At 40.4% G+C, this 104702-nt stretch overlaps 2 protein-coding genes across 2 annotated transcripts; one reads left to right on the top strand and one right to left on the bottom strand.

Moving 5' to 3' along the window:
• Positions 1–9508: 9508 nt before the first annotated feature.
• Positions 9509–20801, top strand: EBAG9 (estrogen receptor binding site associated antigen 9; the record flags this gene model as incomplete). Its single annotated transcript, XM_079534046.1, has 6 exons — positions 9509–9591; positions 13722–13800; positions 13935–14093; positions 15595–15702; positions 16630–16721; positions 20681–20801. 6 exons carry the CDS (start codon positions 9509–9511, stop codon positions 20799–20801), a joined length of 642 nt encoding a protein of 213 aa, XP_079390172.1.
• Positions 20802–23992: 3191 nt separating this feature from the next.
• Positions 23993–66031, bottom strand: SYBU (syntabulin; the record flags this gene model as incomplete). Its single annotated transcript, XM_079533105.1, has 7 exons — positions 23993–25082; positions 26188–26337; positions 27343–27546; positions 29935–30037; positions 53288–53482; positions 65287–65488; positions 66005–66031. 7 exons carry the CDS (start codon positions 66029–66031, stop codon positions 23993–23995), a joined length of 1971 nt encoding a protein of 656 aa, XP_079389231.1.
• Between the last annotated feature and the right edge of the window lie 38671 nt (positions 66032–104702).

Below are 104702 nucleotides of genomic sequence, written 5' to 3'. Positions count from 1 at the left end.
TCAGCACTGATTTTGTATGCTGAACCATCATCAGTAAAGGAAGGAAGGAAGGAAGGAAGGAAGGAAGGAAGGAAGGAAGGAAGGAAGGAAGGAAGGAAGGAAGGAAGGAAGGAAGGAAGGAAGGAAGGAAGGAAGGAAGGAAGGAAGGAAGGAAGGAAGGAAGGAAGGAAGGAAGGAAGGAAGGAAGGAAGGAAGGAAGGAAGGAAGGAAGGAAGGAAGGAAGGAAGGAAGGAAGGAAGAGAGGGAGGGAGGGAGGGAGGGAGGGAGGGAGGGAGGGAGGGAGGGAGGAAGGGGAGGAAAATTTTTAAGCATCAGGATAAAGGTGCACATTCTTTATTCTTTGCATTCTTTACAGTGCTGAATAAATCAACCAACCTTTTTCAGCCTGAGGAACATATTCCTTAGAGACTGGGTTTCTGCCTGCAGAAAGGTCCTGTTGGCTGGCCAGGCTCCAGTTTGAAGATTGGTGCCTAGAAGAGAGATACCAAAAGGAATCAAAACCTGAGATCATTCTCAGGGGAGCAACTAAAAGTGTCCAGTTCAGCAGAAAACCAAACTTCTGCCTGCTCTGAGCACTCTGAGCTCAGGAAGATTTGGGCAGCCATTGCAACTCCTTGTCCTCTCTTGGACACTGTTTCCAAACAAAATTTTGCCTTTTCATAGTTTCGACTATGATTTTATATATAACACATGCTTGTTAAAAGTTTGTTGAATTTTCCCAACACAGACTCTTGCCAAAATAGTAATTCCTTCTATCCAGCATTAATAGACATGAGGGAAAGAATTTAAGGTATGCTGGCACAAGCAGTGAAGAGCACGGCCTGAAAGACCTCTGAAAGAAAAGAGGCTTTCAATTACTTGCCTATGTACTTTGGAAAAGGGACACATTTTTATACACACTAGAATACACGTTTGCACTAACCTAGGCAAACTCTTTGAACTCCATAGATTTATGAAAAATATGTGCTCAAGAATAGCACAAAAGAGTGGAAAATATATGTAATGATGGAACTGCCTCCTGTCATTTAGAGTTTCAAGACAGTTAATGAATTTTCAAAGAGTAACATGAGAATTTATAACAGCAATATAGAAATTTGTTCCCAAATTTGGTAGTAAAAAATCTTCAATTTTCTGTTTGAAATTGTAAAAACTGTACTTCACTAGAATCAAGACTTGTTGAGGGTAAAATCTCTTCCAAGAGTGTAAAACTTGAGCTACTGCACAATTCAGCAGGTGTGTAACTGAGGAAAGGTACACACAGATAAAAAAACTAGTGATTCATTACTTTAATAAATGAAAGAAGAGTGAGAGAGGGCACACAAGTAAATTAAGCATATATATCATATGAAAGAGAATTAATATTGAAAAAGAAACTATCCCTTTTATAGACAGAATGAAACTACAAAATGTAAATACGTATGTGAGTGTCAGGAAGGCTTATCTCTAATATCTATAAAATTAAAGAAAAACATTAATTTCAATAAATTTATTTTCAAACTTTATGTTTACTGCAGAAGTACTACATTTGCTGTGGCAATGAAATACATGACAGTCAAGATCTCTTTGGGAAAACTAAAGGAACCAAAGGAATTCTCTTAGTTAAAAACGTAGAGCTAAGGTTAATGACATCTTTAAAAGAGAAGTATTAATTTCTGAAAATATTTATTCTAGAAATGAAGTTATGTTTATATTTTTCTTGAATTTGAAGTTGCATAATTATATTTTTACAAAGACAATTATTCTTCATTAATGGACCAGTCAACAAAAATTAATGGCAATTTATGGAATTTTTCCCATTAGAGCAATGGGTTCGTTGTGCATTCAGGAAGATTGTGTGGGTGAGACATTCTGGCAGTCTGATATTAAGTGTGGGTGTTAATCTGCATATTTTAAAATGCTTCATTCTCAAGTGTAGCTTATTCCCTACTGAGTATGTAGACTGTAATGCTCAAAAACTGAATATGTTCTCTAAACAAAGGCTGGCTGTCCTCCTAATCTGACCTCTCACAGCATGCCATGCTTGTGATTTTGCTTTTATGTGTAAATGCAAGTCATGATTGCTTTCCAATTTCTACTTCTTCATACTGAAAGCTATTCTGAAAGATGCAAGTCTTTGCTGAATAGATTGTTTTGAAAAAGTGCTTAGTATAAAGACAGTATTGCATGTATTGAGTATCTTTTACTGAATGCAGGTACTGCAGGCATAAGGGTGACAGGCCCTGGAGGGCACTAATGGGCCTGCCCATCCTCACTAGGGCCTCCCCCAGCTTCCTACCTATTGTCAAGTTCTTCTTTTGGAGCTGTTCCTCGCTGAGTATGAAAACTTAACATTTATTGGTGAAGGATGTGTTTGAAAATAACTTCATCATTTTACTGAGTGGTTTAAAATAGATTGCAGCACGCACCTTCCCAGTCCCCTGTGATATTTCTTCTTTGGCCTAGTCTTGATTTACTCCATGCAAAGTAAAACCTGCAGAGGAGTCTGAACAAAGCTGGTGAAGGGTCTGGAGTACAAGTCTTAAGAGTGTCTGAAGGAACTGGGATTGTTTGCTTTGGAGAAGAGGAGGCTCAGGGAAGACCTTATCAATCTCTCTAATGACCAGAATGGAGACTGCAGTGAGGTGGAGGTCAGCTTCTCTTCCCGGGTAACAGCGATAGGATGAGAGGGAATGGCCTTAAATTGTACCAGGGGAGGTTCAGATTGAGTGTTTGGAAACATTTTGTCTCAGAAAAAGTGGTGAGGAGCAGGCTGCCCGGGGAGGTGGTGGAGACACTGTCTCTGGGGATGTTTAAGAAACAAGGAGACACTGAGGGACATGGGTTAGTGGGCATGGTAGTGATGGGTTGACGCTTAGACAAGATGACCTTAGAGGTCTTTTTCAACTTTAATGATTCTATGATTCTGTTTTGAAACCTTACAGGTATTAGCAAGCAGGAAAGTAGGAAAGACACTCAACAGAATGAGGAACTGAGATTTTTAACAAATGACCTGAAGACTGGAAGAGGTGCTTCATCTAACAAGCGTGCTTTGCTTCATCGTTTCCTGGTAGATCCCCTTGCTCTGCTGGCTTTTAAAGATGCTGTTATTTATTATCTGAGTTTTCACTAGAGTGGTACAGTAGCTGTGATCCGATTAGATGGCAACTAAATATCACCACATTCGACATCAAAGCCCCTATTTTTTTCTTTTTGATTGAATGGTGTTTCTGCGCTGCCATGCAAACCTTGCCTCAGTGATTCATAACATTACTTCTTAACTTTGAATCTCTCCCATCCCAAAGAACGCTTTTGCAGTTCGCCGAATTAAAAAATCGCAAGAATGGAGGGGGGACAGTTTTGATGTGTTCTCCTCTCATTCCACCTCTAAATGAACTAAATAAAGGAAACGCCGCATTTATTTATCGCAGTTCCCCGAAGCGATAAAAGCTCAAACTCCCCAGGGGTAGCGCAGCCGCCGCGGCACTAGGATCAAGGCAGACGGGCCGCCGGCGAGACTGCGGCACGGGGCAGCTCAACACTTTTCCCCCCGGGCCGCCGCCGAGCGGCCACGTCAACCCGGCCCCCCTTAGCAGAGCGAGCCCGACGGCGCTGGTTGGCGGGGCGAGGGGAAGCGGCGCGGCCGGAAGGGGCGGCCTCGTCGCCCGGGTGACAGGAGGCCGACATGGCGGCGCGGGAGGCGGCGGCGCAGCGCAGCGTGCCGAGCTTTGAATGAAGGGCGGCCGGAGGCTGCGGGAGCGGCCGCCTCGGCCCCTGGCGCTCCGCGCCACCCGGAGAGCCCTCCCCGCCGGGGCAGGTGAGCGGGGAGCTTCCTTCACCGCCGGGTGCCCGCTTCCGCCTCGGTGCCGGAGGGCCCGGCCTGGGGGCCTTCCCGCCGCGGGGCCGGCCCTCTCGGTCCTTCCTAAATAACGCCTTTCAGCGCCCCGACGTCCTGGCTCCGGGCCTTATCCGGCGACGGTCTGTCCGGCTGGGCCTGGGGAACGCGGGCCCCGCGGCCGCCCGTGCGCCTTCCTGCTGGAGCCGGGACGGCGCTGCGCGGGGTGTGCCGCGGGCTGGGAGCGACGTGAGGGCTGTGGGAATTGGCAGACGTTGGCAGGAAGGGAAGGTCCTGGCACATCTGTGCGGTTCACATCTTTTTTCATTGCAACTCCAGTGCGTGGAGATGCCTAGGCTGGTTTTCTTTTATTTCTGCTGGCTGATAACTCATGTAAAAATGAATGTGAAAGTTGTACTGTAGTATGGCTTCAAAGGGCAGCACATCTTTGAAAGACACACAGAAGTTAATTGCTCCCATCTGGTTTCTGTGCTGGGAAAAGCTCGGCCCTGGTTTGATCTGTGGGATAGGTGGTCACTTCTGGACGTGAGTTTGTGATGCCTCAGTTGGGTTCTGATGAGAAACAACATGGCTGGTGCTTTATACTTGTGGATATGCTGGAAATAGCAGTGAGCTGTGTGAAGGTTTCTTCAAGCCTGATCTTGTCCTGTAGTGTATCTTGATTGTAAATATTTGGTGCTTGCTGAGGCAACAGGTGTTACAAGATGGCATTGTGGCACTAACAAGAAGAGTGTGTTAATTAATGATTTTTGGCGTTCAGTGTAGATGTGGGTAACTGACGTCCAGGGTGACCGATGAAAACTGGAGTAGAACTGGGGTCTCTTGAACTGTGGTCTGAGAACTGTAGTGCTGTGAAGGGGTTTACGTGAAGTAGTGCATTGTGTCTAAGACTTCAAGTCTGAGCAATTATGGTGTAGTATCATGGGATTGTACAGCTTCCATCTTTGTGTTCTGTGTGCTGTTTTTTCAGAGGACAGTAGCATATACAGATAATGAATTTGACTGACTAGTCAGCAGATGCATATTTCTAGTTTAGTTAATCTTGCCTTAAAAACGAGCTGAAATCTTCAGGAGTAGATATTAACATGATAGAAACTATACTCGGTTTCTTGGAGAGGAAGGGTTGAAATGAGGTGGTATTACTATAGAAGCTTTATTGCTCTAGGAGTTGTAGGTCTAAAAAGAGAAAAGTATAAGCTCTGCTCTTTTAACATTGTCTAGGAATAGTTTAGGAATGGCTAACACATTCTGGTTTTCTGTCTTAAATTAGAGAAATAAAATTTAGCTTTAGTATCCTCTGCAGCTCCTGGTAGTCTTGAAATATCTTCTTGGGCTTGAATACCTTGGATGATTGTCTCACTTCTATTAATCATAGGCATATTAATCTCTCCTAGCTTCCCTGTAATTTCATGTTTGGTGTGCTTGCACTGGAAGATAGAATATCAGTGTTAAAACAGCAGTTTCTTAGGGACAGCCCTCTAACTGTATGTAAGCAGATAGAGGAGATACTTCCTGTTTGTTTTTTTCCTTTGGTTTCTGCTTCTCTCTCTATTTCCATAGTAGCATGGCTATAAGATTGAGTCATGTTGCCATATAATCAATCAATTTATCTGAAAAGGTAAAGTCATTGTTTTCCCTTCTGCGTTGGTGTTCCTAATATTATGTTTCTGTATAAAGCAATTAAAAAAAAAAAATTGGCCTGGAAGAGAGGAGTGGAACCTCTTCAATAGGTTACAGGGTCATGGTTACGCTCTGAAATGCAGATCCTGGTAGTGACTTTCAGTACCTGACTGAATGCCTTTTTTTTAAAAATACACTGTGCATCTCGTACTTTTCACAGTTTGGAAGAGGCCTTTGTGATTGAAAATAAACTTTGTTTTTTTAAGCTCTGTCTACAAATCTTGAGATTCCTTCTCCCTGTAAACCTACTTGGTCATCTTTGGACTGGTGTGGTGATACTGTTTAAGATTTTATACAACATGGGCTTTGAGAGGTACTATCCTTGCCACTGAAGCTGCACAAATCATGTGGTGCTTATTTGATTTTTACTGGTTGGTTGTTATAGTGAAAGCATTCTGGTTCTGTGATGCCCTTGTTTTGGTACTGACACCTGTGAGCACTCAAGGGCATGTTAGTCTTTTGTATGAGGAAATGGTCGTGTTTTGCTTAAGGAGGGTGAAGCTTTTTTTGTGGTTATTCATGAGGTTATGCAGTTGGTGGAGGAAACGTTCGGTTTCAGTGAAGTTATTTTTAATTTAGTTTAGACTCTTTCCCTTGGCTAATTATCTGTATTTAGTGCAAGTAAATGCTGCTGTTTCCAAGCTGTCTTCATTCCAGAGTCACAGATGAGCTGATATGAAAGAAAGTGCAGTCTACTCACAAAGCAATGGTAACTCCCATTCTGGCCATCTTGAAACCTGTTCTCAAAAACAGAAGGCACAGCTGCATGTTTTTTGCTGTTCACTGTACTGTACTTAGCCAGTGTGTCAAAAGCCATAAATTTATTTGCCATCACTTGAGTTAGTGCTGTGCCCTGTGTCCCAGTTCCAGCCCAGGTGTGTTCCTGGCTCACCAGTGTTCCATTGGTGCTGAGGGCCTGGCTCTGGTGGGAAGAGCTGCCGCCATGACAATGTGAGCAGGGGGCTGCTGCAGTGTGAGTGGTGCTGGGCTGCAGGCAGCCCACAGCTTGGATGTGCCTGGTTTAAGTAGTATTTGTGTGTGTAAGTAGGTATAAAAGAGGAAATGCTACTGCAAGCAACAAGGTGCTTGTTTTATAGTGATGGCCAATGAGAAACTTGTTTATTGTGCTTTGGTTGCCTAATGGCTGGGCTGTGTGTGCCATGCTGCAGGCAGCCTCCTGGCTGCTGTCAGTGAGGGCTGGGTTGCAGCCCTCTAGTGCTGCCTGTGCTGAAAGCAGTAAGTGATGTAGAAATGTTTCAGTTGAGTAAATTTCCAGGCTTTCTCTCCCTTCACTGTATTAGTTTTATGGATCCATAAACTGTTTTCAGGGATTAGTTGCCCTGTGCTTCTGACTTGCCTCTAATGTGTTTAACATCTTGCTACCATGGTTAAATCTTTTCAGCGCACGCCTTCCATGTGAACAGTTGCTGTAACTTTTTACCAGTAGGAGGCAGCATGAGCTGTATGAGTCAAACTCCTGCTAAATTGGGGAACTTCACAAAACTGTTGCACTGACTGCTAATATTAATTACGATTCATGGTTTAATTAATATCTTTTTTTATTGGAGCTCAGAAGTTCAGTTACCAGTAAGCCTTCTAAATGTTATACATCAGAAGCAATCTTGATAATGGGAGGAGGAAAGCTCTATCCCATTTTACCAATGGGAAGCTGAGGCGTGAGGTGTGAAATGCACGAAGCTGTGTCAGGCTGACAACTCAACCAGATTTTCTGAATTTTACTTCAGTGTTTTACCTCTGCCTCCATCTATTAAGTAATGTTCCAGGATTCTTGCTGGAGTGCTGCCAGTCTCTGTTCTTTCTTTGTGCTGTACATGGCTTTCTATCTTTCCAGTACTGGAATAAGACTGACAACAGAAAGAATGAACACTTTTGTTTTACTTAACGAGTCTAATGTAATGTATCAGATGTATTCATTTTGCATCAAGCTCAGATAATACAAAGATTCTTTGTACCTTTGTGTTTGTTCGGTTGTGTCTGAATATGAAATGATTGCTCTTTTAATTTTAGGCAGTGCTTAGAACAATAATGCAGATGCCTTAAGTGCTGTTTTAGATGCCTGGGTGTAATGCTCTACTTGTCCTAATCTGTAACCAAGTGGTTGGTTTAAGATTCATTTTACATAGCTTTTAACATATAGCTGTAATTAATTCATATATACCACTTCATATCTTAATTAGCCATATAAAGTCTACACACATTGATAAAGTACTTTTTAAAGTTGAATGAAATCACTGTGTCTAGTTATTCCTTCTTGTTGCCAAAACTGGGAGTCTGACAACTTCCAGTGTTGCAGGATTTAACTGGGACAGCTACAATTAAAGTTTAGAGAAGAGGAAGGCAAATGATACTTTCTGTCTTGAACGGCTCGGTGCTGCCATAGTTGAAGTGAAATGCAGCTCAGACATGAAGGCAGCACATGGTTGTGTCTCCCTCCTGCTCATTCAGCACAGCTGATGATCGCTGTGGTATCCTGCTGAACAGACATGTGGGAGATATTGGAAACCTGTTCATTCATTAGTAGAAATGCTCTGGGAAAAATACATTGATTTATGATGACTAATTCTTGTCAGCAGACAACTTTTTTTCTGAGCTACAGCTTGGTAGTATGGCCTGTAATTTAGTGGTTACTCAGATGCTTCAGCCTTCTGTTCTACAGTAAAAGGGCCCATTTATTTGGTAGCAACCCTGTATAATTTTTCAGGAGCAATAATTCCTTCTCTGTGCTGTATGTACCATATTACTACAGTGTTTAGTTCTAGTTAAGACACCTAGAAAATGAGCACCAATAAAGTAAATCTAAGCTCTGTGTAGCTCACAAAACCATTATGTACTTTTTAATAAAATCCTTAGGGCAATATTGGAGCAGCCTACCTAATGATCCACCTTCCTGACTCTTCCTAACATAAAGCCTGGAATAATAAAAGTGATTTAAATGCCATAGCATATTTGAAATCAAGCTGTTCTTCCATGGAATACTCATGGCCTGAGGAAAATGTCACAGGCTGCCTTCTCTACTCACCAGGAGGTATGTTAAATTTGCAAGAGAAAATGTTGTTACAACTGTAGCTGTATATAATTAAAAACTATTTGTGAAGCCTAATCTCTTCTTTCTTACTCTGAAATGTTCACTTTTAAAAGAGAGAAAGAGAATCCTTGAATATTATTTAAGGGATCCTTGCATATTATTCTAACTTGTTTGCATTGTGCTTGTGCTTGAGGGGATCTGTTGAAATAAATGCAGTATGATGAGTTTAAATTATCTAGATTGTCAATTTGACACTTAAAAATAGCAGCCAGAATAAGTGGTTCCAGCCAAAGGTCAGTTTTTGCTTGTCTGAGTTTCCTAGCATGATCTGGTTCGGCATAGGGTCACTGATGTATCTGGGAGATTAACTTGTGCTGTAGTGCACGTGGGATGAACAGAATCTGTCACTTCTGATGAGTTTTTCAATGACACTGGTAGCTAAAATAGAGTGTTTGGTCTCGTCACACATCTCCAATTAAAATAACTGTAAAATTTAAGCCATCAGCTCTGGGTTCTCACTCAATGTTGATTTCCTATTCATCTTTTATTTATGTAGGCGAGACTTGGTCAAGGAAGTGTGAGCTTTTTACTGGTCGTAATTCTTTTCTCCGTGCACTGTTAGTGTAAAGTGTATCAGCTGTACAATCACTGCCATCAACAGCAAGTGCTTCTCCTTCAAAAATATCTTTGTATCTTTACCTATAATTGCCTGCAATTTGTTTAAAGACTGTGTTCATTATGTGCTTGTGTTATCTATATAATTGACATGTCCAGATAGGAGACAGAATCTGTTCCAGAAACCTTTTCCCTTATTTGGCAGTAATGTAACTTCACAGAATGCTCCCTGTTTATGAGCAACTAAGGAAATGGCTTTAAGGACTGTGTAAGGGTGTATGATGTGCTACATCTAACTTTTTTTTTTTTTTCTTTTGCAGGAAGGGTTTCTCACCATGGCCGTAACACAGTTTCGGCTCTTTAAAATCTGTACTTGCCTGGCAGCTCTGCTTTCTTTTATTAAAAAGTTAATATGCAGGTAAACGTGGCTTAATTTAGTTACCTTTTCTGTTTTAATTACAGATTCTTTCTCTTCTTTCCTTCTCCCCAGAGCACACACACCTCTTTTCCTAATTCTGATTTTGCTACTAATTCAGACATAGAAAATAAGTCAAATTCATTCTTTAATCTGCATATTCCTTTGGAACTCAAGAGTCTGTGTAGTGCAGTTATGAGTCAGTGTGTTTTGTGTTATGTTAGCTCTAATGATTAACGTTTTCTGAATAGGTGTGACAGGGTTTAAAAATTGCCTATTAATGCTGTCCTGTGTCAAATGAATGAAAATTGTCATCCAACTTTTAAAAAGTATTCAGTGAGTGGTATTTTGTTTTATAATAGTTCAGTTAATGGCAGCATCCACCTGGTCATCAGTCAGTGGGCTTTCATTATAATGAAATGTAGCTGATTCTTTTCTTGCTTTGACAAGAAACAGTTTATTGAGATTTCTGGGTTCTTCTGCCTGTTAAAGATTCATTCAGATGTTCAGAGGGCAGTGTTTAAAGTTCAAAAGAATTTTTTTATTCCCTCCGTTTTCTTTGTGAAAATGCTTTATGCCTTACAACAGTAAGCAAAACCACGTAGTGTTCTTCTGAGTTGTAAACTCATGAATGCAGAAGTGTAGTGTCTAGAAGCATTAAAAAAATAATCAAGATTTATAGTTATAAAGGGTTCAATAGGAAGCTTTCATTCTTTCCAACCCTGTTGAAGTTTTAGGAAGATAGATTTTAATGCTGCTTATGACTTCAGAGAAGTTAGCTTTAGCTTTGTAATTTGAACTCTAAAGTGGATCAAGAACACTGGCCCTTCAAGTTTTCAAACACTTAAAAATAGCAACCAACTGAGCTGCTACAGTATATGGACCTTTACTGAACGCAGTAGCAGCAAATAATTGTTTAGCAGATGTAATGACAGTACTTTTTTCTTTTCCAACTTCTGGATGATTGTAATAATTGAAATGAGCAGGTGAGGAAGTGATTGGGAATGAAAAACAGCAGAACTCTTCGTAACAATTAGTTGAAAGAATGAAAAATTAGAAATGTTCACATATGCATGTAAGTGGATCAAGTTGTTTCAGTCCATTAACCACAGATAATTTTCCATTTTAATGTCAGCTCTGGAGCATAGTTTGATAAATCCTGTTTTCTTATAATGCATCCCTGTTTATGGGTATACCTGATAACCAGTAAATGTGATTGAATGAAATGTGCATTTTAATTAGATGGATATGAGCTTGTACCTATTTGGATTGCATAGTTTTAAATTAGTTCTTAATTTTAGCTTTCAGAGATTCTTCATCTTTCTAGTCATCAAACCTACGCATTGTGCTTGGCAACTTTTTAGATTTTTCTTTTTAATGAAATGCTTTAAACCTTCGTTCCTAGCAAATAATAGGTATAAATAAAATCAATAGGTATAAATAAAATCAAAATAAAATATAAGATGAAATTTTATTCTGTTTAAGATCTCAAGTTATTTCATGCTGTGGACAAACATCGATGCTGCTGGGTAGTAAGGGTAAACAAAACCAAGAAATGTTGAGACATTTGACCTTCAGAGCACTAATCAGTATCTGTCTAATGTTGCTTGGGAGGCAATGACAGTTACTTTTTTCTTTTCCAACTTCTGAATGATTGTAATAATTGAAACGAGCAGGTGAGGAAGTGATTGGGAATGAAAAATTATGTTCCTATAAGCATGGTGTGCCCTTCCGAGAAGGACTGGGGATATGTAGCCTCCTTTGGTGCTGCTGTGTGTAGCATACTGTTTCCTATGTTGTACAACAGAAGTTGCTTCTTCCCTCTTCATCTTTGTCAGCGTTATAACTTTTGCTAGATTGGTGTTACGAACCACTAGTTGGAGTCATTAGCTTGACTTCTGGATCATTTCAGTAAGGAGTTGCATCAGCTGAAGTGCTGGCTTAGAAGACTATTAAAGAAAAGCATGTTGTACAAGTTTAAAGGAGGACGTTTCCAGACTTGTGTTTCCTATAGACACAACAGAATCAACTCAGCCTAAGAATCAGATGTTCCTGGTGTGTTTGAGGGGGTTTTGTTTTTCCTTTGGTCATGTATCTATTGGAGAAGATTAAAACAGATCTTATGTATTTGCATATATAAAGGCAAATAGGCCAAAGGAAAAATTAAACAGAAAAATGCATTGCTGTTTACACTGCAGTAGTATATTACCATTTGTATGAAGACATCATTTTTTCCAAGGGCGTCATCTGGAAATGATGTGTTGAAATTTAGTTGCCAAAGTAATATTTTTGTTAGGAACCTGCTCAGGGATTGAATCTGTGTGCAAACTACATAGCACAAATTTAGATTGTACTCTGTCTTGGTTGTTGTACAGTTGGTCACTGCTTTTCTGTTCTGTATTTGTTTTGATTTCTTAACATAGGGGAGACTTTAAGTCTGCTAGATGTCTGTAAGCTTCCGTCTCAAAGACTGAAGACTTAAAGTGGTTATGGGGGCTGCTCTGAAAGTAATGCCTCTTACTTTATTATCTTGACCCACGATGTGGGGTCAGGGGTGGGTGTTGGTAGTACAGCAGTAGAGTCTGAACCTTCCCACCAATATGCCACTACATGTTGTTGCTCTGTGACAGGTGGCAGCAGAGGGGCACTGACAAAGTGGTGTCTGACGTGGAAGTGCATTTAGAGCAAAGGTGTGACATTGAATTCTCCCAAGCATAAAAGTGGCACGCATTGACATTCTTTAGCACATCCTGAACGCTTACGGGGACCAAAGAGAGGCTGTGAGCACAGTGAGGTGGTGGATGATGCATTTCAGCAGTGAGAGTGGGTCACCTCCACTGGTACAGGTTTTTATAAGTGTGGCATGCAGGGTGTTCATTGTTGATGAAAAAGCACAGCTAATGATGGTGACTGTGCTGAAAATTAGTATTTTGTAGCTGAGAACTTGCTCTATTGGATACTGTTATTGTGCTCTTTGTTTCTGTTGTATTACTGTAAAGATTTTCAGGAACTTTGGTAGATGAAATTATGCTGGTTTCCTCTTGAGGAAACCTTTATGTTTCAGCCTGTCTTTACTCCTAACCTATGTCAGCTTAAAATAACAGTTTCTAAATGGGCTAGAGTTAATTATATCAAGTGAAGATTTGATAATAGCATCTGATCTTTCCCATGGAAGATTCCGTTGGGCCCAAAGTAGGAAAAATGATAATCTTATAACTCACCGGTATACAGTAGAGCAATTACATGCAATTCAGCTCTTCTGACATGATGGTGGAATGTTCTATAATAGTAAAAACTGTGGTTTTGATCTCCAAATGTTAGCTTTGCTGCAATAGTAGCAGTAATCACATCTTCACTCTTCCATGACCATCTTGTTATAGGAGTTTGCACTTTCAGGGTCTGAATTTCATTCTCTTGTGTTATAATGTTTTAAAATGTAGCAAATGTCAGCTAAGAATATTTCAGGTGTTACTGTGATCTTTGAGTGTTGCCATTAAGTAAATACCTACATTTATTAGCAACGCGTTAGTGTTAATTTTCAATTAAAATTACCTAATACAATTGCTAAAAAACTATTGCTGAAAGAACGTTCTTGAAATAAATGTATTGAACAGAAGCTGTTGACTTGTATAATATTTTGCTATCTCTATTTGGATTCTGAAGGAAAAAGTGCTTGAGAGGGGCTTTAAATAAAGCAACTCGGCAAGCAGTTTGCTAAACACAGATCAGTAGAAATATTTCTCAGCTTCCAGTGGAAATGGCAATCTGGAGCTGTAGTATTTGCTTCTTAAGCACTGACAATCTAAAAATTATAACCAACTATATGCAAATAACTGATTAAATTTGTCTCTTTTCAAACAGTCATGGAAACAAAGGAGAAGCAATTCTTAAAGAAATATGAACAGTATATTGCACTTTGATGTTCGTGTGAACACAACTTTAGGAATGAAATTCCTTTGTTTAGCAGTCTCTGACTAGCAGTTAATACTAGGATAGTTTAAGCACTTAATGTTTTAGCCATGACTGCAGTAGTACTGTTCTCAGACTCCCTTTTTTTTTTTTTTTTTTTTTTTTTTTTTAAACTTAGTGCTCATGTTTTCAGAGCTTGGAGGAATCCTACATTTTTCTTTCAGGTCTGGAAGAGGGCGAAAGTTAAGTGGAGACCAAATAACTTTGCCAACAACGGTGGATTATTCATCTGTTCCCAAACAGGTAATTGCTTCAGTGGTAGGTGACTTATCACTTTAAGTGATTGTCTGTTATGCCAGTTCTACTGTCTTAGCAAGATACAACAAGACAAGTTTTTACTTGCAAATAACATTAACTTTTACTGTTCACTTCTCCAGCCGGAAGTAGAAGACTGGTCTTCATGGGATGAAGATGCACCTACCAGTGTGAAGATTGAAGGTGGCAATGGTAACGTGGCAGCTCAGCAAAATGCTGTGGAACAAATGGAACCTGATTATTTTAAAGATATGACACCAACTATAAGAAAAACTCAAAAAGTAGGTATAGAGCTTTCAACTGTACTTACTGAGGGCTTTAAGATAGGCTATCAGTAAATTGGCAGCCTACATACAGTGCTTCAGGCAAAATTGTGTTGCCTTGTTGAAATGAGGATAGTAATCTAACCCATCCACTTAAAATGCTGATTCTGACTCAGATGAGATTCTAGTTTGTGTTTACATCTTCTGTTATAATGTTCTTGGAAATTTATTATGAACTTCATAGTGTGAGTGTTACAGGAAGTATAAAGGTGAAAGCCCTCAAATCACTTCTAGTTCTGAAGCCAGAACCGCTGCACTAAGCTACCTTCCATACCTTTCAGTTATTTCAAAAGAGACATTCTGTGTCCTGCTCTTACTGATGTTTGGCATGGTAACTGCTGTTTCAGAAACCAGTGGTTGTTTTGTCAGTTATTGAAGCAAATGTTATTAGGGAGCTGATATTTCAAAATAGTTTGCTCTTCAAAGATCAGATTTTGTTAGGGAAGCAAGACTGAAGAGTGTCTCCACAATAGCATCCACACTATGAACTTTTCTGTTTTGTTTCTGTATTGAAATCTAGTTAGGTACATACAGGTCTTTGAGTTGACTGAAAAACTTTTGCACCAGAACAAGCTGCCCAGAGAGGATGTACAGCCTCTTTCTGTGGAGGTTTTCATAACTCAACTGCATAAACCAGAGCTAATGACGCTTTGAGCATGATATTGGACTAGAGACCTCCTAGGTCCCTTCTGACTTTGATTCTCCTGAGCTTCTATGAACTGGAGATGACACTTACCCACTTGTTTCATTTGGCCTACTTTACCTCTCCACTGCTTCCAGAAGACATAGATCTCAATTTCTTTTACTGTGCATACACTCATACCTGTGGGAAAGTGCATGTCTTGAGGTCAAAACAGATAAGGGAAATGTGAACTTAGCAGCCATGTTAAACTTGTTAGCATACCTTTCAAGAGGAGCATTAGTGCTCATTTTTCTGCCAAATTAGTACAGAGCTTTACCAGTTGATAGGATAGCAAGTTGCATTTTGACTGTTGAAGCTTAGGTTGTCTGCACAGCAGTGCTGTTGATGAACCTGAGTTAGCTTGTGTTCTAAAACAGTTTAGTTGTTCAGTGCTACCCCCAAGTGTACTATCTTACTTTGACCAATCATGAAAATGGGATTTTTCCAAGGAGTGTCTAATGTAATTACTAGCTCATGAATACTGATGAGATGTGCTAATTGGATCTTGTTTTGTGCCCCCTCTGTGTTTTAATACAATCTGTTTTCATGTGACTTAAGTAACAGCTAGTGGGGTGGAGGAGGGAATTCTTGTGTCTTGTGCATTTTGCTTCTCCTGCTTGCAAGTTGATTCAGCTGTACAGCTTCCAGAACCTGAGCAGATTTGAGGCAGTGCAGTGTTGTATGGCACTGCCTTCGTAGGCACAGACCTGTATGGTCTCCAGGGAATCTTTGACCTATCTCTTTTTTTTCTTTTCTTTTTTTTTTGTTGTTCTCCAGATAGTTATTAAAAAACGAGAGCCTTTAACTTTTGGAGTTCCAGAAGGAAACGCAGGATTCTCTAGCAGATTAGCAGCTACACAAGATATTCCTTTTATTCACCAGTCTGTAAGTGCACTCAAAATATTTATCTGTTATTTGACAGGTAAATGACTGTCTAAGAATATTCTGCGTTGTGGGGAGCAAAAGGAATAGTTGTGGAATAAAATAAATGCTTTTTACATTGAGTATTTGGTTCAAACTAATGAAGTGGTTGATCTAATTTTAACTAACTTTCTCTATTGTGAAGCTTAACAGACCAATGGTTAAAAAGTAGGAAGTTTTAAAGTGCCTGTTTACTAGCAAATCCTCTAAACCAATGGACTATGCATTTTATGGACTTCACACAGTAAGTTCCTAGTGAAAGAGTAGGAGTTTTTTTTTCTAGAAAGCCTCTGGGTTATCTTAGCTTTATAATCTTGTACCCATTTTTAACCTTCTCCTTCTCCTTCTGTAGAGTTTGTCTTTGGAAAGTCTTCTAATTTTACTCCTTAACAAACAACATCTAGAGGGAAATGCTTGCTTTCTTCTGCCTTCTTTAACAGTGTTTTGTTTAACACACTGGATGAAAGATCCAGGCAGAAAGCAGTACAGAATGGTCATACTGCTTTCTTGGATTGTCATAATGAAAATAATTCAGGACAGGACTTTATTGAAGAAAAACATCATTCCGAGGATAACGGACAAATGTGGATATACGTGTTGGTTTGTCTATGCAACTCCCAGAAGTCCTTAATGCCATCTGCTTAACTTGTCTTCTCCTTCCTAAAAATGCACTGTAGTGCTTCCTTCTTTCCTTTGTTCACCAGCAATAGAATCTAAAGATTTATGCTAACAATATAAAGGCAAAAAAATCAGTTTTAGAACAGGGAATAACAAATTGGTGATAACTGATGGTATCTCATATTTCTGGAAGTCTGAAGCATCAAGGTTAAAAATAGGTGCTTTTTCTACCTTTTTGTCCATGTTGTTAGAGCTTTTCTTGTTTTGTTTCAGCCTGAATTGGGAGACTTGGATACTTGGCAAGAAAATACTAATGCCTGGGAAGAAGAGGAAGATGCTGCCTGGCAGGCAGAAGAAGTTCTTAGGTAACTGAAAATAGTGTAGCACCACATAAACTTTTTTAATGTTGAAGAATGAAGTGCAGGTTTGTTTGTGATAGTACTTTTCTAGTTCTCTGTGTCTCACAAAACTAGTGTGAATTCCTTATCTGTTTTCTTCTGTTTGCTTTTCCCTTTTAAGAAGTTGAAAGAGTACGAATGGTAACAAGATACAGATTGAATTTAAGCTAATTGCACGCAGTGATTTGAATTGGCAGTGACTTCTGTTACTTTGTTTTATTTCAAGCTTTAATATATAGTGATGTAATAGTGAAAGTTATGTGATGATGGATTTTGTTGGGTTGTTTGTCTTCCAAGGACTGCCTTTCTTGTCAGGAAAAGCGGCAGGCTCAGTAAGATCTTCAATATCAAAAGTGCAGTCCACTGAGGCTGTGGTGCACCAGACATAGTCAATGAAAGGCAGTGGGACTGGGAAATGAAATAACTTCTGCTGTCTGCAGAGGCTGCATTGTATTTTAGTGAAATCTTGCTGCGTTCCATTAAGATCTGTTTTTAAGACTATTAAAAACAAGTGATTAAGCTTTCCCAGGCACAGTCTTGTCTTAGAGAATTTACCTGCTGCTAATAATCTAGTATGTGCATGTGTCTGTATTTCTGGAGTGATAATGGTCTGCGTAGTCGATTTTCATGGAACGGCCAAAGGCGTATTGTTTGCTAGTGGTCATGTTCATGCTCTAGAATACAGAGTGAGAGGGACTACTTATGTGGGAATAGCAGTGGCATTTTCCCCCGACTCTGTTTTTCAAATTTCTCATCTTACTTGATAGAAACTGTTGTAAAGATTTGAGCCTGACATATTTTTACAACTGAAAGGCTTCGGCTCAAGTAGTGAACTTTCAGACTTCCTACTCTGCCCCACTGAACAGTATTGAGCTTTACTTGCTTTAGCAGGGAAGTATAGCTGTCAAATATTTCAGGTAAATAGAGTATGCTTAGAACTGTGTGTTTTGCATATCTCTTGGCCTGCGATGAATGGCTGCCTCAATACAGCTGATGACTGTGTGAGTTCATCCCAGCTGTGTGAAGAACACCGTTGTTCTATTCACAACACACTGAGTTAGTGTTTTTCTTTAATTGAGGAAAATGCTGGCTGATTTTTAGCAAGATTGGTAGGAAATACCTTCTGGATTTACAGTCTGTCTTGCAGTAGACATCTGTGGTGTAATTAACATCCAGAGTTTAACACACAACTTTAGAACATGACAGCCCTGGCTCTGTTTTTCAACAGACCGCAGTAAAGAAGCGATCTGGAGTCTATTCTTAATGCTAAGAGACTGAGTTTTGATCTACAAAATGATCTGAAGATTTCAGATCATTTTGCTGGTTGGTGAACGGTGTTCCTGATCCACCACAGTGGTAATGCTGACTCCAGCAGTGCTTCCTGAGAATGGAACGAGTGTGGGTCTGTGTGTGTGGAGGGAGGACATGAGGGTGGCCATTAGCTGGCTCTGTCTGGGTACCTGTTGGTGCTCAGGGTGCAGAAGTATCTTAGAGTGGAATCATTTTTGTGTAGCAGTGGAGTGCTGCACAACCATGCAAAAATGAGCTGTGGTGTGTTAAATGTGTTAATAGCAGGGAAGACTGTTCCTCTGTCATCTGCTGTGGTGATTTTAATACACACGTGTAAGGGTTGGAGCAAGTATATGCAGTAAGCCACGTGCTTCCAGAAATCAGCGTGCTGAGGAGTAAGCCATGTAACCTGAGAAGCTCCTGTTGTTTGTTCCCCACTGCCCAGCAGGTTTTGGGCTGTTGCACCAAAACTTTCCAGTCAGTGGTTAGTCAGCATGGTGAATGCAAAGCTGAATTTTCACTTTTATTTACAATTTATTGAAGTTAGTTAGAACTTGGTAACTTCTGCAAATTGTAGATACCCATACGTACCTTTAGAATTTATAGTACCATATTTTCTTTTTTCCAGTGGCAACAGTTAACCTCCTTTGGATCCAAGTGACTCAGTTATGGCTGTAGTTTGTCATAGGCTTTCTATTGAGATGATCCTGAGAGGTGGTAACTTCATGTTGAAAACAAGTAGGAAGTTTGGAATAAAGTTCAGAGAATAATGGCCAAGTGGCAGAGCAGTGGAAAGGTGATCACTGTGTGGTATGCACATACATAAATACATATATAAATACACTGCGTGTATTTATTCTTGGTGACTTTGTATCACCTCCAGCAGAAGGTCTCTACTCATCTGGACTTCAATAAAGTCTAGTAAAATTACTCAGCCAGTAGAGGGCATGGAAACCTCATACAGGAATCTGTGTAGTGTTCTGCCTTGTGCAGTTCATGGTGGTGGGGAAAAAGACACGGCCTGCTTGACTCTCTTTACTTTGCAACAGCAGTTGCATAGAAGAATTGCTTAGCATTTCATGTGGCTCTATGGAACTTCACTATGTGACTCTTCCCTTCTGACTGGGAGGTGTAGATCTTGCTGTAAATTACAAGCTTCTTCCATGGCAGTAGAGCAGTTTATTAGAGAATAGCAGAACTTCTGGCAGTTAATTTAATAGCAGTCCCTCTCCTTCTACCACTGTCAAACACAAAACTAATATGTAGTCTTTGTTTGAAGTTGTGTGCTCAGTTTGTCTGTAATTGAAAATCTACTGAAGCAGGTTGTCTCAGTGCAGCCAGCTTTAACTTTTCTGTTTTTACACGGTTGAATGCATGTGTGCAGCTAGCAGATTTGAAAGTAAACTCCTTGCTGCTGTATCTAAGGAACTGGGGCTGTTCAGTCTGGGGAAGAGGGGGCTGAAGGGAAACCTTATTGCTTTCTTCCAATACCTGAAAGGTGCTTACTGTGATACGGGGTTGGTCTCTTCTCACTGGTGACAGGTGACAGGATAAGGGGAAATGGCCTCAAGTTGCACCAGGGTAAGTTTAGGTTGGATATCAGGAAAAACTTCTTTACTGAAAGGTTGGAATAGGTGGTTCAGTCACCATCCCTGAATGTGTTTAAAGACTGCTTGGATGTGGTGCTCAGGGACATGATTTAGCAGAGGTTGTTAGAATTAGGGTAGTATGGTTGGACTCAATGATCTTTAAGGTGTTTTCCAACCTGAGCAATTCTATTGTATGATTCTATTAGATTTCTTCATTCTCTTTTAATGAATTGTTCTTTATTCTTATCAAATCTTTATGAAGTTTACCCTTTCCCAATGAATGATGCTTTCATTCTTCATTGTTTTTTTTAATTGTAAAGTCACTCCACAAGCAGCTTGGCTATTTTTTCTTCTCTAATAAGGAGAATGTTGACTCCATGCCACTCAGTAATGTGTTCTCTCTTGAAAGGGAAGTAGAAACTGGAAACTTGTTTCTTTAGATTCTCTGATCTGGCAGCTAGTAACATTTGCTGTTTAGCATTATTTCTTATCACTGCTTGAAAAAGACACACAACTGAAGACTTTCTTATTATTTTCTACTTCCTTAAAGGCTGTATTTGTATTGAACAATAGAGCACAACACAAATCCTGAGCATGTGAAAGGGAATATTAAGTAACCTCATCTGATCACAAGGAAGACGTCTATAGCAGTTGTGTATAAAAAGGATGGCTGCAGGTGCTTCTGCTGGTGAAAAGGCGGGGCACAAACTTCATGTACTGAGTTGAATCATGTTGATCTGAATTTGAAAAAAATGGGTAATTTCATTATTAGACAGATCTTCCTAATTAGTTCTAGTCTGATACTTGCACTAATTTGCTTAATCTTTGAGAATTTAGTTGCTTTTAGATTGTAAAATATTTTGAAGAAATATTACTGTCTAAGAGTAGATTATCCTGAGAAAAGGACTTCAGTGTGATGAAATACTAACTCTTCTGAGACTAACTACAGTTGACTAAGGCTCTGTTCTTTATTAGTTATAATAATGTATTTGTTAACTATGCTGAAAGTAGGACTCCTTCAGCAGTTCATTTTTTCTCTAATTACAGACAACAGAAGTTAGCAGAAAGGGAAAAAAGAGCAGCAGAACAACAACGAAAGAAAATGGAGAAAGAGGCCCAGAGGTTAATGAAAAAGGAACAGAACAAAATTGGTGTAAAACTCTCCTAACAGTAACCAGGCATCGGTGGAAGGATTCACTTCTACAACATGCATACTGGTATTAATTTAAGTATTTCCAGGACTTCAACTCGCTGCTTCGTTTCAGTGCATTCTTCAAGTCATCTTGGAAGCCAGAATTCTCCCCAAATATCTTGAACTACTAATAGGTAGTTCTTCAAGGGAAAAAAAAACAAACCCAAAACCATACAAAATCATGCCTTGATGGAATGAAATTTCCTACAATAATTCTATTCCAGTACCCTTCTTTGCAGCAAACATGATTGAGCAAAAGTGATTGAGAGACACTCTTAATGAACAGCTCCAGCCGAGGGAAAAGAATGTAAATATTCTGTGGTGGGGAATCTACTGTATTGTCTGTGCTTACCTGAAACATGTAATTAAACAGTTTTAAAGAATCTTTTGCTTCCTACCTGATATGAGTGTCTGCTTTTTCTTTTTTTTTTTTTTTTTTTTTTTTTTTTTTTAATAAAAGTATTTATACATTTAGAATTATCCATTAGAGATCATACTGACCTGGACAGATGAGAAGACCTTGTTGTGGATGACCTTAAGTGTACTCCTAGCAGTATGTGCTTTGGTGGAGGGTTATAGATGAGCACTTAATTGGATTTCCCATCTTTTTGTCTCTTGCAGCTTCCTGTGCTGCCATGCTTACTGACAACACTGCAGTGGCTGCAGGCAGTGGCATTGCTGTATGACAGTGGTGCATTCTGTTCATCTGTTACAAAGGCTGATGTGAGCATAGGGGAGTAATTCATTTCATTTGTGTTGGTAATTTTGCATTTCTAGCACACTGCTTTACTTCCTACAGCTAGTAAAGATATAGACTTCATACTCATGGCATAGGTAGTGTAATTGGGGAAAAAAGTCTTCATATTAATAAAGCTAGTGTGGAAGTTAGTAGTTCTGTTAACAGTGTTTCTCAGATTCCTTCTGCCATGGCAGAGAACTGAATGTTGGGTAAAGATCAGAGCAGGGTTTTTACCTGTTGTGTGTTGGGAGCTGTGCAGCCTCTCCCTGAATACAACTGAATGCTTTCTCAGAACTGCACAAGGTGTTTTTAAAAGCTGGAAGCAACTGTGATGTTATTATAGTGTTAGCTCTGTTTTTTAAACAGCACATTTAAAAAACACTGCTGCTAAATGGAGCCTGCCATAGTGTGGTTTAAAATCAGTTCAAGCTGTTGGGATATTAAACATCAGAGAGGTTTGTGCTGCTCTGTTACCTTCTTGCTACAAAAGGAACCTGGGCAGTCACAGTGAATGTTTCTCCTGCACTTGAAGATCACTTTCTCTAATATATGATGCTCCATTTCCTCACATTTTGAAATAGGACCAAAGCATTTTCCATATTGCTTTTTTTCAGTCACAACAGGAGACATTTAGGAATAATGGAAAGCCGTGTTTGTATGAAATTCATGGAAAAAGGAAGCCTATTAATATTAATTTTGGCCCTTTTGTCATACCTAATTAAAGAAAAAAGCGATCGTTGCCATTGAGTACTTGCTATGTGCTGCCCCATCGTTCTTTCTCTTTGTGGCTTACTGGTAACAGCCTGCCTCTCAAAAGCTGCAAAGCAATGCACAGTACCATCAGGCCTCATGAGACCTCTTCTGGTCCAGACTGCAGAGGAAACTTGCTTGGCTGTAGGTGAGAACGAGGGGGCAGCGAGGTTTCGGTGGCTAGAGATATTGCTGGAAGTTTGCATGGAGCCAATTCCACCGTGTCCACCTGATGTCGCCTCTTCTCAGGAACAGATCTCAAGTTTTGGGCACAGAGAGTTTATGGCTTGAGGGCCACAGTGCATCTCAGTGTGTACTTGGGACTTTGCAGCTCTGCACAAAGCCTTCTAGATTTCTGTGAAATGCCAGGAAGCCTGATACACTTCTTGAAGCGCTGAGATGAGAAGTTACAAGTTGGGATTGCACTGAGTTAATAATTAGGTCCCTTGCTTCTGTCAGTGTGGTGTGGGTGCGGCTGAGGGGGCAGCAGCTGCATTGCTGACCTAGCACAGCCCTCTGTGCAGTGCTTCCTCTTGGAGCTGGAAGCAGGTTTTTTTCAATCAAGCTCTTTTCAGGATTCTTTTCAGGATGCTACGGCTTCCTTACGCCCTGATGCAGTGCCTCTCCTGCTCTGAATGTGCGATGTCTCAGCTGAAATGGAGTATTTTTTAGCAGCTTCGCTACAATAAAGCACTCATAGATTCTTAACATTTCTAACATGCTTTACTGAATTTGTGATTATAAAGGTAATTTACAATAAAGCAATTAAATAAACAATAAGTTAAAACACAATACATTTATAGATGGTATTTCACAGGGTTCAAATGACTATCAGGTTCCAATACATTAAGACTCTAAAACGACATTAAAATTCAAAGTGTATCCACGCCTATATTTATCGTCCTAACAGTTTCAAGACTCCCAACAACTGAACATTGTGGTTACAGTCCTTATACGCACGAGACTGGTGGAATGCTCAAGCAATTGCAGGATTTAGAAGAGCACTACACAAGACAGGCATGAAGGATGTGCTGGAAGCTGTCGGGAAATACAGTTTTTTTCTTTAAATTGGATTGATGCTTCAGACAACAAATGGCAAGCGCTAGCATGCTTTTTAGAGTACATGTGTGATACACTTAGTGGAAACGAGTCTCCATGTTACTTAACACTGTAGTTTCACAAATGTTTTGTTACTGTTGCCTACAGAAGTATCCCGCCTTTCCCTGGCCTTTTGTTCCCATATGCACCTCGTGCTGCCTATGAGGCAGAACACAGAGTTTATGCATTTGCTCAGTGAACTGGACAGGGAAAGGGAGATGAAGGCTAACTCAGCAAACAGCCACAAAGCTGTGCTAGCTCTCTGCTGTCCCCGATCCTCGTTACTGTGTGGATGTGCTGGTCTGAGAAAAGCACCAGCAGAGGGAGGGACCTGGTGACTGGGAGCAGGAGGACTACTATAGGCAGCAGTACTGGGCTGTGTCAGTTAAAAACATTCTGTGGAACTACAGGGTTCAATTTTCTTCATTTGGAAACAAGAACATGTTTTTGAACCAATTTATAGTGCAAATCAAGTATTCAAGAGCAAAACAATGGACTCTGCCAGAATATACAATATCTTTTTGTATCTCTCATCCCCCACTCTCTACCTCAGCCCATTGCTGCCCAGTGACAGCGGAATTTAGGTTCTAATATTGAAGGGTGTACGACGCAATGAGTGCAGGGCCACCAGGCAGCACCCACGGAGCAACGCTCCAATATTGTAAATGGGATCTACTCCTCCTCTCTGAGTACTAAATACCCACATGACAGTGGGTACAATGGGGGCTGCTACAGCCAGGAGATCTACAAGGAGACTGCCACTCCAGTGCCTCTGCATTATTCCTCTCTCAGAGGAAGTATTTACATACCCGAACACTTCATCACGCATTTCTGTAAAATCAAGTTCTTTCATGCCATGATTTTCATCAACTCCATAATCCACCTTTCTGCATGGAGACTCCATAGGAGACAAAAGGATAGCAGAGTTTGGATCACTTGGAGTTAAGTCCACTACTATAGCAGAATCACTAAAGCTTCCAGAAGAAAAATCACCCAATTCCTTCAGTGAGGAAGGCGGGCTCAGAGGAGAGACGTCTTGAGATCCGAAGATGTTCTGAATGAGCCGCTCCACATTTAGGCTGTATGGCACCACGTCGGTCTGGACGGACTGTTCCACCATCACGATGTTGCTCCTCTCCTTCCTAGAAGACCTCAGTTCTTCATCAGGAACACTTTCTAGCATCTCTTGATCCACAGCAGAGATGAAGAAAGCTGGATCAGCCAACTCAGCACCTGCAGTGGTGAAAGTCTCTTGAAACAAATCGTTCCCATTAGCTACGTCCTCATTTAGAAGCACCCCACTATCAACCTCCAAAGCTTGCTCCTCCGCAATGAGGGTGTCTGGCAGTTTGGCATACAGTGCCAGTGGCTTCCCTGGTGCGTCAGACACATCCTCATCCCGCAGAGAGCCGTTCTGAGCCATCTCCATGCTGTGCAGCAGAGATTCCAGTTTCTTGTTTTGAATGTTTATGTCTATGAAATATTTCTGAATGCCTTTGTCTTTCTCCGCCAAGTTGTTTTTCATGGTTTCAATAACCTGCTTGAGTTGTTTAATTTCCTTTTTCGCTTCCTTGAGGGCCAGCTGTGCCTCCACACGATGACACTCTTCTTCAATCCAGTCTTCCCTCATGCGTCCTAGCTGAGTTTTGAGCTCTTCTATTTCAGTCTCCCTGGAGAAAGAGAAAAATGTAACACTTCTCTGACTGGTCAGTTAGTGCCAGCTAGTGGAGAGGCTTCACAGCACTGGGATGGCTGCAGAGATGCTCTAAGGAGGAGGCACATTCCTCCAGACACCACCTGCTGCCACTCCCTAGAGCTGTAGGTGGCCTGCCAAGACTCACTGGTTGCTGACTGAGGACACTGACCTCCGCACACAGTCAGCAGACCTGTGGCACGCTTGGGGGTCGTGCTACAACCCCTGACATCTTGAGGCGCAAGCGATGGTCTGTAGGTTAGATTCCATCAGCACAGAACCTGCACCTCTCCTACTGCCTTGCCCCACAGGAACTGAGAAATGGTCTCCTGGGAAGCACGTGCCATGCAGTGCCTGCGCCTGCGAGCAGCTGTGTGTACAGCCAGAGCTGACGCTGATGTGACGCTGCAGGAAAGCTGCACTCCTCAAAGATGCAGAGGCTGGGCTGTACCCCTCAGGACTGTGGGTTCCACAGGACTCAGCCTGCGAGGCCATTCAAATGCCCCTTTGTGCCCGCTTGGGTTGCGTGTGCTGGATATCTAGCTCCCAAAGCCCAGCTTTAATCAAATGCCATCTGTTACTGTATAATGCATTGTCACTTCTCAGCATCAATACAAAGAGCTCTTCAGAAAAATTCAATATAAGCAAGAAAAACACAAGTGGGCACCCTGGTTTGTACAAGAACTTTTCTTTCATTACAGAAGAAGGAGGACATTTTGAAGTCGTACTTCACTGACAGAGGTAGTATAGAAGACTAAAGTAATATGAATTTGCAGGGACAAAACTTTTATATATAAAAGGTCTTGATTCTAAATCAGGCTGATAAAAAAATCCCTTGAAAACATTTCATTAGGCAATTTCAAAGAAGGGAGAAGAGCCATGTTTATATATACGCTGCATGGTGCATGTTTACTGAGCAAACTACAAAACATGAAATACCTTAAAACAACCAAACTGATCACATTCTAAATTTATTAGTTGAAACTTTACAAGGTCAAGAAATCAGTAAACCATTCAGGATTCCCATCCCCAAATGCTCCTGAATAAATGTTTGTAACTCCTCTTTCTGAAATGAAATGTACCTTTCCTTGAGCTTGCTCTGAGATTCCTTCAGCTTTGTTTTCAAATGCCGTACTGTGACTTCCTTCTGCTGCAGAGGAGTCAAATACTGCTCTGGATTTTGTGACTTAACACTGTGGTGATCAACACAAGTCAAATATCTCCCCGATCGCCTGGAAAGAAAAAAAGAAAAGCCATCACATAACATCACCCCTATGGTTCTTCACTCTTACCAAAAAAAAAAAACCCACAACACTGACCGACACAAAGCTGAGTTTACACTTGATTCATCTGGGGCTTCTCAGTGTCAGCACAAGTGACTCATTCTGCCAAGTCAAGTACTTGAAGAAACTGCTGATATGTGGGTATCACAAAGCATTTACTATGTATTGTGACTGGTTGCAGCGCAGTGATATCGAGAGTTATTTAACTTTGAAATGTCCAGGCATCACCTCATCTAAAATGGGTGTAGCATTGAAGAGCAGACAGCCACACCACTGGCAATGGCACTCAGCTAAGTAATAGCCAAGTAAGCTAGTGGAAAAACTGAGTTTAGATCCAAATGTGAGCTACAAAATTGAACAAACTGAAACCTCGATTCACTGTATCTAGGTTTAAGTGTGTATTTACTGTGCCAGAACTGTTCAGTAGTCTGACAGAGAAAGGGAGAGCAGTAGAATGGCAGCAATTCAGTCTCTGCACTACTGCTGCATCTTCTGGCAGGTATCTGTTTTCTTTCCTGCTCAGGAAACTGCACTCCTTGGGCAGGTGCCTAAAGTTAAACAGGATGAATTTCTGCCTGAGTGTATAACATTTTCTATTCTACCACACCCAACTCTCACCAAATTAAAAGGACCCTTCAGTGAAAGAACCAGTAAATCCATGTTAGAACTGGTGGCATGAAACCACATTAAAGAGATTGTCTTGGAGTGAAAACCAACCACAAGAGGCCTCTGACTGAGAGTAACCTCTAGTTCCACTGTGCTGAAATAATAAAGCTTTTACAGTGGTAGGAGAATACAGGCTGGAGCATCCTGCTGACTGTCAAACCACCCAGATGAAGAGTCACACCTACACTGAGAAGCAAGATGACTTGCTCAGCAATCTGGACAGCGTGTTCCAGTGCAGAGAAGGTAAGTCAGAGCACTGAATGCTGGGGCGATTAGATAAACACTTGCCTCATTATTGGGCTGGTGTCACTTCCTTTGTATGAGCCTGAGTTACTGCTACTGGGAGAAGAAACCCCATAATTCTGATGGATGTTACCAGGATTCTGCTGACTTCTGCAGAGTGCTGACAAATGGTCCTTTTCACGGGAAGCAGGTGGGCTGGCTCCAGACTTGTAGGATGAGGATCCACTATTCCGACCATAAGGGCCGCGACTGGAAAGGAACCAAAATGGTTACATCATATTGGATTGTCCTTGTCACACAACGCATTGCGTGTCTTACTTTACAAAGCTGTCTATGAAATACCACTAAAACATACAAATGACTATAAGTGGCTCGGAAAAAAGGAAGAGTTCATCTCATCAGCCACTGCAGGTTCTTTGGATGACTGTGAGAATCTTGCTTGAACTATGTGATGTAGGGAAATCTCTGGCATTTTCACATTTCTCAGTTTGCAGCAGTTTCCAGTGACTCCATCACATCAGCGTTCCCTGAACCTTTGACTCCATTAAGTAATTAGACATCAAACTCGACTAGTTCAAAAAGGACCACTTTTCAGCTTTCCTCTACCAGGCCTGAGGAGATGCCCGGTCTTGGAGGCTGGTGGAGAGTTGTAAGACTTCTCTCATGATTCTCAGCAAGCAGCCTAAGGGATCACAGTGTGAAGGCAGATTTTTTTTGAGCCACTGTTCTTCTGTGCCTTTGGCAAACTGGATGTTTCAGCTGCCACTATCAGCTATTCATTTGCTTAGATATAGTTTGGACCCTACTGAGAGCAGGCTGAAATAGTATTAAAACTAGACAAAGAAAGCACAGTTTCTTCTTTCTTTCAGTTTCTGTCATACGTATTTACCTTTCTTTTCCCCATCTTTACTAAAAAAACTGCTACTCATGTGTGCTTTAATAAAATTTATATCTGCACTTTCCGGTAACTGCCAAAGAACTGAGGCACTGGAGCCAGCTTTTAGAGGTGCATTTCTTATTTGTTCAGTTGATTTAGTTTCCTACACTGCTACCTTCACCTTCACCCTCTACTGGAAGTTGTTCTTCTAAACTGCAGTGAAAGGCAGGTTTCAAAAATATGGAAAAAGGCAAACCAAGCCAGCAAAAAAGAAAGTTTGAACATAAAAATTAAAATACCACAGAATTATGAAGCAAAATCTCTTAAAATTATCTGAATTGGTTTCCTCCTTTCTCTGAAAATGGAACAGTTTATAAGGAACAGATGGCTGACTGGCTGTGCTGCAGGCCTTCATCACAGTGCTGTGGTTTGGGTGAATTTATAATTATTTTACAATAACGTGAAGGACTGAGGTTTGTGACAACACTGAAATGTTTCACAGTGAGTTTATTCAAACAGTTAAAAAAGAACATGTTAGAGAGCAAACATCTCTTTCCACTTTGTACAGCACAGCCATCAACTTCTGTGTAATAACACAGCAGTGCATTTGAAGGAGCACTATTACAGAGGACTTCTATCTGTTTAAATATGCCAGTATGGTCTAATTTAAAGTTATATTTAAATACACAATGATACATGAAATTCTGCATGTTCTTACTGAAACTAAGGTCACTTCAGAGCTTCGTATTACACTCAGCAGGGTTCTTTTCCTCAGCCAGTAACTTGTAGACTTAACCTACGGAGAACTTAACTACTGTTTCTTTTTCTAACCACCTCATGGTACAGACATGAAACTATTCTTTAAGCATCACTCTGTTGATCCCTGTATGCTGGGGCACACTGCAACCTCAGAGAAGTCCGCATGACTTCAGCATATGGGTATCCTGCTGCTGGCCCCGGCCTGCCTGCCAGCTCCACTCCTGCGACTCCACAAAGGGCAGGAAACAAGTCCTGTCAATTTGAACTCTTTCCACCTACTCAAAAAAGTGCAGCAGCAGGGACGGCGTGGGCAGAGCACAATGCGCACTGACTGCTCCATCCAGCACCCCAGTACTCACAAGCTGTCTCATCTGCCGTTCACAGAGGATACAGAGAAAACTTACAGCAATCTTTCAACAAAAGGTTCATTTAGATGGATGACTACATATATTTTTTCAATTTGCATATTGCTTTGTTTTCATAAAGGCTGGATGAGAGTGCTTTGGAAAAGAGCATTAAAGACAATATTGTTGATTTCTTCCTCCAAAACGAGGTCAAGACCTAGAAAGTTACACGCTGAGATGACAATTTATAGCAAACCATAGCAAAAAACCAAAGAGCTTGACCAGAAAGGTTGAGGTTAAGAGCTAAAAATACTACGGTTAACTGATGTGCACCCAGTTACTTCTTCTTCTACTCCAGCCACTGTTTCTTCTGACTTTCCTACATGTATCTCCAGTGCTTGTTACGGATAAAAATTAGTATCAGTCGGCTGATCTGACATTTTGACAATTTTTGTTCTAACCAATACAATAATTTGTCTTTCTTCTATCTGAACTTTCTTCAGCTCTTATCAGTGTTAGTGCTGCCCAAGAGCACAGTACTACCCAGACTGTTTTAAAACTCACAGTAGCGATACTGGATGCATGAACTGTGAGACCCTACATAGTAGTCCATCTCTGTACTAGCTACATTTGAAACATACAGGAAAATTTGCTTACTTGCGAGAAAAAGAAGATCTTTTACTTCCAGCAGCAGACATATGGACTTCAGGAGCTGAAATACTGCCTGTGCTGCTTGAAGAGCTAAAATCAGCTTCACTCCCTGGAAAGGAAAAGGGAAGAGTACAGACACGGTGGAAATTGTAACTCAAAGACTGTTTTCAACTAACAATGAATCACAAGCATCCTTCCTTTGTCTATTTGTGTGAATTTTAGAAGTTGCATAAATTTTCAAATATCCCCAAGGACAAGCACTGGATACGCTCCAGGCTTTCAGTATTTCTTCAGAACTGGCACGTCAACAAAAAACTTTGGACACTGCTTCACTCTACAGAAGCCACTGTAGAATTAGGCTGTTATGGCAACTTGTTTCCTCACAGCTATCAGGATATGATGAGGCTGCCTACATGGCTTCTTCAAGAACACAGTGATTAAAAGCATACAACTGTAACCGGATTTCTATTACTTTAAACCATATGAAAATACCATTTGCTGTGAGGAAAGCAGCTTCTATTTTGGATTCTGAGCTGACTGATATACATGTATATGTATATAGGTATGAATATGCCTTACAGAGTATGTATGTATGTATATGTATAAACATATGCAGGTTTTCATGTGGTACAGAAGCACAGTAGGGCAGTTCTAATGGCTTTAAAATAATCCAATAATATTGCATGGCTCTCAGCTGCTTCTTGGGTGTTAATCTATCTGATTACTGACTTTCTATGGATTACAGCTTGTATTTCCCAAGCCCTTTTATATACCAGAAAAGTGCCCTCATTTTTCTAAGGTCAGCAGTACTTAAAAGTATCAACAAAGTATTCTTATCGGGAAGAAAGCCCTAAAGTTAGGATTTATTTCAGTTTGTTACTCAGATGGCCATTGAAGTATGTTTCCACGAGGGGGAGATGCAGCTACAGTTGCTACAATCCCCATGTTGGTAAATAAAGTCCTCAGATCCTTAACAAAGCTGATAGGCACACCTTATGCTCCTGAGTACACTTAGAAGGGCACTGGCAGAGCATCTTCTCACAGAAACAGGATGAAACATTCTACAACCATTCCTAATGGCCTTAGGACCCCGTTTTCAATTTAATTTAAATTGATTTCCCAGTTACACAGTCTGACTGGCAGGATTCACATGACTTGTGGCTCCAACCCGCACACCCAATCTCAAACATCAGCTGGCCAGCTAGGAAAGCGCTGCCCTTCCTGTGACGTCTCTCTGCCACACACTTGGATGCAGCAGGATTGAGCTGGTTTTATTGTTCTTCATCCAAGCTATAGATTGAGTTTATGTACCCAGTACCCACACAGAAGCAAAGGAGTGCCAGAAACTTGGGTACAACCCTCTGTCCAGTCTTCAGTATTTACTGGGGACTCATGTGAGGACCCTGAGTGCTGTGTTCAGTTTTAGGCCCTTTGCTACAAGAAAGACACTGGGGCTCTGGAGCGTGTGCTGAGAAGGGCAGTGAAGCTGTGAGGGGTCTGGAACACAAGTCTTACGGGGAGAGGAGGAAACGAGGATTGTTCAGCTGGGAGAAGAGGACATCAGGAAGGACCTCACTGCTCTCTACAACTGCCTGAAAGGAGGTTGTGGTGAGGTAGGACTCGGCCTTTTCTCCAATGGGATGAGAGGTAATGGCCTTAAGTTGTACCAGGGAGGTTCAGGTTGGATACGTGGAATAATTTCTCTGAAAGAATATTGGCACAGGTGGTGGAGTCACCATCCCTGGAGACGTTCAAGAAATGTGTAGATGTGGTATGCAGGGATGTGCTTTTGTGGGCATGGTGTGACGGGCTGATGACTGGACTTGTTCATCTTAGAGGTCTTTTTCAATCGTGATGATTCTGTGATTCCATGACAGGGCAGAAAACCGCTTCAGAGCAATCACCAGAGGGACAAACATTTCAGTGTCCTGGCTGCTTTCATATGGAAGACCTCTAATTACAGAGGTATTCAAGGCACATGTACTGGTTTTGCTGTTTAATGCTCTGCAGCATCACACCATAAAGGTGACGTGCAGGGACAGCACTCAGCAGAGAGCAGCCTGCACTGTGGCCCAGCAAGCACCATGCCTGGGAGCAGGCAGGCTGGAAGCAGCAGGCAGGGAGGCTCAGGGGGCCTGGACAGAGGAGGTGACTGTCCCTCTGTACTCCTAAAACTGGTGGACCTGTAAATCTTACAGATGGCTGCAAACTTCCCTTTGTTTCTCTGTGCTGCTTGATCAGCCCAGCCCATTCCAGAGAAACTTCAAAGCACAGAAAAGCACAGCCCAGAATGCCATCACAGGGACCCAGCTTTATAGCCTCTAACAAACCCATGCCCAGCTCAGCATCCCTGATAAGCAGACCTGGGCTGCCCCAAGTTGCTATGGCCAGGAGCAAATTGAAACCACATGCAAAGACAGGGAAGGGCGGGGAGGCAGAGCACAACCCTGCTTTGTTCCACAGAGTATTTATATCGTGTCTACAAACACAGGTGGCAGTAACCCTCTCCTTAGGGATGTAAAATGAGTACTGGACATAATGGCCAAAGCTGCAGCAGCTTTCCTGATAGACAAAGCACTCCCATCTAAGAGATTACAGCACATACAGCACTGTCTTGCTACCACACAAATCTGCTTTTGCCAACCAGACCCAAACAGGTAAACCCCTTGCATGGATTCCATACCTCTGCTGTCTGGCCTCCCAGACATTGGTGCCCCCGCCGATTCCAGCAGCTCCCAAAGCCCAGCACAGACAGTGTGAGCCCTGCAGGGCTCATCTATGATTAAGCAACGTGCACCATAATCAGATCTTGCTATTGAAAGCATCTCAAGGAAGCAAGGTTTAATAATAGCCTCTCCCTGACCCGCTTGGCTGGCAGCGCAGTGCTGGGGAGAGCTGCCAAGCCAGGTACTGCAGATAGGATTTAGCAGAGCCTGGAAATGCAGCCGCTGAGGTTTCTGAAAGATTGAAATGAATTTGAAACCAGGAACTGTTCTGCAAAGCAAGAATTAACCTCTGTGGCCCTGGTTCTGATAACAGCTCTTAGGGCTGAGACTAATTATGCTCAAAATTGGGCATATGTATATTCATGAGATTTTCCAGAACGTTTTTATAAACTAAAGTGGTCACTGTCAGTAATGCTTCCAAGTGTGTTAGTTATGTTCAAGCCAGCTTTGCATGTAACAGAGATTGACAGCAATGTTACTAGGAGACCTAAAAATATTTTCTTCTACGTGGTAGACACCGCTATGTAAAATAACAAGCATTTGCCCATAAATTGCAATATATTATTCTGGGTTAAGTAAAGTATTACTTCCATTTTACAAATGTTCATAACAAAGAGAAGCTCCCCCTCTACCAGCAACGCGGGCAGGGCCAGAGCACAGCCTTTCGTTCCTCCTACAGCCATCTACCATCTACCACAGCAACAGGACCTCGGGAAGCCTGCTGGCTGCTCTGTGACTGTGACGATGTCACTGCAAAAGCTCACAAATGTAAGCAGAGAACAACCAACTCCCAGAAACAGCATTAACCATGAAAGCAGCTGACATTTCTCAAAACCAGTCTTTTGTCCTAACTGGCTACCTAGGATAGGTATGCGAGGAGCAGGAATGAAATGGTGCAGCACCCAGCACAGCACCGCTCCACGGGCAGTGGCTCTGACCCAACTGTGTGCTGCCTCCAGTTTTTCCTATATGTGCACTGCAGCCATCACATCTACATTTTGGCATGTAGAAATTCACACCATTAACCCTGCTCTATTTACTGCCTCAGCCAGGACAACCATACAGCAAAGTGATCATTCAGAGTACTTACAGGCTCTGATTATATATATTATATGTATATAATGGATTATATATTATACTGTACAGATACATTATATTGGGCAGGTTATATTGTATATAGGCTCCAGCAGGACAGTATGCTGTACTGAAATATCACATCATGCATGTGTACGTGTATATCATAGAACCACAGAATCATAGAACCACAGAATCATAGAATGGCCTGGGTCAAAAAGGACCACAGTGATCATCGAGTTTCAACCTCCTTCCATGTGCAGGGCCACCAACCACCAGACCAGGCTGCCCACAGCCACATCCAGCCTGGCCTTGAATGCCTCCAGGGATGGGGCATCCACAACCTCCTTGGGCAACCTGTTCCAGTGCGTCACCACCCTCTGTGTACAAAATTTCCTCCTAATATCTAACTGAAATCTCCCCTGTTTCGGTTTAAAATCATTCCCCCTTGTCCTGTCACTATCAAGATTGAGAGGTACCACTTTCTTTCATTACCAGAGGATCTGAATTTTGACAAAGAAACATGGACATGTTGAGCTGGACTGTCTGGCTGTGATAAGAAAACCCAAATTGAAATGCAAAAGTTGAATATTAAAGGAATCATTGGATAGGCAATTCCACTTAAATACAAGCATGTGCATGTTCAGTTCATCAGGTTCACCATGTACATTTCTTACACAGAAGCACAGCAGGCCCACATGCATGCCTGGATTATGGCATTCTAGCCTGCTACTTCACATCACTGCAGATGGCCAAAGACCTTGCTGTACAGTCCTCTGGCCTCTGTATTAACATTTTACTTGTGCTTTAGGATTAATCTTTATCTTCCCTTAGAAGTACAGCTGAAACTTTACTGTGTGCTGTATTTTAAAGTTCAGCGAGATTAAAAAGCAGAAGAAAGGAAAACGCTGAAATAATATTTGTGACAGGAACATTGATAGCTGATGAGTAGAAATAGCTTCTCAAAACTCAGGATAATTATGTTTTTTGTGTGTGTGTCTTTGATTTAGAAATTCACTATTGTTTCACATTCAATATACAGAAAACACAGAATTTATCTATTTGTGACTCCATTAACATGGTCTCTTAATATGGACCAGTCCCTGTGCTTGCACATCGTCACACAGTGAAGTGGAACTGTAAACAGTCCTGAAAGACAGTGTGTCCCCAAACATAAAGAACTTAAATTTGCTGAGCCTCCTTGTCCTTAAGAATATCCTGTTAAATGGCAATAGGACCAAAATATGTGTACAAATTCACCAGCAGCAAATAAAGAAATAGATGGAATGCTGTCTCTGCAAACAACTTGGTTTGCAGACTCCAGAGGAGAGATAGAGCCTGAGTGCAAGAACTCCTGCAGAGCCATTGGTAGCAGCTGGAAAAGCAGATGGCCTTCTGTCATAATGCTTCTTTTAAAAGTTCTAGGACATTTGGTTTCCTTTATCTTGAAACCTTTAGCAAAGCTACATCTCTATTTCTAACCTCTAACTACATAAACAGTATCTCCCCAGGAAATGGTGATGCTGTGTCCTTTCTGTTTAACATGGGGGAGTTCCTGTAAGGCTGTCCTCACACACCACAGGTAATCTGGGGAAGAACTGTCCAGTATTCACTGAGAAGAGGAAGCAAAAAAAGCTTGAAAGAAGTTATGAAGTCTCACTTTAGTGTTTCAGGCTTTTCTTCACTAGCACCCTTAAACAAGACTTGTCTCAGGGACAATGCAGTGGGCATCAGGCTTGATATGCAGCATTAGGCCAATAACTGACTGTGGGTTTTGTTTCCAGTCCCTGATCTTTGTCTCACTACCTATCTGACATTTACTTCAGAAGAGACTTTTATCTCAGGCATACGATTCTATTTTACACCACAGTGTGATGAGGTAAGAGCAGATATAATGCTGTGAGCTAGGAACAGACAAGGGACTCCGTCCATGCTGACTGCTTCTGGGCAGACACAAGCTGTCCAGCTTCCTCTCCTTCTGCCCATGTCTTATACCCTTCCCTAGCACTTAGGCTGAAGTAAATGAAGACTGCCAGAAGTCTGCAGTGTCAGAATCTCTGAGGAGAAGTGAGACTCTGAACTCCTTTAACCTATGGAAGGCGCTGTATTCCAACCTTTCCCTTGAGCTCCAGCTGCTCAAGGAAAATGCTTTTGGGTAACTTCTGAATTATGGCACGAAATATGGCTGTAACACCAGGGCTGGTCATGTTTTAAAGGAATGAAATGTCTGAACAGATATGAGGTAGTCCAGCAAGCAGCACATGAGTGAAATCAGGACCAGAGGGCTCTATACGGAGGACAGGCCCTCCTCTGGCATTTCCTATGGCCTGCAGGAGATGTTCCTTGCCTGCTCACTGCTGTGAGCCCTGGATTTTAGTGCCTCACTAACCCCTCTGTGTGCACTCCAGTCATCAAGCTCAGAGCTGTGAGCTGCATGCTCAGAACCAGACGGGCAGAGCAATGCGTGGCATCATCAATCCTAAGGAAAAAGCAGGTCTCCTCTCCCCTGTCCTCCTGCAGCCTGAAGAGATGTGCAGCAGAATGCTCACTGTGAGCCGTAAATCATTCAGATCTCCTGGGTGAGGAGATTCCAGCTCAGCTCCAGCTAGAAGACTTCAGGGAAAATCTGCAACACAGATCCTGCTTCCCTCTGTTTGGATCTAAACTTGATTTTATAAATGACCCCTTCCACTCAGACTGCTGCTTGCGTGATCTGAACTAATTATTCATCTTGATTTTTGCTCATCCTGCTGGCTTAATCTTTTGACTTCAGAGGAAGATTTGTTATCAAATAATATAATCAAAATTTATCTCATTATGTAGTTTTCTGATCTCATCTAAATACAGTAGTTTTGATAATAATCTGAACTACATTAATGCAAATTATAAGCACTGCAGATCTCAAAATGAATACAGAATGTGACTTGCAGATGCTGTGAAACCATAATCAGTCAAGCTCTTCTCCAAGAACACAGTCACTACAAACTAATTACTGATACTGGCAGAGAGCCATCATGTGTATTTTGTGTATCACTGCAATCAAAGCTTGTGTATTCCTTAATGGTTGGTTTTAACTCACAGATTTGTAGAGCAGCTACAAAAGAATGCTGGAACTGATAAAAAGCACTTCAAGCAGTTTTTTTTCTGCTTTACATAACTTAAGCAGATCTTCTGTACAGAAATCTGCCTGACCTAATTACTTTCTGTGCTGCTATATGCACTTTGAGCTGTTCTGACAGTACCTTAAAAATGGCTCCCATACATTTTTTCTCAGCCTGAAATGTCCCCTGTCAGGGGAACATGTTCACGGAGCAGAAGGGAATGGTTTGTGGAGCCTACCTTCCTCTCACACAAACAGGCCCTTGAGATCAGAGCCTCAGGGATGCCACTTTGCTACACTGCTTTCACTAGCTACACTGAGACTGGGTGTTTGAAAAAATATACTGATAGCAATGTAATGTGGTACTCAGCTTGCATTTGACAGTTTTATAGATGTGTGTGTGAAGGCACCTATATACAAGTATCTTTTACAAGCCTGTACTGTCATCTCAGGAAATCTTTTGTTTTATACCTGGCAGTGCTATTTGCTCTGTTTCAAAGGAAGTAGACAGACCGGTCAGATGTATTTTTAGGAGCTGGAAAATGTCATCTTTGGCAGCGATGACTTAGCAGTACACAGAAAGGGAGTGAACTCCATCACAGACTGGGAAAACATCCCAGCCCTCCTGTCACGCTGTGGCAGTATAACAAAGGGTTTTCAGAGGGCCTTTCCACACATCTTCTAAATCTGGTTCCAACAGGCAAGGAAGAGAGAAGCTGCTGGGTCTACAGCAATTAACTGTACAGGCACGTGTCCACAGGAAACATGCAAATACATGGGCTCATGTGCTACACCCAATTCAGCTGAAAGCTTTTGCACAGTCACCCTCAGTGTCAGGCATATGGTTTTCATTCTAATGTAAACAAAACATTTTAAACCAGTTTGACATGTTTTCAGCAGGGAAGAGACAAACGCTGGAATGAGAAACATATCTTGGGAGGTAACAAACCTAAACAACTCTGCAGTCCCAAAGATACAAAGCAAAATTCATCAAACAATAATCAAATGTTTACCAAAACATGCACATTGAAATGATTGCAAAAATAAATTGAGTTCAAATGTCATTCACTGCAAGGAGCAGTAAAACCCTACCCCATGTATTGATTGGTTGCCTAAACAATCATTTTTATACTAATAAAGCTGAGTTAGTTCTGCAGGCAATACATCTCCAATCATGACTGCTGTTGTGGCGTTTTTTTCCCCAGCAGCACTCACCACTGAGAAGTACTAATTACAGACATGAAGCAGGTGCTTTTGAGCTTATTAATTCTTCAGTGTTTGTGGCCACACTGTACTCTTCTAGTTCCACCAAAGAGTTACAGCCTGATGAGTTCCCAGATTCAGAAAGCTAACAGCTTAGAATTACTTGAAGAATATCAGAAGTGAGAACAGGAAACTTAAAATGAAATGCTTCGATGTGTAAGAAAGATAAGGTTCATAAAAGTAAAAAAAAAAAAAAAAAAAAAAAAGCAGCAATATCTGCAAGAATTTTCACTTCCATTAAATACTTGTTACACAATGGAACCATAAAGTAAGTTTGTTTTTTTTTTAGGTTCCATTAAGGTTGACACATTTCAAAGTCCTCGGGAAAGCAATCTTGCAGCAAGTGGAGACCAGACTGATGAAAGGGCACCAGATTCCCAGCTCCAGCAGGGGATTTTTCAGAACGGCCTTGTTTCTATCTGCCACCTACCCTGGAAATATCTCCTGCCAGTGAATCTGTTCCAGCCATCAAAGCCTCTTAGATCTGCTTTCCAGGTATGCCTAGAAGTGGGTCAGCTGCAAAAGCACTCAACAGCTCAATACCTGGCTCAGGAATACCATGGTTCCCTGTGTCTGGGTTGAGTGTTTCACAGTACACCAAACACACCAGGGTCCCTGTGAAAGTGATCCTAGGAAAGCTCACTTCTGCTGTTCACTTCAGTGGGCAAAGGACTCAACTGGGATCTGTAGGGCCACACTCAGCTTTGAACTTGGTTGTACCTTTCCCCACTCCATCACTAGATGCACACACAGCATCCAGCAGACCTAGATGGAGATGTAATGTCCAGCCCTATTTATGACACCTGTCTTCAATACCCCTTGCTACATCAGCAAATTCAAATGGGTCTTCACCTCCCTGGTTCAATCTCCAGAAGGAGAACCAACTCAATTCATGCATGAATGTGCACCATTTCCATCAAAGCCTTCCGCATGATATCACAGATATGTTACACACCTGGAACAGATGTGAGAAAATTTAATTCTACAACCTAAAGTTTTGGGGAAGGATGGGTAGCCTCTATTCACTCTCCCAGCTATGTTAGTTTTTATTTTTCTTTTAGTTCTGGTAAATTCTTTTTGAATAGGGACCGGATACACATTTCTTCTTTCTCCTAGGCTCTTCTTCAGCTCAGTATAATAACTTGAACGAGAACAAAAACACAATGAAGATATCTGAAACACGACTTCACCAGGATTTGCTTAAACAGGCCAAGTTTAAGCAAACACCACTGCTATCTGCAAAGACTTGTTTACCTGCTTCTGGATGAGTTTCCACCTCTGAGCCCTGTAACCACCAGCTAATCTGATGTCTTTATACCAAAGTGAAACCATGCAAGTGAGATTTGCAGGACTAAAATAAAGACGTTCCCTTAACCCTCCATGCCTACATATAAATACAGATATACAAACATAAGGAATATATAGACATGTTCACTCAACACCACTCAGAAAGTATTAAAAGCAGTCACCAGGATGCAAACAGAAATGTTTAAGGGAGTAATGCAATTACCAAAACACAAAGTTCAGAGAACACTGAAACTACTTACAATTTGATTTCAAACATGGCCAAATGAGGCAAATCAGAATTTCCCATTTTTTGTTTGAAATGATGCTTTAATTTTGAAAATGGTCACATTTCTTTCTTCTTTTAAAGCAAGTTAAAATCATTAAAATATTTCCCAAACATTCTAGACATTTGGATTGAATATCATCTTTGTTCACTCAGAAGCAAAAGTTTTGTTTAATGTTCTGACAGGGCAGCAAACCCCAGAAAGAAACCTCAGAGTTGGAAGGGATTCTTAAAGATCACCTAGTTGAACTCCCTGCAATGAACATTCGGAGAGAAGGACATTATGAGGTATAATGTCAAAACCCTTACTGAAGTCAGGACAGATTACATCAGCGGCTCATCCCTTGTCCACTGATACAGCTACATTATCATAAAAAGCAACAAGGTTGGTCAGGCAGTGTCCTTGCTGAAACCATGCTGATTATCCCATACAGCATCCCTCTCTTCCACAGATCTTAGCACAGTTTCCATGATGATCTGCTCCATGATCTCCCTGGCACAGAGGTGAGGCAGACAGGTCAGTAGTTCCTTCCTTTCTACCCTTCTTAAAAATTGGAGCTATATTGCCTTTTTCCAGTAATTAGGAACTTCACCTGACTGCCATGACTTTTCAAATATCAAGAGTGGCTTGGCAACTACGTCAGCCAATTCCCTCAGGTCTCTGGGATGCATCTCTTTGGGATCCATAGTCTTATGTTCAGGTTCCTCAGGTGGTTGTAAACCTGATCTTCGCTTACAGTAGGAGGAGCATCACTCCTTCCATTCCCACCTTCTGAACCGTCCGCTTGAGGGCTGTGTGTAGAGCAGTTGCTAGTGAAGATTGAGGCAAAAAAGTTACTGAGTACCTTAGCCTTGTCCTTGTTACTAGCCTACAGGGGTACACCCTCCTGGACTTTGCACTTCTGACTTATGTACCTGTAGAAGCCCTTCTTATCCTCCTATGCACCTCTTGTCAAGTCCAGTTCTGACTGGGCCTTGGCCTTACCGACCCCATCCCTCCACAACTGCGCAGCGTCTCAGCACTCCTCCCAGGCTACCCGTCCCTGCTTCTACTGCCTGTGCATTTTCTTCTTGTTCTTTGGTTTGACCAGCAGGTCCTGGTTCAGCCGTGCCAATCTCTTGCTTTCATTTCCTGACTTCCTACACGTGCGGATGGAGAGCTCTTGTGCCCTAAGGAAAGCTTCCTTAATTACTGGCCATCTCTGCTCAGCTCCCTTGTCCTCGGAGACAGATTCCCAAGGAATTTCGTTGATTAACTCCCTGAAGAGTTAGAAGTTCTCTTTCCTAAAATTAAGCTTACTGATTTTACTCTCTGCCTGTCTGATACTCCTCAAGAGCATGAACTCCACTGCCACTACAGCCCAGGCAGCCTCTAGTCCTGATGTCACCAACCAATTTCCTCTGAATTGTGAGCAATAGGTCCAGCACTGCATCTCTCCTGGTGGGACTGTCTATTACATGGCTCTGGAATTTATTTATTTATTTATCTATACATTCCAGGACTCTCCTGGATTGCCTACAGCTTGCCATGGTACTTCTCCAGCAGATGTCAAGGTGGTGGAAGTTCCCCAAAAGGATAAGAGCCAGCAGACATGACATTTCCTATAGTTGAAGGAAGAAAGCTTTATCCACAGGCTCTGCTTGATCAAATGGCCTGTAGTAGAGACAAATCACAAGGCTCCCTTTGTTGCCTCAGTCTCTAACTCTCACCCATAGGCTTTTGATCTGCTCATGGCCATTCTTCAGGGACAGCTCTTCACAATCCATTCCTCCCTTGATGTAAAGGGCAATGCCTCCTCCCTTTCCCCCTCGCCTGTCCCCTCTGAACAGCTTGCAGCCATCAATAGCCACATTCTGGTTGTGGGAATCATCCCACAAGGTTTCAATGATGAAAGTTATTTGCATAGCTCCACTTTGAACATAATAAGATGTCAGACTGAAAAGAAATAGTGGAGGTACAGGAAAATAAAAAGGGAAATAATCCATCAATTTTTGAATAAACATTGCTCAGAAAACAGTTTAAATCCCAGGATTCTCATTATAAAGGCATTAATAACCTGGAGGAATTCCAAAGAAGGTCAACAATAGTGATAATAGGATTATAGGGCACTGTTTATGAAGGCAGATTAAGGAAATGCAATTTGTATATTCAAAGATAAAATGAAATACTGGCAACAGTGTTTATAAAGGGAGGACAAATACAGCTGGAAAACTGTAAAGAAAACAAGGTAGCAGCAACATAGGATTCAGTCTGCGATGTATGTTACTTCACAAATAGTGACTTCAAATAAATATTGTGGGAGCTGTGCGTATCAAAGTTTAGCTGGAATATAGTCAGAATACTTATATTCTAGAATACTTAGAATACCTAACAGGGGAACTAGAAAGCTATTCTAAACATTGACATCAATACTATTGATTGAAATTTAAAAGCAGAGCATGAAAAAAAAAAATCTCCTAAGGGAAGAATTTATAATCACTTCTTTCTTATGCATGGTATTACATTCTGTGGAGGTGAAGCAGGCTGAAAGCCACAATAAACAGCCAGAAGGAGTAGAAAATTTGCTGCAGTAAATATGCTAATTGCAAATTGTGTTCAAGCTTGACCTCAAATATATTTTAAAAGAAATACTTTAGAGTGTGTAGTGTATGTAGCATCAGTATATCTTTTTTTCAGTTCTGGATTAGCAAAAGAGTGAAAAAACCTGCCTGATTAAAGGCTATAGCCATCTTCCACGAATTTCTTATTCTAAGAACTGTTTCCAGTCACAGAAGCATGTCCCAAGACCTGTAACTCTATCAAAAGGCATCTGGAGCTAAAAGATGGATTGGCTGGCACAGGTCTTCATATATCCAGCAGCTCAGACCTTCCACAGACAGACAGAAAATTCAAGAGCCAGCTGTAGGGTACGCTATAGTGAGAATCTCCCTTTGAAGGAGGATGCCCCACTTTACCTAAATCTAGAGTGATACTGGGATAATTAATGGGCCAGAGAAAGAGAAAGGAGTTACGGCTTGCCTGCTGGGAACTCAGCTTCAAATTCCCAATAAAATAGTTACTAAATTATCCAAAGTAGAACAGCTTTCCTGGGAAAAGCCTGTACATCTCTTCACCTTTCCTTGCAGTCTGGTGTTACAGCCCTCTTCTTTTATGTACTCAAGTCCATTCTTCCAAAGACACACAAACAGATCTGAAGTTTCTTCTCCCTTCACTCAACCAAGTAAAGGGTTCTCCAGTCTTTTTTTTCCTTTTGGTAGAGAGAACTTAGCAGGTCAGTCCAGTTGGAGGCCTGTAGCTAGTGGCATTCCCTAGGGACTGGTATGGGGTCCAGTCTTGTTTAACATCTTCATCAATGTCCTGGATGAAGGGATAGAGTGCACCCTCAGCAAGTTTGATGATGATACAGATCTGGGAGAGCTGACACACCAGTACAGATTAGGAGCAGACTTGCTGAAGAGGAGTTCTGCAGAGAAGGATCCAGGTTTCCTGGTGGACAACAGGTTGGCTATCAGTGTGCCTGTGGGGCCAAGAAGGCCAATGGTGTCCTGGGGTCCATAAAAATAGCACAGCCAACAAGTCAAAGGGAGGTGATCCTCCTCCTCTCTTCTGTCCTTTTGGCTACTTTTGGAGTTGTGCCCACTTCTGAACTCCTCAGTTCAAAAAAGACAAGGGAACTTTTAGAGTCTGTTTAGCCTGGAGAAGAACTAGAGGGGATCTCAGCAATATTTAAAGGGGGATGTCAAGAGGATGGGGATCTTTTAAGTTGTGCCCAGAGCCAGGATAAGGGGCAATGGGCACAAAAGGAACACAAGAAGTTCCTTATGTACATGAAGAAAAACTTCTTTACTTTGAAGGCGGCAGGGCACTGGAACTGGCTGCCCAGAAGGTTCTGGAGTCTCTTTCACTGGAGATACTCAAAACCTGCCTGCATGCTTTCCTGTGTGACTTGTTGCAGGGAACTTGCTTTAGCAGGAGGGCTGGACTACATGGATTTCCAGAGGTCCCTTCCAAACTGAGCAATTCTGTAAACTATCTAACTGTAAAAGATTTGTGCCCAGTACCCTTAGTTGCTGCTGGTCTGTGACATCAGCCCACAGTTAGTCTTTCTTGCTATTTCTTCTTCTGATGGGATATTTCTTCTTCTTTAGATACTCCATTTTCACCATTGCATTGGGGCTCTTGGTAGAACCTGAGTATCTTCTGAACAACGAGAAATACACATCTTGAGAGTTCATGACACAACTACTCATCTCTCCTAAGTAACATCTAAATGATGTTTTTAGAAGAGGAAGATCGTAAAATTTGTAATGCAGAACTAAAAAATTGTTTCTTTAGGTCACTTAAATTGGAACATGTAGATTTAGATTGAAAAATATGAAATATTTTGAAGTCAAAACACTTTATCCATCTACTACTTTGCTTATTCTCATTTGAAAGAAATACTATTTGAACATGTTTATCATGCCAACACAAGTACATTTGTTTAAATCAAAACTATAAATCTAATCTACATACAGTTGCAAACTAAAAATGACAGTGATATGATAACAGTTGTCCTTTTTGCTCAAAAGAGTATACTTTGATTATATTCCAGTATTATCTATCAGATGTTATAGGGCACTTTTTTCACTTCAGTGTAATTTAGTTAGCCCACATCCTAAAAATGCTTCATTTCTGCTGACAAATGAAATTCACAGTGCAAAATGAGATACAGAATCTTCCTGAATAACGCTAGAGACCCGAGGCAGTGGTCGTCAGAAATAGGACAGAGAGTGCCTAAGCTCTGCAGAGATGATCAGAAGAGCGGATGCATCTAATTGGTCTTAGCGACCTACACTGAATAGCCATGAGCTTCCAAGTGTGATCTCGGTCACTAAATTCTTCTGCAGCCAAATGCCTATGACTGTCTTTCCCTACTGTTAGAAAAAAGAAAAAAAAAAAGAAAAAAGAAAAAAAAAAAAAAGAGAGAGAGAGGAAAGATTGTACTTGGTTCCAATAAGAGCTAATGGCAGAGTTGTCAGAGATCTCAATTAGAACAGAGGAGACGTGGGTGGGATTAATCTGACGAAAATACCTCTAACGTATTCACCTTTGTCTGAGCCAACCTAGGTCCCATTTTTAGTCAGTGAAGAGTTAGTACAATCATTGATTTTAAAGCACTATTTATCTTATCCTAAAATAAGTACTTATGTTTGGTCACAAAGACAGCATACTAGATTCACTGATCTTATAGATTATTTCTTTTTTATCATTAAAGAGGACCTTAATCAACCTGGGCATACAAAGATGATGACAACTATGTTACAGATACAGAACTGAGGTGAGACAAATTACAGTCCATCATTCTAACCACTGTGGCTCAAGATCATGAATTCATCCCCCTCACCTCACCCAACCACTTCTATAACCACCAGAAAAAGAGCAAATGACAGATTCAGCTCTTAAAGCTGTTCCATTTCCTATATTCAACTGGCCCAGGCACTAGATCAGAGATTCAGTCCTCATCTACAGCCCAGAGCTTCTAAAAGTAACCAAAGGAGATGCATGAACTGAAATCTCCCCTTTTCTGAATCACAGATGTTCAGAGATTTATGCAAGACAGAGGAGCTCCAACAGGATCTGTCACCCCCATGGGATGACCTGCTGGTTCAACTGAAAGACCATTCCAAAAATGTAGTGGTGAGAGTTTTGAAACAAGCAAGGACAGGCGATGAAGACCCTACTGCACCCACAGCTACCACACACAAAATCTTGGCAGGCAGTCACCTCTCCTTGCTTCGCTCTAGGATATGAGACATCAGGGTAGTGCAGGCTTGAACCAGAACATGGCATTTGGCTTTTGAAAGCAGAGATGTGTATTTTAATCTTCCTGTGAAGTCTGCTTAGGTCCTGTTGTATCCATGGAGACGGAGTCTTTAATAACTCCCTGTGCTAGCAGGTCAAGTAAGCAAATCTACACAGCTCCATAGCAACAGACGAGAAATTAAAGTGGATCCCATCAGTAAAATATGCAGAAGGGCTCTGTGCATACAGAATGATTATCTGGAAATGCTTTTATTTTAAAAATCAGCAGTAGCTACCTTGTGTAAGCTCAACATGAGATGCTAGAAGTCTAAAGGAAAGCAGAAGTAAATGAGAAAAAGGAATATGGCCAGAGTCTACCACAACTGCTTCTGTTAGATTCTGTTACAAAAGATTTTAAAAACTTTATTGTCCCAAATAACACTATGAAATATATATAGAAAAAACTGAGAAGGGTGAAATTAAAGTTCTATAGCAAATAAATGTTGTGCACCATCAGATCTGAATGTGAGGATGGTTACACTGTCTACTCTCACACACGAACAAAAGCAATGCAATCAAAGCACACACACAGTTCTGAGAAAGATGACGTAAGCTTCCTCCACTTTATTGCCAAGGTGATGTTTTACAAAGTAGATAAAAAGCCCTCCAGAAGCACAAGTAATTGACCACTGTGTATCATTTCTTTGCTAAATACTGAGCCACTTAAAAATCTAATGCTCAAGTTAAAGTCATCCTCATCAGGTTTAATTTACTCAGGGAAACCAAGCTTTTGCTCTTCTTCTCGCTTCTGCACACTTTAGAGAATTTATGTTTTATACTTATAAGCACAGCCAAATCAAGTGATTGTTATTAAATCAAACACTTTATGAAGGAAGAAGAAGAAACTAGTATATGGACAACTTATGGCCGTAGGCAAGATGCTCCATCAATTTATTATCAGAGACAGAGAAATTATAGTGAGGCCACTCTCAACATGGAAGTGAAAGCACAGCTCAGAACAACGAATCTCTTTGCATGACACAGGATCTATTCCAGTTAGTACTATCAATCTGTTTTTGTACTCTGTACCTTTGTTCCTGAACAACAGGGACAACAGTTCTATTATTTTCCCACTGCTCACAGAAGTTCAGTACTGAAAATGAACAAAACCCATGCATATACAAAAATAAGATGTTGTTGGACAAATGCATCAGTAAAACATGCTTTTCTAGTATTTTTTTATTCTTCCCAAGATGAAACATAGGAAAAGTCCTATCATTATACCCTTCTGCAATCAGAAAGGTGGAGTTCTTTAGGATGAAGCTTATTTCCAGAACTGCCTCTAAGAAAAACCTCTCGGTGAACTCATACACCAACTAATCTGTTTTAAAGATGAAGCACATACAATGTATTGGATTATTACTATTATTCCTATCTTATTACACTGAAATGAGCAAGAGGGCTGACAAAAGATCTGTAAAATTGTTCAGCCAGATCTCAGCAATATAATCTAAATCAGACCTTTTCTGTTCTGTTTTTAAAACAACAGAAGTGACTCTGCTTTTAGAATACATACAGATATGGAAGTAGAGTACCAATATGGATAAACTTAATGTTAGTATACAACCTCTCACTAGCCTATGCTTGCACAGAATGACCTCAAGAGTAAGTTCCTGGACACTTAGTGTGCTGTGAATCTAATGCTCACACACCAAAGATCACAAAAAGATCAGCAGGAAGAGCATGATGCTTTAGCAGTTAGACCTGCACTTCCTGTTTCATCTGTTTAAGTTATTTAGATCTAACCGTTATGCTTCCCAATGCTACAAGTCCTATTATCCCTACTCTCCTTTATGTTAACTGTGATCAGCTCTAATGTCAAAAAGAAGCATCTGCACCTACTCAGCACTCACGACAAACTTAGGGCCAATAGAGCCTTCTCCACCTGCCCTTCTAAAAATCCTAACAGTTCTATCACCCTCTGAGATTGATCCATTCAGATTGAGACATCCTGCTCAAAGGCTCATTTCTTTATGACCTGACAAATCTATTAGGAAGAAGCAGAAAAGATCATAATGGAAATACATGCTGAATGCAATGTTACTTCTAATGGCTCAAAGTTAAATAACATTTTGAATTGAATAATGATCACTAGAATTACTTTATGTATCTTTTATGTCTATGACCTCACTGTAAGCAAAATGGCAGTACACAGAAATTAAATATAGGACAGAAAAAGCACAAGCTGTGCCTTGCAACTACTTAGCAACAGATCTGTGTGATGAACTGTTTAAAGGAGAGAAAAAAAAAAGAAAAAAAAAAAGAAAAAAAAAAAAAAAGTCCCTGGATAACGCAGACTCACAGAATCACTGGGATTTGAAGAGACCTCTGGAGATCCAGCTCTCAAGATCTGCCTCGTGAGCCCCACTCATGTTTAGCTGGAACAGGCTGCCCAGAACTGTGTCCTGCTGAGTTTTGAACATCTTCATGGATAGTCACTACGCAGTATCTTGGGGCAACCTGTACTGCATTTGAGCAGCGTCACAGGAAAAAAAGTGTTTCCTTGTGTTCAGATTGAATTCCACATTTTTTAATTTGTGCTCAATGTCCACTGTTCTACAAAGGTAGGTGTTCTGAGTGGTAGCAGCCTCTGCGTCTCTCCCATTAATTTAAACAGAACAAAGTTTCAATACTTACCTAATTCTAACCCAAAGTGCTACCAGTTTAGCCAGAGCCAGCAATAGATGGACAAATATTTTACCAACAGTGAAAGAGAATAATTTTTTGTAGCTTTTTGCTACCTGGTGTGGTTTTACTGAAACGAGCTGTGAGTGATGAACAGCCAGCCTTTACAAAGCTTGGGCACTGACCCTAACTGCTGCTCACCCAGGACCTGTTTCATGCAGTTATGCATACATCACAGAACGGCTTGGGTTGGAAGGGACCTATAAAGGTGAAAAAGGGACAAGGGTGGGAACATCTCCATGTTTTATAAGTCCTAATAATTTAAACTTCAGTAACTCAATCGGTTCTCAGAGACAACTCCAACCACAGCTCATTCAGTAAGCTGGACCAAAGCTGCCCATGGCATCAGAGGTAAGAAGGCAATGATCAGACTTTTGTCAAAAAAGCTGAACACATTCTTAAGTTATGATGCTCATGGACATTGAAATTCAAGTACAGCTTTGTGTTATTATAAACATACAAGACTTGAAAAAGTTATTGACAATCCTTGCTCAAGATTCCTTTCCTTACCCATACATTTCTGTTAGTTTATCATGACTTTCCAACTTACAGGACCAGATTTTGAATCCTTGCACTAAGTATTTTTACAGAAGGCAAAAAAATGAGATGAGAAAGACTGTCATCTTGATCTAGACATGAGGTGCAGGAATTCAGGATGGAACCTCCAAAGAAGCAGCAGCACAGGAGGGTGAATACTTAGAAATGTCCATGCTCCTGTTTATTTACTTATAGAAGCTGCAGGATACAGCACAATATCATGACACAGAATTAGGACTAGTGTTAATTAGACTTACTGAGTCTTACTGCAGAGCTGTTTCCTGTAGTGCATTTTCTGTTGCTTTTATTATTGCAAAAACAAATCACACCCCCAAAGAGGGAATAAGTTCTGAAATTTTGAAATTAAAAGGCTTCTAACACAATCCTGGAAAGGACTGTAAGTATCTTCCCTAATGTAACTTTCTTCTCCATTCCTTCCTGGGAAACAGCTACAGATTTTAAGCTAAATTTACCTATAATACTGCTGCGGTTTACATTTAATGCACAGTAAAAACATTATCAACTATTATCAACAGATGCATAACATTTGTATGCTTATAAATCTTCCAAAGGTTAGCAAGATGTAGCGATAATGTATTCCAGGATTAAGTATGGTTCATTATGCAAACAACATAAATTATGAAGGACATCCAAATCCTGTTTGATAATACTTCAAGAACAGAGTATGACTGAGATTCTTAGGCTGTTAGAGAAAAGAAACTGATGTCATATTTCATAATTTGAAGTGTAGAAAAGAGAGATTAAGTGATACTGCTAGCATAAAAGAAAAGCACTGGAGTTTGGGAACAGCCTAAAAAAGTCCCAAGGGTTCATTCGCAGTGCTATCCCACTCTGACATTTCCTGAATTATCTAAATATTTGTGTGAGTGTTACTTCTGAAATTCAGCATGTTCCAAGAAGACAACCCTGGAAAACAATAAATTTTCTGCAAAACAATATGCATTTTGAAGGTGTACACTGAAGTGCTCACACAAAAAATGTAGCACAGGACACAGTCCATAAAAGTTATAGGTAGACTGGATTTTTGAATCTTACATCTGGCTCCTGCTGTGTAGTCATTACTGCTACGCAGTCATTATCACAAGGCATTCCAGATAAATAACTGCACAGAGATTATTTTCATAAATCAGAAAGGACTCATGGTAGAGATAAAGATATTATGCACAACTCTTTTTGCACTGAAATCCAAGGGATCCAGCTGTATATAGAACTGTATGTACAACAAGGATACACTGCTGCTACTCTCCTCCCACATCCATTTCCTTTCTACTATTCCCCTGTTGCTCCCTGCAAGTTTTGCTATAAGACAATGCCTTCTCTTTGTACAAGGGCCATATCTTCCCAAGTCACCAGAAATTCATGCACAAAAATGCCACAGGGAATGGACTGGATCCATTTGAAATCAAGAGACAGCAATGGGAACCATTTCCTGCCTGAAGAGTTTTGATGGATCCCAGGAGCAACAATCTGGAGCTCTAGAGACCAGTTTCCAAACTTACAGGTTAATGAGCACAGAAGCACTGATGCCTACTCTACCTGTATGAACAAACCACATTAAGAGAAAGCTACAAAGACAACAAGTTAAAGCCACAAATGAATGGATGAGGATCATTGTACGTCTGTCTTACCCCAAAATAACATTAAAAGCAGTCAAATAAGCAGTACACTAATGAAACAAGTTGATTTTGAATCCTTTTTATTTTTTCACCCTAAGTGAATTAAAACTCTATTCAGGTTGCTTTTGCCCTTTTAGCCTTTCAACTGACATTTGCACAACCTTACTGATGTTTCTACTATTACAAAAATTTAACTGAAACTGCTCAGGTAACTCAAAAAATGTAGTGAGAGTAGAGGTACAGACAAATATGAATGTGTGTGCAGAGAAAAGCAATAAAGCAGGAGAAAGCAGAAGAAAATGTGACTTATAAGGAGTGACTGAGGGAATTGTCGTTGGTCTGTAAAAAAGAAGGCTGAGGGGAGAGATCTCCTTGATCTCTACAGGTGCCTGAAAGAAGTCTAGCAAGGAGAGTGCTGGTCTCTTTTCTCAGGTGACAAGTAATAAGATGCAAGCAAATGGTCTCAAGCTGCCCAGGGTGGGTTTAGATTGGACATTTGGCAGAATTTATTTGTGGAGAGAGTGGTCAAGCATTGAAACACGCTGCCTAGGCAAGTGATGTACTCCCCATCCCAGGAGGTATCTAAGTGACATGTGAAGCAGCACTAAGGGATACAGTTTAGTGATAGTGCTTAGCAGGTCACACCGATTGTTGGACTTCACGATCTTGGTCTTCTCCAACCTAGATGATTCTATGTTTCTATGATAAGCCTAATATTGGAAAGGAACTGTCTGAAAAGTAAATATTGTTAAATACCTAGACTAAATCAGTTGAAAGATCTGAAATCACAGAACCACAAAATCATTAACGTTGGAAAGACCTCTAAGATCATCTAGTTCAACCACCAACCCATGCCTGTGATCACTGTAGTTCATATCACTCATATTCACAAACACCTATTGTTTTCTTGAAAACCTCCAGAACGTTGACTCCACCACCACCCAGGGCAGCCTGTTCCAATGCCTCACCACTCACTACATAGAAGAGACATTTCCTAAAATCCAACCAGAGCCTCCACTGATGCAACTTAAGGCCATCATCTCTTGTCCTATTGCTAGCCACCTAGGAGAAGAGGCTGATCCCCACCTCACTACAACTTCCCTTCTGGGAGTTGTAGAGAGCAATACAGTCTCCCCTGAGCTTCCTCACCTCCAGACTAAACAATCCCAGTTCCTTCAGCCACTCTTCACAAGACTCGTGCTCCAGTCCCCTCATCAGCACTGTTGCCCTTCTCTGGAAATGCTCCAATGCCTCGATGTCTTTCTTGTAGTAAGGAGCCTAAAACTGAGCACAGCACTTGAGGTGCAGCCCCACAAATGCCAAGTATAGAGGGATGCTCACTTCCCTGCTCCTGTTGGCTACACTATTTCTGATATAAGCCAGCATTCTCAGACACCTGGGCACACTGCAGGCTCATGTTCAGCTGACTGTCCACTAACTCCCCCAGATCCTTTTCCTCTGTCCATCAAGCAAAATGAAGGCTACTACTGACAACTAATGGAAAAGTGTATTAAATTACCATTGCCAATTAACAATTGAAAACAGTGAAGTCATTTACTGAAACACATGCATAATTTGTCCATGTGCAGAGGACTCTTCATAGAATAAACTTCAAAACTTCTTTATATGCATTTTCTTAAGCTATGTCTTCAAGCATATACAAAATGGTTTTGAGAGCCATGTTTGCAGATTTGACTGATGTTTACAATATTCTCCACATTCTACCTGCATCAAATTCCTTGATTTTAACGAAATAAGAAACAAATCTTTAATATATATAATAATAAATAAATACATTTATTACAAATAAATAATAAATAATAAACACACATATATATATATATATATATGCAAACTAATGAGAGACTGAGAACACACAAGTAATACAGGAGCTATGAAATGATTTGAAGAACTCTGCAAGGAAAGCGGTAAGTCAGACTTAATCAGACCTTTCAAGCCAGTGAAGAGTTTTTGTAACTGATTCTCTGCTATTTCTGACCTCAGAAATATAGCTCTGGAAAATCTGAGATGACTCCTCATGAAAATGTCTAAAATGCTTCTAGAAGTAAAGTAACTCTGGGAACAATACAGCCATGAAGTATCTGAGCTCATAAACCATGTCAGTTCTGCAGCTGGCTCTGCACAGAGTCAAAACACCCTGTCTCCCAGATTAATTAAATAACTGTGAAAATATCCTGGCCATTTGTAATCAAGAGCTAAAGGCAGAAATATCCTGACAATCTGCAATCAAGAGCTGTCTGTATGTGATTCACAGATACATTTTATATCTACTCATTAAAATTACAGCAGCCCATGACACACCAGGACATTTAGTCTTGGATGCGTGACAAGCAGGTGCTGATTTAATTGGTGGTCCAAGGTGGCCCATTAGCTTGAGGCAATGGGAGACAAGCTCTTCATTCAGACAATGCACCATGGAGCCACATCTGCATAACTCGTGTACGCACTCTACCCATTATCCTGTCTTGATTTGACATGCTGTATCCCAAGAGCTACTGCAGCCTGATGGCATAAACTTTGGGCAGGGTCTAACCATCAATCTAACATTAGAGGACTACAATTTGTTGTTTTGATAGCAAGATTAATTTATCTTTGGCCAGTGAACTATGTGTACAATTACCATGAAATAGGATAAAATACATTTCAGTTGTTATTTGACATCACCACCCAACCTCATAAAAGAAAGTGAAGACATCAATTAATTACATTTCCAAGCTAATATTTGCAGTGTTTTCAAACCTTGCAGGTGGTTCCATAGAAAGAACCTAATTATCTTTTTTATTTACTATCAACATTAGCTGTATCACAGGCAGCACAATACAAAGCATCTGGACACCTGTAGATGTAATTGTCAATTAGAGAGTGTAATTACTTAAACGAAAGGAACTATGTTATACTCACCAGGCTTTACAAGGCTTGTCTTTGTATCCTTCTTATATCGAGCCAGCTGTGAGTTTCCTTCATTCATTGTTCCTGCACTGAATTTCTTCCTGGAGAAGTCTCCATCACTACCGGTGCAAAAACTGATTGGGCTGTGTCCAGCATCAGGAGTCTTAACTGGAGATACTGACTGGCTACTAGGACAGCCAGTGTCATCTGAAGAGAAAAGGGAAAACATCAAACTTTCTAACATATATATATATGTGATATATATATATATATATATGTCTTACAGGACACATCTCAATTTGGCTCTGAAACCTGGCAAGTACCTACTATTTTCTCCCATTTGTGATTAAGTTTCCAGCACCTTATGGTGGACTGAAATGAGTGCTTGTTTCGTATGTCTAACAAAGGTAAAATTGGGGGCTACACAATAACAATTCGTACTGAAGAAAAGCTCTTTTGAATTAGCGATGTTAGAGGATGCTATGGCATTAACAAATGTGCACAAGGCACGAGATTGGATCATGTCACTTTATCTGTAGTGGATAGAAATGAGCAAGGCATACATGTCTCATGTGCCCATGTGAACAAGAGAACTATCTACCGACAGAACTATCTAGATTTAAACATAGCCTACAAACACAAAGTCAAGATTTTCATTTATCTGCAATTTATAAAGGTTTCCCAGGATTATTTTTTCTTTTAAAGTGACTGATTGCAGAGCTTTTCCATTTTTAACAAGTGGATGTGTGTTACCTCTTTCTGAAAAAGGGCACATTACATACACATTACATATGGACTGCTTTTGTTAAAGCAGAATTCTACTGAGGGAACACTTGTACTGCAAACACCGGTAACCACTGCTTGGAATAGAGCAGCATTTCTGATCTCCAAGAATATAAACACTCCAGCTCTTAACAATTACATGCAAAGTAGAAAGTCAGAGTTGAGACAAAACCCACATACCACTCCTCTCACCTCCTTCATTTAAACCCCTCTTGAATAATCATTTCTCTTGTAAAAGTCACAGTGGCTTTATAGAAAGGCAACAAAACCAAACACACTACCCTGACTCTGGGAACCCTTCAATATTCTCTCCAGGAGAAATGTAATTGTTCGTTCTTTCCCCGGACAGAATGAAAGCTGCCATCTTACTTATGCAATTGCACTCTGTTCCCAGTGCATTACCTTTACCTAATATGAAACTCAAGTACCTGCAGCTGAACCAAGTAACCTGCATGACCATATTGTACCCACCACTTCCATCCTGTTCATAACAGAGGCCAAGCCCGATTCTGCATGGGCAGACTGTTCAGTCAGTACACAACTGTATGTTTATGAGAAGGACACCCTAAACTGGCTAATCTTCCCATGGCTCCATCCCTAGCAAAGAGAAGCCTTGCAATTGTTAACCATTACTCCCTCAGTACAGCGTAATACCTGCATCCTTCCATGTGCAAAAGCTTTCCCTGTGTATGGTTACTCTACCATTCTTTTCCTTTTATCCTTTCCAATCATATCAACATCACAATATAACGACACAGAGAAGAGAGGAGGCAGCTTTCTGCCAGATCAGTGCCTATTTCCTTTTCTCAAGGGTTCAGAGTCTCTTCTTCAGGCTGAACGAATCTTACTGACAGCGGTGTGAATCAGCATGGCTGAGAAAGCTCTGGAAGTGTATATAAGCAATCTTCTCTTTAGAAGCTCACCAACATTTATAATCAAATACCCTTATGTAGAAGTGTATATTCCTGCAGTTTAATTTTTTTCACAACCTTTGCACTTTCTTTATGTAGCATCATTTTCAGAACTCTGTGTTTAAAAAAAAAAAAAAAAAAAAAAAAAGATTAAAGAAGACAACTGAAAAATAAACTAGTTACTCCATATCTCCATCAACAAAATCCAACGTAATTCTGCAAACCTTACTGAAGTGTTTTACATGGGAGACTTCATGAGCTATGGGGATTCCATCTGGAGAACCTCAAGAACCGATGGAACCTTGTAATAATGAAATAGCTAAGCTGCAGCATTAAGAATTAGGGCATTAAAAAACAAACAAGTAAACACATTTCTGAGATAGGAAAACAGTAGCTAAAGAAAGCATGCGAGAATAAGCATTTTAATTTCAAGCCCTCCTACCACTGCCTCTTGTAACACATCACATTGTACGATCAGATTACCCCACATAATCTACATAACCTTAACCTTAATTTATGCTTAAGGACTACAGTGCTTGCTCCAACAGGGCATTTATTAAATGAACAAATGAGCCTGGCATAAGGAACAATAGATCTCTGTGCACACCACTCATGACCTTTAAACCCACTGATAACCAGGTGAGCACTCCAACGCCAGCTGATGTAAATGAATTATTTTATTGAACTTCCATTCTTCTGGCAGTTTGTTTTTACCGCATGAATAACTTTTATCCTTCTATAAGATACCAGCTAGAAGAATGAATACAAAATCATAAATTTTCCAAAATTTTCAATACTGTGACAGACTTCTGTGTCAGCTTTTTATGATGCCTTTTAAGGAATCAAAATGTTTGCTATCACAAAAAGAACAGCTGCAAGTGAGACATAGGAGCTCATCATCGTGGGCAAGTGAGGTTGTGCTGTGCACCAATCTGCACCTCGCTGCTCTGCTACAAGGAGAATCCTGGAGAACCCCAAGGTGCCATCCACATGCCCAGTGCAAGGCAGATTCCCTGCACTTACCTTCATTTCTTCTTGCTAGAGAAGCCTTCAGCAATACAAATGAGGCAGTGTGGGACTGAGATCTTCCCCATATCTGTCCAAAACTCTGCTGCAGCTCTGACAGAGAAGGTGAAAAATGCCAGACTGTCCAGTATTTGGCCAAGGTAAGGAATCTGTTTTCAAAGCTGGCTATGGGGAAGTAGGAGCGAGTGAGCCAGAATGGAATTTACCTTCTGCTGAAGACACAGTGAGAATACAGTTTTCAGCAAGGTCTATGGAGCATCTTATAACTTCTTAAGTTTTACCCAAAAAGGATTTCAGGTATAACTTTAAGGAAAACACTTGATTTATCTTTGCAGGCAAGAGTACCAGGATAGCAGAGAGAAAGCTGGCAAAAACTGCTGTGAAAGTCTATTTATCTTGCCTGTATTATTTACAAGCAAACAGAGGGAAAGCACTTAAGTAACACGTGACTTTTCATTGCTTTCCTTGCTATACCCATGGTGTCTTTTTTTCAGAGTGGTCTCTCAAGAGCGTTCTGGAAGCAGCTCTTCCCTTCAAGCTTCAGCTGGATTTCATCATCAAAATGCTGTGCCTAACCCCTCTCCCAGCTCAGATACACTGGCCAAGTTCCAAAGCCAAGCATGGGTTGACGTCTTCTCAAACATTCTCGGAAATTGCTTGGTGTACTCTGATGTTTGCATGCACTGACAAACTTTCAAATACTAAAGACAAATGTGTTAAGGTGATAATACTCTTAGCAACTGACAAAAAAAAGTGCTCTCACAGACTTTAAGACCACACATGATATTATTCTCTGATCCTCTGAGCTCAGAAGCTTTACAGTTTCCACTGCAATTTGTTTTAGAACCTTCTTTAGAAAAATATTGTCATTCCCTCAAGTCTTAAAGAAATACTACATATCCAACCCCCTTATTTAATCCATCTAGATAATTAATTATGCTCTTCCTGTAGAAACACTCATTTCTACTTTCATTCCTAGCTGTCAGATTTAGTTCTGTGTTTTTACAAGTCTACACTGCCTGTCCCCTATCTGACCTCTTTTCTACTGTCACATTTTCATCTTCTCTCAAGATTCCTCTGATCAGTGCTCAGAAACTTTGCACTCTGTTCTTCTCCAAAGAGACGTGGATTCCAGAATTAAACACAGGATTCTGATGAACTTTAACTCACTTAGCATACTGAGACTGCATCCTGACTTCTCCCTTTCCGTACATCCCTGTAAGGATGATGCACCATGAATTGGTTATTGGCAGTGAACCATCAAGACCATCTCACAATTTTTCAGTATAGTCTCTCATTCTGCTGGTCGGCCCACAGTTTTAAATCCCTAAGAGTTGCTTTGGTGTTCTTCTGATCTTGGAATGTGTGAGTCTTTATGAATTAATAAAAGTTGCTGGCAGACACCAAAGAATGCATCACCTAAGATCCATTTGCCAATGCTCTTTCTATAGTAAACAGAGAGAAATAGGCTTCTCTAGAGGCTAAGTCAGCTGTATTTAGACTTCTCCAGAGAATACAAGCCATATCATTGCCTAGAGGACCTGCCTTCTCCATTGACTACATCAACCACCATGCTGACATGGGCAGCTACACCAGTGGGTGTAAGGGTTCACTCCTCCACTAGGAAACACTATTAACAGGAAACTGACAATATCATTCTGGAAAAACTGGATAACACTGAGAACCAAAGGAAAGGGATGAAATGTAACAGTATAAATGAAAGTGTACCTATAAAGACAGAGGTGGAGTATACTCACACCCACAATACGAGGCTTTGAAAGGAAGGAAACCAGCTCCCACTTCTGCATAATTCAAGGAGCACAGCTTAAAGCAAACGTATTCTCCGAGGTTCCTGTCTGTGCTATAGCTTTTTGTTCCTACCACAGCCATTCCAACAGGCTCCTTCACACACTCCAGATGATTAGACGTTTGCTACTAACAATTTGTCACCTGCAAACCAGAACAATTTTACAAAATTACAGACTGCAGACAAAAACATTCAATTACTTTACTAAAATAATTAAATGCTAAATGCTAAAATTCATGCTACTAGTTTTAGTCCATCTGGTCAATGCCAAATTCATTCTAGATTTTTACAACCTACTGGGGTGGTGTTTAATTTCTACCCTGCTCTAAAGGACAGTAGAAGAGCAACCAAAACTACAGCCCTGTCCAAAAAAGAGAAGAGGTTTATCTGACAAGGCCTACTTATATGAAATCCTGCTAAGCAAATTAATTCTACATTTAATCCCCATGTCTCTGCAGGCAGAACTTGAATTAACTCTGCTCCATTTTGGCTGCAGTGAGGCAGGCTAACAGCTCACCACTCCCTTAGGGCACGCAGGAAGGTTACACAGATCTTGTCCTTGAAATGTCTCAAGGTTCAGGCAGACAAAGCCACGGCTGATGTGATGCAGTGCTGGCAATGGTCCTTCCTCAAAAAAGAAGTTGGACAAACTACATACTCAGGAGTTTACTTCTTGATTCCACAGCTGGGGACCATCTTTTTTTTTTTTTTCCCCCCCCCCCAATCCATCTTCCAAGCTATTTTAATGTTATACCTGCAAAAACTAATCCCATAGGTAATATCAAAGATTACACATCTCCAATTCCTTTTCTCTGCTCCTACCATGAGTGTACAAACTCCCCCAAACCCGTTCTTTACCAGCTTGCATTTAGTCTGACCAGGCACTGCTTAAAGTTCAGCATGCAAACTGCTCACTGCATTCAGCAAGAGGTGCCTCTGCTCACTCACAACATGGTGAAAGTGTGACAGGCTTACTCTCTGCAGAAGAGGGGAGAGGACGGTCAAAGAAGACAGATTTATCCCTTCCTAAAGCCTAGGAATTTTTCACCAGGCAGTATTTCCCATAAACATGTCTCTACAGATATCAGCTAATGACATCTGACTGACAATAGCTGTTACTCTAAGGCAACAAATTTTAATCGACTTTGGCAGCGAACGATGCCTTTGCTAGTCTTCATTATTTTTGAACACTTCATTAATAAGTGGGACTGATGTGAATTCTGGGAAACCATCTGAAAAAGGGCTATATAATTGCAGTTTACTAGCTTTGTAATTAAATTTATAGCACAGCTAATGGTACTGCTATTAGACAACAAAAGCATGAAGGCCTGCTAGCAAAATATCAATAAAAAGACTGCTGTTACTAGGAGAATGCTGTGATCGGGAATAGCACAGCCTCTGAGTTTTGATATCATACCACAGAAAACATTTGGGCAATGTGTTTAATGCTCTGAAGGACTGAAAATCTACCTGAAATTTTTAAAGAACAATTTTAACTGAAGTAGAGGAAAGCACAGAGTCTTAAGAGAGAGGGAAAAAAAATAATTCATTAGTTTTTAAGGAACTTTTCCAGAACTCTCTGACCTGTTCTGATGCCAACTGTTGGCAGTGGAACCACTGCTGCTATTTGATTACATCAAATGCAACTAATGCTATGGATGTCATATCCACATCATGTGAAATGTACGTGCATACAGATAATTTTCTGAGTGTGTTTAATTCCATTGTGCAGCAAGGAAGAAGCGATAAATATCCTACCCAGTTTTGAAAGTACCACTTTTGTATAGAAAACATATAAAACAGACCACAAATAAAATTCTAACTGTTCATCAAATGGTGTAAGTGTTATATTCCTTGTTTCCCATACTGCTCTATCTCCATGGCTGACAGCTGTGAGCCTTGTAGCTTGAATATCACCTCCTAAGGTTTACCTTCTAATGCTGCTTGGAAACCACAAGAGTCACACAACACAGAGTCTATCTGTTGCTGTAGTATGTGTATTTTTTTTTTTTTTTTCCTTTTAATTGTTCTATCTCAGACTGCCATTTAGCATCACCATAGAACCTACTGATTGCATTTGCTGATCTATACATCAAAACACTGATCCAAGGTGTTACGGACAAATATTAACCTTTTAAATGTACAATTATCATGTGAGAATTTCCTTTAAAGCATCGTGATTCCATTATTTATTACTATCAATTATCATTATTATTTGTTATAATCAAAAACTTATCATTAGATAAACATTTCATTTCCTCTACAACCTGTGATGTTCTTCAATAGGCATGACACTTTTCAACTCAACACAAAATTGCAGGAAAAAATACTTTAAAGCAAGAGTACTAGACTTCATATTGGTAGTGAAAAAAACATACCGTACAGCCTAGATTTTAGCCTTGACAGTCAACACAGGACACAGCAGACTGTAACAAATGCTAGTAGAAAGGGACCAGCACTAAGTGTTCTCAGGACACAGTCCAAAAAGTCCCAGAGACAATGGGAACGCTTCTGCTGACTTCAGTAGGATCTGGGTCAGGTTGCAAAGTGCTGACAGATACATAAAAAGGTAACAACAAACATTCAAAAGGTCAAATATTTTGGCTTCCAGATGTTGTTGTGTGGTATAGACACAAAAGAATAGTTACGTAGTAAGAAGCAGTAGAGACTGAAGTTGAAAGGGATGCAAAAAGGCCAAGCACAGAGGAAAATGCAGGCTGTGCTTCTTAGTACCTAGGCACTTTCCTCACTTCCATGTTTGGAACACATTTCTGCTGCACAGAAACAGAAATGGTGGATAACAGCATGAAGCAATAATAAATTATTGCATGCACGTTGGCCCAGCAGGAAATTCTCCAGGGAAACAGCAGGGAAAAAAGGAAGCATGTCACCAGCATCGCCTTTATGCAAAGGCCACGAGTGTGCTTTTAGAAGTAGACTTTGTTTCAATGTTTTTGGAAAATTAATATCAGACTGATTGCTAAACTGCCTTACTGAGTGCTGCAATCACATTCTCAGGGGAACAGCTCTACTTCAGAAATTTGAAAAAATGGCAAAAGCACTGCGCAAAAGTGCAGCTTCCAGCAGGAGGGCTGGAAAGAGGGGTGAGCTTTCAGAATCAGGCATTTGAGAACTTTTAAGTGTACAATTCAGTAACTGTGAGAAAAAAAAAAAAAGAGCCAAGAAGGAACTACTGAAACTGAATATTTCTTCTTAAAACAACACAGAAGAACGGAACAGCTCACTGTTTCCACAATAATATCTGTATACATAAACTTACATACACAAAGAGTAATTGTATATATATATACACACATCAATAGTAGGGTAATTATTTTAGTAGTTTATACTACTGCCCTAGGCTTAATCTTGTTGACTTGTTAAAACACTGCAAACTCATTTTCATCTAATCTTTTCCTATTCAGAAATAGGAATTTAAGTACATACACTTCAGTGTTGGAGCCTCCAGGGCTGGCTGATTTGTGGCACAGCCCACTCCAACGCTGTGTAGCAAAGATATGATTTATGAAGGTGACAGAAGGTGCAGCATTTTGTCCAGTAACACAAATTAACAGATCTTTACAAACTCCCCTCTCCTGCAAACTGTGGTGAGGGGTAGTGCATCCACACTATTTTAATATGGCTGTCGGGAGCTTGCACCCTTTTTTTGGTATATGCACTATGAACTCAGCCCTTCCATCCCTCAGCAGCTTGTCCAATTGGCACACAGTCTCAAAGCTTCAGTGGACCATGCATGGCAGACACTGAGCAGGCAACCGTGGGACTGAACTTCCTGCTGCTGCTATGTTACACCCCAGAAACTACAGTGCAGCCATATCACCACATTTATTGCGCTACGGACTTAAGGAACATGTTTTTAAAAGAAGATCTACATACCATGAAAAAAAAAAGTTAAGAAATAAAGACTGAATTCAGGTCTGGAAACTTGAAAGGAAAAAACAAACAAACCCGTATTTTTTGAACGCTCTGAGGGAGAGAATCACAATCACTCATGTACAGAGATACTGCTGTCTTTCAACAGACTGTAGTACTGCATACTCTAGTTAAAAAGGAGATCTGTAGACAAGACTACAAAAAGTGGAACATTTTGCTACTGGAATAAAACAGCTTGTCTGTCTCATTAAGTCTGCTGCTGAACTGATGGTTAAATGCACAAGTGCTTCTTGCAAAGCTCCCCTACCTGCAGAAACTCGGCCAGCTGGCTTCTGGACACAGGCTGAGGAGAAGGCTGAGTGCCTATAAAAAGGTAGCATTCCTCCTCGCAGTAAGAAATTCAAAATCTAAGCTATTCATAGGCGGAAAATACAGAAAGGAAAAAAAAAAAAAAAAAAAGCAATGTTCTAATGAACTTTCTTTTACAATTCAAAGCTAAGCAGACCACTATTCATCTGGGCAATTCCAGGCAGCCTTCAATCCAACACGCAATTAGCTGGTATCAAAAAGATGTGTACACACAATAAAAGCGTAACACCCCACCCCCCGTATCCTATTTCTCATAAGGCAAACATTGCATCTGCAATAGCTGGAGGGAGCCTCCTTCCTCCTCAGTGCAGCTCCTTAGCCAAAGACAAATGAATCACGTTTGTGGTGCTAAAATGCACTCCTCTGTGACAAAATGAGGGTGCATGGCAGGTTCAATACCAGGAGATACTTATGAGGGAAACACTCATGAGATTGTGAACACTCAGCAGCAGGCCAGCCAGACGATGCTGCTGGGAGAGTGTTTTTTCATCACTTGACATATGAGTTCTGTGGCTGACATCCAAGCCAAAGGAGAGCAGAGGTTGAGGGTAGAGCAGTGCTCTCATATCAGATGACAAAGAGGACCCCAGATGTGCTAAGATGTTACAGAGGGATTGTATGTGGTGAGTACTGACACAAAGACTCAGCTTCCCAGACCATGTTCAGAGCATCCACTTCAGTTTTCATACATACAAGGTATGCTAAAAAGACATTTTATCAGGAATACTGCAGGAAAAACGGGTTGACAGCCCCACTGTGGTTCATGCAGTCTAACAAAGCGAAACGGACACAAAGTCAACTGTAGAAACTCGACCAATACAAACAACTGAGCCTCTGATGCAGTCCTACAGGACAAGGAGGAGCTGATCATGCAGATTTAAAGCTTACCTCAGCCAGAACTAACAACTTCTTCATAAGTAACTACATGGAAGAAAATGAAGCATCTTTTGCTAATCGCTGAGTAGTACTTTTTGCTGTTGCCACCATACTCACACCATGACAGTACCCAAAGAAACTTATCTTCCTGTCCTTTGCCTTCCTAAAGCATCTTTAATGATATCCAGAAGATACTGCTGCTCTGAGTGAGAGACAGAAATCCAAGCTTTCACTTGTGCATCGAGACCGATATAAGCACACAAGGAAATGGACAATGCCAGAAAGGAATCAAACCCTCTAGGGGATTCTCTCTAGGGAATCAGACAGGAAACACATATTTACTTGGGCTGAGGAAAAAAAAAAAAATCAGATCTTCTGGTGGGAAAAAGAAATCTACCCATCATAATCGGTTGGGTATCAATAATAAGAAAGGTAGATACCAACTTTTCAGGAGGTTCAAAAGGAAAGAAACTGTACAATCCCCACTGCTTACCAAGAAACTTTTGAGTTTAATGATCACTACAGAACTTACAGAAAATACATTTATCCAAATGCTCAGGAGCTTTACATACTGCCATCACACTGTCATTCATCATACTTTCCATCTGCTCTCCTTTTCTGCTCCAAGTGGATTGCCACTAATTTTAAATCCACTTTCTGCACGCCACCCTCCAGTGAAGATAGATAGGGCTGGCTGGAGAGCCCGCTGCTGCTGGGGATGTTCAGCCTACAATGGGTGTGTGGCAATACAGAAGGTCTCTCACTGAAAGGTAGCAAAGGGGCTTCAGAGAATGAGGAAATCAGGTAAGCCAGGCTAAATCAAGGCAGCATTTAAAGAAGGAAAGATGAATAGAAGAAATAAAAGTATTTTCAGTTGAGCTTGAGAGGAAGATTAAGGCAGCAGCATCACACTACTCAATGCCTATGTGAACACCGTCTGACTTCCACAGCAAGCACAGAGCTGCTATGGGGAGTCAAGAAATACAGCATGGTGGGACAGCTTTGGCAGCACCATGCTGAGTAGGACTGAAGAGCAGGACGCAAAACCAAATGATTGGGGAGGGGGGGAGGTGGGGGAAGAAAAAAAGAAAAAACCCAACCATTTATGAGAGATCATAAAAAATTAATGCATCTGTAAACAGCTTCAAATGATTTTACTTCTTGGATCCTTATGAGGAAGCAGGCAAACCCCAACAGGTAAGAGGGAGGGATGCACATGGTGTGGGAAAAATGCTTCATGCTCCTCAGATGAAGCAGTTGTTTGTTTAACGACCTGCATTGTTTCGCAAACAATAACCAACAGATCACTGCTGAGCTTGGATTGCAAAATCTATCCAGGCTGAGAGGGAAAGACTGGAATCGGGCACAGATGCTGTGTTCCTCATCTAGGGAAATTCACTGTTTGTATACATTGCTAAAGTACTGATTCTTGAGAGAAACAGCAAATTAGTGAAGAAAATTATAAACATGACTATTTCTGACTGGGCTCAGTAACTTAAATACTTAATGAAGAAAGAAAAGGAAAGTTGAGGAACTTGCTCTGAAATGGAATATTACAAAACACTCATTGCAAGTCGGAGTTTTAGTGAGATAGAGAATGTTTCCAAAATACCAGCTAATAAAAACAAACTTTGAGTCACCAAATTATCTTTAAAACCACCACATGCATACAGTGCCAAGGGCTCTGTGATCTGACCCTCACAGCCCATGTGCATAATTTCCTATGGGATGAAGCATTCTGCTGAGCTGGGGGATTACTCACAGCTACTGAGCATCCGAGTGACTCACTGCTGGATGGGGACTTAGTGCTGAACTCCACAAACGCCAGAAGTTCAACACTGAGCAGTCCCTGACACAGACTGGGTCTGGAAAGTAGACACTGTGGTCTGCAGTGATTCTCCCCACTCCATGACCCAATGTCCAGCTCAGGGCAGACCGCATGCTGTCTGGGGACAGGGTGAGCCTTCAAACACCCAAAGGTAACTTCCACGGAACAGGAACACACCACCTGCACGCTGTGCTCCGACTCAAGCGTGGAGGTCAATGTCACAAAGACAAACGAGTTGAGATATCTAACCCACAGCTTCGACAGCCACCGCCCCACCTTGCAGGCTGTGGCTCATGGGCTTTCCACAGTTCCTCACACAGATGCTGTGGGTTTTAAGGAAAATCTTTCTATTTAAGAAACCGTTCCACAGCAATCAAACCGCCAGCTTCTTAGCAGCGGAGAGCTAAGCCCTTAGAACTCGAAATGGAAACATCTGGTGTCACTTACGGACACGAAGAAGAGCAGATCTAACTGCAAGAGGAATCGGGGGCTGCGCTGCCGTAGGGCCGGCAGGTACCTGAGCAGAAGCTGTTGCTGCTGATGGTCCTGGCGGAGCCCCCGGAGGAGCTGAGCGGGTTGAACTCCCGGCTCTCCTCCTCCGAAAAGGGCGACTCGGAGGCGGGCGACACCTTGCGCTGCTGCGGCGGCTGCGGCCGGAGGACGAGGCGGGGGATGCGGCTGCGGGACACCTCCTTCTCCGGGTGCGCCTTCTGCTCCTCCTCGGGAAAGAAGGAAAGAAGGAAGGAAGCCCCCCGGCCGTCAGCGCCCGCTCCCGCCCGCCGCCCCTCGGACGCGCCCTCCGCCGCCCGCGGAGGCGGGCAGGAGGCGGCCTCCGCCCCCCGGGGGGGCGCGGGCTCGGCCCGGCTCGGCTCTGCCGCCCGCGGCCGCCGCGCAGCGGGAGAAGGGAGAGGAAGCGGCGGCTGCGGCGTGGGGCGCCCCAAGGCGGCGGCGGCGGCGGCGGCGGATCCCGCGGGCCCAGCCCGAGCCCCCGCCCGCCCCCTGCGGCACTCCGGATCCCGCCTCACCCCTGGGGCCACCACCTCGCAGGCCCGCTCTTACCTCGGTTCTGCAGCCTCGCTCCAAACCCGGTCTCGCAGTCCCGCTCCTCCCTCAGCCCGAATTTCCCCGACCTCGCAGCCCCCAGTCCCGCAGCCCGCCTTTCCCCGGCAGCCCACCGGTCTCGCCGCCTCCCGCCGCCCGTGCTCCGCCGCAGCCTTCTCCCGCCCGGCTCTCACCTTGCCGCTTTCCCGCATGGGCCCCATGGTGCTCAGTCACGGCGCAGTCCGGCACGGGGCACCTGGCATGGGCGAGAGGGACGCGCTCGGCGGCTACTGCTGCGGCGGCCGCTGCGCTGCGGGTGGCAGAGCCCGGCCCGGCCCCGCCGCTCCCCGCCCCGACACGTGGTGCCGCCGCCCGCCCGCCCGCCCTGGGGCGCTGAGCGCGGGGGTCGGCAACGGTTCTGGCCGGCTCCGGCGCTGCCCCGTGCTTCAGGTGCGCGACACGGCCGCCTCGAGCAGCCGCCGCCGCCCGCTGAAGCCTGCGGGGATTGTAGCGCGTTGAACGCGAGCAGCCCCAGCGCTGACTTTATTTGCAGTTTTATGGATTTCACGCTGAGGCGCCGGAGCTGAGACGTAACGGAGGCAGATGTTGTAAGGGCGGGCGTGCTGAATGCTCGGCTGTATAAATAGCGCAGCGTGGCAGAGGTTTTCTGCCGCTTGTTATTCAGTGACAGCTTTTTTACGGAACGTGTAGCGATGCGAAAACTCACTTTGTCCTCAGACAGTACGTTGCATAGTATATTTAACGACTGTATTGTCTCACCGGGACAACTGGGTCTGACCCTACACCAGCCAACACACGTGTGCTAACCCCGTCTGGCGGAAGCACTGGCTAAAAGCCATGGGCGTGTTAGCAGGACTGCTGGCGTAGAGGACGCCTTGTCCACAAAAACAGAGGTAAACTCAACACGGAGTTCTTGTGGGGCTCCACCCTGATGTCTCCTTACAGCGCCTGGTGAACTGCAGGAGATCTGCTGTCAGCAGAGGTATTTTGGGGCAGAGATGTCCTTCACATGTCTGTCTGCTGTGTGCAAAGGACTCCAGTATCTTTTGTGATCTTGTGGTTGCTGTTCGAACAAATGTTAAATGCTGCCTCAAAAAGAATTAGGAGCAAAAGCGTGCTTTCTGTGCAGCACCAAGCACGCATACTGTTGGCAATAGGAAAGGTGATGTGTGTTCCTCAAAGAGGAAGGTCGACACCAGCGAGGGTTGTCACACCAATTGTTTGATGTACAGAGTTATAATTGCTAATTGATTAACCTGGTGCTAGGATTAGATCCATTACTTACGGAGAGTTTGAAGCTGTGCTCTGCCAAAAAATGATACCATCCTCTCTGGGCAGTGTCAGGGCATCTGTAATTCAAAGTGAGATGGTTCTATTTTCAGAAGTGCTTAAATCCCTGTAGCAGCAATGTTGTGTGCCTATAAAATGTCTTCTAAGCAGTGGGGTATACTTTCCAGAGGCGCAGAACAGGAGCTGTACTCCAGACGTTCCCCTAATACTCCAAGACTGTTTCCATGGAGAATGGAAAATTGCAAATCACATCTTTTAATCCCCCACATTTGCTGTTCTGTTCAGCAAAAAGCAGGGCACCTGGGCACGTGGCTCCTGCCACTGCACGTGGCACATGGAAGAGCGCTGCTGGGCCTGCGGTAGAGGAGCTGAGAGGCTGTGCAGCATTGCCATAGTAACTCCTCTACAGTTGACGGTTCGATTGCTTAAGCCTGCTTTATTTTCTTCTATTTGCAGCTCAAATTTTTTCCTCGCTGAGAGGGATGTGAGAAGTGAAGTCCCCGAGCTGCCTCAGGAGGCAAAATGGGATGCGATTCCCTTTGATCTCCTCTCCTTTTTGCATACAGATTTTTGTCCCTATCATAAATCACAGAACGATCATTAACGTTCAAGCACTTTTTTTTTTTCCTTAACAGTCTGTGTACATATAATAAATACTGAGGAATTCGTTCAGTGTTCAGCTTATTAAAATACTATTTCTGTGCAGTAGTTAATTATTAGAACTGGGAGGAACACATACCAGAAAAGACTGTAGGGCATCACTCTTAGTCTCCTCTTTGATGTACTTCCAGTCCTGCAATATTACCTGAGCTGATTCGCTCAGGTTATTAGCTGATTTTTCTGATTTATTTGCGACTCTGACTCAAACTGTGTTTGCTGTTGAAAGGGAAAATGTTATAAATTCCTACAGGCCTCAGAAAACCCACAGAACACAGTGTCAGTGTACTCCTCCTGAGCAGCACCATCCCCAGAGGAGGCTGTGTCTGGCTGCAAGCTCAGCAAAGTACCCACGCTGTAGGAGCTGCCAGGGAAGGCTGGGCACCGAGCCAGAGCTCTTGGTTAGGCCTTTTGCTTTCCTACTAGGGGATCTAGACCTGGGCAGTCCTTTTCCAGGCCTTGCTGCTCACATCTGCGCTCACATGGGTGCTCTGCAGGAAGACATCTCAAGGGAAAACACAGTGTGCCACCCCCTGAGGCCTCTTTGTGATCCAGCTGCGTGCCAGGAGTTGTCCCGGTGGAGAACAATGTCCTTCCAGCTGTTATCAGGCAGCAGTTATTCTTTCCCATAGCACACATAAAGGAACTTTGGGGCATTGATGCTTCCACACATATGAAGATAAAAACTTCAACTGAAGTTTTTACAAATCTTTCAGTGACATTTGGCTAGGTATGGGAACAGGCTGCCCGAGATCACTATCCATGGAGCTGTTCAATGAAAGAGTAGTAGTTGTGGCACTGAGGGATGTGTTTAGTTGGCATGGTGTGATGGATTGGTGGTTAGTGGTCTTTCCAACATTCACGATTCTATGATTCTATGATTTGTTTTTGTGAGATTATTTGTCCCACCTGGTGATGCCTGGACTCTGGACATCTGCAGATGCTGGCTTCCAGTCTGATTTCTTGTAGCGTGATGTTTTTGCTTTTGGCATTTCAGAATAACAGCAGCAGAGGAAGTCAGTACATGAAAGGTCTCCTCTGCTCAGAATTAGGCACTGCAGAAGATCAAGCCCAAGACATTCTGGGAATTATGTGGAGCTCAGCAGTGTGTACTTCCCATCCACCAACACAAGGAGTTTATCTGTGCTGCCTGCAGAGATCAGGACTCATCAGAGACCATCCCTGTGGCACAGCCTTACACTTCGCCGCTCCAAACCCATGAATTTCCCTTCTTCTCTGTGCAGAAGCTCAGCTTCAGCAAGAAGGTTTCCACTCTTCATTTATTTTAATTTTGGAGAGGGAGAAGGCAGGCTCTGTAGGGAAACAGAGGCTGCTTTCTCCTCAGGTGGCTGAAGGAATGGGCCATTTTGGTTATGGGCTGTGGTTATTTGGCAGTGTTCTGAGTTCTTGTACAATTTGGCTTTATGGGAAATGTTATGCTCCTGCCATCAAATTATTGTCTATTGGAAGCTGGTTCCAGACCAGGCCTGCTTGTTGCTCAGATCAGGGCAGCTTCATGTTTTTATACAACTGACAGCACTGACATTCAGGATGCAGAAACAAATTAGTTGCAATCTTAGGTGTTTTTCATAGAATCCTAGAATCATTAAGGCTGAAAAAGACCGCTGAAATCTTCTAGTCCATCTTGTTTTGTTGCCAAGTTACTTTGCATCACAGAATCTCAAAGTTTTCATGCCTAGTGGCCTGTGGGCCTGCTGTCCCCCTGTCACGGACACAGATAGATCTAGGGGTAACTCCATGACACCTAGATTTATTTAAACACATTCCATTGGGCTGCATTTTTCCTCTGAGTTTGCTCTGGCCTTTTGGTCAAAAGTATGAAGGCAGTAGCTCATACTGCTTCAGGACCAAGTCCAGATTTTGTTCTTGAATCACATCTCCCTCTGAGGTCAAGGGAAACAGTGAGCAGGGCAGAGGGCAGATCCTGAACTATTCCATTAATGCAGTCAGAGAGCTGACAGTGCTCTGTCTGTGACATACAGAGCATCTTTAGTTTACTAGCTGAGGCCTGTGGTGCTTTGACCTTTTTTCCCCACCTGAAAGATGAGAATGATGCTGAAATTAGGTTTTCCAAGTTTGGAAATGGGCAAATGTGGGGAAGATTGTGAAAGCACACAGAGCCAGGGAAGAAAGAATTAAACACAGCACATTGTGTATAGTAAATGTAATTGACTTGGTGATCTTATTTAAATGTTTGCTTTCTAACCAAGTGTTTAGTTTATCGGTGAGAAACACAATGAAAGTGTTGCTAAGCATACAAGATTGTTCATTTGATGTCATGTGTATCAGTATGTCAGTAGGGGTTAGGATAGACAGAAACAGTGAGGAAATCAGAAGTGGAAGTATTAGAAGATTACAAATAAATTACATTTAAAACATTAGAATCAAAATGCTTTTGCATAGCTTGTAGATGGAAAATCATTGTAAAACAACAAGGTAAGTATAAAAAGAGAAGATTTAAAAACAAACTATAAGCAAATGAATGCTCATTTAATCTATTTGTATTTAATATTTATGAATCTGTTTTTTACAATTTTTTAGTTTTGTTGGGTGGTGCAAAATGGATGCTTTTTCTGTTTCAGAAATAAATATGTCTATATTCTGACTAACCTTATTTGAATAAGACCAAATTCCCCAATCTTAGTAACAGCCTCTGGCTTTGCTTATTAGGTACGTTGATCCTGATTTTCCATTCATGTGGACCTCAAACATTTCCCAGATGCTAAAAAGAACACCAAATGGAGCTAAACAGTGTCTTAATTTACACTTCAGGGTCTTCTGAGAATTACCTGAAAAATTCTTTCATTATCTGTAAGAAATACTGGAGATGAGAGAAAGATGAGAGGACGGAGTAGCATTATAATACATAGAAAAGAGCAAAAGGGAGCTGTAAGTTCACGTCAGTCAGGCAAAATAGGAGAATAATTCATTTGAGACTGTGGCAACACAGGTCAGAGGTTAGGAATATGACTAGAAGCTATCAGAATATCTTTGTGGGAAGTACATCTTGTCAAAAGCATCATTACATAGAGTGAATAGTAATGATTTAAAAAAATCATCTGTGACGAAGTTAAAAGCTCTGCCAGCAGGATAGGAAAATGTTTTGGAAAGCAATTACAAAAAAAAAAAAAAGCAACCAACTTTGGAGCCAAATACTTAAATGTCTCAATGTGAATTCTTCAACCCTTGCTGTGGTTAAAGGCAGGAATGCCTGAGAATGGAATGCTGAGCTGAAGGAGGGGAGTGATCTTGCCTGTGCACATGGTGCCAGTGAAGATCTCTGCTGGAACAGGGTGTTTGTTTCCAGTAGGGAAAAGTTCAAGGGAGATGTGATTTTCTGCAAGACATTTATTTAATCTGACTTCTGATAAGAACTGGATGATCTGTTTGCACCATGCAGATCAGTGTCAGTATTACTCTGTGTTACACAAGCCAGGAAGCAACTGCACACCCTCAGATGTTTGTGTAGCAGCCCATGTACCTGGCAGTGACTTGAGTTGACTTGTATGACTTCAGGCATCTGAAGTTACTGTGTGAAATTGTGTGCATTATTCAGGGGCAGAGTCATGGCCAGCAGCAGGTCTGTGTGTTGCACTGAGGAGCAAGGTGAGAGGAGGGCCATGTGTGAGAAGGAGCCAAGCTCAGGGGCTGGCTGGGCTGAACTGCTTTCCCCAGGGGCTCTCAGAGCTCTGCCAAATTCACTACTCAGCTCTGCATCCAAACAGCTTGGGAAATATGGGCTAAGATGCAATTTGGATCTGCTCTTGAAATATAGTATAAACATCGTAAAAACAAAACAAAACAAAACAAAACAAAAAACCTTGAAACCAGTGTTTCAGGATATTATCTAATTTGTGTAGCAGAACATGCCTTTTGACAACCTCTGTTAAGATGTGGCTTGATCTAGTGTCATCGTCTAGGAGCAGCCATGTTATAACATCTGAGTCTCTGTACTTCCTATATCATATGGCTTTTTCATATGATTTAAACTCTCTACGGAATTGCAGTGGAGCTTGTGATGAGGCAGTGGCGAGGTCCTGAAAAAGGTGATGGGGTGAGGCTATTTCAGTTGGATGAGCCCTGGTATAAGCAACAGCCCCAACTGTTTGTGAGCTTGGTGCAATGCTGCTAAAATACAAGTTCTCAAGAAAGATTGATTGTTCTGAGATGGCCATGTACATTGTGATTCCTTTGTGTTTAATTTCAACAGCTATTTTGCTTCACAACAAGTGTTCTGCACTGCGCTGTCTTGGCTCAGTGGATATCAGCCAGCCATCACTTTAACTGAAGGATACAAGTATGGTGGATCAGACAGAGATATTTTTAATATGAACTCAGAATAAGTGAGAAAATAAGCAGTATTAACTATTTCTGAATGCTGCATCTCCTAGAGTTATTGAGAAAATCAATAGAGAAATCAATGGAGAAATTCCATTTTCAAGGATAGTAGAATTATGGAATGGTTGAGGTTGAAAGGGACCACTTGGGATCATCTAGTCCTCCCACCTCCCCTGCTTCAGGCACAATCACCTAGAGCACATTGCCCAGGATCACATCCAGACAGGTTTTGAATATCTCCAGAGAGACTCCACAACCTCTCAGGGCAACCTCAATACCTGATACATCTTTACAGACTGTACTGCATTTGTAGGGTGGAGTGGACAGAAAAAAAACATTTGTTTGGAAATTTGTACTGAATCATCACTTGGAGAGGAGCAGTTGATGTATTTAGTTTTATTTTTAGACTAGTATCTCTTGATGAATACAGCACTTGTTTTTTTACCCCAAAATAGGGGTCTGAAAAGTGTCTGCTTATTCACCTTCCACACCTATTTGTGTCTCTCTATTCTTATGAGGAGATTTATTTCTGAGCTACTTTATTCTGTTCTTATCCTGTGAATAGAGAGGATTCTGATTTCAGATGCTCTTCAGTGTGGGAAAGACAAAGGATGCAGCAATACTTGCGTATCAGAAATGTTCCCAGGAAGTGAAGTACACTTTTGCAGAGAAAAGTCTGTAAATGAGCATGAAATTGGTTGATGGCATTCAATACATTTAAGAGGATAAACTCTCACTGACCTGGAATCTAACGTGGTTATTATGAGCTCTCTGCTTTGAATCAAACCAATTGGTACATGCTTCTGGCAAAATGTAATGATTGGAGCTAGGACAAATTTAATCAATTCATCAGAATGCTTACATAGTATCAAAAGGCAAAATGAGAGAGTGTCATGACACAGAAAGAGATGATGTCTGGAAGTTCCCCATAGGCTCCTGTGTGTGAGCCTAAAAGCGCTGCATGTGCTGTAGCCAAGAGACATGGTGTAGGAGGAATTATCAGTGCTAGTCCCTGCAGGGCAGCCAGTAAGGTAATGGGGAAAAGGCTGTCAGGGGCACAGATGTGATCCAAGGCGCTGCTGGCCAAAATAATGTCATTTCTCATGCCCTCTGTGTGAAGCACAAATCCATCTGAAGTGCCTCTTAAATAGGGAAATACAACAAAAATGGTGTTGTGTTATCAATGTCGGTGTCTGTTCAACTTAAGGGAATAGCTGAAACTGTGTTAGCAGAGCATTATAATTTGAGCTTGGAGTAGCTGAATTGGATTTTAATCACATTTCACAGGTAACAATGCTGAAGAGTGGTCAAAACTGAGGCTTTCTGTCTTGATAGTGTACTTCTATATGGCAAAAACATACACAATACTCTAAATGAAATTTAAAAAGTAAGAACCTTATGAAAACTTATATCTTAATTATCACATTATGTAGTAGATTAGCCCTTCTGGGGATTGCTTTAAGAATAAAATTAGAGATATGCAAGAGTTTGTTCAGTACTGAGGTCCTGTTAAAACAAGTACAAATGTATGTATGGATATTCACATATATATTAATTCATGAAAGCATCGCTAGCACCAGAGAGGAAACAGAAATGTGATGAGCGCTTTTTTATTTATTTATCTGATGAATATATATTTTATATCTTTTTGTATCTTGATGTTCTGTCAAGCCCATTATATGATGTGTAAATCCAAAGATCATACTATAATTAATCTGTCTTTTTCCTTTCTGTTGTTACTGATGCTCTTACCCAACAGTGGCCTCCTCAAAGGCATTCCCAAGGCAGATTTAGAGTTTGAGCTGCTGCCTGTGAGCAGGGACAAGGCCTTTGGATCTTTTTTTTTTTCCCCTCTATCTATTGCAATGTGGTCTTGAACCAGGGACATGAAATGCTTGTCCAGTATAAACAACCGTGGTATTAATAATAGTAAATGATAAAGCTTAATGCCCACTACGTCATAAAGATTGTTGTGATACCAGTTTATGTGTAAATTCTTTACACAATCAAACAGATTGCTGTAGCCCTTGGCAGCTTTTACATTAGTGGAATAGAGATATTGGAGAAGTGTGTTTGTGGCTCAGGTGCGTGGCTCCTGAGGGATTCATTTCTGCTCAACAATATCCCCAATGTGTATGCATTGGATTGTTACCATTCTCACATTTCCCTTCAGTGAGATTATTGTTCTATCTGTGACACTTCAAAGTCAAATGCTACTTTTTAATTGAGGCATCTGCTTTCGTACAGTGGTAATATACTTTCCACAACTGTCAGTAAACAGCAATGACACTGCTTTGATACAAGGCTTAGAAAGTTTCTGAGAATCTAAGTAAATATCTGAAGGGCAGAAATACAGTGCTCCACTTCCAAGGAAAGATGTGTGTTTGTAGAGCTGCGATTCTTACTGTAGCTTGAAAACATCAAGAGATTTTGCATTTTATCTGCTCACTTTATGATATACACTTGCGATTGTATTTGCATTTTCTCTAAAAACAGACAAGATAAACCAGAAGAAACCAAGTCCTAGTCCTCTTTGCTTCCACTATCTGGAAAAATGAGCTGAACTGTAAAGCTCTAATAAGCTGGCACAGAAAGGGTCTGTAGAAGGGATGGGAGTGGAAGCCTGTTTGAGCTGATTTAATGTCCTGTTCCCTGCAGGAGCAGGGGAACAGGGGTGAGTCCCTGCCAGGGTGCAGTGCCCCTGGGCACATCTGGCACAGCTGGCTTCCAGCATCTCCAGCAGCAGGGCAGGCACATGGCCAACTTCATTTTGGGGAAGACTAACGGAGCAGGCTATGTGATTGTCAAATATGATTCAGTCCTGTGGTCCTCCTGTATCCATAAAGACCAGAAGAGCTGCAAAGTTAGATTCTGCCCTTCACTTCCTACCAGGCTTAACTTTGAACATCATTTAAGGAGGAATTCTTCTAGATAATGACAGTAACTCACATAAGTACAACCCTTGTGCACCCACTGGTGATATCAATATCAGAAATTCAAAATTCTCCTTAGTAAAAACATTATTAAAAATTGCCTATTTAGTTTCCTGATTTTCTTGTACTTTGCAGTGTCCCTCTGGGCCTCGAGTGACCATTGAGTCTTCTTAGTGCTTTGAGGCAGACTCAATGCAGAATCAACTTGTTAGTTTCAAAACTGTTCATTTTTCCTTTGCAAATATAGTAATGTATGGATTCTTTTTTTCTTACTCCTCATGCCTCTCAATCTTTGTCATTCTCTTGGACGTATTTAATATAGCTATTTTATAAATAAATGAGAGAGTGTCCTTACTGCTTAATGCTTGAATTGAGAGCTTATAGCAGCAAAAAACACCTACTCAGCTCACTGGATGCATTAGTCTTGTCTCTTCAAGGAATACAGTTTTAATCCATGTCAGCACAACAGCCTATAAATATGTGAGCCTGTTGCAAGAAGGATTGCCATCAACTGTACCAACAGTTATGCACTGGTGGTTTGAAGGATCTGGCCTCAGTCCTGTATTGAAATTATATCACTATTGGTAGATGACTTTAAAAAAAAATCTGCATAAACAATACTCAAGTAACACCCAGTGTTATTTTTTATGGTATCAGTAGAGTTAAAAGAAACAGACTTTGAGCCTTGACTCAAAAGGGAACTTGCGACAGAATGAAATATAGCCTGCTCAAGCCTACTGTAAGCAAATACCACAAGCTGTGCCAAACCATTATACTAGTTTCACTGTAAAAGTAACACCAAGAAGAGAGGACTTACATCTTCCTATCATCCTTGTTTTTAAATGGTACGCACATGAAGAAGGCTCACAGTCGTCTAGCTACAATAATCATTATCCAATACTCAGTTTGTACAAATACTCGACAACTAGAGAAGTTTTAGGAACTTATTTTATAAGGAAAATGGATCTGAATATCAGATCTGCTTCCTAATCCTATTTTATAATGTTTAGAAACCCTGGTCTTATTTCAGAATGTAGTTTTCAAGGTGATTTAAATTCCATTTGGCTCCTCTGAACTGGTATAAGATGCTGACTCATTTTTTTACATTTTATTTAGAAAAGCTATGGTGTAATATGTCTGCTATTTGCAGCAAAGCAGCAAACATGGGATTAGTGTTTACTGCACACCTAGTACCTTATAACTTTTATAACTCTGTAAATGGATTTCTGTGGACACCTCTGAACTGATGAGGTTGTATGTATTGGAAACATCAGCGGTGGGGTACATGTGTCAAATACAGCAGCTTCTGATGTTCTCTTGCCAAAAGGAACTAAGTTTTGGATGCTTGTCTAAGAAAAACAAGGCTGACATCTGATCTGGGATCACATATTCTTGGCTTAGGGCCCCTGGTGCAATTTCTCATCAGATATTCCAGGGCTTTTTCAAACATTCATTTTCCGTAACCTGACCTCCACCTCCTGCGAGAAACTCCTTTCTCCACTGCAGCAGATGAAACTGGCTGTAGCTGGAGCCTGATAACATGGGGGGATTTATCTTTACAAGCTGTCAGAACACTCTACCAACAGTTTTGGTTTCAGAGATGAGTTAAACTTCTTTTTTTTAAACAACCCTTCATTTTTGCCAACTGGGAATCTCCGTGAATAATCAATTTTAGCAGTGCTTCAACAACAGTGCAAAATCTCAAGAGTTTTATATTGATATTCTCCAAAAGTTTGTATATTGATTTATTTTTAGCCCCAAATATTGTATATTGGAATGCGTCTTTTCATTGTATCGCATTAAAATTGTTTCATAGTTTGTCATCAGTCAAAATTATCCACACAGCACTAGCTACACAGTCTAATCCCACCAAAAGTTACAGGATTTGGGTCACTTTTTGCATCACATAGCAAAATAATTCCATTCATTTTCAGGCCTCCCTTCTTTATCTTCTCCCACGTACTGCAGAATTTCTCAGTGTTGTGGCACAGAGTAAATCAGGAACATATATCAATATGAATTATGAAATATGATACAAGAATGAAGTTCCAGTTCTGAAAGCGGATCAAGTGTTGTCATTACTAGTAAAAATTCCAGTTCAAACTTCAAGCTTATGGTCCTACCTTTTCAGTAGTGTTTTATTATTTTCCGATTGATCCTACTATCAAGCTGTAAGAAAAAACTGGAAAGCACTTTACATGCTCTGACTGTTATTATTTTAGTTCGTTTGCTTTCTAAAGGTAGCCTAAATCATAGTTTCTCCCATGGCCTAAGCTGGCCTTGAAAACCACAGTATTTTTTACAGGTGCTTTTGCATGATCCATAAAATGATGTAAGTTTTTTAATGACTTCACTGAAATGTACAGTTTTAATAGTGCTTCTATTTGCCAGCTTCCTGTAACTTAGGAGGCACTGTGCAGTGATGACATAGTTCTTGAAGTGGGCAGGGATTTCTTTGCTGTTTTCAAGGTTAAAACTGATGCAATCTCCCATAAATAAATTTTATTAAAGGGTTCAACAAATTACAAGAAGTCACTGACAGGTGTGTTTAATGACTCAACTTCATTCAGATTGAAGAATGTTAAAATGTGCACCAATTATAAGAACCAGAACTATGGAAACTTTTGTATGGAAATGACCATTTCTAGTTCTGTAGCTTAACTCTTAATATTTTTTAACTCCTCATTTTTTCATCTGGATATATGTGGTGATCCAAATTCCTGTGAGGTATTCACGTTTTTTCTAATGTGAACAATATCCTGCAGTTTTGGTAGAATTTCATCTTCTGTCTATTTCCAAGTCTAAGAAACATTAGTTCAGGAATGAAGTTGGTTTTAACCTGAGATAAGAACACTGGGGGGTTGAGAAGCAATTAGCACTTTGTAGGGTAGAGACATCCATTGGCATGGTCCACTTTCAGTGACAGGCAATGAATAGCATCAGGAAGGATGCTGGCAATTCCTTACTTCTATAATTAGAGACTCACGTTCTGTAGACATAGAAAAAGTGATTTCATCTCTCTGTATTCATGCTGCAGTGCTTCACTGATGCTGCTCTCAGTCTCTGTATGTTTCACATTTCTCAGACTCTTTTTTATGATCACTTATTTCTACTTTTATTAAAGCTCTTATAAGCTTTCCCCGCTCTTTGTCAGAAGCCACTATTCAGTTCTTAATAGGACTTTACAAAAAAAAAAAAAATTGTCTATATTTTCAGTATGAAGTCATACTTGGAATTTTTCCCATTCACAAAATGCTTTTAGATTAAAGAGTCTGACATCATTTGATATCTACATTCATTAACTAAGCCTGAATTTATTTTCTTCTGTACAGCAAAGAAACTAAATGAAGGAAGTTTGCATAGGAGGCAATTAAATCTTTCTTTACATCTACCTTAAGGTTGTGGTTCTTGGTGAAAATCATTGTGCTTGTGATAATGGTAAAGGCATGAACTAGTGGTGCAGATGGCATCTTATTCTGCTGCTTTTGGTATGGCTGTTAGATAAGAATGGAAGCAGTGACCTCATGGGCAGCAGTGTACGCCGTGTCCCACGGGGCTGTGCAAAGCACATCTGGAGGTGTGGGGTTTTGTCAATGTAATGAACATGTTAGCTACCTTCCTAACGCCATGCACATGTGTTCTGATTATCTCCTTTTCCAAATATATCATATAATAATGCCATATCATAGACAGCAGTGTGTTTCAGCAGTGGCGACAGTGGGTCACCTGCACTGGTGCAGATTTTTACAAGTTGGTGTGCAGGCTTTTGTTCATCGCTGGCAAAAATGCATAGCTAGAGGTGATAACTATGTTAAAAATAGTTTTTTGTAGCTGAGAATTTGATCAATCAAACAGTGTCATTGTGCTCTTTGTATCTGTTGTAGTTTCCATGGATATAAATAGGAGGCATTACTTTCAGAGAAGCCTACATCTTGATCATCATCTTCAGGCTTAACACTGGTATTTTGTATTTTGTGCAAACTTTTTCTTGAAGGCCATGTTTTGCAGTCACCCTTCCACGCTTTCTGTACTGCTTTAATTGAATCAGCCCTTAAGTGACATCCAAACCTGGACGTGATCCTCCAGCCCAGCCCCTGTGAGCTCAGCAATTACTTCGCACTTTAGTGTCTACAGAAACCACTGGGCATTTTTTCCTCTCCATATGAGAGTGGCGTTAGCTTGTGTTTCACAGTAATCCAAATCTTTTACTGCAGAACTGCTTCTTAATGATTTCTTCCTCATACTGTAAGCATCCTTATTCCTTCAGTAATTTTCATCTATTCTTTTCAGAAAAGCATCCTATTGTACTGAGATGATAAAACTCATTAGAATTCTTTTGAATTCTAAGCATTATCTCAGGTGTTAAGAGCTCCATTCAGCTCAGCTGTCTGCACGTTAATAAGGTATTCCTTATTTCTTCATTCAGGCTGCTCATGAATCTGCTTGCCAAACTTGGGGCAGATCCCTGAGGAAAATGTATGCTGCCGTGCTTTGTAATGAACCATTGATAACTGTCCTCCTGATATGATTTTGTAACTGGTTTTGCAGCCAGTCAGGGTACTTCTGTCTCAGTCATGTCCCTGGTTTGCTTTGAGGATGAGCTGTCAGTACAGTGTCAAAAGAAGTACTAAAATCAAAATATATGACTTCAGCTGTTTCTGTGTTGCCCACCAGGCCTGTCACTCTGTCACAAAGGATTTTATATTGTCTTGACGTAATTTATTCTTAACTAATTCACTTTGGCTGTTACTCATCTGTTGTTTCTTCAGATGCTTGCAGATAGTTTGAACAAAAAAAAAAAAAAAAAAGATTGTTTAGGTATGGGCTGTGGGGCAGCTGAGATTCTGCCAGAGCATGCCTGGCTCCCAGCTGAATGCCAGTGGATGTTAGCAGAATAACATACCCCTCTTCAGGCTCTTGCCACTCATTGCTCTCAGACTGTGCAGGTATTGTTGCTGCCCAGGATACTGATGAGAGGGATGTGCTTCTTCCTCCTGTGCCCATCAGCCTTGGCTCCAGAGATGGCCTCCTGGCACATCTCACCTTCTCTTTCAGTGCAGCTTTGGTCCTCTTCATCTCCTGTGTCCTTCTTCAAAGCTGAGATCTTCCATACTTGTCCCCTGTGTCAACCATTCCACTGGCAAGCTGTCTTTTTAGTGGAACGAAACTTAACAGCATCTTCTGTTCATTGCCATTGAGTGGTACAAGGTCACTTGGTTTTCTTTTTCTCTTCTGATGTCCCCTGTCACTTGCATTTCATTTTTTCCACTTTTTTTTATGAAGCAGTTAAGTTTGTCTTGTAATTATGACCTATCATCAGATAGTTCTGTTAAACTTGGCAGAGGTGTTCATATTCATGAAAACACGTAACAACTTATAACGTATGTTCATTTCACTCCATTTTGAAACAACCTCTGATATGTTTATTTCAAAAAGGTGTTACTCTCAGATATGAGTACAAATACCAAGAATCAACATATACACAGGCTGCTCCTAAATTAACGCCTTGCATTTTATTATATTGGTCCATGATGTCAGGTGGATGTAGATAGTGCTGCAATAGAGGAATTCCCACCACGACTCCATTACGTGATGTTGCCATGTGACAGATGGCAGCAGAGGGGCAGTCTGAAAAAATAAAGTCTGATGTGAAAGCGCATATGAAGCAAAGTTGGAGTTGAATTTCTCCATTTGGGAAAAGTGGCATCCATTGACATTCATTGGTGCTTGCTGATCATTTATGGAGACCAAACACTGGATATGAGCACAGTGAGGTTCTGAGTGGTGTATTTCAGCAGTGGCAACTATGACATGAAAGACAAACCACATTCCAGATGGCCATCGCACCATGAGATAGTGTGTGGTAGCTGTTGAGTCATAGCCTGAACCATTGATTGATCACCTGAGGTAAGGACTGAATCAGCTGTGGGAGCACAGGTGAAGGCAATTCACCTGTGTGACCAGAAGGGGTGAAGCCTGGCTGCACCTCTCCTAGACCCTATTTAAGGGCTGACTTGGACTGGGGAAGGATCTCTTTCTGGAGATCCCTCTTTTTTGGAGTTTTCTACTGCAAGCCTAGATCCTTGGATACAGGTTAGCATTTCTTCCTTCATTATCTCTTTCCTACCATGATATTTTTTTCTGCCTGTAACACCTGCAAAGTACACACCTGTAAAGTACCATTCTAGCTGTGCTGAGCATATATTGACTGTACAAATGAAGGGTGTCTTGATCAACTCATCTGCTTGAATTGGGTAACTAATGATTATGCTGAACAATAGCACTTTGTAGCTAAGAGTTTGCTCTACTGAGTAGCAGTTATTGCTCTTTGTGTCTTCTATAGTTTCCGTGAGAATAAATAGCAAGTGTTACCTTCAGAGCAACTTACTTTTTTTTTTTTTTTTTTTTTTAAACATATAGGAAAAGGGTGCAAATGAAGATGCCGTGCCGCAGAAAGCCTCCAATATGAAACGAGTGTAAAAATGATACTGTGCTGTCAAACACCCTTTTGAAATGTTGGGTCTAAATAATCTTATTTCTTTTTTATTTTCAAACTTATATTTATTATCATTATCATGTAGACACTTGAGCCAATAAAAGGCTGTATAAGCCAGGGCTAAAAGCCTGTGTGATGCAGCATCCATCTGCTACTTGCCAACAGCGGGTGTACAAAAAAAATATAAGGACAGGGTCAAGTATGCAGTGACATGCTTGCAGACTATTTTCTCAGCCTCTGGTGATTCATAGGTCAAGGACTTTCTGTAGCAGGACTAATGTTGCATTTTATGTATTACTTTAAAGCATATGGGTATATCATGAAAAATCTCAAGTGGACTTTTGCTGTATGGATTTGCTCAGTTGTGTACTGCAACCATCTCTGTACTCTCAGAATGCACCACCTTCTGCACAATCAAGTTAGTTTTGGGATTTGACAGTATTTTCCTAGATTCTTTTCCATGCTCTTCTGGTCAAATCAGTCAGCGTTCCAGTGCACTTTTGCAGCAGTTCTCAGGTGATGCACTTCTCAAACTGATCAACTCTATCAGCAGCAGCACTGTACCTACTCTGCTTTTTCACTCTGTGTTTTTCAATTGCACAGACCTACTGGGTTACAAAGGCTGGCCTTGCTGACTCTTGCACTGTCCTCAATTGCTTGGACTGGTGGATTATGCACTATGCCTTCTGTTAGGAGTTCATCCTGACAACATGATGGCCGGGTGAGCTGTGTTCCTCCAGATGTGATGGAGTAAATGAATTGTGCCAGGAAAAAAAGTAAATTTTTACAATGTGGCAAAGAACTCCCTTGTGAGCTTTGGTGGGTGACATGGGGCGCTTCTCTTAGTAAGAGCGGGGCTGGAGGTGACTGTACATGTGGAAGTTGCCAGTGATATACAACCAGGGGAGCAGGGATCTCATAAACCTGGCTTGTGTACTCCATAAAATCTTCTGCATTTGTTGTCATACGTGGTTTTCCACTTGGATGTTTTATATATGCAAGAATGCAATGCTGTCTTTCCTATGTCTATTGTTTTAATTCTGTTTGTCATTTTCTGAAGTCTCTATTTCCTGTGAGGAACTGTAAACTGCCATGAGGCTTCCCTTCAGCATCTTCCCTGGGCTGAACATAGCAAGTGACCTGAGCCACTCCTCATAGTCTTCCATTCTATACTCTTCACCATCTTCATAGCTCTCCTTTGGACACTCTCTAATAGCTTTATGTCTTTTTTTTCTACTGTGGTGCCCAAAACTGCTCACAGTACTCAAGGTGAGGCTGCACCAGTGCAGTAGAGAACAGGACAATCTTTTTCCCTTGACTTCTTGCAATTCAGTACTTGATGTGCGCTAGGATACAATTGGCCTTCCTCTGTGCCTGGGTGCATTGAAGACTCACGATCAACTTGCTATTGACCAAGACTTTTGAATCTCTTTAAGTGAAGCTGCTCTACATTGTCTCATCCCCCTAGCCTATATGTGTAGTTGGGGTTTGTCCCTTTCCAGCTGCAGAATCCAGCATTTGCTCTTGTCTTCATGTGGTTAGTGATTGTCCAGTTCTCTAATTTGTCTCTACAAGGCCTCTTCACCCTTGATGAAGTCAGCAACTCCTCCTAATTTAATATCATCGGTGAACTTGCTCAAAACACTTAGTCCTACATCCAAATCACTTGGAAAACATCAAAGAGTACTGGCCCTAGGATGGAGCCCTGAGGAACCCAACTAGTGACTGGCTGTCAGTCTGATGTAATTTTATTTACTACAATGCTTTTGGGCATGACTTGTAAGCCAATTGCTCACCCATCACATTATGTTTTTGTTTACCTGTGTGCTGGATGTTATGTCCAGAAGTATACTGTGAGAAACATACTATGAGTATTGAAAGCTTTACTGAAATCTGAAAAGAGAATATCAACTGTATTTCCTTAAAACTGTTCCTTGGAGTTTGGTTGGTGAACAATAACAGGAAGACAAGGGGGGGAGGGCTGTAGTTTCGCCATTCTCTGCTCAGACCTCTGCACAATTCCTGGTCCCTTTAAGTTTGCTCTCAGCACATCCTGGAGTCAGGACCCACCAGAGGTGAGATGCCCCAATTAGAGACCCCCAAACACACTGTAGTCTGTCAGAGGCCTCTTGCAAGCCCTATGCACAGCGCAGTAGAACAGTGGGAAAACTGAATTGGTATCTTTATTCTGATCCTCAAAGCTGTTTGCAGTCTTTTGTATGCAACCTTCAAACGAGAATATTGATGAGACAGCTGCATAACTTGATTTTTTTTTTAAGATTAGAGGATGTTAAATCCATGTCAAATAACAGATGAATCCTTTTTGATGAAATCCCAGACTTGAAGAGATGTGTGTGCATTATTAGCCCATGCTTCTGAGGTGTCATTTGAACGGAATAGAGTGGGCAGTACCGAGCTTGAAACCGTAAGGGAATGAAGTGAAGAAATGGGACAGCAGAAGGGCTGAATGGCTTTAGTGGAGTTTGGGCTGCATTTCCAGGAACAGAACTCCCCAAGAAGCTGGTGCAGCTTTGATCTCTAGTACCCTCTCCTGGCTGGCCCCAGAGAGGCAGCACAGCCTTAGCAAATGACAGCTGCTTTGGAGGGTGGCAGATATTCCTACATCATGAATGAAAGGTCGAAATGGAAAAGAGAGGGAAGGAGAGAATCAAAAGAATCCCCTTATTTCACAGAGAACCTGAGCCTATTTATAGGATCAGAGAGGGGATAAATTTATCATGAATTCATGGCCTGTTGATAGAAGCAGATATGGAAAGCCAAGCTGTTGTCTAATGCTATGAAGCTGATGTCAACCAACCCATGTCCCCTGCACACCCCAGAACTGAGCACAGTGATTCCCTAGCACAGCATGGGGCTTTCAGCTGCAGATCTGGAAGGAGAGGAGTGATAGGAGAAAACACAAGTGCTGCTGAAATCAGGCTCATGCCTAGCATGAATAATTTCTGCAGAGTATGCACAATGGAGGGAGAAAGAACGCTTTCTTATCAAGCAACCACTGACTTGAGCTGCACATATATTCCTAAAACACCATGATTGTGTCTCTGCTTCACTTCATTTGGTGCGTGCAGATGTTAGGATGTCAGGAAAGGCAAGGCTCAAGATCAGGCTATTTTAAGAGGTCACTGACAAATTATGCATTGTAATAATGCATCAGAGAAATAAAATTTAAATATTTTTCATGACTTCAAGGTGTTTTATGGGGATGTTTATGCTGAAGGATGGGCACAAAAAATAAGATTAAATATATATGAAGTATTAATTCACTTGTAGACATTTTGAATATTGCCTAATTATAAAAAGTTTTAAATCCCTTGATAATCATTTTTTTCATAGCTACAAGAATAAGCCGGATGAAAGGCATTTGTTTATTGAAAGTTATCTATGATTAAAGGGCATTTGATATCCTTAAAATATTGATCTGAAGAATAACATATAAAAAAGGAAAGTATGTTGTTTACTGAAATGACATCTGAGTGTCACTCCATGATTTTAGCCAATAAATGAGGAAGTCAGCTGTCATTGTAAGGTGTAACCCTATGTATGCAGACACATAGCTTTAAAAGCCTTTTAAGAAAGGCGTAGCAGTGTATTTAAAAAGCTTATTTTCGTGAAGAAACAATATACTGTAGGCACTTAGTTTAGCGAGACGCTTGATTACAGTGCTCCGTTTTCAGAGGTACTGCTCCTTTTTCACAGACTAAATGCATAGAACCTCTCTGTAATACATAGAGTCTCATTCACCAGAGGTGTTGGAGAGATGCTTGACTTAGAGCGAACACTGAAGCCTGATCTTACCTTGTGCCCTACGTATGGCCTCCAGTCCCTCATCTGATCAGGTGTAGGGGTTTTTCTTTAGCTTGTGTGGATGTGCCTCAGAGAGTGCAAATCTGGATGCTTGTCTGAAATGAACCCCCTCTCCCACAGTTTTACCAGCTATAGGTGTCAACACTGTCCTCTCCATACACATAATTCAGTTTGAGATGGATGATCCATTTTCCTTGAAGGGATGTGAACTAGATGGACAGTAAAACAGAGTGCAAATGTCTTGGTATGATGTTATGTCACCCATCCATTCAGCTGGGACAAAATGTTTCAGTCATTCCTCCAAGACTGCTTGAAGGTCACCTCTTTCCCAGCTGACTCCATATGATGATGCTCATGTGTACCCCGTGGCTTGGTAACCATAATTAGGCTGTGAGCAGAGGGATGGCTGCCATGGGAAGATCCACACTCCAGCTACTTGGAGATATATGTGGAAAAACAATCTTGATAAAAAGAAAAGGTAAATACCCACAGATATTTTAACTTCAGGAATTGTGTGATGGCAACATCGGAGACAAAGAACTGCATCAGAAATCTTTGCAGTGGGTGGGGAATCCTGTGGTTGTACCTCTAGCTTCTCCTGTGTAGGTCTTCTCTACTGAAGTCTCCTAACTGTCTAACACTGAAAATTATATCTGTTTTTGACTTCTGTAAATAGAAATCTTTCAGTCCCTTACATGTATCATGATGTACAGAATTTGCTTTGGAAAACAGGCTGCTAAGCACTGTGGGAGAAGAAGGGCAGATCGATTGACCTGTAGATGATGTTTCAGAGAAACAGTTTTTGAAATGAACAGAGCACAAATTATTACAATTTTGTTTTTCTGTTTGGTAGTACTGGAGACATTTTGTCTTGATACAGGTATAGTAAATTTGGTCAACATTTCTGTATTTATGTAATGAAGTAAACCAATCTGTTTTCCCATATTCTTCAATGATTTGTGCAACTTGTCACTTCTTGATAAAAAGTCATGTAATATATACTATTACATTAAAAAATGCTTTTTATTACACATATCTCTGTCTGTCTATCTATCTATCCATCTGCCTGCTTGTCTGTCTGCCTATCTACCTATCAATATACAAAGATAATTCAAACTAGAGTAAGAAAATGAACTTTTTTAAACCCATCCTCCATTCAGAGTAATTATAGTCGCACACCAATGTCTCCAGACACAATAATTTGACATTAAATCACAACCCTTGTGCTGTATGAGCAAAAAAAAGAGATTTTTCATTATAAACATCTATTTCCATCTATTTCCACATAGAGAGCTGTGCCTATATGAAGAAGATTAAAAATTCCTTGTAAATCATTTATCAATTTGCCTTCAGTTTGTCAGCTAGTTTTAGGTTCTTTGGAGAAATGATGTTTTTTGTAATTGTACAGGAAAAGAGAAAGTCCTTAAAGATTCGCTTATTTATGCTTTGGGGAGACAAATGCAATCATCCTTTGCAAATTCTTTCACTGCTGAGTATTGACGTATGTCTCCATTTCAGCTGCCATGGAGTTTTCTTCAGTGTCTGGTAGAATGCTGTTTTGTTTCTAGGGGAGAAACAATGTTGATAACACCTTGACGTTTTTAGTTGCTGCTAAACAGTGTTGTACAGAGCCAATGCCATTTGCAGCGAAGGGCCCAAGGAGCTGGGAGGGAACAGAATTAGAACAGCTGACTTTAACTGACAAAAGGGATTTTCCATACCATATGACATCAAGCGGAAGGAGTGTTGAAGGGGGTGGGAGTATATGTCTCCTACTGCTTAAGTGGCTAGCTGGATATTTATTGGTGAGTGCTATGCATCACTTGTTGTATATGTTCATATACATACATATATACATGTAGTCATAACAATTATCCTTTTCCTTTTCTCTTATAGTTCTACCTCAACCCATGAGTTCTACTTTTTCTTTTCCTAATTCTCTCCCCCATCTCACTGGGAAGGAGGGGAATGAGCAAACAACTGTGCAGTGCTGAGCCACCTGCTGGGTTAAACCACAGCAACGTACAGGGTAATTAATTTCATACCATCCAACCTTAAATGGAAATCGTAGTAATATCATTGAGTTAATAGAAAGTATTACATATCAGGTTCTATTTTAAGTGGTTTTGTTTGTTTGCTTGTGGATTATTATCATTTTTTTTAATAATTCAACCTATTACACCTTGCTTCCAATCTCTGTCTGCATTCAAAGCAATTACATTAGTGCCCTTCAGAAGTACTATAGAAATATAGGTCAGAAAAAAATAGGTCCTTACTACTCTATCTTAAAGAATGTAATAGTGTTATAGCAGTTTTCAGCCTATCAATTTTGAAGTAAATTAACTGAAGTAGCATTATTTGAGTGACCTAGTCATCACAGCACCACTGTAGCTCACATGACTTGAATTAACTGTTATTATTACTTAGGATCAATCATAGAATCAGAGAATCATAGGATCATAGAATGGCTGGGGCTAGAATGGACCTCAAAGATCATTTAATTCCAACTTCCTACTACAGTCAGGATTGTCAATCCCTAAATCATGCTCTAGATTAAGTTGTCTGGGATTCCATCCAGCCTATCCTTGGATCTTGTGAGCAATATTATCAATTTTATTCATATTGAGATTTAATGATACCTTCAAAATCTTAATATTCTACACAACTGTAAAAACTCTTTGGTGTATTACACTGACAAGGTACTGACTGGACTGTGATAGCTGTGCTTATAAAAGGGCAGCAGTGATATGGAAAATAACCCATTTATATAAAAATAAGGTGTCTGTTGTTTCTCTGACATATGCAGCTGGGAATCTCTCATACACCTGTATTCCCTGCATGTTCATGGAGATGGCCTTAGGGAATTAATCTGGGAGAGACTGTCAAAAGTCTAATTCCTCAGAACCTCTGTTACCTGCTCTCCCAGATGTTCTGATATTTTCAGCAAGAAAACATCTATGGATCCTTCACATCTCCTGACTGGCAGATGCACAGCCTCCTAATGTCTAATGGCTAATGTGTACAGCTAATCTGTGTCTGGTACTGTTTTGTTTAGATCACTCTAAGGCTCTGAGGACAGACTGTCCTCTCTGTCTCCTCATAAATAGTCAATTGATGAGAAGATTGATTCCTTTACCTCAGTTGAGGAGTTTTTCCACAGCCAAGGAAAGGAAAACACTTGAGAGCGCTGATAATTTTCACCTGGAGTTCATCCAAGCTCATATGCCATAACCATTCAATCAGTATCAAAATATTAATTAGAAACAGAAAAAAACAAACAACATATTTTTAAACAAATAGAGGTTCATTTCCAAAATAATATTCCAAATTATTTTTTTTCTTGAAAAAAATGTATATTTTTTTTCATTTGTCCCGTTGTCTAGAGGCATGTTTTTAACAGAGACACTTAAGGTCTGCTGATGGATAGTTAGTGCAGTCTGGGGCAATTTTCCTCTTTCATGCTAATTTTTTATTGGTGCAATTTTGCCGTATTCATTGAGAATACTAAAAATCTTTGCAGATGCAAATGAAAGGAAAATCATCTCTTTTGCCATTTTTTGAATCTGTGGCATACACAAGTTACAGAACATGATATTTATTAATTGCTCAGATTTATATGTTAACAGAAGATCTTGGAGCAAACCAACTACCATTAATTCTTCCATAAAAGTAATAAATTTAGTATCATAATTCCACATGAAACAGCTGAAGCAAGTAAACAACATTTAGAATCTCAAAGTCTTGTGTATCATCTTGTGATTATCTCTTCAAGCACTTTTGTTCCAAGAGGATTTATTACATTGCCAGTCATCTTCCTTGATAACATGCATAGCAACTTGATCAAGTTCAAAGCAATTTTTTTCTACTTCCTTACACTGTCTATGTGCCAAATGCAATCCATTTATTTTTGCTAATACAAACTTTAATAAAGTCCTTGCAAATACTTCTCTCATTATGAAAGACTTTCCAGTTGTTTTGTGTCACTCATCATTTGTTATTATTACAGGTTTATGTCTTTCTTTGTGGGCAGATCTGAAACAAGTGAATTTCTGAAAAACTCAGTTAATCTCTAACTCCAGTATTATATTTACTTGTAAAATTGTAAAATTCAGAATACAACACAAACTTCAAGGTTCCATTCTAGGCATGTTTTTTAAGGCTGCATCAAGTGCAAAGAAGAGTTATAATTTTATAGCCTGACATCTTGTTCTTTCTCATAGTCAAAATAGACTGAGAAATGGGGAACAACACCTTCTTCCTGTTGAGTCTGTGTATACAGCTAGTAACTGTATGAACTGGTTATCATGTTCCTTCTTCACAAGTGATGAAGGAAATCATCTGTACAACTAAAATTGCTCCTTTGATGATTCTGAACAAAAGAGTGGAATCAGGCACAAAGTTTCTATAATGTAGCAAGTTATATTTCAGTAATTGAGTAATACTAAAGAATTACATGCTTATTATTATGACAGATTCAAAGTCACTTGAGTTAATTTAGCCTTTCGTCAGTGCAGCCTAAAATATCTTAAATGACATCAACTTTATACCAGACTTACAACTTTTGCAATTCAGTTGATAAACTTGATAATTTGTTTGAGACAATGGTTGCTTTATTTTGTATGGAGTATTTTGTTTGTATTTGATTTGAATAAATCTAGATACTTTTAAAATTCTGCATTAAATTTGACCTTTTCATTCTGAAGAGGGAGGATAATTTACACTAATGTATGGATACATTACTCAGATAATATTTATGGAGATTTAAAATCAAATCATGATGTTGAATACAATTGCTAGCAAATTGAAAGTCTTGAGCTTTACAAATTTTTCTAAAACATGAGCGGTAGTTCACTGTACCCTGGTTTAGACCGTGGAAGGTGGTTCTAAAGTGAACTAACATGTCAGCAGGCTACTATACATAACCAGCTTGCAGCAACTGGCTTTGGAAATGCTTATTTCTCTCAAATGAATCAGCAATTGCCTTGTAAGCTACCTACATTACTTAACACTTGTTAGATAGTAGAAGGACAATTATAGTGAAACAGAAGACATGTGGTAACTTATTCTGTTCGTTCGAACTCCAACTGCAAAATTTATGGGAATGCTGAGCAATGTCAGAGCCTTTCCTGTGTTTTCCTAGTTGAAAAAGAGGGAACTACTGGGAATTATCAGAGACACTTAAAGAAAATAAGCATGGCAGGTCACAGGGATCTTTCCTTTTGATTCTTAGTCCTTAGTTATTAATAAAACTGGTTTTTCCTAACTGACTGGAAGACTCGCATGACATTCAAATGTGTTTGTTGTACAAAAGAGTGTAGCAAACTTATTTCATATATTCTTGGTGTAGACAAAAGAATATACAGAGAACTTGTTATTAGGTCTTCTGTACAGCAAGGATACTACAAGCTGTTTTGCAAAAAAAAATGAAAACAAGAAAAAATTGAGAGAATATTTGGGGCAGATTAGAGATACCCTAGATTCAACAAGGTATCCATTGTTTATGGTATACAAATCCAGAAAAATCATTCATACAAAAACTCCATATAAACTCTTGACATGAGTCAGGTAATTCCAGTAAATTTCAAATGACACCGTGCTTATCTATGTAAGACTGAAAGCTGACATTCAAGGTCATATTTTTATTTTATCTATGCTGACTCTACCAGGAATAACTGTGCAGTGAAGCAGAATTTGAATGCAGCTCTGTGAAGCACATGTCTGTGAGCATCCTTGGCGTGGAGGACTTAAAATATAAATGAGAATTTCAGCTTTTATCTTCCTATGAAGATAGCTCAGAAAAGGAAATGCAGAAATTTCTCAGTACAAACTCATGACAGCAAAAACTAGGGCACTTGTCTGCAGTGCTGTTGCCCATACGTTATTCAAGCTCATAGGCTCTTCCCATAAAAATTCACTGTGCATTCTTTTCTTCCTGTAGTGTGTTTTCAACATCAAGGAAGAAAGTTACAGCAGTGAACTTTAATATAGGCCCACAATTAATCTGCATGATGTTCTTCTGAACTGCACACTAAGTACCGGGAAGACATTGCAATCAAAAGCAAAATGATTTGTCTCTGTGTGTGAGCCCATATCTCCAAATCAAAACATGCAGTCTTACCAGTCTGGAAGCGTTATGGACTAAGCACATTTCATGTACTCATTTACAAGTTTTGACCTATTGTGAAATTATGACTTCAACACTTTCATATTTAATGTTGAGATTCCCTTGAAGAAAGAGGCAAAAATGTTTTACATCAAACCGAATAATTATTTATTTGCCTCAAAGCTTAGCAACATTTAAAAAGACAACTTTTTATGTCACACTTTTCCAATAAAGACAAAACTTACTCTGGATTTACAAAGTTAGCTAATAAAAGGTTAAGTAATAATCTTGAAAGATACATAAGGCACCTGCAATCAGATTAATAACCGCTCTTTTTCTGTTAGGCACTTTTCTAGTTGTGCTGGATTGTACAGCCAATTTGGGATGCTTATTGACTCACATCAAATGCTGCTAACATTGATAAAAACTATTAAAATCAGTTACTGTGAAATCCTCTCTAAAAGGCTAAAAGGCATCCAAAATAATAATTTTAGAATTATTGTAACAGTTGAAGATTAAGATTTCTATGCTACTTGCTGAGATGAAACATGCTGATTTCTTGATTGCTCTATTATTCTGAAGATTTGAACATGAAGGATTTTCAAAATTAAGTTCCTCCCACAAATGCTATTTTCTTAATATTTTTAGCGCTGATGTCTAGAATGAATCTGTTGATTTGATTCAAAAAATCAAGCAAAGCTTGGTTTAGCACTGTCAGTAGAAGAAATGGTAAGTCTTCTTACTTTAACCAAGAAAAGACTAGTCTTTTGATAAGAAGAAATGAGGTAGCACAGCAAGAGCTGTGTTCCTTTAGCACCATGAGTTGGACACTCTGGTAACATATATCAGAATGAAGTAGTTTAAATGCACTTAGTATACAGCTGTTGTGTCATTTAGGAAACAGAAAGAAGAAAGATGTACTAAATTCTGCACCTTTTTTTTCTAGGTAGAATACTCACAGAAAAACAGCCAGTTGGCGCTGCTTCTTTTACTTTACTGAGCAATGATTTGATCTGACAAAGAGCTTCCAACCAGATATTTTATTCATAAAATAAGGCCCGCTTTATTGCATCTTTTTGGAGTGAATGTAAATAAACAAAAGAAAACAAACCCTACAACAAATCCACCAAAAAAGCAACAACTAACAGTTAAAGGCTTGAGTAAATTAGGTACATGGAATTGCTTCTTGCCCTTCCCAGAAATACTTCTACAAAGCATATACAAGAAATGAAAACACAATTTTAATGTTGATTAATTCCTTCCTTTTTTTAGTGAGCCAGTCTGAGTCAGACATGTCAGTATTGCTCCTGAATAGTATGCACCTTCTGCAAGGGAGATACAGTGTTTGCAATGAAAAAAAAAGAAAAAAAAGATGTAAACACAGGAGTAAGTAGATGAAGGCAAGCAGAATATGATGTAAACACTTCCCATCCTGAAGTCCATCATAAGTCCTAAGCAGTTTAATTCTAGGTGGCACAAAAGAGCAGAATCTGTTTTGGATGATGCCATTTATCCCATGGCTAGTGTCACATCTGGGACTGTGGAAAATCCATCTCGTTAATGGATCTACTTGTGCTTTCAGCACCATAAGTTGGAAAAAAGTTGGTTACACATTCAAATTCATGGATTTTGATCTTTTTTTCTAACTTGTGTAAATATCTGTAAGCTTTTACTTAGGAAGGAAAAAAAAATAGAAAAGAAAAAAAAAAAAAGAAAAAAGAGCTACAGCTGATGAAATCATAGGACAGCAATGGAATCAATTTTTATCTTAACCACTAGTAAATAACAATCCTAAAAGATCCTCCAAAGACTTCCAGACCTACAGGCTTGGTTATGCTTCTCTGGTATCCCCCTTTTGGATTTTCAACTTGTTTACTTTGTCTCAAGGAGAGTTTTTCTGCACTATTTTTGACTATAATTGCTTTTATTCTTTTTGTTTATATGCTCCTCACTCGTTTATTTTCCTGATCAAAGAACAGCTTTCAATGCCCCATTCTTCTTAATAAGCCTCCTTCTCAAGACTCTTGGTGTCCCCATATGAAGGACCCACGATTCCCCTGTGGAAGCAGCTGTTATTATGTGTGCTTTCTTGACTCGGATATTTGACCTTGTCTTCCTCTAACATCTTTAAACTAGTTCTAGAATGAGAATATCAACAAAATTCAGTTTTTTTGTTGTTGTTGTTGTTTCGTTTTTCTGTTTTTTTAGGTTCAACCTAAGAGTTCTTCTCTTTCAATAAAGAATGTGGGATCTCTTAGATTGCATTGTTAAACAATTAATTTCTAACAATCTCCAGAACTCATATACAACTTAAATAGTATTATTTGCTTTAGACATATGTCAGATTCTGAAATTATTAGTGTAAGATATAATGGCAGAAGAGTGACTGTCTTCTCACTGGAGAAAGCTGGTTTGTTCTACAGACGTCAGTATCAAGATGTGGCTGTTTTGCAACGGAATGAGTGTTGCTTTAATCCACTTAAGATGTATGTTTGTACAAAAGTGAGTGTTCTCACAGAGTCACTAGTAAGGATTACTTTTTGATCAGCGCCGGTAGAATTGTCTTGCAGTTTTCCTGGCTGCCTGCATTCACGGGTTAGTACAATTAATAGCTTCTGTTGTGCCCCAAACCCTTTCTTCCCTGTCGCCGTGCAGTAAGGGCAGCAGCAGCATCATTCCTGCTGCAGCACCGCGGACAGCGCCCGAGCGCGGCAGGAGGCCCGGCGGGCGGGAGCTCCGCTCCGCGGCCTCGTTAGAGCCGTCCTCTGAAGTGCGCGTGATGTATGCGTGCGACTGCCATTAGTCCTCATGGGACGGAGCCTAGGCTCCAGGCTTAGGGGAGCTGTACTTATGGAAGGAGCATGACCAATGATAATAAAAAATGGGCTTGCCCTTGTACATACCAAGCAGGAGAGCTGAGAGTGCTTCACGCCTCTCTGAATGTAGCGTCAAAATGGCTTTAAAACAACTAGCATAATAGGCCAAGGCATTTGACCATTCGCATTACGTGATGTATATCTGATCCACTACACAGCCTGAGCATACTTCATTTACATACTTCAATGAGTAGAAGTATGTAAATCTCCATAAAGCCTACCCTCAAAGATAGACAGTGTGAACTGCAAAAATGAAAAAGTACAAGAATTGTTTACATTTTACATCTATCAAAGGACGGAATATATGTAACAAATAATAACAGGTGTGATTATATATAACAAAATTCAATAAAGTTAATAAAATAATGTAGAATCATAGAATCATTTGAGTTGAAACAGACATTTGAAAGTCATCTGGTCCAACTCTTCTGCAGTGAACAGGGACATCTACAGCTTCATCAGGTAGCTCAGAGCTGGTCCAACCTAACCTTGAATATCTCCAGGAACGGGGAGACGTGCAAGCAGATAGTCCTTCTGAAACTTCTTGGATGATTCTGGTGCTGCTCAGTTGCTTAATGAGTGTTTAGACAGACTGATGTTTTCTCAAAAGATTTGCTTTTATTTTATCTTTGATTATGGAACATACCCATTATTTCACTTTTTTTACTATATTTTGGCCCCCAATAAAATATCTGAAGTCACAGATTTATTGCTGTAATATAGCACTTGCAGGCTTGTTTAAGTTCTTTCATCTATAATGAAATACTTTTCAGACGAAAGTTCAAACAAGAAGGCATTTTTTTTGTCTGAATTAGATGAAGATTGTTCAGTGGAAAAAAGTGTGTGTCTTTTTCATTGTAAAAAAAATAAATATGTGGTAGTTGTGGTTATGAAAGAATGACTTTTGCCCAGTGGGATTAAAGCGGTCGTAATTGGGGTAATGTGACAGATTTGCTAAAGGACTGAATGGTCATCCACACTTGAGATTATTGGAATTGTTCACACACACCTTAACTTGACTTTTATACATATGAATATAGCTGCTTCTCCAATCTTGAAAGACGAAATGTGTTTGAAAAAATGAGATGTAATTCTGCAGCAGTGTAGCCTTTCAAGTGTTGTTCATAAAGAGAAATCAGCATATGACCTACTTCTTTGTTCAGTGTGTTAACTAAAATATTTTTGGCACAACAGTGAGAGAGAGATGGCTCCCTGCCATATGTATCTCATACCTGGAGCATCTGCAGCTTACCTCTTCTCCATTTATTCCTTTCGATAGCCCTACAATACAAAATATTTGAAAAACCTATGTTATTCTTGTACATTTATTAAAATGGTTTCACATTTTCACATTAAGTTGAATGTTTATAATAGACTTCTCAAAGATGGGTTGTTAAGGTGTTCTCTACTTAGCCTTTTAGATAGTAAAGAGATAATTCACAGCAGAAATTTTAAAGGTGTATGTACTTAAAGAGTCAGTCTGAGTGTCACACAGTTCCAGGGCGCACTGACACTTAAACACTGGTGACATAGTACTTCAACAAACCTATGCACAGCTGAAAAAAAAGATCAGTTTATTCATTTGTGCTTGGGAAGGACATGGAAGGTATTAGCAGAGAGTATCGCATGCATCCCATCAGAGCTCCTGTTGCAGTTACGGAGATGGCAGAGCAAGCTGCCCGGCAGCTTTACCATCACCATAGTAACAGAAAGGAAAGGATGATGATTCAGTATTGAACACGTACTCTTCCCATTGCTATGCAACCTCCTGCCTTGGGATTTTTTAAGTGCACAGTCTCCAAATAGAACATTCGTTTTACTCTAAAACATCTAAAAATGCAGAGATTGCAGAGCAATCTTGTACTGCTCGGCAAGCCTGAATAAACAGTGGATAATTTTATGTCAGAATGCTAAGCCATCACAAATATACAAACCATAAACATATTTGCTGAAGTGGTTGTGAAATAAATCCTACACTCACTGAATAAAGAGTTAAGTGATATTACTGCACTTTTAGATACCTCTGTGTATTACAGATCCCTCCCCACTCTGGAAGCTGAGCTGTAAATCACTTGCTCAGGGAAAGGAGATGAAGAAGTCTGGAAGTTACCCACACCATTTCTGTGCATCACAAGTCTGTTGTTTTTCTTCTTGAAAGAGACAAGCAAAAATGTCTTAAAACTAAAATACCTGACAGTTTCTAAAGGAAAAAGGTATTTTCTAGGCACTATCTGAGAAGCCTTCAGTAGTTAGGAATCTGTTTACTTGTGGATCATTACCAGCAGACTGGAGCCTGCTACATCCAGTTCCTACCCACGTAACAGCTTTCCCCACTTTCCTTCAAGTTAACTGGTAACCAGATTATTATATTAGTATAAATATTTACTATTGTGCATCTTGTGTCAGTGCTTATTGGCACAGACTGGCTGTCGTGCACACCACAGCTTTTGAGGTGCAGGCAAAGTGAGCAAAATGTTACTCCTGATGGCCATAATTTCACATATTTAGTTCCTTGGTTCCTGCAGTAAATTTAAGTCCAGACACACATTTCATGCAACACATACTCAATACACATGCTCAAGATTCAACTATCCTTACACCAAAGGCAGAATATTATACATCATACTAAGATCTACAAATGAAATCATAATTGCCTTTTATTTTGTTTCTACATTAGGAAAATAGATAAGTGTGACTATTTCTTCTCTTCATTATTTTTTTCCTTCAGATTTTGTCCTTTTATCAAGACCCTTCTCATTTCTTTTCCCAGCAAACTAATATGTTTTCCCTCTCCCTATATGGCAAGGTTTTCATTATTTTGTTATTTTTATTTCTTCTTTCTCAAGGAGTGTCAGTATGGAAAATGTTGATATGGTCAATGGGCATAAGGATGGCAATCACTAAGGCAGTAAAATGTAATCTGATTTGCATAGTATTTTCTGTAATGTGAATCTTCCACTGAAGCATTCAAAAGAGGATTTATACGTGGTCAAGGATTTGAACCATGGCTCCCAGTTACAAGAGCATTAAATATGTAAGAAATTCACCACAGAAACATTATTGCAAGTATGCAGAAAAAAATAAGAATGTATAGCTGCCTGTGCTCATTTCTTCTCGTGACTAAATTCTGAATCTTTTTCCTAGCTATAGAAGAAATATTTTAATTACATTTATTTTTAATCTGTGCATATATTTTTACAGAAAGCAGCATGTGTTGAGAGATGAATCTGCATGACTTAAACAAATAAGAATAAAGCAGATGATTTTGAGATGCTGTTTTTGATAGTAACATTTACTGACAAGTTTGTTGCACTACACAGCAGCGCTGACCTTATTATGCCAGTCTCATTTTCAAGCATCCTCCATTCTGCAATGGAAAAAGAGGGCAGGCTATTTTTATAAAATACAAAATGTACACTGATCACAGTACTCACTGAAGCAAACGCATCTTATGATGACTCTAAAGGAGCAATAAAAAATAATAATAGGACTTTTTTTCCTTTAGATTGTAAGAGGAGGACTACTACTGAAAGCACTGCACTGGAGTCGAACTGGGGCAGATATGCAGCAGTTAGGACTAAAAATTTAATCAGTAAGAATTTCAGAATTAATCTCCAAGCCAGACGTTTCTGACATCATACTGTGCTTCAGTTTGAACAAATGTACTTCAGACTTGCAAGTTACTTTCACATCCTTTTTTTTTTTTTCTGTTCTTTTTCTTTTTTATGTTATTTTTTTCATTATTAGTCTTTTTTAGTTTTTCCTGCCTGAGCTTTAGAAAGATAACAGACATAGGCACTTTTTTCCTATGGAAAAATAGTTCATATTTTTAAGTTGAGTCTTACAAGATCTTACTAGCATGTAAGAAAATCACCATGGATACATTGGACTTGTTGCCCAAGGTCCCTCCTTCCTGAACAGAATAGCCTAGCAAATACAAATCTATGCATTTGAAGCTAGTGCTCTGGATTATGCATGGCATTCCAACTGTACCAGTGGTGCAAAGAGACAACGGGTTTTACTTCTAAAGATGGAGGGGACACATTCATTCCTTATGTTCTCAACCCTTGTTTGTCTTGTAATAGCTCAGTCCTGTTTAAAAGAGCCATCAGAAATCCAGATTAATTTGGTAAACTGGTTTGAGTACTTCCTGGAGGGAACAATAAAACAGCTAATGAAGGAAAATTCAATCTGTAGGATTAGTTTTACTTACAGAAAGATTAGCTCTTTCTCTCTAATCCAATTTAACATATACTTGCAGATAGATTAAGATGATATGAAGTGACAGGTGATACAGAGCTACTGATCTTTGCCACATATAGCAATAGGACTGTTAGAAAAATTACAGCTGTTAGCATAAGTTATGCTAGAGGATAAAAAGCTGGTGAAAACTGAACAATTACAGACTGTTTTGGTGCAGTCTTTTTTATTTTATAGGCAATATACTTGAGATAGCTTAATTCAGTCTCCTAATGAAGACTGCTGCTAGAGTTTAGGAAGCTCCGGCTGGTAGTCACCACCACAGCTTTAGCAGCAGTGGCTGCCACAGACACATCAAGCGAGGCTCCACTTAGTGCTGGCTTCCCACAGAGTGTCAGATCAAATTCAAAATCTTTGTCTCTTATTTTCACAGTATTAAAAGTCTTGAGATCAAAGAGTGTGAAAAGTCGTTTAACCTTCTAGGCTCAACACAATAACTGAAGATAAAAGAACAAGCAAATTGCACCAGTTAATCACCTATGCTTGATACAGTACCAGAAAAACTTGTATTATGGCAGAAGGTGAGAGGAAAAAACATAGATGCCCTTGGTGATAGTAAAAATGGAGGTGATATAAACAACCACGATTGGTTGTGTGTGAGAATAATATAACCGTGCTTGTGAAAGATCTGATTTGTCATAGCTTACCTGATATCTAAGTTGTAGATGAAGGATTTGTGTTCCCAGAGCTGTCAGTTTGATGAACCACAATGTTTCATATCTACTAAGCTGCATCTGATGCCTGCTTGATGGTATTAGCTTTGCAATGTTTCCTGAAGGCAGAAGCATGTTCTACTTTGACTCAGATGTCAGCTCAGCTGTTTACCATGGAGTAAGATCTTTAGTATATTCTCTTCTACTCTGTGAGCAAATTCCATTGGATACAGTACTGTCTGGAAAGGAATTTTACTTCCTATTTCCTATGAAAGCTGGAAAAAACACAAAGCGGAAGAAATGTGCCAGTCAGCTGTATGGATTCACCCAACCATAATGTTACTTACATGGAATTTATCAGGAGTACTGCAGATTCCTGAGCATTTTAAGAGAAGTGATGGTGATGCCATGCAATGAATATTTTAAATTTTACTGAACTTCAAAGAAATAGGACAAAGAGAGGAAGAAGGAGTAGGGAAGCTGAACACCAATCAGAATTTCTACCTGACAGAAATTGCATTTTCATAGAATCATACAGTCATAGACTGGTTTGGGTTGGAAGGGACCTTTAAGATCATTTAGCTCCAACCCCCTGCTATAGGCAGGGACACCTCCCACTAGACCAGGTTCGTCAAAGCCCTGTCCAGCCTGGCCTTGAATACCTCCAGAAAGGCTGCAATCACAACCTTTCTGGGCAACCTGTTGCAGTGTCTCATCACCATCACGGTATTTATTACTAATATCTAATCTAAATCTACTTTCTTCTAGTTAAAAACCATTTCCCCTTGTTCTGTCCCTACATACTCCTACAAAAAGTCCCTCCCCAGCTTTCCTCTAGGCCCCTTTCAGGTACTGGAAGGCTGTTATCTAATCCCCTGGAGTCTTCTCTTCTCCATGCTGAAGAGCCCAAACTCTCTCAGCCTGTCCCCATTGGGGAGGTGCTCCAGACCTCTGATCATCTTTGTGGCTCTTCTCTGGACCCACTCCAACAGCTCCATGTCCTTGTACTGAGGGCTCCAGAACTGGATGCAATATTCCAGGTGGAGTCTCATGAGAGCAGAGAAGAGGGATAGAATCACCTCCCTTGACCTGCTGGTCACACTTCTCTTAATACAACCCAAGATATGGTTGGCTTTATTAGAACAAAGGTATTATTCATGAACAGAAACTACAGCCCATTTCATTAATCAAAACTATTTCCAACACTGCAGTGAAAATAGTAGAACTTCAATAATTTTTTCCTTATTTTTTTCCCATTATCCTAAAACATGTCTGTTCTCTGTGCTGAGAAACTCTGGATCCACCCTCACACAAGCTCCATTTTAACTGTTATTGAAGATTCACAAAATGTTAGGCAGGTGGATAACATCTCCCACATCAATCCTCTTTGTCGATGTTCTGAGGACACTTCCGGGGTTGATGTTTCCTGGTGTGGTCTCTGGTATGTGAGTCGATCTGAAGAGATCCTAACTTGACCCAGATAATCCTCTTACTGATTCTTCTGAGCTGGTTTTGTAGACAGCCAATTTGTTTCAACAGTTCTTCAATTCCTAATCTTAAGCATTGTGTCAGTTCTGTGTATAACTGTAAATTTATTGCAGAATTTAATCTCCTAGATCCTTTACATTCTATCTTAAACAATTAAATTTTATCTTAAAAATTTTATCTTAAAAAGTTGTGAGAATTTCTTTCACATTATAATGTAGTCATCCTTGATACAGGGTTTCTCTAAACTTTGTGTTCAGTACTTCTGATCTTACATTCAAAATTAATAAAATACAAGTAGGTAGCAGTTATCAGGCCACAAATACATCTATAAGTGCTCTGTAATCTGTACAGTCTTAATGGAAGACAGAAGAAGTGACAGGCAGTGAAGTAAACAAAGATCACAGTCACTTTTTCTTTTTTAGATTGTCCAGCTTTCCTTGAGCTTGTAATGTGGGCTGTTTTTCAGCAAAGACTCTTTTCCTGCACTGTACACTGCACTGTGTTCCTGCACACACCAAGGGATGTCAGAACTGATCAGGTAATAATTGTAATTCACAATGATTTGCTTGTTAAAGACAAGTACTTAGGCTCCTTTGCTGCTGAAATAAAAAGAGGACAAAGTCATGGACAAAGGCAGATTCTGAAAGCTGCTTAAAGCAGCCTCGACTATCCACTCTGTCTCTTCATTTTGACAGTAAGGATATGATGGGCTTCTATGCTGAAGGCTTGCTAAATCCATACCCACCGGTCTCCAATGGGAGCTGAGCCAGTCATCTCATCATATAAAGCTGTCAGGCTCATCGGACCTGATGTACCTTGGTAAATTGGTGCTGATCGTTCCCAATCAGCTTCTTGTATTTCATATACCTGGAAATGGCCTCCGGGAAGACTGGACTCTTAATTTTCCTGTGGTCAGATGTTAAGTGAACTGGCTAGCCAGGTTTTCCTTCTTGCCCTTTGAAGAAGGGTAAGACATTTCCCTTTTGCTGTCATGGGGATTTCACCTAATGTTCATGATCTCACAGTGATGACTCAGATTGGCCTTAGAGTGGATTACAGCATCTCTCACAGTACCTACAAATACATCCCACCCTGTCATATGGGCTTATTTACTACCACTTTCTTTAAGTGGTCCCTAATTTGATACAAAAGGCCAGAGTTGACTGTGTTGCAGGAAAGTATCTTCATATTTGTACATTACTATGAGATCATTTACACCATTTCCATTACACATGGGTACTGTAAAAGCATCTGTGAATCAAAACCAGTTTAATGGGTTGTTAAAAGGGCTATGACAATATTGCACAACCATCTTTAAGTTAATTGAGACTACATTTATAGCAGAGGTTTTCTTTCATGAGTTTCAGAATGTATTTTTTTGTTATTTGAACCTTTATTCAGACAGCTGTAATTAAATGAACAATTATATCTGACTTTGAATTATTCGGCAACTGCCCATCAGTAAAGTTGATTAGAAAACAAGTGTTTTTAAAGACAGAAGATGACAGACTCTTGAATGCTACCTAACTCTAAGATTTCTTTTAGCTCATAACACAGTGCAGTGAATAAAAATAAAAGAAAATTCCATTAATTTCATCATGAAACTGTAGGTCATGCTTCAGGGGTCAGAGTTCTAACAACATGCTGTGTTTGTCAGATTGAACTTGTTAATGTACAACAGTAAGAATATAAATCCATGGGACATAACACTTTGATTTTCATGCATGAATTATCACTTATTTTTCTTTTCTTAAGAAATACAGTCTTAGCTATATAATTTTCTTTCACTGATTTAATGTGTTTTTTTGTTTGTTTGTTGTGTTGGTTTTTTTTAACATTGGAGACTATTCCCAATAGAGTAATAATTGAAATTGTATATAATTCTATTTGAATATGATTATCCCTTTATTTGAAATAAGCACAATAGAACTATTGTTACATTTGTTTCTCTATTTCATTATCCAAATATTCATGAAAAATATTGTACTTTGATTATAAAATTAAACTGTTATAGCTCTAGCAGGAGCTGTTTTCTGATTGCTGGCACCTTCAGACTTCGTAGTGTTCATATGTTTAAGCTTATTTTCTTTCATAAAGAAAAAGATTCAGCAAAAACTGCAGTTTTGAATGGGTATGTTCCCAGTGAGGAATCCTCCAAATGCAATTTCTTTGTTATAATATGGAGTACTAAAGACCTAAAAAAAATAAACGCAAGATTCCAGAAATATCTCACATGCCTGAGATAGCCAAAGAGGTTAGAGCCAGGTCTTGATGTGGTATGATCATTACAGTCTAGGACTGCGTTCACAAATCTTTATGTCTAAAAAATCTCACCCAGTGCACTAAGTTGTTAAGTAAATATTTTCAAAGAGGGCTTTTCTTTGTTAATTTCCAGAGGCTCCTGGTTTTAGTCTCTGTCCAAACCTTTGGGGATACAGAAAGGCTTTCTGCTAATCACTGCTTTCAGCTCCCATCTCTCTTCTGATCATCATTCTCTTTCCAGTCCAAACTGTTGAGATTACTTGAGAAAGAGAGCTAGAATCTTTTAAAATCCATCTAGCTTCATGGTTGCTTAGAAACAAGTGATGCTGAGGACGTTCTGTCTCCAAATAATGGGAAAGGCTGACACCTAGAGGCGCAGTCAGGCAATACTTTACAGCGACTCCAACAAATGGCAACCCTAAGAAGATATTGAGGAAGGGATTTTGAGCAAACTAGTTACATATTTATGCTTGTAATCCAGGTAATTAGTTGCATAAAAGAAAAACAAACAAACAAAAGAATATAAACGGTATATTTTAAAATGAGGTGATATGGACCCCTTAAAACTCCATTTCTTGTAGATGGCAAATGTTACAGGCAAACAGCTGCATCTTCAGTTCTCCTTTTCTCATACGAATCATTTCCATTTCAAATCAAGGCCACCAAAGCCACCATTTACCTCAAAGCCCTTCTTCAGATTTATTCTCTTAGCATATCTGAATTAAACAAATAAAAACAACAAAAAACAACCAACATACTATATTACAAAGTTGTATTAAAGAGAAATTGTGTGGGTGGCTTCCTTTTAGTCTGCTATACAAAGAAACACCACTGGAATTACATTAACTAAGAATGAAAGAAAGAAGTAGTAAATAAATATAAGTAAAATTGCTTTAGTTCACCACCCTTGTTTACCCATGACAGATAACCACTCCTCCCACCCCCCACACAGGACTGCATTTCTTTATTAGTTAGACTTTGTTATTACTCAATATTCAAATTCTAGTTCATAAACCGATCAGTATATTCCTCATCCATTTGATTCAAAATAATAACTTATATGTTAATTAATTTAATTTCCCAGTAACATGAAAGGAATGTCTAATATTAATCCTATTTTGCAGAGAATGGACAAAAGCAGATTGAGAGCAATGCTGAATATCTCTTAATTCTGATGCTCAGCATTAGCCAAATATGAGTTGATTTTTAAAAATTCTGTGAAATCAATTTGACACTTTATATATTCAGAGCACTAGCAGATTCTAAAGTCAATCTTTCTGACCATTAGGCCAGTAAGGAAATGAGCCAAGTTTCCTACACAGTCCATGCAGTCTCCATCTTTGGATATACTTAAAACAGAGCTGGATATGGGCCTGATCAATTTCATTGGACTAGGGACTACCTGAGGTCCATCGGAACCCTGGATTTCTCTGTGATTCTATGACCGAGCAATCAGGAAGATGCAATACATGGGACTAGTGACTACTTGAAGAAGGCCTGGATTAACTGATTAGCTCACTGTGTGGTGACAGAAATAAAGAACAACACTCAGCCACTCTGATCATACTACCATTTAATGTCTTTCTGGAACAAGGCATGAATAATCCAGACAACTACCTTTTAACCTGAAATGCAATCAGCCTGGGAAGCTGCAAAATATGAGAAAATA

Source organism: Tetrao urogallus (genome assembly GCF_951394365.1).
Source record: "Tetrao urogallus genome assembly, chromosome: 3".
Classification (NCBI taxonomy): Eukaryota; Metazoa; Chordata; class Aves; order Galliformes; family Phasianidae; genus Tetrao; species Tetrao urogallus.
Note: the sequence above shows the minus strand (reverse complement) of the source record. Positions and strands in the feature narration are given on the sequence as shown.